This window comes from Ananas comosus, linkage group 23, assembly GCF_001540865.1.
Source record: "Ananas comosus cultivar F153 linkage group 23, ASM154086v1, whole genome shotgun sequence".
Lineage (NCBI taxonomy): Eukaryota > Viridiplantae > Streptophyta > Magnoliopsida > Poales > Bromeliaceae > Ananas > Ananas comosus.
In genome coordinates this window covers 1,128,463-1,247,807 of record NC_033643.1, presented here as the reverse complement: position 1 = coordinate 1,247,807, position 119,345 = coordinate 1,128,463, and the positions used below count along the sequence as shown (strand labels likewise).

Sequence of the window (119,345 nt, the reverse complement as noted above, 5' to 3'; positions counted from 1 at the left end):
ATCATATTTAACGGAGTGGATCGTCGATTCGGAAACTCCATCATCGAAAACAACTTATGAGTACTAAGGGCCCACTACTCATAAGAGTATAGTAGCCCAACTTTTATATATATATATATATATATATATATATATATATATATATATATATATATATTATGTAGAGCGATATTTGAGATGGGAAACAAAATAGTGGGAGGCTTTATAATTAAGCTAAAACAAAAACGAAAAAAAGAAAAGAAATCAAGAATCAACTAATCTCTTTAGCTTAGAAAGATGCTCGTATTATAAACAGGCCATGTATCTAAAAAAAATTCTATTATCTGTGCAATTTAAATTTAAATCTATTAAAATCATCAGCATTTTTTAAAACATTCAGTTTACTTAATTGTAGGCACTGCAAATTAGTAATTATTTATTTTCGAGCTTCTGAAATGAACTCATGCATGGGTCTAAAAAAAACACAAGTATTCCTTAAATAGAACGAAAGAGTTTCTAAAGTATCAAAAAAGAAAAACGTGGCAAAATGTGTTAAAACACATTTCATATATCGTGTTTAGCGTCTCAATTTTGCATGAGTTCATTTCTTTCAATTAGTACATGAGTTCATTTCTTTCTGAGCCCTCGGAGGATGAGTTCATTTCTATTTCTTTCAATTACAGAATCCCCACCACAAAAAGGCTTCACGCAAGAGAGTGGTTAGCGTCTCAATTTTGCATCTTCTGTGCCGTCAATGTAGAGAGTTGTGATCACCTCTTGAGCTCCTGTATCTTCGTTCGCTTCATTCTGATCAGCGTCGACGAGTTGGAGGTTCTGTCTGAACCCTCGGAGGATGTGAGAGATCTCTGGTCAAGACTGATCGTTATACCGGACAACAACAAGAGACTTACTTTCCTGGCTCTTCTTTCCACTATCTGGTGGGTTGTTTGGACGGAGAGGAACGGCATTATCTTTCGCGAGATTGCCCCCAACCCCTCCTGGTGTTTGGAGCATACGTGTTAAGTGTTTGGTGGACACCTGGAATGCAATTCGTTGATCCGGTTTTTTTTTTTTTCTTTCTTTCTTTTTTGTTTTCTTTTCTTCTCCTTGTTTCGTTCTTTCTTTCCTTGTTTTTCCATGTTTTTTTTCTGCCTTTCTCATCCCCCGCATTAGCTTTTTGTTACTTGTTTTGCTCTTTCTTTCTTCGAAAGTCCTGACTGCTTTCATTATATAAGCCTAGTTCATTTTTCTAATGAATTAAACGAATAGCTCGCTATCTATTTCTCTAAAAAAAAAAAAACATTTCATATATTACTTCTAATAATTATTGCAATTAGTACATGTTTTATATTTTGTCAAGGATGAGTTTGACGTGTTACAACCTGAGAATCAGAGAAGTGCTTTGTACCTACCAAATTTTTTTAATGTGATCATTGTTATCATCAATCAAGGTTCGAACGCCAACACGTGTGCCCACACGTGTAGCTCATGCATGAGCCATTTTGAGGATCAATACTTTATATATAATTCAGTTACTATTTTTTATAAAGATATGTATATAATTTAGTTACTATTCTTTTATAAGGATATGTGTATAGTTCAATTACGTTTTTTTTTAAAGGATATGAATATTGTCTATAGTAATTTCTTTAAAAGTTAAAAAGTGTATAGTATACTATTCATAATCTCAAATGATCATAGCTCGACTCTATAAACCATCTAAATTTTAGAATAATCTAAAATTTCAAATTGTTGTAATTGACTATATTAAATTATTACTTATATATTTGAGGCCATGAATTTGAGAAGGATTGGTGAAAAATAGTAAATATGCAGGCAAAAAATATATGCGAGATTATTTTCATGACAAAATTTGATCCGAGGGCCAAATTGAGTACAATTGTTAAATATATTTATATGACATGATAAATGAATTAGATAATTTATTAACTTGTTACCATTTTTCAAAAATGGTATAGTATTGAGAAATGATCAACAAAAGAAAAATTTAGAGTCCTGTAAATTGTAAGAAATTAAAGTCTCGAAAAAAATATGCAAATAGTCGAGTTGCCAAATGTTATAATTTACCAGTAAAAGAGAAACATCCTTAATTTCCATGAACATTTAAAGATGAATATTTTAATAAGTGTGCATTAGTTCATACTTGTTATTAAAAAAACAAAAAAACAAACATGCTGAGTATATTTTTTGTGTTTATTTTGCAACGAAATAATCATTTAAATCTAATGGTCTCAGTGCATTTTTGCTGATGAGCAAAGATAAACTTTATTAGATAAATTATTAAATGCATTAAAATAATCCAGATTTGATCTCCTGAACTTTCAAAATATAAACTATTACTATCCAAATTACACACTAACAATAATTATCATATTTACAGAGTAAAAATTAAACACTAAAAGTTAACATTTTTGACATAACACCGAATTTTGGCATCAAAAATATTTTGTTTATGTTTCCGGTATGTATTTTTTATTATTTTTTGATCATGTAATATTAGTCATATTATATAATTTAAAATTAAAATTTTTAAAATATATTTTTTAAAAAAAAATAGATAACTAAATATAAGGGTTAATTTTATACAGATCCCTACAAATATAGTGAATAGCAAATATACCTCAACAAAGTTCAACGTTCATATATTGTCCCTACAAAAGTCCTGATATTTTCAAATATTTCTTTGCCATTAGAATCCATTAGAAAAATTTAGTTAATCATAGGTTAAATACTTAATCTTAATTAATTTTTAATTTTTTTACCCCTCTTATATTATATTTTACTGTTATTAAAAGAATATATTTATGATGGTAAAGTTAAAAAAATAAATAGTTCTCTAACTCTAACAAATTAGAGAAACACAGAATTTTTATAAAAATAATATATAAAAATTTAATTTATAAAAATATATTTATTATTTATTATATTTACATAAATCTGTATAAATAGGCAAAGCTTCACTAGCTGAGGTGCATTTAACTCCAACAAAACACACACACACACACACACACACACACACCACACTCACACCCACCAGAGAGTAGAGACGTNACACACAAGAAAACTTCAAAAACGCTCCCTTATTTCACACTTTTATATTTTAGTACCCTATAGTTTAAAGTGTATTAAATTAGTACCCTATAATTTCGCATTTTCTCACTTTAGTACCGTATAGTTTAAAGTGTATTAAGTTAGTACTGTGTGTTTTTATTTTTGTATCAACTTAGTATCCTGTAATTTTATTTTTGTATCAAGTTAATACCTTATGATTTTTAAACTACAGAGGTATTAAAGTCAGAAAGTGCGAAATTATATAATATTAGAGTGAGAAAATGCAAAACTATATAGTACTAACATGATATATTTTAAACTATAGTGTACTAAAGTGATACTAAAGTGAGAAAGAATAAAATCATGTGAGGAGTATTTGAAATTTTTCTTAAAAAAAAAAAAGAAAAAAAAGGAGAAAAATCTCGCGATCATGAAGTCACACTCGCATAGAACCAAAGGGAAAGAGGAAGTAGTGACTACTAGTGACCCACCCCACTGTTTGGCGATTCGACATCCGCATTATTTATTCAACACGGAGCACCGACGTGGAAAGGCCGTGGAAACCTACGTCGCAGAAGCGCTTTTCGCTTTCTCTCTCTCTCTCTCTCTCTCTCGCTCGTCTCCCTCGTTCCTCTTCGACACGGCTTCGTCCTCCTCATCCTCATCTTCTCTCCAAACCCTAACCCCACGCATCGCCAAGATCGCCTTCGATCTCTCGCTCGCTCGCTCGCTCGATCGATCGCACTCTTCTCGAGGGTTCTGGAGTCTCCATGGTTATCCAAGAAGGTTCTAGAAAGGGTGCGGCGAAGACACTCGATAGCTTCTCCTCCACCAAGGACGTCACCTACAGGTTCCTCTCGTTCTCTCGCTTCGTTCGTCGAATGATCGACTATTTTTATCATGGCATGGATCCGTGATGATGTTATCTTTATCGGAGCAGTGGATTCATCTTAGAGACCCAAAGCCCTAATTTAATAGCTGTTTTAACTGGTTTTGATGAAGAATTTCGGGATTTCCATTTAATCTGATGCTTGTAGCATTCGGAATTAATGAAGTTAATACTGGAAGAAACCCTAATTGGATTCTAAATTTGGGAGTTATTAAGTTGAATTATGTACACATGTTTGTTTGATTCCATGTGGTCGATTTGATGAATTGGGGTTCATTATCGCAGCTGCGGATATTGCGGTTATGCTTTGAATCTGAGCTCTTCTAATAGGAATACCTCGAACATCGGCTCGAAGTACGGGAAGGCGATCAAGAAGGGGATCGTCTCCTTCTTCGCGGTCGATGAGAGTCGGTTCACTCAAAGCGATGAGTTTAGCTGTTTGCCTTACTTCAATTCTAAGAATTCATGGGGATTTCTCAGGAAGAGGACCAAATTGCTCTGCCGCAAGTGTGGGAACTATATCGGCAGTGCCTACGATGAGGTTTTCCCCTCTAATGGATCTGATGGTCCAGATTCAAGCTCCGAGATTGGTGTATCAGACCGACGGAAGTACAATATAAAGATCAGCGCGTTGCAACCTTTGTCTGATGATTCAGGTAATTTCCTTTCCACGCAATGAAAATATGTTAATGGATTGTTGGTGTTTTTTTTTTCTGCGGAGTTTCTTGTTGTAGAATTGGTATGTGGCTGTGAAAAGTGAGAAGAAAAAGAACAGAAGATGGTAAGTTTCTAAAGCTTCAATGTTACTTGTAATTACTTCGGTTGTATAAAAGTTACTCTGCTTCGTCTGGAGTGTATGTTCTTAAGTTGTGTCCATATCATAAAACGAGAAGTAAATTAAATTCTTTGCGCATGTCATGGTTGCTATTTTTGACCCACTGTTTTGCTCATAGTAAAGGGTTTGAATGATTTTGTTTAGCCCGTCTTAATTTTCGCACTAGCTGTTCGGGTACTCAATTTTCAGCATTTAGTAATTGCTTTTAGATCAATAATCATAGTCCTAAGTACCTTTTCACCTCCTATACTTTTTGAGACAAGGTTTAAGGTTGTCTAATGATGAGTCATTTTATTATCAAGGCTTATTGGGTAAAAGAAAATATTGAAAAGTAGTCAAACAACATTAAACTTGAGAAGATGTATATGGCCTGTGATGCACAGATAAATTGGCATGTTTTGAATTTTCCTAATGTGCACTCTATTTTGCCATTTTCTTGAGCTTATTTGCAGCATGATATTGACTACTTGTATGTAGGAGTCATGAAATTTTGTTGATCTACATAGAAACAGGTTAATGTGGCGGATATCTCTGATAAGTTGCTCTTTGACATGAGAAATAATCTTCTGCTCTTCAAGATTCTGAAATAGTTCTGCAACATAGATTTATTTTGTCGATTTGTCGATTTATAATGTATGGCAACCGTACTTATTCTTCGAGTCGCTGAGCCCATCAGCACTATTCCATGTTCAATCTCTTGACACTTGAAGACACTTCATCTTCACATATGTTCAAAATCAGTATATCTTGTTGATCAGTGGAGAATTTTGTTTCGGTAAATAGATGGCTTGTATTATTTATACAAGCCATGCATCTTCCAATGCATTTTTGTTGCATTTTCTATTTGTATTCAGCAGTCATCTTAAACAACTGAGCTTGTTTGATGCAAAAGTTGACATCACAGTCGAACTGTGGGGATATAATTGAGACAAGTTGTGAAGTTCTCGGGCAATTTTTATAATATATCCCTCGCCTTTATTAGCTTTAAGAACAGGATCTGTACATTTGCATATGATTGATTGATGGATTAATCATGGCTTCCTCGGCTTCCATGGTTCTTGATTGTTCGTTGAGGAGAGATGAGGGCTATTCTTGAAGGTTGTTACTATTTTTGATCCAGAGGAAAAATCATTACTACTTAAAGAAAATTTTAATGATTTCAATTGATCATTTACTGCAAGCTTTTCTTGGCCCTGATTATGGTGTATTCTAAAATTGCGAGCGTTTCGGCTTCTCAGCAGTTTGAAATGGAATATTATGGTGAATTTTTTTTGAATCCTAACATGATTATTCATTTGGCTGTGTCGTTAAGATGCTTTTTTAATTTTGTTGTGTTGGTCTGTCTCAGACTGCTGATTTCATCATCGTGATCTTCATACACTGATAGCTACTATTTATTATTTAGCTGTTGGAGTATATATATATATATTGTTCTTGCTCGGACAAAATGTGTATGTTCTGAGACTGAATAAATGGTGGTAGGACTTTGAAATGGAGGTTTTATCTTTGCAGTTGTTCATTGTGGTGAAGTAACATGATTAATGCCTAAAGCATAGATCATTGTGAAATAAGAGTCAATGAAGCATTAGCGTTATCTGACTAGGGTGGGTACAAGGGTTGTTAAGGGAGTTGCTGTTAATGAAGACAATTTTTTCACGTCATATAAAGATCATGATTTTAAATTGAATCAAATATTAGGGTAATATTATTAACAGAGTAATGCTATGATTTTTTATTCGAATCAAATATTTTTCTACGACAAATAAACGTTCATTTTTTCAGAAAAAAAGAAAGAAAGAAACACGCTTTGGAAAGAGAATAGGCACCGCTAATTGGTAATTACTAGTACATACAATATTCCAAAGGAAAAGTGAAAACTGAAAAGTTTTTATTTTTAAGGTAAAGCCCGAGAGTTTCCAAAACTAGACGTGCAGGAGTGAGACAAAGCCCGCTCCAAGATAGCTTGGGCCGAATGTAGCCACGAGGATGTTTCATTTAAATGGGCCTACATTAAGCCCATTAACACCTTTCATCTACAGTAGGGCCCATAAGTTATATAATGGGGCGCATTTTTTTTTCCGGCCGAGAAAGTTCGTAGTGGGCTCTCTCGGACGCTAGCATTTTTAGTGATAAGACTTTTTTGGGCCCCTTTCGGTTCTAACCTTAAAAAAAAACAGTATACGGTTTTCAACGCGATTGATCACTCGGTATTTGAGAAGGCTCTTCTTTTGGCGATCGGATACTCGGTAAAATGACTTGAAAGCCTCTCTACTAAAAACAATTTTGAAATAGGTCCCTCGATTTTATTTTATTTTATTTTTCAACTTGAGTTATTCTGGTAGGGACCAATCAGAAAAAATTCAGAAGGTATTGCCAATCAGAAAAATTCAAGGGCCATTTCAGAACAACCTAATAGTTGAGGATACGACGTATAATTATGAAGAATGCAGAGCCCATAGCATATATTGACATTTGGCAGGGAGGGGTTTTATTTTTAGTTGAAAGTTCAGGCACTACCTGAACATTTTTAGCCCTTCCTTTATCTAGGGTTCACAATTATAAGACTAATATATGTACGATATTTGCCATTATTTGTCCTCTGAAAGTGAAAGCTCGGATGTTAATTATGAGTGACCGGTTTCACATCAGTGGGTTTCAGATCCAATCAGGCTTATAGATACGTTTAAGCACACACAAAAAAAAAAAAAAAAAAAAAAAGCAAGGGAAAAAACATATAAGCAGTTCTACCGCACCGAGAGAATTCCACAAGTGATGAGAAACCAAACATTCAATCTTGAGAGAAAACAGAACTGTTTGCAATTAAAATGAGATAAAACCAACACATAAGCGCACAATCTTGATTTTTCTATCATACCCTGCAATCATTCTTCTATTGACTAAATATATATTAGATGAACAACCAATTACAAAACGAACTAGTAAGCTGTTTAGTATAGTCGTTAGTTACTACTTTAAATGTAAGGTGGCTGGAGGTCCAAGACAAACCATAAACTAAAATCATAATCGTGAAACCATACAAATTATGAAAGCTACTCTGTAGCACTTCTTTGGTTAAATAAAGTTCATTCAATCTTATATGTTTGGCATCCTAAAAGCCTTGCAAAAGAATACTTCGTGTAATGTGTTCATAATTTTACTAGAATGGGAAACAGGAGCACACAAATCCACAAGACACGACCAAAAGAGGCGCATGTTCTTTCCAAAATGAATTTAACATGAAAATGTTACTTTTTTGTAAATGAAGCAGCAGGATCTTCAATATGGATTTTGAGGCCCAGTTCAAGAGAAGCATATAAAAAAACCTGAAAAGGAAGAATAGTACCTATTGCACTTAAAAATTGACGTTCAGTTTGTCTTAGCGTAGGTATCAAGTGTTATTAATCATGAAACCTTTCAGCTTAGTTGCCTAATACTTGAAACTTCACTTTCTCCGTTATACAGCAAAATAAACATACATGTTCAAATGAATACCAATAAGTGTTCTCAATTTGTTAAGGAATCCACAATGTTGCTGCTACTTAAAAAACGGAACAAATGAGCCTAAAAATCCAGATCAAATTATACAGAAGATTTAAATGAGCTATAATGCTAATGCAAAGGAAAGGTAAGTATCCAATCCTTCCTACATTCTCAGAGCATAAGGTACGTCAAAAATCTCACTTTGGTAATTTGTTATAGGTGAGGATCCTCTACTTAATGACTGGCTCAAAGGCTTACAAATTGCGCAGAACTCTTTGATTCAAGTCCGATAATCCCCCATTTGGGTACAATATGGTGCATGTGAATCTTACTAGTCTCTTGCCTCATACCTCCAACCAGAATCATAGTTATCAAGCTCTCTACTCCACTTAAAATCAAGCCTTTAAACATATATAGTTGCTAGCAACAGAAAGAAAGAGAGGCTTATTATGAAAACCAAATCTTTTCACTGATTCATTACATAGTCTCGCTACCCAAATGCTTTTATACCAAGAGCAACACTTGTTAAGAAACATTTAATAGGGGGTTAAGGTATCTTAACTAGTAGTTGGTTACAGTTTATGAGTAAGGTATCTTAACTAGTAGTTGGTTACAGTTTATGAGGCAAAATTAAACAAATTATTGTTTCACTTACTATGAAGTGATCCATTTTATCCAACGTAAATTATTTTCACCAATCATTGAACGCGGCAACACCAAATTTGTACCATCTTGCAAATTGGTACTGCCTCCTATTAAATATTAATTAAGAAGTATACTAAATGCACTTGTTAGATTTTTAGAATTACCCATAAACTTACAAGATTAGCCACCTATCTATTAACAGCATTTGCACAAACAAAATACTAAAAATAGTAACAAATTTAGAAAGTTATTGGAGGTAGTAAACGATCAATAAGATCATTTATGGTAATACACCCGAGCTAATCCATTTATTTAATCGGGACTTAGATATGCACGCAATTAAAGAGAAGTACATCATTATGACAGTATCAGCAGCACTAATTACCATAAATAATCCGATCCAGATGTTGCAACCAATCAAACTTACTAAAATTATAGCGCAGCAATCTATAAGCAAACTAGTAAAATTACCAGAAAATAATACCAGAAGCAAATTAAACACTACATATTGAAACAAATCCTCGAACACAGGATCTGATATCAGCTCGGAAACGATCAAACCCTAACATAATCAGAAGCAAAACAGAAGCAAATCGATCTTACTTTTAGCACAAAAGATTAAAAAAGAAACAGCAGAAAAAAAGGAAGGGTTCAACCAAAGCAAGAGATCCCTCACAGTGCAGCGGCGGCGGCGGCGATTAAGAGGCGCCGCCTCCGGAGGCGGCGGAGCGGTAGCGGTAGATCTTGCCGAAGACGTGGAGCGCGGTGACGAAGCCGATGAAGCAGAGGCTCATCACCAGCACCACCGTGGGCGACATCTTGAGCCCCGGGGCGTCGTCGGTGTAGAAGCGGAGCATGTTGCTTCCCCCGCCGGCTCCTCCGCCGCCGAACCCGGCGGCCCCGCCATCGTCGGCCGCGCCCCCGACCCCGCCGTCGCCGAGGCTTGCGATTGGGAGCTTCCCCTCGCCATGGTTGTTCGAAAGGGGAATATGAGAGAGAGAGAGAGAGAGAGAGAGAGAGAGAGAGAGAGGGAGAGAGAGAGAGAGAGAGAGAGAGAGACGGGAAAAGCGATCGGGATCACAGAAAGGGAGGAGAGGAGAGGAGAGAAGAGGAGAGAGAAAATTCCCCTCTACCCGTTCCCGTCCATTTTATAGCGAGCTCGAGACCCGAGCATTGCTCTTTGTCCGGTCCGGGTCGGGTTCGTCTCGGTTCGGACAGGTCCGAGGTCCGGTCCGATCCGACCATGTCGCGGAGCTGGTTAGTGGAATTTTGTGCTAATTCCGCGGTTTCTTCCCCTCCCTTTACCGAAATTATTTACATTTATTTCTTAATTTTCAAGTTTTACAAAAATTAAGTTTTTTTATGCTTATCACTTGAACGGAAATTTATTACACCAATACTACGCCATAATTTTATGTTAGCATCAAACCTTATCATATGATAATTTTTACCTGAGTTAAAAAGCTATTACCAATTAAATACTATAAATTTATGAATTGTGAAAGCTAAATAGAACAAAATAATCACCGGATAAACCAATGGCGCAAGTAACCCGGGTGAGAAATGGAAGAGCAAATACGCACGTGCTTGACACGTGCGGAGGTGAATTAATTAGGACACAAAAAAAGAAACACCGTAGTCCAGCTAAGTCAATTTTTAAATGAAATAAACGAAGCGGTATCTCTCTCTCTCAAAAAAAAAAAAAAAAAAAATCTGACAGGCGGTTCAACGACCTCCTTGAATGCTCCTAAGGACAGGACGAGGCTGCCAATTAAGGAAATTATTAGATAATCTGGGATAAAATTAAATGCATATTGATATATAGTCTCAATCAAATATTTTTAATGAAAAATTTTATTTGTACATTCTTAAAAAAAAAAGCGTAAATTTTACGCTCTCCATCTTAAGTTCACAAATATTCAAATAATTTTTAATAAAAATAAAGAAATTAATGTGATATATAAAAAATTAATAATTTTTTAATAGAGTGAGTGTAAAATATATAACCTGATTTGAAATGCACAAGTTGCGTTTCGTTGCTCTTTTTATGATATGCGATCAAGAATGGAAGGATACATGGCGGACAAATGTAACGATACATTGTTCGTCCTTCTCGATGATACTGAAATAGGCTCGGCTCAGCTCAGCTCCGAAAAGCTCAACACTACTAAGACCGTTGAAAGAAGTGCTTAAAAAAGGAAAAAAGAAAAAAGAAAAAAGAGTTTGCAGGTCGGCAGACCGCACAGTAAGTCTAGCGGAAATCAATGAGAGAATTACTGAAATCTCTCACGAAACAAATCAAATGGGAAGAGCAATGGATGAGGATAGTGTTAGGTACTAAATACAAATATGATTCCATAGATACAGCCTAAAAACAATCAAATTTTAGCGACAGTTCTTTATTTATGTCAATACAGCCTTGATTTGATATGCTAGTACATTGGCTGCTACAATAGGAAAGAATGTAGGTGACCAAAGAATATAATTGCCCTAGCTTAATCTGTTGATTCTTGTTTCTCCATACTTCGTTCTTCGAGAACCTCTCTTCTCATCATTTTGTAGTTCTCTTATTTCGAGTAGTTACCGTTGCGGCATGGGTTTATTCTGCAAGAAATGCCTGAACAGTATCAATGCTTGTCGAGGCCGATGGAGCGGCACTTCATGTCCCGCACCAGCAATGGTTACAAAAGTCAGACCTTTGTAGACTTGGCTCCACCCTCCAACCTATCAAACGGCAACGGAGAGAGAAGGAAAAATGATTAGCTCAGTGGGAAAAGAATTGGTTATTACAAATTCAATGCTTGTTTCGCTCGAGTTTTGAGCACCTTCTCTATTCCAAAAGGCAAAAAATTCTACAAACAGATGTTTCACAAAAAACAGGTTTGGAATTTTTGTTGTGAAGAAAGCTGAAAATTAGCCTTTAGGCACTAGAAGTAAAAGCTCTAATTTAAACTTCTATTTCTCCTGCAATTATAAGTTTGTAAGAAGATCTTGATGAAAAAGCTGCTACTGCTTCAAAGCCTCTATTCGAACAGCTACTCTGTAGAAATTCCAACAGGACTTGACAGACTGTTAGTACTTGCTTATTCTGGCTTCTAGAGCAGCTTCTTTGTTCATAAAGCAGAAGCCTACAGAAGCCACACTGAACTCAGGAGCTTCGGTTTTAGGAAGTTCAAATGCACTTTAATACCTTAAAGCAAAAGGTCCGATTTGAAGTTTATTTTTCTAATATAGTAAGAAGCTGTGGGAGAACATTTTGAGAGAGAGAGAGAGAGAGAGAGAGAGGTTCATGATTGGCTATTATCCAGAATGTTTTCTTTTTACTAACCTTTCCATTGTCATACCATGGATGCCAGTTGATGAGGGTCGGAAGCTTGAGAGCATCTATAGAGTACCTCGTTGCAGTCACAGGGACCACCGCATCTGTGTCTCCACTGTAGAAAGAAGAAGGAAAACCTTAGAAGCAACGTGAGGAATTGCGGTATCACAAGCAGTTAAGAGGCAATATCAGTTACTTTCATATAAAACCAGGTTTTATAGTATGAGATCATAAATTCGCATCCCATTAGATGCTTCAATTGTTTGGTTAAGAAAAAAGTTCCACCACTAGATTCAGACCCATTTTTGGCCTACTAAAATTCATCCTATTGGTTGAGACTGGTCACCCAATGGATTGCCTTATCAGTTTGACGAACGATCTACTGAACAGAATGCCTTTCTGTACATAATTTTAATCTCCTTTTATTAGGTATTTATCTCAGCTCCCTGCAGCAGCGAAAACTCTAGGCCATTTATTTGCCAAATGGTTGGCTGCTACTTTTCAGAGTAGAGAAGCTATTCTAAAAGCAAGCCAAACAACACTTAATCTCAAAACTTAATCCATATCTGTAACATAGAATGTGCCATACCTGAATACCCATATTCTTAGACCAGCTGAAATCAACTCTCGGTAAATGGGAAGCATGGATCTAGGGGAATCTGCCCAGTAAGTTCCGACAATATCACTGTCACAGGTGTAGGGGAAGAAAATATTTTCTACTTTTAGCACCACATGAAAAAATATTCTAAGAATAAGAATTAGATGTTGTGGCAGACCTGCATGTATCCCAAGGATAGCGAATCCCAGTTACATTAGCATGGAGCGCTCTTTGCACTTCTGGGTGGTTGTAATAAATCTTGGCATACCTCTCTGTGCAGGGATCATAAGCTCTGGACATCCAAGGCTGAGTAAAATAACCATCAGAAGCAAAAAAAATCCCATCATATTGAAATGAAGCACATAATATTCGTGACAGAATGCTAGATATATCACAATTTTGATTCAAATTGGGAAATTTTACGTAATAAAACAGCATCATATAGTTGACTATTCGAGGACAAATATGAGTCAGGATATATAAACAGAGTAACAAAAGGTCCTTTTTTTGTAATTGCAAGACTTAGAATAGGCTGCTCACATGAATCCTTTCAATTCATTCTAACCATGCATATCTTGCACTGTGGCTTCGATGAAACTCCAAAGTTGTCAACAAAATAAAATCAAGACAGAAAAAAATTATGCTAAATGTGCATACATATAATCATGAAGGTGTATGAACGTTCCTTCAATGCATCATATTGAAGCCACATCTACCTTATCAGAAAGGTATCTAAGAAGAATAAATTGCAAGAGAAAAAGATTCATAAAATAAGCCCCAGATTGTCCTTTTAAAAAGAGTAAAAGAACACATAGGGAACTTACATAACGGCCATTTAGGCTGAGCTTGAGAGAAGAAGTATTATTGCAGGGCTGTGTGTATATACTATACGGGTCGATGTTCCCTTCTTCTGCACTGGCTGTGTTCAGATTCTTCACACATTCTTCTGAAGGATGCTCCGATGATTGAAGTATACACGTTGCCCTCAGATTATGGTAAGTGGTGTCAGATATAAGTCCATGAGTCCACCAATACTCAAAAGTGCCAATGTAATCACGGTAGTCATCAGTAACAGCATTACCCACCTATATGATGATCATTCATCATCATCAATTCTAGCCATAAAAATTGACTGTAATGCTGTGTATACCCTAAAATAAACCCTAAAATATTATTAATGTGTCAGCTTTGTACAAAAAGCAACTACTGAATGGTTTAGCTTCTTCAAATTTCAAGCATGACAACTAATAGCGTGCGTCAAGTTTGACAAATTAAATCACTACTAGCTGCGGCGTGTACTGCTGGCTTATCAATAATATTTAGGAATACATTGTAAGGTGCTCATAGCATTTTTCCAAACTTTAATTGTTACAATAGTAAAAATTCTAGCTTTACCATGAATCCCTTCAAATTGATGACAGGATTCTGAGTTTCGTTATTTTTCCGGTAGATAAGCTGAGCGAGTTGAGGAACATAATGTCCTGAAATTAAGATAACAAATGATGATACCACAATTTAATTGGCAATAATACACTAAGTCAGCGAAAAATGCTAAGAAATAAGATCCGAAATAAATGCTACCTGCATAACTCTCTCCAGCAATGTAAAATTCCCGATATTTATACTGAGGAAACCTCTCAAACCAATTCACTAGAAAAGCATAGGCGTCCATGGCTATCGAGTAAAAAAGGAAAAAGTAAAATTAAGACTTGTTAAAATGATTTGTACCGACAAATTTACTAACAAATTTAGTAGTAGAATTTGCGGCCTCCTAAACCAAACCTGTTCTCTGGTCTCCTGCGGTGTACAGATCCAAGGTCGTGTTTGAGTACGAGAACCCGACGCCCGCCGGCGACTCCAAGAAGAGCAAATTCGCTGCTGCAAAAACACAAACACCACGAGGGCAAAAAATGGGTCACATAAAATCGAACCCAAACCAATTCTAACCCAACAAAAATCGGATTTCGAGCTGCAAACCCCACCATTGTTCCAGGAATAGGCGTTGAGGTAGAGGGTTTTCCCGTCGGGGCGAATCCGGAACGGCCCGATCTCCTCGGACGCGCCGTAGCCGACCGAGGAGCACCCGGGCCCGCCGTTGAGCCAGAGCACGAGCGGCGCCGCCTCCGCCGCCGCCGCCTCGACGAGCCAGTAGAAGAGGGCGCGGCCGTGGGCGGCGTCGACGGCGACGTAGCCCGCGTACTGCGCGAAGCCCACGTTCGCCGGTTGCCCCAGGAGCTCCGCGACGCGGTCGCTCTCTCGATCTGCGGAGAGAGCACACCTCATCACTCCCACCGGGAGAAGAAGCCATAGGAGTAGGAGTGTGATACCACCCATTACCCTATAATGGAGTGAGAGAGAGAGAGAAAAAGAGAGAGAGAGAGAGAGAGCTCTACATTGTGTGAGGTTACTACCTCCTAAAATAAGGAGGGGGAGAGGGGACGTTCACGTTGACGATGAGATCGGAGACGAAGGACTTGGGTAAATAAATGTCACATTTGGAAGGGGGAGTTTGTTATTTGGGAGTAGCCAATAGTGTGAAAAGGGTTGGGAATAGAGTAAATGGGATTATGGGAATAAGGAATTGGGGAAGAGGGTGGAATTGTAGGGAGCGGAAATGGGCACATTGGGGGGTTGTTTGGAAATGGAGGGAAATTGAGGCATTGGCTGTAAAGAGGGCGGGAGACACGGTAGTAATTGTAGAGGAGAAGATGTTGAAAGGGTGATGAAGGTAACGACGTCAATATTTATATTATTATTTAAAAATCAAAAAATTCTCATTGTCTATAAAATTAAAAAGGGAGTAATTGCTTATATACTTTTGAAAATTCTAGACTTTCTGATTTATTTTTTAAAAAATTTTACTATTAAAAATATTTATTTAACATTTCAATTATTTTAAATATACCTATATAGTTAAATTCTGTTAATGAACGATTAGCAACCGCTATTTTTTGTAAAATTGCTATTTTACCTTTTAAAATATATCTTTTTATTATTACCGACTTTTTTTTATTTATTCTTAAGTTAGAGACAAAAAAAGTATTTTTATGTTTTGTCTTTTCAAATATATCTTTTTATTATCACTAATTTTTCTTATTTGTTCTTAAGTTAAGGACAAAAGAGATATTTTGATTTTTTTACTCTAGTATATATTTAACTTATGTTTAATCCGAGATAATTTAGCAAGTGATAATTGCGGAGACATTTTTGAATAACGGAGAAATATACGGGGGTATATTGAAAATAAAAAAAAGTAGGCCTAAATTAGATATTTTCGAAGTTTTGAATGGTATATAAACAATTATCTATACAAAAAAATTATTCAGCTCAAATTAAAATATAGATTAGCCAATAATTGATAATATACAAATATAATATAAATTCAACTAGTGCACCTTTATAAACACCATTCTCGCGGTACTTTTAATTTTTTAATCACTAGATTACAGAAGAAAAAAAAAATAAAAAAGATCACTATCATTTCAATCTTACGCTTCTTAATTTAAAGGTCAAAAAAATTAGAAGTATCAATTTTTTATATTTTTAAAAATATAGTAGCTCCATATATAATATAATATTAAATTGTTAATTTTTAAAACTATAATAACTCTCTCTTTATATATAATAATATTATAAAGTATCTCTAATGGTGCTGTCTACAAATTTAAAATTTATAAATCTAATTCGGTGCCGACAAGGTGATTGATGGCATCTGGAGTCTAGAGAGTCTAGACCCCCCACACAGAGTTGGAGAAAGTGTGGAAGCTTTGTACAACTACAACCCCTTCTGGCCCAATCATTCTTTATTTATTTATTTATTTTTATTTTTACTCTTTTTTCAAATTTTTAAATTGATAGCTTGGCTACGTTTGCATGGAGGGTGACATGATCGTCCAGAAGTAATTTGGTTAGTTTGCAGATAAATTATTGCCTAGAAAAAAGTGAGCCGTTGGTTTAGATATCAACGCCTGTTAAAAGGTCATCATCTATCATATATAGATAGGATAAATAAATGGCCCTTTTGTTGTAGCTATATATCACATTAGCTGTATAACTAAATTATCCCTCTCGTATATTAGTGATGTATTGTATATTAATATATTATATGCAATTTAGTTTATACAGTTTAGATCACTGATAATACATATCATCAAAAAAATTTATTCTTATGAGTTGTTAATGTATAGTTGTATAGCATATAGGGAATTTTTAATTAATTCATACACATAATTAATCTAAAAATGCTATGTATATTCACCAATATATTAATAGTTTATAAAGATGTGTTCTTGGCCAACCAAAGCATTGCCCATGTGAAAACTCTTCATGAGCATGGGTTATTAATGAATAGTAATGACTTGCACAGAGTGAGGCATTTAATAAGGGATGGTGCAATGCACGAGGTTGTGGATATCATCATCATATTAAAAGGAGACCATTAAAAATATACAGTAGCAAATCATTTCGAAAGCGATTTTATTTGTACGATTATTGAGTTTCTTTCTCCTATTTGTTGCAAAATTTTATTTGGTAGGATGTTTTTTTCTTTTTCCGTTGAGAGATAGATAGTGCACTATCCGCTTCGTTTATTTTATTTAGAAATAAATTTAGCTAGATTTAGCTAGAAATATGAATCAACTAGAATTCAAACTTGGGTCTCAGGTACCAACCGCCAAGCCCTTTGCCACTTGTTCTAAGGGCGGTCGGTTATTTGGTAAGATGTTCAGTTCAGTTATAATTAGCTTTGTGTATTAATGATTGTTAGGTAGTTGAATTATAGCTCAGTGTATTAAACGATTGTGAGGTAAAAAGCATTTTGATGTCTCAACTCTTTAATTCTTATATATATTTATTTTTTTTTGAGAAAAAAGTAGCACGCTACCCGCTTCATTCATTTCGAAAATAAACTTAGCTACAAAATATAAGGCTACTATGCCTCAAAAAAAACATAACTTTTGAATATTCTATGTTCATTTTCCAATGTTGCTTTTCTCCATTTTTAGATTATCATAATTAGAATGGTTACTTGTTAAATCANCCCTCGCAGGAGCACGGAAGACGTCGCCTCCCTCGTAGGAGCATGGAAGGCGTCACCTTCTGTTACATCATGTCCTTCCTAGCATACGAAGCCTCACCACCCCCTACAAACCTTCCCAACGAACCCCGCCGTACACTGCCCATCACCTCTCCATTACCGCGTACAGCCCCTCATCTCCCCCTATCTCTTCTTCTTCCTTTCTCCGTTAGCTTGCCATTTTCCAAAACATTACTTCTTCTTCTCTCTCTTTCTCTCTCTCTCTCTCTCTCTCTCTCTCTCCCTCTCTCTCTACACCATTAATGGAGGAGTTGGTGGTTGCGTAGTCCCCAGTGGACTCCATGCGCCACCCTCACCACGCCCTTCTCTCCGTCGAATGCAGCGGTTGCGCCGGCTTCATTCACCTCCTCTCAAAACCTTTTGCATACATGCAGATTATTATTTCGGTGCATTTTACTGTATCCTTCGCATGCATTTTTGGAAGTATGCTTATTTTCTAGGTAACTTTCTACAAATTTATATAAACTCGAGCAATTTGCAAGCAATTTGTAAATCTATTTTCTCCCAATTGTGGTAAAAATACATTGTTAAAGTATAGATGAATTGATATTTCCCTGATTAGAAAATTACATGTCTAGATTACGATCACAGATATGACTATAACATTTGCAATTTCATTGCATTATGTACCTTCTTTCATGAATCAAATGAGATCATTATGATACTTTCATGCTGAAAATCAGTTGAAGTGTTTATTGCTTGTGTTTTTCTTCTTCTTAGCATATTACTCTGTTTGTTTAGATCTTGGATAATTGCCTTGAATTCTGCTTAGCTCGGTGTTCTATCAGAGGCAGATCCTGATTAGGTATCTCTTTGTTGCTAGTTATAGACCGGTGATCATTTAATATAAAGTGAAAAAGCATTTAGGCTTATTTATTGTTCTGTAAATTTCTTTTCCTCTTTTATTTTGCTGACGAGTCTGAAGATGAATTCGGGAAGTCGCAGTCTGAGATTTACGATGATGATGATGGGAAAGATCTCGAAGAGCTTCAATTTCTTAGTTTTCTCTCTTGATCCCTATTTATTATTTCGGGATTTACATCAATTTGCTCTAATTTATTTATTTTGAATGTGTATTTCTTCGCAGGAGGAGGAGGATGATAAATGGAATAGGCTAAATTATATAAAACACCCCTATCAAAAACGGATTTTTCACTTTCCCACCATGTCATTTAAAAAACTACACTTTGCCCCCTTGTAAAATAAAAATATTCACAGGGGGGTATGGTGTGAACTGTGATGATAAAATGACAATTTTGCCCCTAACCATTTTCGTCTCCTTCCTCATCTTGCTCATTCATTGCCTTGATCGGCCGCGGTTCGCGCCTTGATTGGCGGCGGTTCCTTTCCATTTTCTTCTCCACATGCTCCTCTTCTCCTTCTGCACCCTCATCGTCTCTCCATTTTGGCGACAGTAGGGAGGAAATCGAGGTGTGTGTGGATGAAGAGGCGGGCAAGGGCAAGGCAGTGGAAGAGGGCGAGGCGGTGAGGCAGAGGAAGGCGAAGCAACAGTAGAGAGGGCGGGTGTATTTTTGGCATAAAAAATATTTTATAATGGAACCCTAACGGATCATTAATAGTAGGGGGTGAAGTGCACATTTTTTATTTTATAAGGGGGCAAAGTATAGGTTTTTAACTAACATGGGAAAAAAGTGAAAAATCAGATTTTTGACAGGGGGGTTTTCTGTAATTTAGCCAATGGACTATATAATTTTTCTATTGAAGAAGTAGTATATGCTGATAATTAGTGACCTAAGCCACATGCTTATTTCTAATTTCACTGATATGTGATTATTCCTTATTCATTAGTGCTTATCTCTAAACTTAACTAGATGCCTCAACAAATTTTAGATTGTGTGCTCCTTTGCCAGCAGTAGTTAATAGCTTAGGTTATAGCAAGAGATTCCTAACTCCGATGTGCTTTCTCTTCTATGCTGTATTGAAATTAAATTGTGGTAGCAAGTTGGATAGTTCTTGCTGACTTAGTCCTCTTCTTTTTTCTTTTCTTTTTTTTTTTTTGCATATTTGTACCATAATTTTTATCTAAATTCTCTCTTCTGCTTCCTAATTTTTTTTTTTTTTTTACTGTAACAATACAGAGCAATTGTCCTTGAATTTGCATGTAGATAGATTTATGATTTTCGTTTAGCATTTGAGAGATTATTTCTCAGTGACAATTGATTTACTGAATCTAAGTTTCTTCTGTTTGTCACGGAAAATATTTCATGATGCTAGGAAAATACACCAGGTCACAAACACTCAAACAAGTTACAGCACACAGAAGGTGTAAACGATGGAATTTAATTTGATTATCTATTTAATTAGCTTTGAGAAAGTCGGCGTAGTGCTTAATGTTCGTTGCCCTATACAGATTATAATTTATATACCGAATACAGTGCTTTATTGTAGCAGAATTTGTTAGTCCAAAATTTATATACATGCGGAGGGAGCCAAATGGGAGTAGGAGACCAGAGAATAGGCCTTTCTCTTCCTGAAAATGTTAGAACCAGTTTATAATGCACTTGATGATAGTGTTTGTTTGAAAATAATTCTCTTTTTGAGATACAAAGTTATATTCGAAGCTCTTCATCCTTCCTGTAGAGATGTAAATTGCGTGACATTACACGAGGGTTTAAGTTTGATGTCTTTTTGGTTCTTGTTGCGAAGAACGCCATAAACTAACTTGCATGTGTGTCTTTCAAGTTTATAGCTTACCACACCATATCTTGTTCAACCCTTTGGATTTAGTTTACATTACTTGAGAAAAATTTCGTTCTTAGCATTTAGAATGGGACCTTTTCATCCTCCTCCGTTTGATATGTTTGTTCTTTTACTTATTTCCGATATGAAAGGGTAATGTCATCATTGAAGAGGGAAAGAAAGGATTGAACCCAGGCATGGTGGTCCTCCTTGTTGTGGGGGGAGTTTTGCTTCTCTTTCTTGCCGGGAACTACGCTCTCTACACATACGCAAAAAAGACCCTTCCTTCGAGAAAGAAGAAACCCGTCTCGAAGAAGAAGCTGAAGAGGGAGAGGCTTAAGCAGGGCGTTTCCGCACCAGGAGAGTGAAGCGGCCTTTGTCAAGCTTAAACTACCTTAACTTTCAATTTATTTGAGGCAGACTGTAGGTCGAGTAAAGACAGAAACAGGCGAAAGCTCACTTGAAATTGCTGAAGAAAACATTTACATAGTGGTTCAGCGGCATTTCTATACAGAGAACATTACTGAGAGAATCCCTAAACTTATTTCTCAAATGAGATTTATTGAAGAACAGCAATAAGTAAAGATCATTTTTCTGTGACAAAATTTCTGAAGCATTGCTATATGTGGCTGAGAGAATGTCTACTATGGAAAGTGCATAAATTAAAGCTACAACATGATTTGTTTGCCGCAAACTACGTCTTTGTGTGATGTCATTTGGAGACTTTTTCCTTGGATTTTATCACTGCTGGCAGGTCTGATTTTCTTTTTCTTGGCTGTGTGTTGAATGTTTCGTTACAGTTTACTGCTTTTTTTTTTTTTTTTGACGATCTGTGACATATAATACTCTTTTTAAGTACATGCATGTGGAATAGTGATTGAACTGTATTGCCCTAGAAGAGTTAAAGTCATGCTATAATAAAATGTCTTGTGCTTCGACGATAGTGTGATTTAGTCCCTGAACCTTTTACTTAAGCTTAGTCATCCTTGAACTTACTGTGCTTGGCAATCATATCCCAATCATATCCTTCACCCTGGGTGATCCTCTTTCTGTACACGTTAACCTCGTTCCACACAAATGGGAACATTATATAATGAAAAAGGTTTAAAAATGATTGGTATATGCGAAATGGGTAGTACTAGCGTATGCCATGCGATGGAGATCTGACTGTTTGTACATCTGCCATGCTATGGAGATCTGACTGTTTGTACATCAAATAAGGATGATGCGGATGCAATTGCACGGCATATCTAAATTGTGTTAGTGAAAATGTTTAGCATGTCTAAATTGTGTTAGTGAAAATGTTTAGCAATAAGTCGCAAAACTGCATTTGCATGATCACTTAGTAACATAATGGAACTGGCACACTGAAATCAGGCTCATTAAGACAGCATTTATAAACATACAAGTTACTTTTCCTGGTGCCAAAATTGTTTAGTACAACCTCTTGTTTCTCGTTTTCTTTTTCTATTTTCCCTTTGTAAATACTTTAGACTGAGACATCAATTAGGAGCAGTTCGACACATTATCTCCCATCTAAAGAGGGTACTAAAAAAGAGTGATTAATGAGCTGAACCTCAACTTGCCAAGTCCGAATCCGGTTCGATTGCCGATCGCAGCCCTTGACGTACCATCATCTGCGCATAGAATTCGGCGTGCTCCTGTTCAGCCAGAGATTTAATTACCCATAATAATAATTTGTACCAAGTATAAGCAATATCTAGTTACAAAACATTCGAAAAGATCTTCATCAAGTAATTTCGTTCACAAATTTAATAATCAGTGACAGGTGTTTTGCGTGAGGTGTGAACACTTCTTAAGATGATCTCGACGATGTTCTGTATATGTGTATTTCTGAGACTAAATAAAGCAGCGACTGTATATACCTTTACAGTAACAATAACAACTGCAACACCTTTCTCCCGAGATTCATGGAATAGTTTTCGTGCCACATCGGTTGTTATAGAGGGCACCACCCGTGGCAAAGCTCTTTCCACTGCACAAAACAATACAAAGATTGTGGGAATTTTTTGTGATAGTAAATTTGAGTAAGAGCTCGTGTGAATTGTAGTAACAATTATATTGTCGCCGATGAGATGAAAAAGAATCCAACCTGGGCGTAATGGTAATGGTATTTGCACACTAAAATGATGATTGTAAAACTATATATATATAGAGAGGGAGAGAGAGTTAAACTGGAATACTATCAGTAGCAAACGAACTCTGTTATTACCAATTTGTTTCCGATGATCAGGCCTCGAAATTGACGAGGGTATCGTTGAATATGATCTAGACTATTTAAAACATCTAGACATCAAATTTTATATTTTTTCGATATCATTTACCTAATGATCAAAGAGTTGTAAAATTATAATTTTAATAGTTAATACGAGACATTTGCTCATTTAACAGTATAAAAAAACTCAAATCAGTTAAATTTTTATTAGGAAGTTTTTTAAACTATCTAAAACCGAATCTACACTCTATTGTATCATCACATTTTGAACGATATTTATTTTTAGCCATTCAATTTTGTGCTCACTTAATGCACAAGAAAATAATATCGAAACAATATGAAATGCGATTTCTAAATACTTCAAGTGATCTAGATCATAATAAACGGCGTCGACCGTCAATTTGAAAGCTCAACCATCGAAAACAAATCAATAGCAACAGAGCCCGTTTGCTACAGATAGTATTTCAGCTCATCTCTTCTATGTATCTATTATATGTAATGTGGAGATATTTAATTGGATATTACAAATCCTCTGTAGAATAACTGTGTTGGAAGAGTACCTAATTTCTCGGTATGGCGCGGATCATCAATGAGCAAAACTTTGTAGCTATCTCCACTCCCCAGGCCTTTCCTATTACTCAGTGTGCCTATATCCCCTCCTGCATATATTTACAAGAGCAAGCTTTTATTTTTTGTTTGTTCTTCAATTAGATTGCCAAGGAAACACAAAATTCATAATTTCACCAATTCAAGGAAGAAACAATAGTGGAATTAACAAAGTAAAACTGTATGGAGAACTCCAAACTATAGGCCATTTTTGAAACGACCACATCTTTATATTTTTCGATTGGCACACTTCCTCAACTTCAGATTTTTTTTTTTTTTTAAATCCCTATTTAGTCATTAGTTCTATTAAATATTAACATGATTAATCACTATTTAGCAAGTAAAAAATCATAAGACTATCAAATTTAACAAAAAGTTTCAATATGAGTAATCGGAACAGCTTAAATAAATGAGTGTGTCAATAAGAACAACAAAACTTGTGAGAGAACTACTTTTAAATGGACTAGAGTTGAGGAGTCTCAGAACATTGTTACCAAAATTAACATTTACAAAACAAATATCTCAGCTCAAAAAGAAGGGGAAAGAGGAGGAGAGAGAAACTACACCTTCTTGGACTGAGGGGAGAGCATCAAACTGGGACTGGTCGAAGGTGGGTCGCTCCAACACCGCTCCTCCTCCTCCTCGCAGCGATCCCAATCCGCCATTAATGGCGGCGAGAGAGAGCGCCGACGCTTCTCTACTCCGGGCCTTCTCTAACCTAGCCGTGGTGCGCCGCCTCAGAGGCAACGAAGCGTTCGAAATGGGTAGGGCTGTAGGGTTAGGGTTTGGGAATTTGGGAACGGAGAATGCGGCTCCGCGGGTGCTAATCGCCATCAAAGAGCTGCGTTGCACTCACTTTGGGCGGAAGCGCAGGGGAGAGAGTATGGGTTGGTGAAGACGAAGCTCGGACGCTATGAGGTGAGTGATAGGGCAAATTTTGGGGAAGAGAGATGAGGGGGTGGTGGGATTTATTGAGGGTTCTAACGGGAAAAAGACCAAAAAAAAAAAGAAAAAGAAAAAAAAAAAGCATTTAAAACTAGTTTGGGAATTGGGATTTAAAAACATCCATTTTTATATTTTAGGAAGTTCAAAAAAATTTAACAGCATTTATAATTTGTTTCATTTGATGCTATAAATTTACAATGCCAATCGCTACCCAGCGAAATATATTATTAATTTCTTTTTACTTTTTAAAGTATAAAATAAATATTTATTACTACCATAATACCAAACGAGGCTTTACAAAGCCTGTTCAATCTGGATAGAACAACAACTCTGATCTAAAGAAAATAAGAAATGGATCTAAAAAGCAGTTGTGTAATCATTTAATAAATAAAAAGTCTAAAATTTTCATTGTGCTGTAAAGGTGAAAGTTAAAATTAAAGATTTTATTTGTACTACAAGCAAAAGTTTTAGTAAAAAACTAATTATTGTAGTTTTGCTCGGACAAACACTTCTCTACTAAAACTAATTATTGTAGTTTTGCTCGGACAAACACTTCTAGAGTTTGGTTAAGTAGATTCATAAATACCGACCATCCCCAGCATAAATGGCAAAAGATTAGATAGTTGGTATTTGAGGTTTTAAATTTGAATTCTAATTGATTCACATTTCCAGCTAAATTTATTTCTAAAAAAATAAAATAAACGAACTATCTTAAAAAAAAAAAAAAAATCATGAATGGCTGAGGTAAAAGGGTAATTTTAGTTGTTTTCTACACCGTCCTTCATTGGACTGAGGTTTGGTATTGCATAGTAGAGAGAAGTTCGGTGAAGCAACTTCCAATTTCCACGGCTTCAAATCATCTCTTGATTTGGCTACAACTCCGAAACGCTTACAAGTCTTTTCTCTTTTCTTTTTTTTTTTTGGTGGTTCAGGCTCTTTGGCGTGTTACACAGTACATCTTAATAGAACGATAATATTTGAAACTGAAAGGAGATGCCAAAATAAAAGAAAAAAAAGAAAAAAGGAGGAGGTTCCAGAAAATAATATAGGGCTGTTCTCTGCATAAGACAAACAGTTCCAGAAGCATCTATCAGCAAAAAACTGGAAGAAGTGTTTGAACCTGCATTTGTGGCTTGTTTGGCACTATTCATGTTGTTGTTGTTTTTTCTTTTCTGGATCAATTATTTTTACATCCCCTAAACCTTTATACCCAGGATGATACAACTCAAATAAATGCTCACCAGATAACACCCCTGAGAATCACCATAATTCTATTACAGTGTATACAATAAACAGTGAAATCTACTGCTGAAATGTAAGCCAATGCAATGGTTTCAAACGCAATAGCTAGAGTTTTTAGAGGAACATATGTACGTGATCAGAAGTCCATAGGTATCTTTTCCCATAGGATGTCTATGGAGATATATCATTATACAAATAGATAAAAGGTTTTATCTATTCAAACCAAAATAAGTCAAAGGGAGGAGCATCTTCTGTTAGGAGACTAAACCACTTGGTAATTATCGGCGATCAGCTGAATCCTCTGAGAAAATTTCGGAGGGCCACCACCTCTCAGTGGCGTGATGTTAACAACCTAAAATATATGCAATAATACCGTGTTAATCATGGAAAACAGAACAAGTCTGAATAAATCTTTTGAAAGAAGCGCTAACAGTTTTTTTTCCTCATTAAAATTTCAAAAGCAGCTTCTGTCTACAGGAGACGCAAAAGATGATTCATTGAAATACATTGCCGAAATATAACGAAGAAAAAAAATAGTTTAATAGTGGCAGAAATAAATTAAAGTCAAACCTTCACATTACTGAAAGTGTTCGCAGCAGTAAATCTGATAGAAATGGGGAAAAATGCTGACGAATCAGCTCGAGGCACAACAAACTCCATTGATCCACTGTTGCGAACCAAATATAACGCGTCAAATTAATTGCACATGAACAGCATCAGGAAAGAAGTGTGAAGGTCTAAGTACTTGGAATGACTTAATTACCTGCGATTTGATTGATCGATAAGAAGAATAGACCACTCCAATATGGAGTTCCTTGAGTCGTACCTGGTAAATGGTAGCAATTATAAATCGCAACTACTAATGAATAACATTGCATATGATGATAATAAGTAATATTCTTAGACAATTATCACAAGATGGTTCTAAAAGGAATTTTCACTACGTGGTCAGAATTAAATTAAACTTGGGATGATAAAAGAGAATATCTATTCAAACCCAACCTAAATAATCTTTTTAAAAAAATAACATTAGAAACTTCATGTATTTCTGCTGTCCAAGGGTATAAACACTTTTGAGTATCTTGTTTAAACAAAACATATTTTGATTAACAAATATGTAAATTTATCACTGAAGAGATTTAAGCACATAGAGTAGAAGGAGAAAACGTTAAACAGTTACCTCCATTCTCCATCTATCTGTCTTACACTTGGTGACTCTCGAAGTGCAGGAAGAGGTATTGAAATCACAACATTTTGCAAGTCGAACGTCTCCAAAGCTTCATACTCAATGTTTACAAAAGTTTCATTTCCAGAAACTGTGGGCCAGCAGTTGACTGCAAGAAATCTAAGCAAGTTAGATACATAAACTAATAAGCGTCAATTTGGACTAGCCAGTGGAACGGCTTCTCTACATCAAAAATCAACAGCTAGGCGTTTAGCAAACAAAGAGTCCAGAGTTTGTTCTAGAAGGATGTTAAAACTGAGGTTCTGAACTCCCAAAGGCGGAAGCTGGAGTTTGAAGCTTTTCCCCGCTGCTGCAGCAAGAATCGAGGATGCGAATGAAAAAGCTACTTGGCCGTTTGGCCCAGCTTTTGCTTTTGCTTTTGCTCTTAGCTGTAGCCACCTCTATTAGGGCATTCGGCAACTAGAAAAGTTTACATTTTCTGCCATGGGGGGTAGCAAAATTGAGATTTCAAGACCCAAACACAGGAGCTCCACTTCGGAGTACCTGCTTCAGAGAGATCTTGTTTAGCTGGAGAAGGAAGGGGTGGTGGTGATGATAAATTTAGCACTCCTAACAGCACTAAAACAGCAATATGCCCTGGACTAGGGCCAAAAAGGTTAGTGAATTTTCAAACTACTTTACTTGATGGCACTTCTGTAGAAGTTTCAACCAGCCCAAGCAGGCCCTAAGCACAAAAAAAACAAGAAAAAGAAAAAAGAAAAAGAAGATGCAGTAGAAAGAGTGAGGAACCTGTCAATGGCAAGGAGCCTTCATCCATCCCCTGAATTCTCCATTTCATGAGACCAACATCATTTTGACCGCTGGGAAAAGGCCTGTTTGGATCTTTCAGACCTATAATATGCTGGCTATTAAACAGTTCTTTGTTGATATTAGGATGTGTTTTGAAGCTAAGGCCCAGCACATCTTGGTTTTCGATCTGTCAAAGAGATGATCTATTACCACAAATCTACAAATCTTCATTGACATTAGAATAAAAGCTCTTAATTGTTGGACGTTCTAACAAAACAACTTATTAGAAAGCAAAACTATCAAGTTCCACATAAACAATTACCTGAAATTGGATAAACCCATCCTCCTGGTTAATAATTTGAAGAGAGAGAGTCCCTTGAACATCAAAGTTACTAACTCCACCATCTCTCTTAATTGTGACATTGAGCCTCTCTTCAATCGTCAGTGTAACAGGATCACTCGGTGGAAGTGATGACTTCGACTGAACTGCAGTTGGTTGGACATAGTCAAGAATCACTTCACCCTCAGCTTTTAGTGATTCCAGGAACTGATTGTCCCTCCGCGTTTTGCCTAATTTCATGCCTAGTCCTTTAGGTGGAGCTGTAGCAGATGCTGGCAGACGACCTGCAGGTCCACATTGTGATGTCGTATTACAGAAAACAAAGAAAAAAGATGCTGCCAACAGAGAAAAATATTCCAGTGCTCAATAAGTTGGGGCATCAACAACAAGATTTCTAGTACATTTCTCAATTTTCACTACACAAGTTGCTTTCTTTTGGAAAATGTGTTATGCCTACTAGAAAATGTAAAGAACAAGACTACACACATGATGGATCAACAAAATTTAGGCTAGCTAAAAATGGTAAGAAGATTGAGGAAAACTTATAACTTGATAATATCTATGCAGTTGGGTAAAGAAGGGTGGCGTCGTGCAACATTTGTCTTGCAAATTTCATGCCGCAGTCTTTCCAAAATGTACAGAATTTCATACATTCACCTAGCTATAATACGTTAAAATATTTCACCTCGTATTAGTTCAAAGTTCTATACGTTTGCTCATTGATGATAGAACAATGTCAGATAAGTTTTGCTAAATAAGCATATATGAACTGGTGACCAATAAACTTTAGCAACAAGCTTCGGTCACTCAATAAAATTTTGCCAATCTTAAATTACCAAGATTTTCAAAGCAAGACTCAGCGAAGTGGTATAGCTGCATTGCCTAGAGCCTTGTCGTATACTATTGAGCTGTTTTTTTAATACTTAGCAGTAGCATTAGAAGTTTCCAGAGATAAAAAATCTTATGGGATTCAAATTGATGAAAGTACATAGTACGACATTTCCATTTCCAACTAAGATATTCAAACCCTTGAAAGCATTACCATCCGAAAGTCACTTTTGTGGCCTTTTATCAAACAGATTTGAGTGATATAAATGGTTCTAAAGCAGCTAAAAGGTGCCTGTAAAAGGCTATAACACATCAGCTAGTATAAACCTTTGGGCTTGGTGGAGTCAAAGTCTGTGCTCAATCCAAATCCAGAGCTGCTTCCGAAACCAGTTCCACTGCTGGAAATACTCATGTCACTAAAACTACTTTCAAGTCTCCGAGGACCAGAAATTGACATGAGTCCTCCTTTGTCACCTCTGCTCTTTTCAATCTGCATATTTACAGAATCTAGTAGAACGACTAAAAAAACAAGAAGATTGAAAGCAAATAGTTATTCCAGAATAATTTAAAATAGGTTAGTGAGAGGGATACAAAATAGAGTGTTAACCATCCTAACTGATGTTTCAGAACTTTAACACCTATAGATCATCAGAGGAGAGAAGAGGATAGGTGGAATCTCTACCAAAACAAGGGAAGAATGACTAATTTTATCCAAATTCAACATCAACTTTTCTGCCGGTTGGATCAAGAACTGCCCAAGTATGCCCTGGCATGTTGCATAATAGAACTAAGGCAGCTCCAACTGCTAGTTATGCTGAAATTCGCATGCCACAAATTCTGCCCTTCAAAAGACTCGCTCACTGCACTGGTCTTAGTAACCCAATTTTTCACGGCCAATTTTCTGGCTTATTTTTTAAAAAATAATGTCATACAACTCATGGCTATTTTTCAAACACTTAAAGTGTTTTAATTTTTAAGCCATTTCATTCTAGCAACATACACCAGTAAACAAGAAGAACAAAAAAAAAAAGCAGTCTAACAACAATTCCTTTTGACCATATGAGTACCATGAACCACTGAAACACCAAGGCAATAGCTGTTATCTTTTGCAAATTCAACAGAGACTCTTGCCGTTAATATAAAAAAGAAGAACAATACATACCTTGCTTTTGTCAATTTCACTAGCTTTTCGCTTCATGACATCCTTAGTTTCATTGATTTTGCTTTGCATGACAAGCCTATGCAGTCGTTCTTCATGGCTCTCCATTTCACAGTACTGTTTAACCTGTGCTACAGTCAAATTTTCTTTGTTGCCCAGAGAGATGGCTTCATCAAACGCAAAGATCAGCTCGAATGCAGAATTACAGATCCCCTCTTCATCTAACGAACATGAGTACTCTGGTACCTTCATACCATTTAAGGAAATCATTGCTGTAAAACAACAACTATTAGCGCACACAAGATTGCTAGTGTCAATTTGCAATGGTGATAAAATCATTAGTGATAACATAAAATTAGATGACAAGATCTGAAATAAGCTCTCGATAGCTAATTGAATTGGCATATACTTGCAAAATCCAACAGAAATAAGGATACGAGTTTGGATAGGAGTCTTAGTGTCTCTAGATCTTCGAGAATGTTACTTTGTTTGTTTGTAACAAGAAGCAGATACAAAGCCTCAATTGGCTGGTAGACATAGCGGACATTTTCAGTCTCAACATAAGTGTGTTGTTTTCCAGTCCCAACCAACTTTGGAAATGCTGCGAGCAGTCCTTCAATCCTTATTCGGGACATATCAACGAATTGTCTTGAAACAAGCACTGCAATTAAGTAAAAACAAAAAAAAAGCAATTATCCAGCCATTTTTTTCAGCTTATCCAAGACCAAGCATCCGGAATGCAAGCAATAAACCTAAATGAAGCAAGTAAGCAATTAATAAAGAGTCGCAAAGTGCAAAGCTGACACACCTTTTCCAGACTTTGTTACGATAGAAGCTGCAAGAACAACCTATTAACACAAGCACTTGTTAGATCAACTGCTTTTAGAAATTAAAGAAGAAACTATACTTGTAATTACAGCATATAGTTTTGCCTATGAGATATCTGTCTTCACTTACTCCATGATATAATGAGTCCCACAAAATATAGGAAGAAATCGTATAGATTATTAGTTCTGAAAAAAATAATATGTTTTTGCATGAGGATCCAAACAGTAATGTGCTTGTCAGTTTCCTCCATAAAAAATGATAAATCAGTTTCACCCACCAAAATAGACTCCTAGGAACATACATCTAACCTCTGATGCTACAAGCACTGAAATTAATTTTTCATCAAAAAGAAAAATAGAGGGGAAATAATGTAGAAAAGCAACAACTTTGAAAAGGCAGAAGCTACACATATTCCTCTATTTAGCTTACAACGAAAAAGGCAACGCCATTTAGCTAGAATGTAGCAAACTTGCAATAAAAACATATCAATTACCAGAGGAAAGCAATGAAGTGTTACTAAACCTGAAATGTTAGTAAATAAAATCAACAATGTCAGAAATTATCAAATCATGAGAATTCCTTATCCATCTCAACATTCAAAGCACGAGGAAAAAATAAATCACAATTAGCAGAGTAGTAGTTATCGTATAAATTTTTCTTACCATTTTAAATCCAATTTGACACCCCAAGAACTATCAATCCCCAGTCAAAAAGATAAAACCCTGCCGAGAATTTCAGCAATTACTCTCAGTTGATCAACGACCTGGAAAAAAAAAAAAACAGCACTTAAAATGAACAAAAGATAGATCCAACGATTATAAAGATTGCAAAAAGGCAATTCTCCTCAATTTTCCATGTAGATAACAAACATAACATGAATAATTGCCATGATTTCCTGAAATGATAACGATAATACATCGTTTACACTATAAAAGTGGCAAATTACTTTAGATTTTCTCAATTAAATTGATTCCTCGCAAAAATAATTATAGATCTACAGGAATAATTAGATTCTACTACCGATTCTTCTGCTTTTCGCATCGAATTCCAGGTTCTGGAGCTCTATTCGTGGAATTAACCGCAGTTTTAGTGAGGAAACTGATACGAATAGATCGAATGCTCGAATTTAAGGAACTCAAAAAGATAGAGATCGATCGAAAAGGATCGGAGAGAAGAGAAGATAACTTACCTGAGATATAAAGTGGATTCGAGAGGACAAGTGGAATTGAGGGGACGAGAGAGATCTCGGAGAGGAGGAATCGGAGGTGTCGAACGCTCGAGGTGCAAAAATGTGTCGGAACCAAACTACTCCTGAGAGTGTGGCAAGGAAGGTTATTTTGCATGCTAGTGACAGCAATCTTTGGATATTACTAATCAGTTCCTACATTTGCTGTGTAGGGGCTTTTTTTGTATTTGGTCCCGTACAAAAATTATTTTTATAAATAGCCCAATCAAATTTGTAATTATAATTTTGACGCTATCTCTACCACGCAGGTACCACATCAGCGCCACGTGAGCAGGGATGGAAAAGGTGGAATTTGTTGAACACGGTGAATCATTCACCATGTCTAATAAAAATATATGTATTACGAAAAAATATAAGTTTTGAATAAGGAAAATATAAGTATGGAATATGGTGAACTATTCACCGTGTTCAACTTAACGCTCCTCCCTAGCCAGCTTGCGTGGTACTGATGTGGTGCCTACGTGATGGAAATAGAGCCAAAATTGTAATTATAAATTTAATAGGATTCTTTGTAAAAAAAAAATTTTGAGGAGCCAAAATGCAAAAAAAAAAAGCCCGCTGTGTAGTGATGTGATTGAAGTCGGCGACGAAACTGGTTACTTAGCGTCGATCAGTTTCAGAAGTCGGCGACAAAACAGCTGCATTTCCCCAAATTAAGATGTATCAATCGTTGGAGAGAACAGCTTGAGCTGCCGACTTCTGTTGAGTGTGTTTTTTTCTTTCTTTTTTTTTTTTTCCTTTGACGAATTATGCCCCGGCTTTATATTCAGGGTCACATTGCCAGGAGTGAAAGTACCTTCCACCTACACTGAAGTGATAGATAATATCATTGTTAAACCTATATATATATAAAAAAAAGTTGGAATGCTTAATCTTTCGTCTTCCATTGAGCACAACATGTAAGGTAGTATGTGAAGCTATATATATCACTGTAAGAAATTAGAATTATGTATTTCTTTGATCCAAATAAAAAGTGATGTCGACGCTTCAAATCTCATCTGTTAGTACACTCTTTACCTGTGAATGAAATCCTATAAAATCCTTTCAGATCAAGAGAAACCTCATTGGAAGATAGTACCAAAAAATGGATCTTGAAAAACAGGAACTCCAGTCTTATGTAATATGTGATAATAGTTCGTCGAATGTTATAAGCTCCCATATTTAATGAGTGGTATACCTAAAAATTTTCATTTTAATGGTCTGCAATTAGAGAGGGAGCCTTTGATCTACTGCTCACACTGCCATGTAAAACACTAAAACTCAGAAATTCAACAAAAAAATTCAGTAGGATGCAAAATAACACTCACTATCTACATAAGTAAGAGAATTTTTCCAAATAAGAACTGCATTTGTAGAAAGCTGATATTTGCAAGTTTAAGAGAAGTTGATTTCTGTCACATAAAATAATGCCAAGATGAAACGATTAAATTACAATATGTATTCACACACAAAAGTATCACAAAATAATTATCTGATTTGTTTTCTGTATACACCACATTGCCCTTTTAAACTCACATAAATAACATTTTGTATTCTTTATAGTACAACTCCGAGTAACCGAGTGAATGCGCGGCATTCAAATTTTATCTCATCGTGCATAATTATACAACATTTGACATGAATTATGCCATTAACATGCAAAAAGAAGGAAAAAGGTCCTTTCCATCAGATAATTTGAATCCCAAATTTGACATGCTTCTGATCTCAGCCCTGACAATAACAATCAGAAGTCCACATCCAACTTGAATCAAACTTCGGGAAATAACCAAGCTAATGAACCAACCAATCCCAATGTTCTCAATATTAACAGGCCATTTCTTTTTGGGGAGGTGATATAGGCAGAGCAGAAAATACCATTAAAAGATTAGGTCTATTGAACCTAGTGAAGCCTACCTTTGTGAAAGAATGATTAGGTTCAATTCCTCCTCTGTTAGTATCACGACCCCTCGTTTCGTATTAGGATTCTTGTTGGTGTCTCGAGTTCGAAGAGCCCAGCTGAATGTATCCTTCATCCCCATCCTCACTTTCTTCTTCATCACTCTCTTCATGCTCTTCGTGGTCTGACTGGGCTTGATCGACTTCTCTACCATTTTCCGGTGGCACGACGCCTGGAGCGTGAGCTGGGCTTCCTTCAGGTGGAGGAGTTGTGAGGAAGCTTAGGGTCATGACAACGTCGGCCATCAACGGCCGCACCGAAGCCTCTTCTTGAAGGCACATTGCAGCAACTGCAACCGCTTGATTTAGGGCTTTCGGCGGGTAGTCTTCTTCAAGAAGGGGATCGACTAACTCAGGGAATCTTTTCTGGTCTTTGAACATGGGCATTGCCTATAAAAATTAAAACAAAAAGGACTCTACCAATAAGTAGATATTATACGAGGAACTAAATTTGAGCAGCAATAGTTTATGAAATTGAAGCGAGTTCAAGGAACAGAAATAAGACTGTGATGGTCCAAAGTGATCCTAAAATGCCAAGAAGAATGCAGAGATTTATAAGTTGACACAACAATATTCAAGATCAGTAGGGATTCAAACTCATAACTAGGTGGTGAAATTCGCAAGGCTCAAGAGTTCATGATGCATACCCAAGTGACAAGATTTTGCTCATGAGTTTGCTTTGTAGTGTCGATTGCTCTTCTCCCCGTGATAAGCTCGAGAAGAACCACTCCAAAACTGTACACATCTGACTTCACGGTCAGATGGCCTGTTCTCGCATACTCAGGTGCGCAATAGCCATAAGTCCCCATAACCCTCGACGAGACGTGCAGCTTGTCACCCATGGGGCCGAGCTTCGCGAGCCCAAAGTCCGAGAGCTTGGGATTGAATTCCTCATCGAGTAGAATATTGGAAGATTTTAAATCGCGGTATATAACTGGCGGGTTGGCCTTATCGTGCAAATACTCGAGGCCCTGAGCAGCACCATAAGCTATTTTCATTCTGGTGAACCAGTTTAAAGGTTTTTGATCGGGCGAGAGATCTGCAAAAAGAAGAAAGAAAATAAGCATCATTGATTAGGTCAACAGCAAGCACGATGCAGGATTTCGTGATTTTCAAATTGCGCTCGTAAAATCTCACGCCATTAACAATGAGCAAAGTGATACAAGGCGACCTGCGAGCAATCTCTATGCAGGGTATCCTGCAATTTAGCCTTTTTGTCAAGTTGAATGCCTAATAACGAATCGATTGAAAGCTAAAGCGAATCTACGAATCTTTGGGAAGTTGACAACGACATTAACTGATTCGATGACAACGGCCTTTCCGAACCATAGAGAACATTTTCCGCATTCAAGTTCCTTACCGATCAAATGGTCTTCCAATGAGCCCCGCGGCATGTACTCATATACCAGGACTCTTTGATCACCATCTGCGCAGTATCCGATGAGATTGACCAAATTCGGATGGTGCAGAAGGCTAAGCATCAAAACTTCAACTAAGAATTCTCTGTTGCCTTGAAAGCCATTCCTGTCTAGCTGTTTAACAGCTACAACCTGGAAAACATATATAAATATATAGAGTAGCAGAACTATTTTCTTTAGATAAAGATATCGGCAAATGTATGGTTTATTTACCTGGCCTGTTTTTTCGAGGCAACCTTTGTAAACTCTTCCGAACCCTCCCTCACCCAAAAGGCAATCGGGTCGGAAGTTCTTGGTCGCGGCGGCGAGTTCGCGGAATGTGAATGTTTGTGCTGCAATATTTCCATTGCCAGCTTCTTTCTGTGTTGCAGCTGTTTCTCCTGGACTCTTCTCCGCATTGTTGTCTGCGAAGCAAACATTCGAAGAAAATTGTCGCGAATAATCATACGACGTGAGATGAAAATGTTGATGAAGTAGCTGTAATCGCTACGCTCGTGTCAGCACCGAACTTCGACGCGTGACAATTTTCATCTGATTTAACGGACTTTGTATTGAAAAGAAGAGCAGTGTTTGAGATAATATGCTACCGTTTCATTCAATTAGAAAATGAACTAAGCTACAGAACGAAAAAAAAAAAATGGATGCAATGGGACTCCCAAAGGGTCCTACAAAAGCGTATTTCTGCGGACATCTGTTGTAAGGTGAGTCATCTGGCTTTTGTTTTAACTTTTTGAAAGTTCAGACGGCTATCTGCAACCGAGCAAAAGTTTTAAGGAAGTGAAGAAATCTCACCAGTCTTCGCGGTCACCTCGGCGTGGCGGACGGGCGCGGGCGGAGCGGAGTCGTTCTCGGCGGCAGCGGCTGCATTCTTCTTCGCCTTCTTCTCGCCGGAAGAGAAGCAAGGGAAGCAGCTCATGGTCTCTCAACGAACACTACGGAAACAACTCCCCGGAGAAATCTCCCGAGTCTCCGACACAGCATCGAAAGGTCCAAACCCCTTCGCACTCGCTCAAATCCTCGTCAAAACTCCATTGCTAACGCCAGCTCTTCGCACCACGCAAATGGTTGTTCGGGAAAACGCCACGGACCCAGGATTTTGGAGCCCCTCCCCGGGGAGAGGAAAGGAGATGGGGGGAGGGGAAGAGAGAGAGAGAGAGAGAGAGGGACGTGGGTTATGCCGTTGGAATTTTGGTGGTTTAATTAATTAAAATTGGAAAAACGAGCAAAAATATAGATTCCGGACCCTTCAACCAGTTGGGCATTTTTAGAGATGCCAACCAGTCGAATTCTCGATGAATTTTAAAAGTTCAAATTTGAATCTAATTATTAAACTCAAAATTTGAATCTGAACATGGATTCGACGAATTTTAAAATTCATATCCAAATTCGATCTCGACTAAAAATCTAAATCCCGAAACAATTATTTTTTTTGCAATATTTTGAAACATATTGCATTAAATTTAAATTATATATATATAGAGAAAGCTGGGCTTGTATGCTATCGGTAGCACGGAGGCCTCCGTGCTATCAAGTCGTTTTCAATAATGCGGCTTCCAAATCGACGATCGGCTCCGTTAGACTTGATCTACACTATTAAAAGTATTTGGAAACTAAATTCCATAATTTTTCGGTATCATTTACCTATCAAACGAGTAGTCTAAAAATAAACGGCTGAAAATAAAAATCTTATAAAAAATGATGATAAAAAATTTGAATTTAAGATCAGAGACACTGATCTTACTTTAAATAGTGAAAAAAAATTTCTATAAAAATTTCATCAGATTTGAATTGCTTTACACCGTTAAATTCACAAATGCACCACATCTACCATTAAAATTATTAATTTTGAGACCTTTTGATCAGTAGCCAAATGATGTCGAAAAATTATGAAATTTAGTTTTCAAATATTTTTAATAGTGTGGATCAAGTCTAACGGAGTCGATCATCAATTTGGAAGCCGCATCATTGAAAATAACTTGGTAGCACGGAGGCCTCTGTGCTACCGATAGTACAACAGCCTAGCGCTCTCTCTCTCTCTCTATATATATATATATTATGATATAAAATTAATTCGGATTCGGGTTCCGATCAGATACAGTCAAAATTTATATCCAAATCTATATCTATTGGGTTTTTATTTTTGATATTCATCTCCGAAACTATTTCTATTTAGTATCGAAAAAATCCGCTCACTTCAAATTTGGATTCCAATAAAATTTTGGGTATCCGTATCCATCGACATCCCCAGACATTTTGCTGTGGCCTCCTCACTTTCGCTATTATTTTTAATTTGGTAAACCAAACAAAACTTATCTAAATCTAAGCTTATTACTCACTTTAATGAGTAAAAGATTGCGAGAATTACATAAAGTATATTGATTAAACATGTAAAAATCAATAACATATTTAAATTTTGAAGTTGAATTACCGTTGACCTACTCAAATCAAACAAAGAGAAAAGTCAAGTAGTAAAATCAAAATTTTGAAACTTTAAATAGCCAACTCAAAATAATCAATAGTTTCGATAAATTTTGTATAATTTTGCATTTTAAATTTTATACTTTATTAACTTTTGATTAGTTGGAATTCAGTAATTTTAGATAAATAAACTAAAAAGTTTATTAACTTATTAGTAATTTTAATAAATTTAACATAACAAATAGTATCAAATAGAGCCATTAAATCAGATAATTTTTTGAATTAACTAGGGAAAATAATTTAAATTTAGAATATTAGAATTTAAGAGAGTGACAATAAGAAGCCAACCTGTATTAGACTTGTATAAAATACATTTTTGCAACTAATAACAACACAACATGCCACTTCTCACACGCAAAACCAGATAATAATAATAATAACAAAAAAAAGAGAGAAAAAGATTACATCTATCTGTAGTAGCATGCCAACATATTGTTCTTATTTCTGACCAATTCAGAAGTAGCTATTTACTAGAGATTAATTCGAGTTTATTTTCTAACAGGGTATAGAAATAGAGCATATCAAACAATTAAATAAAAAGAAGACAATATTAATTGTATAATCTCCATGTGAAACACAAGCAGAATAGTTCATTTTTGTCCGGTATTCTTTCATTTCTCGCATATTACAGTAATAGATCTGTTTATCCAACTCTTGAATATATTAATAATTTGACACAAAAAACACACTGTGAAAAGAGAGTTTCCATAATCTGAGAAATGTTGATAAAATTCGTCAGAGACTTTACAGATTGTGTTATTGTCAAGGACTAAAAGAACATCATGAACCTTAAAAGGTCATTGTACGAAGAATAAGATATTGATCTGTTTAAAACGTAAAGAATGTTACAAGACATGTTTTTTTTCCTATGAATACAAAACGTCGCAGCGGACCTATCTGTAAGTGCTTCTGTTTGATCTACTGCGCAATATCATAATGAACCATCAGCAAGAAGACCGTAGAATTGATCTGTATCAAAACAGAAAAGGATCAGTAGGTAAAAGAATTGGCACCAAAAGAACATATATCCATCCACTCTTTATCTATAATTCCATTAGTATGTAATCATTTATTTCAACAGCCAAAGTATTACAGACTAGTATGAACTACTGTAACGGCAAAAATCAACAGTATATTCAGTGTTGAGAATCAATTCAACGTTGAGAATCACCTGTTCTTTTTTTTTTTTTTTAAATACGGTCGAACAAAACATAAACAAGATAAATATTGCATTACCTGAGTACAAAACCAGTCATATGCTTCAGATTCTTTTACCATTACCAGACACATTCGATAAGCTAAAATTGAAGGATCCTCGTCAATTACTATATAGCAAACTGACCATGTATTTCCAAGGATATTCATTTTCACAACACTGTCTATAATTACCTTTCGTGGTTATCATCGACTAATTGCAGTGAACAAACAACAACAAGCAGAGAAATTTAATTGCAATGCGCAAGCGAAAGAGATCCACGAGCTAATATCAGTAGCTGAGGATATGTTTACTCCCACTCTGTGAAGTTTGCTTTCCGCCCCGAGAACAAAGCCGTCAAGAAATGCCACTGTTCTTGCAGCCGAAAGAAGAGGCGGAAATTTATGTTATCCAATCTTAAGTAAACCAACATTAATGTATCTATCTATCAAGAACAATTTGCTCCTCGCACCTTCGATAATGATAGGTCGAAAAAACTAATGAGTTACCAATCTTCTAAGTTTCGATATAAGTTTCGATATGCGATTATCAGAATCTAAACACAGATAAATATATAAATTATCGATGCTACGCAATGACACTGAAATTATGGTGAAACTTAACTGAGATTTCAATTTATTCTTAATGATCTGAACTTAAATTTCCATTTCAATTAGCTCATAGTGACAAACACTGTTTATTTTTATCAATCAATGAAATAATTAGTTCGATTTAACTTTAATCCCCGGAAAAAGTTCGAGTCATTCGTCAAATTGATCTAATCTCACTTGAAGTTTATACATCAAATCCCCAACAAATTACTACATACCATAAATTCGAACAAAAGAAACTTATCAGGCCGAAAAAAGAAAAAAAGCTAAGAATTCGAACAAAATAAAGCAATTTTTACCTCTTTTACACGGGATTAAACAAAAGGAAAGAACGATCGGGAAAGATGGAGCCAAGGGTTTTGGGGGGCGGGTTGTGCCTCGAGCCCTCGACTGCGTTATATAGAGAAGCTTCGTTAGGGTCGGCGCTATTCACCGTCGGATTCGCATCCTACGGCTGCAGAAGAAGTCGTCATCTGTTGGTGGTTCGTCAACGACTTATATATGAAATGAATGCAGCAACGACTTGGCGACCGGACACTGACTGTAGAATTAATGTAACTTTTGATATTTCTGAATTCGGCGACTCGACTAGTTTTGTCACCGACTTGTCGCACAGCCTTCTTTTCTTTTTTTTTTGGCCAACTGATGATTTCAGTTGATCCCGGCATGATTATCTGTTACGTTGCCGACTTTCTTGATGAAGAAAGAAAATGCACACTCCACTGCCTTTTTCTATCTTTTATAGTTAGGTAGTGCTTATTAAAAAAAAACGTTTTAGTAAAATCCAAATTTTGGGTTTCAATAAAGATCCCATAGTCCTAATTATACTTAGTTTGCTAAGTTGCTGCCGGTAATAATCGAAAACATATAACAAACATTACCATCTTTTTATTTCTATACAGCACAATAAACATCACAAATGAGATGGTTACTATATCTTTCACACTCAAGATTGACATAAATGACCATTTACAATGAAAAACCAAGCACTCCCTGTTATTTTTAAGTAGCAAACGAAGAAACCCATGAAAAGCCCAAAAGAAAATTCTGAAAAGTGAACACCAGGACAACATCCCCTTTGATGAAAATCTCTCCCACACATGGAACAATCCACACTTGAATAAGAGTACAACAACAAAACAGGAGGAAGATGCGCCGACTTTATTAAACAAGGTAGCTCTCTGCATTGCTTGTGATTTGCTATAAACACCGAGGAGGAAACATCCTTACAATGAGGCAACATCAACCTTAGGAGGACCAGAAAGGCGCCTCGCCCTTCCTTGAGAAGCTGTTCCGGGCTTCTCTACCACCGCAGGAAAGGATAGGCGCTTTATCACCGAGCCCGCCAATCCTTTCTCTGGAGTTTTGGCCTTCTCGCTCGATGGGCTGTGTAACCGGGACCTGGCCCTAGCCGACTCAGTCGATTGCATGTATCCACGGGTCGCAGGCGAGCTCATCAGACTCTCATCGTCCCGTATTGAAGACCCTGCAAGTACTGAGCAAACACGGATAAGATGTAGATTGCACTGTGGCTAAACAATACCTGCATCCAATTAGAAACTTACGAAAACAGGGATATATATACACGCGGTTAACTTCATTTGTATCTGACAGATAAGAAAATCTGATCCATATCTGACCAATTTTTACCCTTACCTGCAGGGCTGTGCCTCCTTGGTCTGTCAGAGTGCAGGCTTGCTATACTCCTCGAGTCATCCTCGGAGGGAGCCCGGGTCCCTCTCGGGCTCGACTGCTTGATATTTGCCACGAACAATGGGGGCTTCGCTGGGGGCGTTGATGGGGACCGGCGGCTAGGGGGCCGGCTTGTTTTTGGGGGTGTAGATGGTGCTGCTTGATACGAAATGGCTTCTCGAGGAACTGCTTTTTTTGTAGCACTTTTTACAGAAGCATTGTCCGTTGCTTCGTTATTTGTTACCATGGTTTGGCCCTCCCATGGCCTGGCAGCCATCCACCGTTCCAACCAACTCCAGCCCCATCGAGGATTGTTTGGGTCTGTGAACATTGGGGTGGTAGCTCGGGAAGAGGCTTTCCACTGTGTCAAGGTAACCATTGTATTACATACAATTGAAAAAGATAACTTGATTATATATGATCTTTTACAAACATATATGACCATAAAAGTTGAATTTACATGTATGGTTATGCTGCATGTTTGCTTACACATACTTATAAAACTTGATACAAAAAATATATAGTTTATGCCTTTCAAATTTTCAGGTTCTTACAAAAATGTCACAAATATGTCCCCATCTTCACAGGCAAATCGACTAACTCATGCAATCAGTAGTTTGTTTTAAATTGATCAAAGACCTTAAAGGGGCATTTATGTGCAAACGTAATAATAATATTTCGGTTTTTCACATGTAAGAGTGCATATCTCAATAGGTTGTTTTTCGGGAGATTTATGTAATTATCTTGATATAATAGAATATTCAGAAGAAATAACAAAGGAAAATTGCAAGATATGATGGAGAATTCAATGATCAAGAAGGACCAACCGGAGCCACATGGTAGATACCTGATGAGAAAATGCATATGCGAGTGCCCTTTCTCTTCTTATCGCAGCTTCTTGCCTACTCAGTAGACTGGCTTCCATTTGCTCTTTCGATTGAAGGCTGTCATCCCATTCTTGGCCCATCTGTTAAATTTTAAATTTTAAGTACCCAAAAGTTTAAACAAAACCTACTGTTACTCCATGAGAATAATGACATATAATACATTTTCACCCGGTATAGGGAATTCACTGATTTGTTGCATTAATATGGAAATAATCACTACTCTCGCACATTTTTGACCTCGCCATAACTTGGAGACAATTCTAAAATGAATATGTCTCCTATTTTACGACGTGATAATTAGTTGTAATTACGGTTTCACTGACCATGGTAAACATATAATACAAGTATATAGTTTAGATGATAAAGGGTAGGTAGATAATATAGAGCATGTATAATGTTATGTATTATAATGTAAGTACCTTCAATTTCTCGAGCTCCCTTTCACGTTTTAATTGCAGCTGCTTTTGGAGAGCGTGGTTTTCTTCAGACATTCTTATCCTTCTAGACTGGATCTGCGATTGAACTCTAGCCAATGTTTGCATAGAACGCAAGGTGTTTGCTGTTTGGCGCTTGGCTGCATTTCCATCAACCAATGACTTGAGCCTAACAAGACCTCTCAGCGCTCGCAATGCTCTCCTTGCCTAGAGACAAATACTTGTAAAACTCAAACACAAGATATATAGCACAAAAGCCTCAGATCTCTCATTTCAAGAGAAGTAAAAGGTCCATTGAATAGCAATTCATAATTACAAAACAGGCTACAAATCTTTTCTTTTTTGTTTCAGGAGAAAAGAACTTCAACATACTCTCATATTTAGCAGCCAAATTTGAAACTCCGTCAATATACTCAAGAGATTTGACCGCCTATTAACAAGTAACAGCGTTAACATATTCGTGTTGTCAATGTCAATGTGAAAAATAAAAGTAAGAAGATCATGGAAAAAAGACTGATTAACGGTGATTTGTGGCTTATAAACCGCAGGTAAGAAAGATTTAGCAGCCTAGTATCGGTGTGGCTCCCAACAGAGGATTCCTATGATGGATTATTCTGTATGATTTCGTTAAAATATTCATATAGCTGGAGCCAGTTGATGTCTAATAAATTAAGATTATAAAAAGCTTAAACAAAAGCTATCAGTAAAAATCCAAACTGAAAACTGAGATTCTCTAGCTCATTATAATGCGTTAAGTACACAAACTAAATGCATGCCAAGCATTAGAATAGGTACCTAGACTCAAAAATTCCAATTCCACCAAAAGAGAACAATAAACAAGAGTAATCAGTTTACATACCATGTAACCTCGGAAAGCAGTTTGAATCTTGATTGCCGCGATCTCATCCCTCGATTTTCCGGGAACCCTAGTGGTAGCAGTAAGACGAACAACCTCCGCCGCTGCCTGAGCTGCGACAGCAGCAGCCTCTGCCGCGACAGCAGACGCGAGAGCCACCGAATATGCGTGCTTGTCCTCTTCATTCTTCAACTCCATTAATTTAACCTCCTTAACCTCCTCAGCTGGTAGAGGAGGAGGGGGTGGTGGCGCTACGACATCCGGAATGTTATTCCCTTCATTTGAATTTGATGGGCCCGGATCGGGTTGGTGGGAGTGCCCAATTTTCAATTTCTTTTTAGATTTACTCCTCTGAGAATTATGGATTGGCAATTTGATGAGGACCCAATTTTGAATAAGATATTGGATTGGTAGAGAAGAGGAAAAGGGGGGAAAATTTTACCTTGAATTGCTTCTTTGCAGAATCATGGGTAAAAACTTTTTTCAAAGCATTAAACCACTTCCCCTTCCTACCCATCTCCTCCAAATAATTCTTAAGCTGTTATAATCAAATAAGTCCTCTGTTTAAAAAATAATATTTCTAATCAGCAACAGATAACAAAAAGGACTAAATGGAAATCAATCACTACAAATTTCTATGAAGCAATAGATATTGGAAATGGAAAAAGATTTAATTTTTCTCATCCAAAAATAGGAAACTGTTACCAAGATATCACCTTTCACCCAAAAACAAAAAACAAAAAACAAAAAAAGGTCAATAAAAGAGCAAAAGGAAAGAGCTAAAAGATCATGTTGGGAACAACCACAACAACAACAACAACAACAACAACAACAACAAAAGGAGATAGAAATAGTATCTATTTATCAAATCAAAAACCAATTTGAGGCAAAAAGCTCTCACCTCGCTGTGTTTATTTGATCCCCAACACGCAAAAATCTCACCTTTTCTCGCTCTTCCTCCTCCTCTTCGCCCTCCTCTTACGCTCTCTCTCTCTCTTTTCTCTCTCCAACCAATAGAAGAGAAGGAGAGGAAGAACACAAGAACAACAAAAACAACAACAAAGGATTGATGTGACGGAGACCTGTTCTTAGAGGTCAAAACACACCAAAGAATAAAAGAGAAAGCAATCGCTTGGTAGACTTTTCTCTCTCTCTAAAAAGCGAAGATAGAGAGAGAATACAGAGAGAGTGGGGGAGGGAGAAGGAAGGAATCAAAAAGACGTGACCTTTGGGACTAAAATTTTTCCACGGGCTCTCTCTCTCTCTCACCTCACCTCACCTCACCTCCTCTCTTCTCCTCCTCTCCCATAGTTGGCTCTTCTCTCTCCTCGGCTTCTCTCCCCTCTCTCTCTCTCTCTCTCTCTCTCTCCTCCTCCTTTTGGGGCCCCACCGTGAGGAAGGTGGAGTCCACCACCACCACAACGAGGAAGAGGAAGAGGAGGAGGAGGAGGAGAGGATTGAGAACGAGATCTCCCCTCGCGTAACAACGGAGAGGAGCTGTCCCCTTCAACGCAAATGCGTTGGCCATGCCTCTTCTCTCCCTCTCACTCTCTCTCTCTCTCTCTCTCTCTCTCTCTTAATTTAGGCAAGAGATTAGTCGGACAATTGGGTGGATTCCCTTTCATGTTGAACATTTCGCAAAATGGATTTTTTTTGTTAAAAAAAAAAGATAATTACTTTCATGCCTCTCAGCAAAATTTAATATTTTATATATTTATTCTTAAAATGTTTAAGTGATAAATTTACTTCTTTAAAGTTTTTTTTTGTTATTTATATATGTCTTTCCGTCAGCTAATTTCAGGTTAACTCCAAATTAATATGTTCAAATGAGGATAGATTTTACAAAAGTTGAAATTACATAAAAGTTTACATATATCAGATTTTAAATCCCCCCAAGAAAATATTATGACTACTTTATAAAATAAATCGATCAATTATTCAAAAAAATTAGTAGGTATTTAAGTGAGAATTTAAAACGAGTATAAATCTTATATCCTTTATCCAAGAGTGTATATTACTTTCTTATCTAGTCATCCTTTCTTGTTCTGTCAATTTTTTAAAAAAAATTATAAAATATGCAAAAGAGTTTATAAATTCTATAATTATGAATATAAGATATACACTATATATATTCAATAGAATTAATACAACAAATTAAAAGTTCAAGTCAAACTTTTTAGGCATAACTATTTTTAAAAGGACTTCATTTACCTTATACACAAGACCTACAACAGGAGATGAAGTTATGTATCATCAGCAAAACACTACTACAAAATGTAATCAAACAACCAACAAAAAGAGAAATAGACAAAAAAAAAAGAAAAAAAAAGACAGTACTAGAGAAGCATACAAGTGCTTTTATAGTAATCACTTCTTCCACATCCCACTGATTCTTTTCAGCATTGTAGTGCTGTTCTTTCTGCTTGCAGATTCATCATCACCCAAATCATCAGAAAAGGGAAAGGTGGTCATCAGCTTCTTCGCGACGGAATGGCTTTTCGAGTCCAATGACTCCGTCCTCTCCAAGAAACCGCCGTTATTGTTGCCCACAGTTAGCACTGCCATGGCTGCCTCCGCAGCCTTACGCCACTGCTCAGCCTGCACTCTAACTCTCCTCAATTCTGCCTCCATTTCTGACTTAGTTTCTAATGCCTTGTTTAGCTTCTCCACTGCAGCGGCCTCTCTCTTGCCGTTCTCTTCAGCTTTCTCAGAAGCTGTTTTGAGTTTCATCAATGCCGCCTCCTCTCTATCTCTCGCCAACTTCGCGTCATTCACTGCTTCCTCGTGAGCTTTGCAATTTTCTATTTCTCGGTTTATGATCTCAAGTTTAAGCTTCTCATTCTCTTCTGAAATGTCCGTCAATTTTTCTTTCAACTTTGTTGCTTCTGCTTTAAGCCCTTCTTTTATGTTTGAATCTAGAGTGGACTCCTTTTGGATCATTTTTTCTCTGTCTAATTCCATCTGCAGCTTCTTGTTGACATCCGATAAGTTGCGAATTTCTGCGTCCTTGTCAAAAAGGTTTGCTTTTAGTAGAATTAGTTCTGATTTAGTACTCTCTAAAGCCGTTTTCAATTTGGTTTCTCTTTGATCAGAATCAATCTTCATCTTTTCCATCGATTCCGTCGCATAATTGATCTGAATTATTCTTAAAATCTGTTCTTCGAAGAACATTATTTCGGTTTCTCCTAACGCCATTCTCAGCTCTTTTGTTCCTAATTTCTGTGAACTTTTCACCATTTCTTCGAGTGATTTAACCCGAGCTCGGGACTCCTCTAATTCTTTAACAACTAAGCTGAAAGAATCCATCAATTTTGATCCGTCAGTTAGTAGAGTATCAATAGTTCCCTTGCTAGCTTCCAGCTGTTGTTTGGCTTCTTCGAACAGCGCTTTTGCATCAGCTTCGGCTTTTTCACTTCCTCTAAGCCGGCTTTTTAGGTCCTCAATAGTTGACAAAGCATCCGCCATATCTTGTTTCAGCTCCTCGAGCTCTAAGTGTTCTTCGTCAAACTGCTTTTCTTGAGCAGCTTGTGCTTTAAGGACCAGCTCAAGTTGCATCCTTAGCCTTTGAATCTCTGCTGAATCGACCGAGTGCTGTTTTTGGATGGCTTCTAGCTCCGATTGCCATGCTCGATCTCTTTCTTGAGAGATTTTTCTGAGTTCGAAGAGCCGGCTTTCCTCAGCTGTAGAAAACTCTTCGAGCTGCTTCTTAGTGGCTTGTACTTCTTGCTGGGCTCGCATTTTGCGCGATTCTGACGAGATCAGCTGATCTTTTGTCTTTTTTAAGTCCCCTTGGAGTTGTAGAAGCTGAGCTTCTAAGTCGGTCATTTTGATTGAGCGCTTCTTCTGAGATTGAGAAAAATAAAATAAGAGAAAGGGCAGAGACCAATTTGAATTTCCAACCTCTTTAATTAAACCGTAGAAAGAAAATAAGATGTTTATCATGCCTGAATTATCACATCCAAGTTCTTTATCTACTATCTAGCAACATATTTCTAGTTTTATATCATAGTAATAGCAGCGAACTCCTTTCTCTTTTACCTGTTAGCTGATGGTTAGTATGCAAATGTAACTATTCATAAATTTCAAAAAAAAAGTTATATATGTAATTGGCTTGGTGACATCCTATTGTGTTACCAGTATCAAAAGAAAGAAACATTTGCAGGTGCATCCCTGAAAATTTATCAATTCTTAATTATCTGAGGATTCGCCTATGCTTTTCAAACACTAGATTTATTCATTTAAATCTTTGTACTTACAAAAGTACCCCCTTCTTAAAAATCTCTTTTTAATACAAAAACAAATTTCCCGTTGAATTAGATGACTCTCAAACTTGAAATATGCATGTTCTTGTAACAAACTGCCCTTCGGAGGAGTACATCTGAAAATTCTGATTACAGAGGAGTGTATGTGTCAATATATGAACTTGAAAAGCAGTATACATAACAGCCCCTTGTAGCATAGTATTTATATAAAATCAGAAATTTTCATGCAAATATAGATCTAACAGAAACATGTTTAGTCTGAATCAGGTATTAAGTATGCGAAATATTTCAAAGTTGTGTACTTGATCCACTTCAGTTAAATATTTTTTGCATAAATTCCTATTGTAGATTCAGTACCTCTCGCTCCAAACTTGTCGGCGACCGACGCTCGATGATCTTAGTACTTCTACCTTCAGGAGATTTAATTGCTGGGTTATCAGAGGCAGAACTAGAGTCAGATCCAACTGCCTTGAACGGACGGTTTGATCGAGGCTGATTAGGAGATGTTCTTTGACGATTTTCGGCAGCACTACCCCTACTTCATGAAAGGAAAAAAAAAAAAAAGATCAGAAAAGGATTATCATTTCTGCATTGAACTATATATCATCGATTGCTTTCGTACAATTTATTCGAAAAGAGTTATGTAGTAAAGCGCATAAAATTTGAAGAACGTAAATTCAGGTAAAAAAAGGGGGGAAAAAACTTGCAAGATGGAAGAAATTAATCAATTCTCATGCTCTACCCCTTCTTCTATACAGATGTAAACATAAGGAATATAAATAAAAAGAAAATATTATCAATGACCCACACTTATCACCAAGCAAAAGCAGCGAGAAATAATGCAAAATTAAGCAAAAATAAGAACCTTGGATTCAAAGAGAATGCTAAAGGCATTGTCTCAAGGCATAATATGATAATACCAGTACAATACACAATATATAAGAAGAGTTTCAAACCTTTTTTTTAACCCATTAAGTGGGCCATTCTCAACCTCAAGAACAAGACAAAAAACCCAGCAATCCCATAAACAGTCAAATCACATGCTTGAGGATTTGAAAAACCAATCTCTTCTTGAAGAGAGGAGAGAGAGAGAGAGCCACTCCTCCCCCACTACTACAATCCAATACATTACAATTACTCACATCCTATCATAGTACACAAACCTTAACAAACCAAGATCTTAAAATAATGCCACATATAATTAGAAAAGACCAAACCTTGTCTTGGGTGTCTGCATGTTTCCTCTGGGTCTATGTATATTGCTCCAGCAACCTTATCCTGCAATAATAATAACAGCCACAGAGGAACAAGACAAAAAATGGGTCAGAGAGAGAGAGGGAGAGAGAAAGAAAGGAAACATGATCAGTGAGATAACTACAAAAGTTTTAATGGGAGAAGAGGAGAGCATGAAGAGATATGAGGACCCATGTTCACAAAAGAGTTGAAACTTAAAAATATGGTAAGGTTACACATGCCATGGACCCTTGGCCACACTTAACAACAAGATAATGTAGCACTACAACTACCAAACTTAAACAGGGAGAAAAGGTAGAGGAGAAGCAATCCCCCTCTCTTTGCTCTCTTTTCATCCACTCAACCCCCTCCTCAAAAAGCAACTACCTAGCCACCATTAGTAGATGCAATGTATTGAAATAAATAAATAAATAAATAAAACCAAAATTAGGATAGAATTTAAAAATAATAATAATAAGAATTTAAGAAATTTGTTACCCAGCCGGGCCCACATGACCTGAGGATGTGTGATATAATTGCTATAAATCATGTAAATCCAAAAGCCACATGCTTTGGGCCAAATGATGTATGGGCCCACCATATCTCTTCTTTACTGAATTAAATTGGATAGGATAATATGAGAGAGTAATGAAAAGAAAGAAAAATTTCTGATGACTCAGAGGTTATTTAAGGTCAATAATTCTTTTGAACCTAATCAGATTGTTCATCACACCTTTTGAACCTAACCAGATTGAATCACACCCTCTCGGATGGGATTTTACAAAGAAATATATTATTTATACATCTCAAGAATTTAAGTGTCCATCGATATGGGCCGTATCCACCATATTGTATCGTGCCAATAAGATATTGGCACAATACAGTTCCCGTGCCGATGGAACAACTTAAAACGCTATATTCTTTAAATTAGTTAATAATTTTCTCAATAAAATATAAAAATTTAATAAAAAAACATAATAAGCAATTAGAATACGTTGTTGCGAAAGAAAATAAATATTTTATATCATTATATGTCAGCACATATGTATTTTTTGTGACCGATGTTCACCATGCTTTACCGTGCCTACAAGTTTACAGACCGATCGCGTACACGACACTTAAATCCTTGATAAATGGGGTCTACATTTTACAGCATTAATCCAAGAATTAGTATAAATCCCCTATAGGCTGCAGTAAAAAAGTAAGAATAATAATAAATAAATGGGATTAATATAGACAATAAAAAATCTGTAATGTAAATTTAATATCTATATATATATATATAATGTATGAGTAGCATTGCTCTTAGTAAGTCCATTCCAGCAAAACTATTTGATCGGATCGTTCTAGAAATGCTAGTTCAGTGAACTAAAGTGACTCGCAGAATCAACATGAACTGTAAATCAAAGAGAAACAACAACTGGGCAAAAAAAAAAAATGAAAGAAAATGAAAAGGCCTCTTCAAAAGGTGACGATTAGAGAACAAATAGAGAATGATTAAAAANACAAATACAATAAAACACTCACTATACATTTCCCTCTTCTCTCAACAACACATTAATAAATCCCATTTAGTATTTAGAGGAGAGGAGACTCACTTCTTTTTCTTTGTAGCTTCTCCTCTTCTTCTATCTTCGTTTACAAAACACAAACCCAAGAAGTTAGAGAGAGAGAGAGAGAGAGAGAGAGAGATACATAAAAGAGAGAGAGAAATGAGGTGATTATTTTATTGTATTTGTATAGGAAAAGTTGGATTTGTCCTGAGCTATAATTGCAGTGACAAGAGAGTGGGCACGAATACGATAAAAGCCAGATTTTGCAGAACCCGACATTTCTATGCGAATGTCCCTACACTATTTCTATGAGGATGGCCTTAGATGCCCTACATTTGTCCGTCCTGTCAATCTAAACCGTCCGATTAAAAAATAATTATTTAATAAGCCACTGAGATTGTAAGAAATTTACGGACTTTTTTCGAAAATAACCCTGTGAATGTTCGTATTTGCCAAACTAACCCCGTGAAATTTTTATTTGTAAAACTAATCCTCCTTTCGCCACGTGGGCGCCACGTCAGGGATTCTTCAAAAAGACGGTGAATCGTTCACCGTATTTGTAATTTTTGTTTAAAAGCGGTGAATGGTTCATCGTCTTTAGAAAACGGTAAACCATTCACCGCCTTTAGTGCAAAATTTCCCTTTCCGCCCCTTTCCCTTTCCACCCTCTAAAGTCCGCCTTTTCTGTGCCCTCGAGAAGACGGGGAACGATTCACCGTCTTATCAAGGACGCCATATTATGGATGGACTTGGAAAGTTTTGCGTAGTGTAGGAATTTGTACTAAAGACGGTGAATGGTTTACCGTTTTATGAAGACGGTGAACCATTCATTGTCTTCACAACAAATATCAAAGACGGTGAACGATTCACCGTCTTTTTGAGGAATCCCTGACGTGGCGCCCACGTGGCGAGAGGAGGTTTAGTTTCACAAATAAAAATTTCACAGGATTAGTTTGGCAAATACGAAATTTTACAGGATTATTTTCGAAAAAAGTCCGAAATTTACACTTGTCGTGGTCCTGAGCCACCTCATCTCCTCGGCAACGTCTATTTTTATTAAAAAAATAAAAATAAAAAATTTACTTTTTTTTTGTAAAATACTTGAAATCAAATACTTTGAAAAACTTATTTTTTGATGAAAAGATATTGTTTGGGGCTCATTTTTATGCAAAATTATATAAAATCACCTTCAACTAAAAACGTAAAACGTAAAAAATAAAGTGAGCATTAACTGCGATGAAACAAAGTTTGATAATTTTACCCAAAAAAAAAAAAAAAATCAAACATCTATATTTGCTTAGATAAATTCAACTTTTTGAATATTAACTTTGTGGTACATTTGGAAGTATACCAAGCATTTTTCATATGCAATAAAATATATGGCAAGAGATTTTGCCATGCATATGTCACACAGAAACCAAAAAAAGGTGTTCATAATACATGTGATCTTATACCTGTTGATAAGATGCATGTGAATAACCGAAAAGTTTTTAAAAAATTATGGGGAACCCCTAAACCAGAGACGGTACTGATATAGACTCCTTAACTATTACTCCGATTTTTCATTTCTTTAAAAAAATAGTTAATTTTTATAACTAGTTAAACTAAAATTTTTATTGAATTTAATAACTCTATTAGTTATTAAGTCTAGTTTCACTTGTTAAAAAGCGATTTGAGTCATTTGATTCCGTAAGATCTTCAACGAATTTGAAAAAAATCTTAAATTTTTTTTACTGTAATCACTTAATTTTTAATAACCAAAAGTTAATGTGATCAAAACAATAAAAGCAGAACGTGTCATTTTAAAATGACATACAACGAAGGAGGCTGTTATTATTCATTTTATCTTACTAAAAAGATACTCAAACTTCAAGAATAATAAGATTTTAGATTTTTTTTTTTTACTTATAAATCTGTTTAATCTTACTTTTATATTTTCTTTTTGAGTATCAGAAGCGATTCTAGAGCATTTGACAGAGAAAATAAAGAGGGGTGTATCGTAATTTAGCATTCTATGTTGTCCTGAAATAATTTGAGTGCACGTACTTAAGCAATATCAAAGAATAGGAAAAAAGTAAAATGGTGTTATTTTCCTGACCCTTGAAGCAAGCAATACTGTTTAGTAAAGTATCATCATCAATGATGGTAAAAGCATCTAAACAAGCTCCATTTATAAATTAAACATATAAAATGGTGAAGTAAAAACAGGTAATGATTATGTTTAATCCATCAAGATTCCAGTATTTGATTAAGTAGAACCGTACGCTCCAGTTCATCAATCATTGAGTAATTTGTAGACTTTTTGATGCGCACTTCTTTTTCTTCTTCTTTTTTTTCTTTTTTTCCCTTTTCCCTTTATAATGTAAAGCCATATGCATTTTCTCTTTCTCACTTTTTTTTATTTGTTTTACATTGCTGTATCCAACAATTTCATGATTCTTTGTATTGGACTGTAGTACATTTAGAATTTTAATTTGCATCCAATATGAAATTCTCACACAAAAAGAATTGTATTGATGAGTAACGGGCTTATTGGAAGGAAGGGGACGTAATCGATAATAGACTTGTTGGACTAATAGCCTGCTGGTAGGTCATTTAGGAGATCATGAATAGTATGATCTTTCAGATAATCCGAATAGACCTGTGTGTTGGAGCGTAAGGTTTTAAGTGTCCGTCGGCACGGGCCGTATCCACCGTGCCGTATCGTGCCAACAAGATACCGGCACGATACAGACCTCGTATCAAAGGCACAGTTCAAAATCCTCTATTTTATAAATTAGTAAGTAATTTTCTCAATAAAACTCAAAAGATGTTATAAAAAGACATAATAAATAGTTAGAATGTTTTGTTGCTGAAGAAAATAAATATTTCATACTATTATGTGTTGGCACACAAAATTTTTTTTGATTGGCACGTATCGGCACGGCTCGGCACACACCGTGCCATACCGTGCCGGTAAGTTTCCGGTACGATTCCGTACCACGGCACTTAAATCCTTGCCTTCAAGATTAAACAACTGACAAACTAATGGGAGTACCTTCGCTTAGTGGAGAGACACAAATGTCATCGCTATTTTTTTTTTTCGCACCGTTTCGTTTCCCCACAACCGAAATCAGTGATGCCTCACCCTTATAACTTAGTTCATTTTTTAAATGAATGAAACAGGCTGCGTGCTATATTTTTTTTTAAAAAAAAGAATTGTTTTGAATATGAAATTGATATTCTTAATGGGAGTATTGGATCCTCTAGCTAATGGAATGAAACTGGTGTGGTCGTAGAAGAATCGAGCCATGCCGATTTAAAAGATTTTGACTAACCCATGTAAGAACCAAATGAAACTGGCTCAAAGAACTGGATGAGATACAACTTCACTATCCAACTGGGAGAAACCTCTTCCGAATCTTTTCAAACAAATATATTACTTAACCAACGCAAACACATTGGTGACTCTTTTTTTCTTTTTTTTTTTCAAGTGGATACACTTTGAAAAGCACCGCTATAGAAGTCAATGGCTAAAATACCGAAACATTTACATAAGTGTTCAATTTTTTTCTTTCTTTTTTTGATATTCAAAAATTATATTTTATCCATTTAAAATTTTAAGTCAATACATTTATCTCCGCTCTGTAAGGATTCTGTAACTATTCCATCTTACTTATAATTTATACCAAAAAAAATCTTAAAAATGATAAAAGTATATTAGAATTTTATTTTTTTATTAGTCATTTCACTCTCTCCATTAATGCAGTAATCTCCTAAAACATTTCTAAATTTTTCAACATACAAAAATATAGATTTTTAAAAGTCAGAAAATGAAAATAGAAAAATAGATATTTATAGAGAGTTCTTTTTTTGTATTTTAACCAAAGTCAATTGCTCTTTTGTATTGGTCTTTATTAGTGAAAAATCTTTGTTAACTAGCTAATCGTGTGTTACTCGTTGACCCGGCCCTGATTCAATATCCATTGTTATCATTTCTTGTTGAATTTGATTTGATTTGATTAAGAAGAGTGTTACATTGTTCTAATGCAAGGTTGCAAACTACATGATTAATTAATTCATAATTATGAGGCCAAGGTCGAAGGAATCTGTGTATACACCACTCCATGGGCCAAAACTATCAATTTATTAGTTGTCACAAGGGGTTTATGATCCTGTGTTTGGTGAAAAAGTCAAATACTAGGATAGCCCAACATGTAATCTTTCCTAAGTTTATATTTTTCTCTTTTAACTTAAAATATAGTCTCGGAATACATAGTTAGAACACATTTTTCTTTTCTAGATAGTTTGGAAAATCAAAAGATCACTTTTGAGGTTATTACAAAAAATATAGATCATCACATTAAAGATAAGAGGAATTGAACATATGAAATTGATTATTAAATGTTGAGGGAATTTAAAATTACCTCTACATTATAATATTCAAAAAATCGATCTAATTAGAAAAATACATAAAAATATATTTAATGGAAATCACGGATGCTCCAAAAGTTAAAGATTTTCACTATGATGCTTTTCCGCTGGTGGTTCTCCCACCATTTTGAAATATTAAAAAAAAAAAGAAGCTCTAAATCACTTTATTTTTTTTAAAGATCTCATTACACTTTCTAGGCCAATTTGCATAAAAAATCCACTAATTTTGGAATTTTGTAAAAGTGGACCACTCTTTTCGATTCTGCAGATTCGGACAGAATTTTCATACCCTTATTATTTTTTCTCTTGTTCTTTTTTTCTCTCTCAAAAGAAGGCAGCGGAGGTGGAGGCGGAAACAGCCAGCCTCGCCTCTACCCCACGCACCGTCGCCCGTGCACTCCCACCCTCCTCGCCTCCGACACCCTTCTTCTCTACTAGGGCACGGCGACGTCGAGACGTAAGCTCTTCTCCTCCACCGTGCATCGGAGCGCCGATACGTCGTCGGAGGCGGCCTCCGACGGCGAGATCGCCTCCGACGACGTCGCGATGGTTACGATAGAAAGTAAGGGAGAGATGGTGACAAAAAAAAATTATAGAAAAAAAAAAGAATAGTAAAAAATAAAAAAAAAAAAATTTCCTATAGAAAAGATCAAAAAATATAGGAGAAGAAAGAAAATGATAAAATTGCACTCTTAAAAAAAATTACACTGTTTAAAAAAAAACTGCACTGTTTTAATAAAAATTGCACTATTTCATATTGAAATTACATTCTTTTCAAATAGACTTTACACTATTTAGTCCAAGATTGCACAATTTAAAAAAAGTTTGCACTATTTCTTCTTCTTTTTTTTTTCTCTTTCTCTCCTCCTCCTCCTTCTTCTTCTTCTCCTTTGTATATATAAACTTTAGGATAAACTTCAAATATCATTCCTGTAGTTTTACACTTTTTTACTTTAGTACTTTATGGTTTAAAGTGTATTAATTTAGTATCACGTGATTATATTTTATTTTTTCGTCAGCTCCTTCGTTAACATTTTGTTAAATTATATACAAAAAACTTTAGATACCCCATTTAAATTTATCGAATATTCACTTTACTATCTTTTAAATTTAACTTTGTCACTGATTTAACAAAAAAAATTAGTAGATGAGATAATAAAAAGAGAAAAATAAAAATCATGAGGTACTAAATTGATACACTGTAAATTACAAGATACTAAATTACAAAAATGTAAAAGCACATAGCTGGTATTTGAAGTTTTTTCTAAACTTTATCAGCAGTGCGAAATTTAACTTTATTAGGCTTCCGATGCTGTGTTTAGTAGACCTGTTCATGATAAACCTGGTCCACGCAATAATTTGTTGTCGTTGACACTGAAACAAAGGCCCCACCAGACGCCGCCACGTCAGCAAGAGAAAGAACAGGACCGTCCTTGTAATTTCGAATAAACCCGAGGGCATATTCATAATTCACTCCCCCAATTCCCAAATGAAGTGCTTCGAAAGAGGGGCCCTCAACGCCCCCCATTACCAGGGCAGTTGCGAAATAGAATAACGCGAGAGCGACAACGACGACCCCCGCATCAGATCTGAAAAAGAGCTTCGTGGAGAAGCGCTTCCCCCCCAACCTCCATCTCCCTCCTCTTTCTCCCTCTCCTCGCTCTTCGATCCGTTCGAAGAGAGATGAAGCTCTTCGATCGGCTTCCTCCCATGGATCACCTCCGATCGGAGGAGATGACCCTCGTGCAGCTCATCATCCCCGTCGAATCCGCCCACAGAACCATCACCTACCTCGGTGAGCTCGGATTGATCCAGTTCCGAGACGTAAGCATCTCTTCCTCCCAGGATCCGATCTCGTTTCGCCTCGATTTGGACTATTAGATCTCTTAGTTTCTTTCTCTTGTTCGTACTTAGCTCGTTTGATTCATACTTGGTCTATTAAGCTGTTTCTGAATCGCGTTAGTATAATTGGATTGTAACTCTGTGGAGAATCGATTGGTTGAGAGTTTTGCATAATTTTGTGGCTTTAAGAGTGAGAAATTAGCTACTATGTATGAAAATTGCTGTGTTGGAAGAAAGGGAGGCGTTGATTCATGTACAAGAGCACATGTTCATTCGAGTTATGATGCCATCTTTAAGATAGCATACATATTGGGCTCCTGTACTACTAGATTCTAATTAGGTACGGACTGGAACATGTGGTGGAATGAAGAGTAGAGCGTGTTGAGATGCTTTAGCATGCACTGTTATTATTTTCTGAATTTAGTTTATGACGCCGATGTGTTTTTCACAACTTTTGGTTTCCTTTGCTGTTGCAACACAAACTCATTACTTATGTGAACACATAACGGTAATCAGATATGAGAAATACTGTATGACCTGGTCTGAGTTTTGTCAATGTATATAGTATCTTTTTTGTATATATTGCAGCTGCTGATCTTCGATTTCCTCCTTTTCACAGTTGAATGAAGATAAGAGTCCTTTCCAGCGAACTTTCGTCAATCAGGTATGTGGTATCTGCTGCTTTGATTCTCTATGTAAAATTAATTTGGGCGTAATTCTGTGAGTGATAGATTGATGACCTTCAAATCTCCTTTAGTGCCACCATCCAACCGACATATTTTCTGATTCTTCTAAAGAAAAGTTTAATTGTTTTAATTCAGATAGACAATTGTCATCGGCAAGCTAATGAAGAAGTCAACAGCGTGCCAATAGTTCCATAATCTACTTCTATTTAGGTAGTTGATGCCTTACCCTGACAATGATAGTAATTTCTCCTTAAAAGTGGGGTTTGCTCTGTGCTTTCTTTTTTCTTGTCCTTCATGTCTTCTAGAGTTGCTACATATTAGGTGTCCATGTGTTGGTGATTGGCTGACTTGGCGTAAGGATCTTTCTGCTGTTGCTGATATAGAATGTTGGTTCCTGTTTTCTGTATTCATCCCAATATTGAATTTTACTTGAAATCAAATTCATATGGTGGATTTGCAAAGCAGGCTAATTGCTTTTTCAGGGCCAGACTTAAAACTAAATCATACGGTGAAAGCCCTCAATCTCGCTTCATGGTTAGGCATTAGGCAACCCCAATTGACATTGTCTGCGCAAGTTGTTATCAGGATTGTCCGCTTGGATATCTCTAAAACTATATGAAAGGAGAGCCTTGAAGCAGCACGGCTCGCTGTCTATGTTTTACGCGTGGGTGGGGCCCGGTGTAGTTCCGAGTATATAGCTTCTGCGTGCCTTCTTTCGGTCCATCTTTTCTCTGCATTGTCGATGCCACCATCCGTCGCCCATACTCCGCCCTTACCTGCTTCTGTTTGTAAATAGAATAAGTTGAACTTGTTTAAAGCACCTATTACTAGAGTGGCATATTTAACCATATAGGCAGACTATATTAGAAACGCATATAAAATAACATAATGGAATAAACAAGAAACAAAATCCCAAGTGATCTAAAATATTTTTAAGAGTACCTCTTCTTCGAATGCAGTGTTGGTGCATATTAAAGTCAGCAGTCATCCAATCTTTATTTTCTCTACTAGGTGAAGAGATGTGCAGAGATGTCACGTAAATTAAGGTTTTTGAGCGATCAGATCAACAAGGCGGGGCTCACATCTTCTCCTCTACCTGCTTTGCAACCAGATTTCACTTTGGAGGAGCTAGAGGTAAATTACTCATCTCTTTCTAAATTTTTCTGCAAATTATCTTATTCTCATTAATTATGAGTATTTAGTATCATATAATGTATCCTCTTTATTTTAGGTACATTTGGGTGAACATGAGTCTGAGCTTCTAGAAATGAATGCAAACAGTGAGAAGCTTCGCCAATCATACAATGAGCTCCTTGAATTTAAGCTGGTTTTGTTAAAGGTAGGTTCTTGTCTATCTCTGCTACTTGAGGTAGTTTCCTGATTTCCTGCTAATTGAATCATTAGCTTGCTCAGAAAAAGTACGGAGCTTTTTTGCTAGTAGGTGCGGGAAAGATATTTCTTTTTGGTCTTATATTTCATTCTTCCCAGAATAAAATTGAACTCTTAGGAAATTGTCAGTCCTAAAAGCTAAAAAAAGAACTGTTTTTCTCCCTTTTCTCTTCTGACTTCCTTTGTTGTAAAGCTTTTGTTTCATTTTGTTCGTTTTGCTTTTTTTTGGCTATGTTTGATCATGATCTAACTATTTCCACATTTATGATTTCACCATTGTTTGCATTCTCGCTTTCCTCGGCAAAGATGCACAATTACTGTTGGCCTCTGCCGATTAGGTTTATTCTGGGAAGTCTGTTTATCTATTTAATAGAGAAAAAAAAGGAACATTTAGCTTAATATAGGTTTTCAAAAATAACACGGTAACTAGCCTTTCAGCTTCAGCTTATTGAATAATATATATGGTGTAGATCCTTCTCATATGTCTTATTCCAGGCAGGTGGCTTCCTTGCTTCATCTCACAATCATGCAGCTCCAGCTGAGAGAGAGTTAGATGAAAATGTATACTCCAAAGAAGAGGATGGGGAGACCGCATCTTTACTGGAGCAGGTATTTTATCCCTCTATTCTATTTTATTCCTAGAGATCATATTGTTCTCATCTTTTATTATAAATGTATTTGTACAGGGTGAGCAGCCTGAGACTTCAAAATCTGGCTTGAGATTCATTAGTGGGATCATATGTAAATCTAAAGCATTAACGTTCGAGAGGATGCTTTTCCGAGCGACGAGGGGCAATATGTTCTTTAATCAAGCACCTGCGGGAGAGCATGTTGCTGATCCAGTATCCGGTGAACTGGTTTGTGAACTCCTGTTTCTCTTTTCACTTAGCAAACCTTGTTGTTTTTTCATGTATGTTGGCAATATTTCCTCTCCTTGATGTGATGGTTGATTAATTTTCTGCTCCATAGATTGAAATTATTTTGACAGAGCTGATCAATTGATTGCTTAAAATAGCCCATAAGGTCCCTTGTGGATGAAATTTGGAATATACTAACCAGAACAACCAACTCTAACTCTCTGTTTTGGTGGCTGCAGATAGAAAAAATCGTGTTTGTAGTCTTCTTTTCTGGGGAGCAAGCTAAAACAAAAATATTAAAAATTTGTGATGCATTTGGGGCAAGTTGCTATCCTGTTCCAGAGGATAGTATTAAGAAGAGGCAAATAATTCGAGAGGTACTTTGTTTTAACCATTTAGACATCATGAACCATTTATTTTACATCTGATGTTTCAATTGCATTCAGCAATAATCTTGTATATTACCTGACCTAGAAGAGAACCCATTTTTTTGGGTAGAGTAGCTGAAGCAGAAGCAAATATAAAATTCTAGCAAGGTATTTTTTGTGGATATCGTATATTCCAGCAATAACTTGCAATGGAATTTGTCCAGGTCACCTTACGTCTATCTGATTTAGAAGCCACTCTGGATGCTGGAATACGTCATAGAAATAAAGCTCTAGCTTCTATCGGATCCCAATTATGGAGGTGGAATATTGTGGTAATAAAAATAGTTGTATTTATCTGAATTTTACTTGCGATTTGTTTCCTTTCTTCTGAGTTTCTACTGGACACTAAAACATATTCTTGATCTGACTAAAAAATGTTCAGATCAAGAATGCCTCGTTGGAGAAGGCTGTATATGATACGAAAGGAGAATGCCTCGTCTTGATAAAAAATGTTCAGATCAAGACGTGCAATTTTATCATTCTCCATATTCTTTTTCAGGTACGAAAGGAGAAGGCTGTATATGATACGCTGAACATGCTCAATTTTGATGTGACAAAAAAATGCCTCGTTGGAGAGGGATGGTGTCCTATATTTGCTAAGACTCAGGTCATACTTTTGTCTTTTAATATATAGTATTATTGGTTTACAAATGAAGACCATGATATAGATACTATTTCTAGTATCTCCTTTCAAGTTTACAAGTTTAGTGACTAGCTGTTTTTTTCTTCTTCTTTTTTTTTTTTTATCACATGGCAGATCAAGGATGCCTTGCAGCGTGCGACACTTCATAGCAATTCACAAGTGGGCGCAATATTACATGAAATGGACGCTGTTGAATCACCACCTACATATTTCAAAACAAATCGGTTTACACATGCTTTTCAGGAGATTGTGGATGCATATGGGTTTGTGTCTGATCCCACTGAAGCATTTGTTTTTACTACATAAGTATGTTGTTTGCTCATGAAGTATGCCTGCTAAATTCCATAGCAATTGTTTTATTGGAAATTATGTGTTTGTTTTTTTTTTGGTTGGGAATTTACATTTACAAAACAAAAGTCTGTCGCTGATTTCTTTTGAAGATTTTCATTTCTGCAATAGACTTTTGATTTCAGCAGTAACCCGCTGAGAAAAGAAGATAGAATTAAGGTGAATATGAAGAAAAAGGAGATAGGAAAAGAAAAGAGTGGGAACCTAACAGTTTCCATCTTAACTTTTAGTCCATTAACTCTTTCTTTTACAGCTGAACATGTCCTCTCCTAATTCAACCATGTAATGAAATTCCGCAAAGTAGGGCTCAAAATTCGAGAAGAGAGCATCAAATCTGTTTTTTTTTTTTCCACGAGTAATTTAACTGACCTTTTAGGAAAGAAGTTGAGGACCAAGTCCATCTCAAAGCAGTAAATATTGTCTAATATTTTAAATCTTATTTAAGTAATCGTTGGACATACAATGATTCAACTCTTAGTTATGATGTACATTTTAATGTATTTTTCCATTTGATGTGTCTTTGTCCATTAGACAGGATTTTCTGAGTATTGATTGTTGGACCCTGTTGTGTTGCAGTGTTGCTAGATATCAAGAAGCCAATCCTGCTGTATATTCTGTCATCACGTTTCCATTTCTTTTTGCTGTTATGTTTGGAGATTGGGGTCATGGAATATGTTTGCTGTTGGGATCTTTGATGCTTATCGCTCGCGAGAAGAAACTTGGATCTCAGGTTTGTGTGGGTAAAAGTTTATACAACTATGGAAGAAACTTTGAATGTAGAATATTACTTAACTTGATTAAGAAAATAATAAAATATGCATAGTTTTTATCTAAATCGCTTAGAAAGAGTGTAACCAATACAGAGCTGATCTGTTGGGTACCTAGAGATGCTGTTGCTGTTTCACTTTTGGTTTTCTGTGCATGTTGTTCGAAGTGATTCCAATCTTTTTAACTTGTTCACTATGCTCTCGTCAAAGTTTGATTACCTTGTGATTCCAATCTTTTTATGGGAGATAATGTTGTTTCTTTTATGTTGTGTCCAATCCTTTGAATATACATTGCACAGTAGTTTTATATTATTGATCCTTCACTAAGGAGGTACGCTGTCTCCATTGACAAAGTTATTTTTGTTTTTATTTTTTATTTTTCAGAAACTTGGCAGCTTTATGGAGATGGCATTTGGTGGGCGCTATGTAATTTTGTTGATGGCATTATTTTCGATATATTGTGGATTGATATATAATGAATTCTTTTCTGTGCCATTTTACATATTCGGCCAATCTGCATATAAATGTCGGGATGCCACTTGTAGGTATGAAACTCTCCTTTTGGTCTCTTTTAATTAAGAAATATATTGTTAGTTTTCTCATTTCTACATAACAATATATGTAGTTTTATTGCTCACGCTTAGCGCTGATGACAAAATTGTAACTGACTAGTGGATGAATACTTGCCTATGGAATCTCACCCAAATATGTTGCTTAAGAACTATAAGTTTACCTATTTTTCTTAGTAATTCTAACATATTTCTTTCATATTACTTCTATCTGCCAAACTATGTCTGTTTTTATTTCACCAACTTAGTTGACTATCTGAAACTTTTTTCATGTGCATCAGTGATGCAAGTACAGCGGGCCTCATAAAATACCGCAACCCATACCCCTTTGGCGTGGACCCCAGATGGCGAGGGAGTCGCTCTGAGCTACCGTTCTTGAACTCCCTAAAAATGAAGATGTCTATCCTTTTGGGTATTTCCCAGATGAACTTAGGGATCATATTAAGCTACTTTGATGCGAAGTTTCATGGAAACTCCCTTGATATTTTGTGAGTGGTCTTATGCTTTGAAATTGATTAAAGTGTTGTAGTCCATTTAATTTCCTGATATTGAACCTTAGTCCAATAGTCCCTGAATTTTCACTTCAACATTTTAGTTCATGAACTTCCCTAGATTTTACAATTGCATCCCTTGATCAGTTCACCTGCTGTGTAACGCTAAGTCATGTGTTCTGCACATGACCTCCTGTCCGTTTACATGACCATTTTATTCCACTTGGATAAAATGGATTCTCCATTCACTTTATTTGCTACAACAGAAAATGGTCCTTTTACAGGACAGGGTCATGTGCAGAGCACATTACTAAATAGGCATTGTATGGTGGAATGCAAATTGCAGAATTTAGGAAAGTTTACAGACTAAAATGGTTTTGAAAAGTTCAGGGACTAAGTCACATCATCAAAGACTGGTGAAAACCTATTCTCCAGTCGAACTGAAAAGATATTTATATTCTATGATCTTTCCGCAGGTATCAGTTCATGCCTCAGATGATCTTTCTTAACAGCCTTTTTGGTTATCTTGCACTCCTCATTATCATCAAGTGGTGCACAGGGTCTCAAGCAGATTTGTATCATGTGATGATTTATATGTTTCTCGATCCAACAGGGGATCTCGGTGAAAATCAGCTGTTTTGGGGTCAGAAACAACTGCAGGTAATAATCAATTTTGAAAGATAAAGAAATGGGCGGTTATTTTTAGTTTCCTTTATGCTAAAGCTTGGTTGGTTCCTTCACAGATTCTTTTGTTGCTTATGGCTGTTGCAGCAGTTCCGTGGATGCTCTTTCCAAAGCCTTTCATCTTGAGAAAACTTCATATGGAGGTAGATCCATTAACTCCTTAGATCTTTGCAAAAGGAATTACCAGCATGTTCGGAATACAGCTGGTGATTTGTGCCAAGGTGCTCGAGTAAATAAATTTAAACAACTTAACTGAAAATTATTCCTTGTCTCTAGCATATTGTTTTCCCTGGCTGGAGCTTGTAGTAGCGGTTTTAGAGTAGAGCTGTTTGATGAACTTTCATGAGGAGAATAATACATTCGCCATGTATATATTAACTATTTGTCGGAATTTCTCTATTCTTTTTCTGTTTTTCTTTGTACAGAGATTTCAAGGTCGGACTTATGGCTTTCTTGGGACATCAGAGACGGATCTTGATGTTGAACCTGATTCTGCAAGACTACGCCACCACCACGAGGATTTCAATTTCAGCGAGATATTTGTGCATCAGATGATACATTCTATTGAGTTTGTACTTGGTGCGGTCTCAAACACTGCATCCTACCTTCGGCTATGGGCTCTGAGGTATGCCTTTTGTTGTTCTTAGTTAATATATTGTCTTGGGACTGGTACTTCTTAATCAATATTTTGTTTTTGCAAATGATACTTCCTTTATTGATTCCCCTGGTATCTTTCTGATTTCAGCTTGGCGCATTCGGAGTTGTCCACAGTTTTTTATGAGAAGTTGCTACTCCTTGCTTGGGGGTGAGCTTTTAACTCAAGACTTAACCTTATACATGGATTCTTTGATGCTTTTCTAGTCCCTGGGCTTGCTCCCTTTTTTCCCCTATTAGTGCAGGATATGTGGATAAAAGGCTAAAATGCTGTTAAGTCCCCTATAAATATGTGATTTTCATTTTTCCCTATTGAATTGTTCAAATCTTTATGTTACATCCTTAAACAGCAATTTTTTTTGCTCCTTTGCCTTGTGCCATCGGTGCTCCTCAGTCTTTTCCTATTTTAGGTGGACAATGTGAAATTCTGGATATTTAAAATGGAGTCTTCTACATTTAGCATTCTATAGTAACTGCATTTCATACCCATCCTGATCTCTTTGGTCATTCAGTTGCCGAGCACCCAAAACTATTTATCTGCTACTAACAAATCTAGCATTAGAGATATGAGAACTATGAACCCAAATTTTCATGATTTCTTTTTTGTATTTGTATTTATACATAACAATGATGTCAACAGGTACGATAACCTTATCATAAGGCTAGTTGGGCTTGCGGTTTTTGCCTTTGCTACTGCATTCATATTGCTTATGATGGAGACCTTAAGTGCTTTCCTCCATGCTTTGCGTCTTCATTGGGTCGAGTTTATGAGCAAGTTCTACCACGGCGATGGTTACAAATTCAGACCCTTCTCATTCTCTCTTTTAGCCGATGAGGACGATTGATCGAATCAAGTGCTTCTGCAAAATCTTTTTTGCTTCTTAGAATTATTCGAGTACAGCAGAAGGAAAATAAGCTTGCGGCAGTTTACTATTATTTTTCAGATGTGAAGCTGTATATTGGACATTGGAGTTCTGAGTCGGCTGTCTCTGCTTCAGTTTCCAGCAAGGGTTTCTGAGGAGAAGTAAATCATCAGATACAGTAGAGAAAAAAAAAGAATTTTTGTATATTTGCGGGCGACATTTAGGAGAATGCGCCCGAATTACTTATAGGTTAGAGCATGGATTGCCTTTTGATGGGAAGCAGGTCTAATTTTTTCAACCGAGATAGAGATCTAGGTTTTCTTAAAAGTAATTTCCCCCCCCCTTTTTTTTTCTAATTTTCTTTTTAAATTGACTGCTCTTTTACTTGACAATATAGAGGGAAAAGAGGCTTTTCTTTTACTATTCTACTCTTATGTTCACGCAATTGTATTGGACTTGTCATGACATAGTGAATTAAAAAACATCCATTCTTCAGTTGCAATCTTTCGTTGACTTGGCAGTGATCTTTTTTTTTTTAAATCCTCTATGTTAAATGCTTTTGATATTGGCAGATCCAAAACTACAATTCCTCCGTTTCAGTTGCTTGTTCAATTCTCTTGTTAAAGCAGAGGCGGAACTCGAGTCAAATGGCTACTAATACGAGTTTAGTATTCTAATGTTTTGACGGATAATTTATTTCGATTTTACCATCATTGGTTCAATACTTCAATGTTGACAAATCAACTACTACTACTACTATTATTATTATTATTATTATTATTATTATTATTTTGATATAATAATTAGGTTTACTTGTTAGTATACTATCTGAAAAGTTACCTCATCCACACTGCCACTAGAGTCTAAATTAAATTTTAGGATCAAAATCAAAACTTTCAAGATGATGTTAAATTATAATAAACTTCAGGCATCAATTTTTTTTTTTAATAATTTGTACTCTTAGAGCAAAATTGAACTTTGGTCCAAACTAAAAACTTATAATAATTAGCCCCTGTCACTTAAATTTCGGATCAAGCGGACAATACCCGACCCATTTACCCATCTCACCACCCCGGGTCAATGGTCGCCGCTGGGGAACCCCTGCTATAAATAGAAGGTGGTTTGCTACATGAACGGTGTAGATAGCCAAACCTTGCTCCCAATCTCGCATCCTCATCGTCTCCTCCTCCCTCTCTTCTCCAGCGTCCGATCTCTCTCCTCCGCTCTCCACCGCCCCCCCTCCCCTCTCTCTCCTCCCCTCCTCGGCGCGCGCTTAAATACGAATCCACCAATCCTCCCCCCTCTCTCACGCACACACAGGTATCTCCTCCCTTTCTCTCCCTCCTCGATCTAGGGTTTCGTGCTTCGGATTTTAGCAGCTAGGGTTTGTGTTTACAATGGCGATGGATCTAGGGCTTCGAATATGGCGGAGGCGCCGGGGAGCCCGGGCGGCGGAGGCGGCGGCGGAGGGAGCCACGAGAGCGGCGGCGACGGGAGCCCGAGGTCGGGCGTGCGGGAGCAGGACCGGTTCCTCCCGATCGCCAACATCAGCCGCATCATGAAGAAGGCGCTCCCCGCCAACGGGAAGATCGCTAAGGACGCCAAGGAGACCCTCCAGGAGTGCGTCTCCGAGTTCATCAGCTTCATCACCAGCGAGTACGTCACCCCTCTCTCTCTTTTTGATCGAATGGATTCTGTTTTTGTTGATGATATAGTATGTGGTGATCTAGGGCGAGTGATAAGTGCCAGAGGGAGAAGAGGAAGACGATCAATGGCGATGATCTGCTCTGGGCGATGGCGACGTTGGGGTTTGAGGACTATATCGAGCCGTTGAAGCTATACTTGCAAAAATATCGAGAGGTACTCTGCAATTGTATAGTTTATCATATGTTATTGGTTCATTTTGATCACGTACAAGTGGCTTGTGCCTGAATCTGTAACGTTTCCCTTCCTATTTACAAAGTTTTTAACAGTGCTTTCCTTTTTTCTTTTTCTTTTTTTAACCCCTTATCCTTTTTCTTCCTCTGGTGCGTTTCTTTTCTGGGCCACGGATATGCTGTTATAGATGGAGGTATGTGATCTGAAACTCGTCTTGTAATTTTCTCGTGTGCTATTAGGGAAGTCGGTAGTGATATATATTTTTTGTCGGGATTGTTCCATTCAACAAATTTCATCTTATTTTCCATGTTCTTATTCTACAGTTAATAGGGGCTTAATTAGTTGATTGAACACTTTTTTTTTATGAATATATTTATTTATTCTTCACTATGGACAAAATGGAGCTGGATACTAATCTCTGTATTTTGCAAAGCATGTGAATTAGCTATTTAAATCCCTATATACTATATACTATACACTATGTAGAATTGTGTTATACAGGGTTATACAGGCTTAAAATAGATAAAATGCTCACATAAGTGCAATTTGTGACATTTGCCACACTTCGCTTCCGAGGAACTTGTAACACTATTTAGTTATCACAGTTGATATCCTGTCAAGCCTGCTATAGTTGTGTTTTTGTTTGTATCAGTGCTACTTAATTGTTAAATTACTGTGGTAACTGATGCTCATTTGCTGTTTAGTGTTCTGATGTTAATCTTGAAAATTAAATTTTACCTATTCAATGCCAAATGTGGCACCTACTGGAGGAACTTAAATCTGGAATAACTAGATCCTTATTTTGGTTTTTTTATAGTATGCAAATAAGTTTATCAAATGAGAAACTGAAAAGCTCTTGGAAAGGTGGTAGGGAAAAGGGCGAGGGGGGAAGGGGGAAGGGATATCAAACATTATGGTAATTGTGGTCCCTTAATAATCTTTGGTTCTTCGCAGGGTGATAACAAGATGTCTGGAAAGGGCGGAGACGGCACTAAGAAAGATGTAGCAGGTCCTCACGGTGGAGCTCAAGGTGGCCCAAGCAGCCAAGGGGTTTGTGCTCTATCTTATTTCATCAATGGGTTTTATCATCATTTTCAGGAACTAAATACCTGTATTTCATACTTTTTCAGATGAGCCAACTGGGGTCTTACACTCAGGGAATGAGCTATATGAAACCTCAGGTACTTCGCTTTATTTGTTGTCTCCTAACTGTTTTCCTTTTGGGGGCTCCATACTGTGTTGTTGTACAGAATAATATGGATTTGATATCTGTTTTGCAAAATATGAGTCTTTGTAATGACCAATTGAGATAATTAAGGTAAATATCCATCTTGGCACTCTTCCTATTTGTATCATCTAAATTAAATACAATTTTATTGTTACAATTAGTTTTGATGAAACAGGTAAGTAATATCATTACTGAAAGTTCATTTTTGTTGTAATGGTAAGTAATATCATTACTGAAAGATGTATTATTTTGTCTTTAAATGAAGACTCTTGTTCGTACATTTTTTTTAGAAACATTAAAGGAATATTGATAGCTTATACTGAACTTTAAGGCCATGTTTGGATGTCAATATAAGTTATCCAAGGATAACTTATTAAGTACGAGACTTTTCTAATATTATTGAAACTAAAGAGTTTGATTTTTGTTTCTTGAAAGGCCTTGCTATCCATGGTTTGCTGGGATAGCATATTTAACCTACCAGGTGATTTATCTTATTCTGAAAAAGTAATTTGAAGGTCAAATATGATATTCCATTTTAAGTTTCTGATCAAACTTTTTATCCACCAAACGTACCAATTTCTTGAGTAAAGCAAGGGAATATATAGAACAAGATATTCATGCATCCAAACTGGGTCTACATGGTATTGTCTTAATCACTTTTTAGTTTATCGGAATATGGTTGTTTCTCAAATGTTCTGTTTGCTTGAAATGTAGTTATTCCCAACAAATATTGGATCTGCCTTCATGATAAGTAGATGATGTCATATTTCATTTTTCTGTCTTTTCTGATTAGTACTTAGTTTTTCCTTATATTAACCATGAACTTCCTATCTTATATCAATTTCAATATTCCATTCTTTTCTTTTTCATTTTTTAGTCTGTTATAGTCGAATATCCCTAAAGCTGCTCTCATCATGGTTTTCTTTCTAATTATGCTGGTCTTCTACCAGCCATCTTTGAATCCGACTGGATTCTGGCTGCCTTCATAAATTTGAACTACACTTGTGCAAGAGATGCTCTTTTCTGTCATTTTTCGTTGTCGTGTGCATCTATACTAAAAATACTCCAACAACTTACCCTAAAATCACATCAATTCACTGTATTATTATCGCGTATGTCGTCTTGTGCTATATGTATCAGAGACCATTGACATATTCATCAATGATAATAAACATTGTTTTTCCATTTCTTGATTCTAGAAATTTTGAATTGCTGTAGCCTTTTTATATATCGAAATTTTATCTTGCTTTCCATGAATAGGTTGTTCTTATTCCTTTTTTTTCTTCAATTTTTCAGTACCATAATGGGGATCTCTCAAGCTAATCACTAACTGCCTATTCCTGCTACTGCTAGATATTTTCTTATTGAGGTAATATATCTTTCAATTTTACCTCGACTTTGATGTTTATTTATTCTTAAAAGGCTTCTTTTTTTTTCTTTTTTCTTTAGCACTTGGAATCTCCGATTACAACATCCCTCACTTTTGTTGTCTAACCTCCTTTTGGTGCTATTCATTCAATTATGTTTCTAGCTGTACCTTTTCCCCTTGAAGTTGCTTTGTCTGTGAGATTTGTTTTTGCTTCTCTTCTTTTTTTTTTTTTCTTTTTTTTTCTTTTTTTCTTTAAAGCACTCCCATTACAACATCCCTCACTTTTGTTGTATAACCTCCTCTAGCTGCTATTCATTCAATTGTGTTTCTAGCTGTACCTTTGCCCCTTGAAGTTGCTTTGTCTGTGAAAATTGTTTTAACCCGCTTTTGAGATGTTAAAATTTCTAATAATCTTTTTTTTTTTCTTTTGGTGTTTGTGGTAGCAGGTAGAGAATCTCGCTATCCTCTCCAAAGGAAGAAAGCTAATGCCCTGGAGTTCTGGGATCTAATTATCGTCGTAATCTCCCAGTTGTAAATTGCTTTGCGGAAGTTAATTTCACTTCTTGTTTAGTTTATATGGTTTCACTTATTTAGTTTATATTCTCCTTGTATATGCTGGACTATGTTTTTGTCATTTCATTGCTTTTCCTTTTCTCTTTATGTGTTGGTTACTCTTGAGGAGCATATAGCCATTCCCTCAAGGAGAAAGGTTATGATTTGTATCCTTATCTATACCAGTGAATTAGCTTGTCATAGTGCAGTGCCATAATTAATAAACAGTGAGTATTTGCTTAGATAGCGTTTACTATGCTGCAGCCAAAGAGAGTTATTACCTGTTTTGGTTCAATTTCCTTTTTCCAGCGTTTACTTTTTCAATCTGTCGCCGGTTGATCACTTTCTTGGTTTTTGGATGTGATTGGAGTGGGATGTAATTGCGTTGGTCGAAGTTGCTTAGTATTTTGGAACAGGCATGGGTGAAGTTAAAAGCATGGAAGTAAGATTCGCTTCAGATTTTGGCTCTCAGCTTTCAGCTCTTTCGGTAGAAATAAATACTCGAACACTTGAAGTCTGTGTCTTAAAATATCAAAATGAATTGTTAACGTATAACCTATATTACTCACTCAAAAAATTTCTACACTGAAATTAATATTTTTTTATTATAAATATTTTCTAAATAATAGATAGTTAAAAACTGTTAAGTTGATACTTAATAATATCTTTTCCTTTTGAAAAAGAGATATTAATTTTCGCATAGATGCTATTTAAAGTTGATGGTCACATCAAATGATTTTTATTTAGATTTAAAAATCTCTATGTTTTGAGTTCTTAAGACCCGGTTTATACACCACAGCGAGCATCCTCTTCTCCACTCCCCGCTCAGCTCAAAAACAAAGCCACCTCTATCTTCTCTTCCCGCCTCTCCCATTTCTCGATTGTTCGCTCGCGCCGCCACGCCCCTCCGTCCCCCGCCGGGATCCAAACCACGATGCACGTCGAATCCCACAAAACCCTAATACGAGACCGTTCGACCGATCCGAGCGAGGTGGCGCGGATCTGGTCCAGCTACTTCCCCCACGCCGAGCTCGCCATGGACGATCCCAAGCTCCACCTCATCGCCGAGCTCAGATCCTTCTTCGTTTCCGCTCCCCGATCCCACCATTTCCTCTCCCAGGTACCCAATTCCGCACCATTTCTCTCTCCCTATTACGGGTTCGTGATGTTTGGGAATGATCACAGGAACAGCAATTGGATAGGGTTTGTTGCTCTTGTTGCTTCGATTCATGTGGAATTAACTGTTGGAAACTTGGATTTGGCGTAGATCGAAGACGATAGTGGCATCTTCTTTCTTCCTGTCGATTTCCAGCAGCTGCAGAAGGTGTGTGGAGTTGCGGAGTTTTATGCGGCTCTTCAGGAAGCGCCGAGAGAAGCTTTGCTTTGCTTGGGCGCTGCGGCTCACTTGGTAGATCCCCTGCTCAATCCCATCTCCATTTTCTTTTCTTTTTTCTTTTAAACCCTTTTTTTGGTGACTTACAACTATTGGTACTCAATTTTTGAGCAGACTCTGTGTGGGAAGGAGAAGAGCTTACGGTTAGAGGATATAGAGAAGATTAATGTTAGGCTTTATAACCACACTGAGTCGATGATCGCTTTGAAGAATTTGAAAGCGGCATATATCAGTAATGCATCTTTATTTAATTTTATAACTTTTAGGGCAATGTTATTTTTTACGACTCTTAGGTCATATTAAATGGAAGATGTTTACTTAAAGTTGTATTACAGAGAAGCTAGTTTCTGTGCGTGGAAGTGTCGTCAAAGTTAGCACCGTGAAGCCTCTTGTGCTACGATTGGATTTTGCGTGTGGGAAGTGTGGAACTGTAATTGGCCGTGTCTTTTGTGATGGGAAATTTTCACCGCCGGCAATTTGCAGTGTTCATGGGTGCAAGAGCCGTACTTTTAGCCCTATCCGATCCAATGCCAAGCTAATGGATTTTCAAAAGATAAGGCAATTGATTTTCAAGCTTGAGTACTTACTTTTTTAGCCACAGTGATATGTTTTAATACTATATATTGTTTTCCTTCTGGTGATCCAGGATTCAGGAACTATTCAATTCTGGAAGCCATGAAGAAGGCCGGGTCCCAAGGACTGTAGAATGTGAACTGACTGAAGATCTTGTTGATTCATGCATCCCTGGAGACATTGTAACAGTCACTGGAATTGTGAAAGTAATCAATAATTACATGGATGTTGGAGGAGGTATAATTTCTACGCTTTTATTGGCAAATCTTTTCGTGAATGGAACGCTTTGTGTACCCTTCTGCCTAGTTGCACTTCACTCTGAACTGTTATAAGTGTCCCTTTAGTTTAGAATACGTTTTCCATGTTGATTAGCAGATTATGCTATGGTATTCATTATGATTGTTCGACGACAGTTGTTGTCTAATGGTAAAGATTGTAGGGACTAAATAGATCAATTAGTTCACTAGGAAATTTATTTTAATATTTCTTGACTAATTATGAATTACTTCAAACATTTTGCGGCTTTTATTCTCTGAAAGGCAGTTTAGAGACGTTTGCTAAATAAATACCTATCATCTTTTTTATTTTATTGCATTAGGAGCAACATATTCATCGTCTTCTCCATTTAGTGGTTTTACAAGATAGGCTCAAATGAGTGTCTGAATATCTCTTTCTCCTTCTCAGGGAAGTCAAAAAATAAGAATCAGGGGCTGTATTATTTATATCTGGAAGCAGTTTCTGTGAGGAACTCCAAGGCTCAGACTACTTCTGAAGAGTTTGAAGTAAATAACTCTGACAGTAAAGCCAAAATGCTGTTTGATTTTCATGCATTTTCACAAAGGGATCTGGAGTTCATTGTTAAGTTCTCTGAGGAGCATGGTTCCGATGTATTCCGTCAAATACTTCATTCTTTCTGCCCGTCTATTTATGGACATGAACTTGTAAAAGGTAAGATCCTTCAATACATGCTTCTGAATACTGTGGAACAACTATCAGATAACTTCTGATTATTCAAAATATTTTTCATGGTTTAGAAGATTATTAGTCTGAGGCCATTGTTGTTTTACGGGCAATTGTTCTTCCAAAAATTGAAGGTTCGAAGCCTCCTTCCCTAGTTGTGATTCATAGGTTGAAGACAAATCCCTCTGTTTCCTTTCCCTTTTTTTTTCCTTTGCATTGTTCTGCATCAGAACTAAAGTTCTAATATGACCTTAATTACAATAAGTTCATCATTCCTTAAATACAACGAGGTTGCAAATTATTCCATTTCCAATCTATGTCTTGGGGGAGACCAAGTTGATATGCATGGCTAGAAGATGTTAAGTACTTGTGTAGCACATTGTGGTACTTTTGTTTTCTCATTGAGTTTATTGATCTATACAGCAGAATCTCATACGCAAATATTGTTGGCCTGATTTTCAGCTGGTATCACGCTTGCACTATTTGGTGGTGTGCAAAAGCATTCAATGGATCAAAATAAGGTTCCAGTTCGAGGAGACATTCATGTCATTATTGTTGGTAATTTGTGATTAAACTTCAACCATATATCTTGTTCATCATATAAGATTGCAAAACAATCAGTTGTATTATCTGCTATTTTAGGTGATCCTGGACTAGGTAAGAGCCAGCTTCTACAAGCTACAGCAGCAGTTTCTCCGCGAGGCATATATGTATGCGGCAATGCAACAACGAATGCTGGTCTAACTGTTGCTGTAGTTAAAGATTCTATGACAAGTGATTATGCTTTCGAGGCAGGTACACATAAAACTTCAGCAGTTTGTCATGTAGAATGTCCTTCTCTTCCATTTAAATTTACTAACAACACAAACGCATCTTTTGAAGCATTCAATTTGAAAAATTTACAAACAACACTCCATGGGCTTTCTTTGTTTCTTTTCCATTTTTGGGCAATGAAGCAGAGACTGTTTTGGCTTTTGCAAACAGGTGCCATGGTTCTTGCTGATCGTGGATTATGCTGTATTGATGAGTTTGATAAAATGTCTGCTGAGCATCAGGTGCATATTTAACATTGATCGCTAACAGGATTTGTGATACTATGTGTGCTTTGGATAGATATTTTTGAATATACATCCTGTGTGTATCCCTGCCAAATTGGAGTTTTTTGTACCTGCCCTTCAAAATTTTGATTTTGTACCTCTATAATTTTGTAATAACAAAATTACCCCTCATAAAAAAACTTTCTTCTACAAAACCAACCTCCCTGTAAATTGGATGAATAAACGAGGGTACTTTTGTAAGAACTGCAATATTGAGGTGTACATGTGAGAATTTTTGTACAAGGTATATACCTAAATATTCAAACAAATTGTTTTTCAAAGATTGTGTGTAAAAGCCCTAAAGATCTAACGGAATTTAACTTTCTTAGGCTCTTTTGGAAGCCATGGAGCAACAATGTGTCTCTGTTGCAAAGGCTGGTCTTGTGGCAAGTTTATCAGCTCGTACTTCTGTATTAGCAGCAGCTAATCCTGTCGGTGGTCACTATAAGTAGGTTTACGCTCTTTTTAACAAGTTCATATTGTTTACAACTAGATATAAGCAAAGCTTTCTAGAAAATGCCTGTTCCTAGCAACATCTTGTAAGGTAGGGCAAGTTCTTTAAGATCCAGGAACAAACTATTCAGCTGTATAGAAGATGGTTTTCAATTACCTGAACAGGTTCTCCTTTTGCGTCAAAAAATATTTACTTCCATGAATCCTTTTTTAAGTTTGATACAGTTATTTATTTATTTATTTATTTATTTACCTTTTTGGTCTCCTAGCCCATTTCCTTCTCTTTAACTGTTTCGCTGAATCATCAAAATTTGGATTAATATGCTTGTAACCATTCGTTAATTTCTTTCTAACTGTATTCTTACTAACTGTATTCTTACTTTCTGTTGCAGTCGGGCAAAAACAGTTAACGAGAATCTTAAAATGAGTGCTGCTCTTCTCTCACGGTTTGATTTGGTTTTCATTTTACTCGACAAACCTGATGAACTGCTGGATAAGAGAGTTTCTGACCATATAATGGCAGTAAGTTATCTTTGCCTCAAGGTCATCCTTATTGCTCAAGCATGATAGTAAGTTTATGCTTATTCAAAGTGCAAAATTTTATGAATCACAGTGACCTTAATGTTTAGAATTTAATACTTCCACTTATTATTTGATCTGTAATTCTGCAATGCAGCTTCATTCTAACGACGGAGAAAAAATGTTGCCCAGTAAAAAGCTACGAAGAGGTATTCTTTCCAAACTTCTGAGCTTACAATAGGCAAATATGAAAAATATATCCTTTTCTCACCAAATGATTTTGCTTCACAAAATTGTGCAGCATCGAACTGTGATGGGATTGTTGATTCTGGAGTGGACGGTGGTTCATTAGCTTCTAGGTTAAGACTGGACACCGAAAAGGACAAGGACTTTGTTCCACTACCTGGCCCTCTTCTTCGCAAATACATTACTTATGCAAGAAACTTCATTTTCCCAAGGTAATTATATTTTATATTGCTACAATGATTTTTCACTTCCATGAGCGATGTCGGATGTCGTCTTAAATAGCTTTTCTTTTCCTTTATATTTACTTTGACATGATCTTTAGGATGTCTAGAGCAGCAGCAGAGATTTTACAAACATTTTATTTGCGGCTAAGAGACCGTAATACTTCAGCTGATGGCACTCCAATCACAGCAAGACAGCTGGAGAGTCTTGTAAGGTTGGCGGAAGCTCGGGCTCGTTTGGATCTCAGAGAAGAAGTATCTGCTGAGGATGCTAAGGTAATTAATTTCTTCGCAATTGGTTCATTTCTTATTATGCTCCATGATGCTCTATGTCGACCATCGAGCTGTTCAATGTGCACACACTGTGCTGAAACAATGACAAAACATACTATTGTGGTGCATTTCTCATCGGTTGGGAAGATCTTGCTCTTCTATATAGTTCAAATGATTTTTGATAATGTCTGCAGGATGTTGTTGAGATAATGAAAGAATCCTTATATGACAAATATGTTGATGAGCACGGATTTGTGGACTTCGGTCGGAGTGGTGGGATGAGTCAACAGAAAGAAGCAAAGAGATTTCTAAGTGCCCTGAACAAGCAATCCGAGTTGCAGCAAAAGGATTGCTTCTCAATTTCTGTGAGGAACCTCTATCTTTCCCCTATATGGTTTCTCCGTGCTTATTTGGTCTACTTTTGAAACAGCTTCTCTATTCAACTTTTGCTATGGGTACAAGCTAAAATGAACTTCATAGCCTCAAAAGCAACACCTAGAATTTGGACTTTTGCTTCTGCTACATCATGAAACTTTTGGGGGTTGGATATGGTCAGAATGCTCCATTTCTTTTTCTTTCTTTTTTTTGTGAAATAACATTCATTCAACAACACTTTTGTAGAAGCTTGCGGGACCTCTTCCTTTATTGTATCAATTGAGAGAAGCAAGTTGTTTGGCTTAGGACATATAAATGATTCACCTTTCATTATTTTCTCAATATGCCAGGAGATATACAGTTTGGCGGATAGAATTGGCTTGAGAGTTCCAGACATAGACACATTTGTGGATAATTTGAACAGTGTTGGCTATCTTCTTAAGAAAGGACCAAAGATGTATCAGGTACTACCTTGTGAATCCTCTTTGTTTTCCAAGCTCTTAGCGAAGAAACACTACTTCTAGTCTTGATAATACAGATGGAGCTTTAAACTTGTCAAATGTAAATAAATTTTGTCGTCTTTGAGTTACCCCTATGATTTGTTTCTACGTAATAGGTGATCACGTAATGCTATTATTGCTCATCAGAGTTGAAAAATATTGCCTAAATGTTCATCATAACTTATATTTACCTGAAATTTTATTTCGTGTAGGTGCTGTCATCGTCATACTCCCAGTCAGCACGGTCTAGATCGTAGATTGCTAACAGTTCGTCTCCCCATCCGGTATCTATGCATGATAGTAACATATTTTCATTCCTCAATTGTCATAAATTACATGTGGTATCGACAAAGAAGCCACTTTTTATCTTATACCGAAATTTGCTGCATTTTGGTTTCTTATTGATATGTGCATTTAAATATTTTTGCTGTTTGCTTATGGAGATGAAGTATATTTTCATGAACTTTTTCTTTCTCGACAGATCTGCACCATGAAGCTCTATTGTGAACTAGATTTTGAAAACAGATACAGTTCAGAAGGTATCGCAAGGGCATCATCAGAGATTAATATTCAAGCAAATGTCATTCGATGGCCTTTGCTGTTATTTTCCCTCAAGTTGATGAAATCATCATTGCGTGAGCCCAAAAACTCATGTACCAAACAAGTCTTCTTTCTAATCTGATTGTCGCATGCGTGCCCGTGGTTGTTGTGCCCGTGCGTGCAGCAGGGCTGTGTATGTGTGCGCGGGGGACCCACAGAGGGAGGGGGAGAGATTCTCAAGGGCAACGATACACTAATAACCCTGCTATGTAGGAAAGAAGATTCCCACGAAGAGCCGTTTAATACATTTCGGGTGCGTTTGGTTCGCATTATGAAAGATTACTAGGAATAAAAGATATCCGAGAATCTTATTCCTATTCATCCTATTACTAAGAATGTGGAATTTCTATATTTGATTCGCACGATAATATTAATTAGCTATATTATTTAATATTACAAAAAATATACAATTAATTAATTTATTTATTTAATTAATTTTAGATAATGTTACCAAAAGTTTCAACATCTTTTTAGAAAAAAGGGAGAGAGAGTATAAGATAGAGAGAGAGCATAATTAAAAAAATAGAAAGAAAAATATAGTCAAAATTAGAGAGAGTGGGAGAGTTGAAATTTTAGAAAGAAAGAGAGAGAGAAAGCTTAGTTTAGAGAGAGAAAAAAAAGTTGAATTTTAGAGAGAAAAATAAATTTAGAGAGAGATATAAGGTTAGAGTGTAAAGACAAATAATATCAATTAGCCGGCGGGTAGGAAGAAAGAAAGAAAAGATTATCCCAATCCATTAATATGAGGATACTCACCCTCCCTCAAAGAAATGAGATTAGCACTTCGGGGTGAATCTTATTCCCAAGTGAATCCAATATTACCAACTAGATTACTTAGTGCGTTTAGTCAAACACCGTCATAATTTTTTATTCTCATTGGATTACTAGGAATCTTTAAAAGATAGCGCGAACCAAACGCACCCTTCAAGGAAAAAAGAATATCTTTGATGTTGCCATCCCATATTTCAGCCAAAGGTAAGCCCAAATCACCGCCCAAAAAAAAAACATCTGAAAACGTGTTACTCAATTCAAAATCCCAAAACAAAGAATGTAGTTTACGTGTGCATGCATCCAAATCAGATCGGAGACCCTAACTGCAAGAGGGCTAGAGGGCCTTACAATTTTGAAATTGCAGGCATATTTCACTTGTCCAAGAAATAATTTCCACAAGAATGAATACTGTTCTCAAAGAGCGATCTCTACGACACTACATTAAAGAAAATCATCCAAAGATCAAAACACTCTTATGAAGTTTCCGAGCTTAAGAAAACAAAATCCCCAGAAGCCTACAACTTTGAAAAATATAGCAATTAACTTAACAATACCCAGAAGCCTACAACTTCGAAAAATATAGCAATTAACTTAACAAGATCATCTGGCATTCCAATACACCGCAGCTGATAATTCTCTTAAGATCGGGGCTTCTCCTTCTTCTCCTTGAAGAGAGCCAACAGAGACACACCTGAGACCTTCACGACCTTAAACCTCACACCAGGAATATCTCCTACCGCATGACCCTTCCGGCCAAATCCAGCAATCAACACCTCATCCTGCACATAAAATCTCCATTAGACACAAGGATTACTTGTATAAATTAATAAATATTAAGAGGTGTGGCCAATTTATTACGTTTTCCTCGATATAGTTCAAGCAACCGTCATTGGGCACGAAAGCAGCAATCTTCTTCCCGTTCTTCACTAGTTGCACACGAGCACACTTACGGATAGCAGAGTTCGGCTGCTTTGCCTCAATACCGCTGCAGTTGAATATATGTTCATTAATAATAATTACCGAGTAAAAAGGTGCAGAAAACCCCCTACAAATAAGAATTCTGATTTGACCATGAAATATTGAAGCCTATAACTTTGTCCAATTACCCATAGGCTAGCAAAATTTTGGCTAAAGAACACTGAACAAAGTAGGCGAAGTGATTAAATTTTACCGTCTGCGAGGGTAACAAATAATTTTCCAGATTTCAGGGTGGTTAAATGAAAATCAAGATAGCTATAGCCAAAGAAAAAAAAACGCTTAGCGTGTCTGCGTATACATCTTTTCGAGAACAATCCCCTTAGCATGAGAGGATCCGGCAAAGGGCTTCTTCCACTCATTTCCCAGATGACTCTTCTTGTATGCTTTATCCGCCCACCTCTGGTTCCTTCTGTGGGTCTTGAGCTTGCGCCCAGCTCCCATACCACGTGTCTTCCTGCCATAGAAATTCATACATTAAAAACCTCCAATCTATACAACAGGTGAAAGCATGAAGATTTTAACTCAACTCTTTGTGGTTACATTATGTCACCATGCTTTAATAGGTCATAAAATCAAAATGTTCCTCAAAAGTAATTATAATCTCTAATAAAACCAAACTGCATGATTAGTTATGTTCTGCCATGATAAATCACAAAATCACCGGCATCAAAACATAAGCTACAGATATAATCATCAAAGAATCAAAGAATAGTCCTAAAGAAACTGCCCTCCGAGGAACAATTGAATCACGTTACAACAGTTTGACCAGAAAACAAGTGCATTAGCACAAATCAATGATTTTAAAGAAAATTTTGGCATCTGGACTAGTGTAAGGCAATAATAATTACGGTTTCAACGCAAATGTCTAAATGAGAATCAGAACCAAAACTACAATTTCGGTTCATCCATACCAAACAATTGAACATATTTAACTAAAACTTTCCTCCATGAATGTCTCAATCCCTATAATATATTGAGGTTGCCACTGTCCACTAGCCTAAAGTTTCCATATATACTTTTAGAAGAACTTTACTTAATAAGCACAAGATTTCGTCATATTAGGGATTACATTCATCTCCTCACAAGGAGGCGAAGAGAACAAAAAATGAATAGCATGAACGACAAAGAACCATCGCATTCGATGTATAAAACCAGCAAAATCCACTGATGTATATCATCAAGTATATGACCCCCATATGAAAATCAAGGGACTACTATAACTCAATGGCATATGGTTGATTTAGCTTATGTTAATGTTAGGTGATGATGTTTAATAGCCAAATCAGCACCGGACCGTCCATAAGCTTTATATAATCGATATATCAAGCAAAATACACAAGCATAAATCAGTTCTCGCATCTCTAGGGTTACAAACAAACTGCTAGGTACACATTTTAAACACGATCTTAATGCAGTTTAGTTGGATCTACGCATTTATCCAATGCTACCTTAAAATTTTCAATACAGAATAAGGGAAACAACACTTAGGAAACATGAAATTTTGCATTAATCCCACAATGATTCTAGAGGTGTTGAGATCAAGCATGGAGATGAGCAAACAAGTGATTCGAACGTTAATTAGCATCAAAATTTCCAAAATATCATCATAATTAACCCAAAAAATAGTAGAAATAATCGGTATTAAGCTCGATTACCCCATTTTGGAGGTGCGAAAACGATCTCCGCAACGTTCTCAGGAGGAAACTTCGATCGCCGCCGCCGCCGCCACGTGAGGAAAGGGTTTGGGAATAAGGGAGAAGGGGAGAAGAGAGGAAGGATATGGAGTATAAATAGGAGACGGCGATGACCGGATTCTAGGGTTTTTCTACTGCGAAACACCCGAGTTCTGGATACGTGTAGCGATCTGATTCACTTTAGGGGATTCGACGGTTGTGATCGACTTTGGGCCAATACTTGGAGTGGGCCTATTCTAGGCCCAAAATAATTAATAGGTTCTATTGGGCTTTGGGCTAGATTTAAAGCCTTGTGGCCCATTAACAAAATATAGAAAAATTAAAGCTTAATCTCAATAATTCATCATTTTTTTTATGAAAAATATTAATAAATAGTGTCATGAATTGTGCATTGTGAAACAAATTCCGATTTGCGAAGTAAATGGAATAAATGATGAAGGGATAAAATTGAGCACTCAAATTTTGTTTTGTTAGTGGATCCTGCCGAGCCAAACTACTGTGTTTAGCGATTAAGATCAGAACCCAAAAGTGTTGCATGAGAATTGAAAGCAAACCGTACTTGAATCCATTTTTTTAAATCCAATTGAAGCCCAATCCTACTAGATACATAATGCAGATTATTATTTACTAATTATAAATCTACATTCTACTCTTTATCATTGAAGTGAGGAAGAAAATCATTAAAAAAGTGATTAAGAGATGAATGTTCCAATTCTTCCTGTTGAATGAGTTGGTTTATGGATAGAGAATTATTTATATCTGGATTGGATTTGAATTCCCAATCAAACACAATCCACCCAAGTTTTGTATGCACAGTCAAAGTCGAGTTCAACCACGTTCAACCAATTACAATTTTAACCGAGCTTTGATCGAACCAGCTGCAGGATTGGTTCTAATCCTCATACATGATAAATACTATATTTTTTCATCTACACTTTTCCATTAATGAAACTGTATGCACAAAAGCCTAATTCATTGTTTCCATTTCCACTACAAATTAAGGAATCAAAAGGTAAGTCATAGACTGAAAGATTTTATAACTCAGTCCACTTTCTTTCTCCATCTCTGATAAATTTTCCATTATGCTCTTTACATAAGAACCTTTGCTTTAGTAGGAAACCTAATTTTTTTTTGTTAATTTAAGATGAGATGTAAGAAAGTATTATCTCCAGGCTTAGGCTTCGTTTGGGATGGCAGGAAAACTGCGTTACGTGCGGTGAGAAATGACGATGAAAAAATACTCTATTTGTTTCCGTACATAATATTACGTTCTGCATATTGCTGTTAATCCGTTATGATATATTTTCTACGGTCCCATCGGAGAACACAGAAGCATATCCCTATATGCTTTTTCTCAACCCCATTCTATATAGTAACGTTAGACAGACCTCAATACTAAAGTAAGCCTTAGAACATAGGAAACAGTGGTGACACAATGCGTTAGACAGACCTCAATACTAAAATAAGCCTTAGAACATAGGAAACAGTGGTGACACAATGCTTACGGTGCAAGCGTCGCGGCACAACTATGGACATTGTGGTAGTTACTGGAACTGATATATGTAAATTGATAACTAGGTAATAAAATGCTTGTGGTACACACCAAGGGGTCCTCAACCTTTTTGTGAATGTCACTTAATTGGTCTCCAACTTTTAATTAGAATCTCTATTATTTGATGCAATAAAGTTCTTTCACTTGAAGTAAAACCACAAAAATAGAATCATCAGTATGATGCTGGAAACAGGCAAACAGCTTCTGGTAGGACGCCATTAATTGCATTGTTTTTCTCACTCGAATTAATGAAAATTCTAACAAACGCACAAAGATCGCGACGTAAAACGAAAGTTAATTAGGTGTCTATTGCAACAATTATAACAAAAATAGAGAATCAAACCTAGGGGAAAAATTACTTCTTTTCCACTGGTGGCAGTACACATTAATTTGCCATCAAATTATCTTCTTTGCCATTCTATTTCCCTGAGATTAACTTAATTTTCAGTACACATGCATGCATCTCATGTAGTCAAACTACTACAGTAAAAGAGGCGTAGAACAATATATGAACGTATTTAACACAAGGTAATTGTTTTCTTTTTTTTTTTTGTTCTTATATAAAATAAAATAGGCACCAAAAAAACATTCACATCCACAGCCTATGGACACGGTGCCATACATACAAAATAGATGTTCTACCCACCGAAGATCCACCGGGATTTTGTTGTTCCGCGTGCATCAATCTCCTTAGATTCCAAGACACACAATCTCCGCAGAGATTGTCTCCCATTAAAATATTTCAAATGATTTGAACACGTACCCATGATTCATCCTCCCTCTTCATTTCACCATTGACAAACCATGCAAGAAGATTCTTGGGGGGTAAATTGCACCATGAATGAAGAGAATTTCTCGGAGGAAGAAAAAAGAAGTAGAAATAAAATAAATCAAAGTATGAGAATTTCTTGGAAATACCACCATGGATCAGATTAAATTCTCCAAAGTTCAAACCCCTCCCCTACGTTGATATCCACCCCCTAAAAATATCCACAAATAGAATGTCAGAAACAATAATATTTAAGAACTGCACCACCTGAGTGAGATTCTCTCATCAATGTTCCTTACATTGGAAAACAAATCTGAATGCTTGATTTAATTACTTTTTATATAATTGTCATTTCAACACTCATTAAAAAAAAAAAAGGGAAATAAGTGAAAAAAAAAAAGAAGAAAAAAGCCTGGAACAAGTAACATGAAGAGAACCCATTAAATTAAGTTGAGATGATCATGAGATTTTCTGGAAGATTCCTCCAACTTGGGAAACTTGGCAGCAACTCATGGAAGCAGAAACTAAAATACCAGCTTCTTCTAAAAGCACTTTTAGATCAGGGAGCTGTTGATGAGCCCATGCCAGGAAGTAGTAGCAGGTCCAAGTACCCCATTGTTCCAGTAATCCCTTCCTGCAGATTCCACCATCATGTTGTTGTTGTTGTTGTTGTTGTTGTTGTTGTTGTTGTTGCTGCTGCTGTTGTTGCCATCCCCACTCATCTCCCATTGCAGGCCCATCACCACTTTACTTTCCCCTCCTTCCAACATTGCTTTATTACAATTAGACCCATGGCAACTTTCCCCTACTGTTTGAGTCACACCATCCATATTATGATTATCCCCTCCCTCAAAAGGCAACACCATTCCCTCCTCCCCCTCACCACTAACACCACCCTCCATTTTCACACTCCCATTATTACAACCACCACCACCAAATCCATAGTAGAGGTTGGGGAAGCCACTTGGGTAGTTGTTGCCGAGGAACCCGCCTCTTAGAATGTCCAAAAAGCCATCATTAGCAGCACTAGCAGGGACAGTAGTGATGCCAAGGTTAGTGGTGCTAGGGTTAGGGTTTCCCAAGAGGAAGCTTGTATCATGGTCGTCAAACCCTAGGCCCCTCATGGGCCTGGCAAAGGTGAGTGAGAGGCCAATTGGGTCGTAGGAGAGCGGTGGGGCGATGAGACTGGTAGGGAGCAATGCATTAGGGCTTGTGGTGACCAAATCCTTCTTGAAGGAGGAGGACGAGGAGGAGGGAGATGAAAAGGAGGAGGAAGAAGAGGGGGCGGCGGCGGAGGAAGAAGAAGAAGAAGATATCTTTTTCTTCCGGCAGCCGCCTCCGACGGGCACGTTGCGCAGGGAGCCCCCCTGGGTCCAGTACCTTCTGCAACCTTTGCAGAAGTATCTGGGCTGGGTGAGGCTGTAGTTGTTGTAGTAGCAGAACTTGGTGTTGGTGGAATCACATCTGGGGCATTTCAGGGCTTGATCTGGGTGAGGCCTCACTTTCCTCTCTTGATTGTTGTTGTTATTATTATTCTGCTGCTGCTGCTGCTGCTGCTGCTGCTGCGGTCTTGGGCAGCTTATAAGCACTTCTTCCAGTGGAATATGGCTTGCCATGAGCTGCGGAAAATACGTTATTTTTGTGTAACAAATTAGGTCATGAATTATGAATGTAGTGCTGGAACATGACTCATGATTATGGGTTTTGTTTATGACTCATGAAAAGGCAATTTTATAATGAGTAGAGCAAAGAGAGATTTAATTAATAGCTTGTACATAAAATTAAGAAGAAAGAGAGAGTACTGTAATGAAAGTGTAGAAGGTTTACAAGGCTCAAACCATAATTGAAAATCATGTAAAACTGACCAATTTTACTTGCTGGAGCCTATGTGAAATTAGAAATCATAATCATAAAATCCTCAGTCTTGATGAAAACTTCAGAACTCAAGAAATTTTCTGCAAGCATGAATTTGGCCCCTTTCACATTGAAGCTAAAAGAAAAACAAATTCAAGGAAAATAAGCGAAGTTTCTTTTTTGAACTCGATAAGAGAATTTGGGTTTTAAGGCCAAGTGAAAAACAACAACTGATCATAACCAAAGCAAGCAAATGACCTACCTTAGAGAAGAAGGTAACCCAACATGAAGGAAAATGAAAAAAAAAAGAAAAAAATCAGATCAAATTGCACCCACACTCAAAATTAATTGAGTTGCCAGCAACCTAATAAACTTTGGGAACTGTAAAGAGGAGTGATGGTTAATTTCTTCCAAAGAATTGGACACTGCTCTAAAATCAAGGGCTAAGACCAATCAATTTTCCACAAAACGCATCTGCACAAGAACAGATCTCAGATGGGTCTGATCTGACACAAGAGACCCATCAAAAACCTTCTTCTTAAGATCACAAAGAGAGCTATGAAAATTAATAGTTTGGGGAAAGGAGATACCCAAAAAAAAAACAAAGAGAGAGAGAGAGAGAGAATTTAAGGGGGGAGTGAGACATGCCATGGCTATCTCATGGTTTAGTTACCTGGTGGTGAGCACTATGGACCTCCATCCATGCACAAGAGAGAGAGAGATCTAGAGAGAGAGAGAGAGAGAGAAATCTAGAGAGAGAAAGGGTAAGGGTAAAGAGAAGTGGCCAACAAAGCAAGAAGAGAGAGAAGTGGAAGTGAGCTCCACCTTCCTCCTATTAAATAAGAGAGAGAAGAGAGAGAGAAAAATGGAGAGAGTAAAGAGAGGAAAATGATTAGGTTCCGTACACAGAGTGGGGAGACGTGGCGTTTTATATTTTGGTTAGAGCGATAGTATATATACAGAGGTATAGCTTGGGAGGGGAGGGAAAGCATAGCATAGCATATATATATATATATATATATATATATATATATATATATATATATAACCTAATATAACCTAATATAACCTAACATAACAAAACATGACATGATAACATTTGCACAAGCACAAAAGAAAATTCCAGAGTCCGACCGCCCCACCACCAGGCCCAATTTTCTGCAACGGACTGCTACTGCGGCTGCTGCTGCTGCTGATGCTGCTGATGCTGATGGGAGGGTCGGAGGAGCGGCGAGGGACGCTCGGGCCCCACTTCTTGGCGTGGAGCGCTGTAACGTTATGCGTTTGGACCGATCGACCTACATCTACATCTCCTCCTCCTCTCTCTCTCTCTCTCTCTCTCTCTCTCTCTCTCTCTCTCTCTCCTTTTAAAGAGTTTGCATGCCAGGGATTACCCCAAATGCTACTTTTATCAACTGCTGATATGTTAATATAAATTTTATTCAAAATAAGTATTGATGATAAATAAATAAATAATAGAGTTAGACTATGGTGTTTTCAAAAATATCAAGTAGTCCGTGTGTTCGTAAGTTTTTTATCATGATTAATTTCATACTAGTTCCTGCAAAAATAATGAATTGTAAATATATTCCTACAAAATTTAATTTTCATATGTTGTTTCTTTAAAAGTTCTAATATTTTCAAATATGTCTCTCTAGTTTCTCACTGCTAAAATACTGTTTATCTTATAAATGAAATGACATTTTTGTTATTACAAATATATTCCTCCAAAAGTCCCAACTACTAATTAAAGATGGGTAAAAAGAACAATTCACCTTATTAACTAACTATGGTTAACAAATTAACCCTTTTTACAATTAGATTTATCTCTTTGACCAATTCCACGGCTTAGATCTTGCTATACCACTAACCACTCATTCAACCATAGGGCGAATCACTATCATTCACGCTACAAATCTTCATCCGAAAGCGAAAAACCTTTAAAGATTAATAACTTAGCACTTTTACAAGCGTAGGAGCTCAATTCTGAATAATATTTATTGTTTACTTTCTAACTTTAAACCCTAGATATACAAGGATTAAAAAATAGGTAATAAATATTGTTAATTTACTATCAAAAGTATGAACTAGGTTGGAATACTATTAATAGCACCAATGACTTGGTGCTATTAAGTTTTCCGCCTTTGGATTAAAAGATGTGGGGTTAGAATGATGTGGGCCCCCTAGGGTTGGGTGGGTGGTTGGTTGAATAGTATAATCAAACGGATAAAAATGATAAAAGATGTAAATTTAACGGCAAAAAACTTAATAGCACCAAATACTTCGTGCTATCGATAGTATCCCAGCCAGACTCCAAAAGTATTCTAACTTCATTCTATTACTATATAAGTTTAATTACATTCTATTATATAGTCCTTTGCTATTTTTTTATTGGATATTGTATTACTTTTTGTCAAAGCTGCCCTGCATTATCATTTTCTATAAATCTTTACATTGTATTTCAAATTTATTTTTATTTTCTATATTTTTATTTTCTTTATTATATATATATATATATATATATATATATATATATNTCTCTCTCTCTCCTTTTAAAGAGTTTGCATGCCAGGGATTACCCCAAATGCTACTTTTATCAACTGCTGCTGATATGTTAATATAAATTTTATTCAAAATAAGTATTGATGATAAATAATAGAGTTAGACTATGGTGTTTTCAAAAATATCAAGTAGTCCGTGTGTTTGTAAGTTTTTTATCAGGATTAATTTCATACTAGTTCCTGCAAAAATAATGAATTACAAATATATTTCTATAAAATTTAATTTTCATATATTGTTTCTTTAAAAGTCCTAATATTTTCAAATGTGTCTCTCTAGTTTGTTACTGTTAAAACACTGTTTATCTTATAAATGAAATGACATTTTTGCTATTACAAATATATTTCTCTAAAAGTCCCAACTACTAATTAAAGATGAGTAAAAAGAACAATTCACCTTATTAACTAACTATAGTTAACAAATTAACCATTTTTACAATTAGATTTATCTCTTTGACCAATTCCACGGCTTAGATCTTGCTATACCACTAACCACTCATTCAACCATAGGGAGAATCACTATCATTCATGCTACAAATCTTCATCCGAAAGCGAAAAACCTTTAAAGATTAATAACTTAGCACTTTTACAAGCGTAGGAGCTCAATTCTGAATAATATTTATTGTTTACTTTCTAACTTTAAACCCTAGATATACAAGGATTAAAAAATAGGTACTAAATATTGTTAATTTACTATCAAAAGTATGAACTAGGTTGGAATACTATTAATAGCACCAATTACTTGGTGCTATTAAGTTTTGTGCCCTTTGATTAAAAGATGTGCGGTTAGAATGATGTGGGCCCTCTAGGGTTGAGTGGGTGGTTGGTTGAATAGTATAATCGAACGGATGAAATGATAAAAGAGATAAATTTAACGGCAAAAAATTTAATAGCACCAAATGCTTCGTGCTATCAATAGTATCCCAACCTGACTCCAAAAGTATTCTAACTTCATTCTATTACTATATAAGTTTAATTACATTCTATTATATAGTCCTTAGCTATTTTTTTATTGGATATTGTACTACTTTTTTCAAAGCTGCCCTGCATTATCATTTTCTATAAATCTTTACATTGTATTTCAAATTTATTTTTATTTTCTATTTTTTTATTTTCTTTATTATATATATATATTACTAAGTCATCTATTTTACGCCAATCTGACAAAATTAAATAATATTTTTTATAAGGCACTAGTTACATGGTAGAAAAAAAATATTATAAAATAATTAAGTCCTCAAGATAAATTCATTAAAAGGTTCGGTCAAGCTATTTTCAACGTTTTTTCTATTATTTCTATATTTTTTGTTTCAAAATAAGTTGAATTATTATACAATCTACTGCTTTCAATTAGTGCTTTTGTAACACTGCTGCTTTTATGTAAAATTATATGTTTTTTGCTTATAGTATAGAAATTGAATAAATAGGATAGTCGAGAGGTGTTTTATTTTTTTTTAAAAAAAAAATTAGTACAGTTAGGAAATGAAAAAATCTCTAAAGTACAGTTTAGTATGGTGTGATTAAGCCTAATAAAGATTTATGCTATAATTGGACAACATGCATAAACTACTTAAAAGGCATGTTTGTATGTTCGAACTAATTATCTAGTGTAAACTTGTGTTACAAGAAGATTCTTTTGTGATTGTAAGTTAATGGTTTTCTTTAAATAGATTTAATTTATTAGAACAATGCATTTTGTTTGAAATGTAATTTTGTCTAAATAAATGACTCGGAGATTGAATGTGGTCCATCATTATAAACATTTAATCATGCGTTTTATTACTAGCTTACTCTATATATTTTTTTAATAAATAGGGTAAATTTACTGAAAAAAAAATGCTCACGCATCCAAATAACCCCTAAGATTTTCACATTATGTATACTACATGTCAACAGTCCACGACGGCATGATCTTCGAATTTTGATCTTTGAATTCAATGGTGTGAGATGTACACTCTTTTTTATATACGAAGTGTACAAATAGCATTTCCTTTTATGAAAAATGCTTGGGTTTATGAAAAGTGCTTTGGGCTTCTCTAGTTATCTATACATATACTTCAATATTATGTATTCAACAATCAGTGAAAATAGTATTATCAAAAACATATATAGGAGAAAATGTCACTTCGACATCTCTTATAGAAATGTACATTTTAAAACCATAAATCTAAAAATTGATATAATCCTTTTGAAATTTTAGTTTTAAAAAAGGTCTAAATTATAGAAAAATTCTTTATAAATACTTTTTCACTTTCTCTTTCCAACTTTCAAAAAACTTATATTTTACCCACTTAACATTTCAAGCTATTGCATTTAATTAGCCTCTCTCCGCCAGGGTTCCATCACTACTCCGTCAATTTCTTATAATTTATACCGAAAATATCATTCGAAATGATAGAAATATATTAAAAACATATATTTTTTTTAATAGAATAAGTAAGGGCAATTTGATTATTTTGTCATCTCTATTAACGCCTTGCCCTTCTGAAAGTATTTCTTCTTCTTTTTTTGAGAGAGAGATAGATAGCACGCTGCCCGCTTCGTTTATTTTATTTAGAAATAAACTTAGCTGGAAATGTGAATTAACTAGAATTCGAACTTGGAATCTCGGGTACCAACCACCAAATTCTTTGCCACTTGCTCTAGGGACGGTCGGTAGTATTTCTAAAATTTTAAAAGGGCATAATATAGGTTTTGAAAGTAGAAAGGAAAAAGTAAAAAAAAAAAATGAATACTTACAGTGAGAGTTTTCTTTAATTAGTCAAAAAAAAAAAGAAAAAAGAATATAGGTCATGACGAAACTACGGATGTAAGGTTTATACCTACCTGGTTGGAAATATTCGTAAACATTTCTCACAATAAATCTTAGGGGGACATGTAGGGATAACCAAGCATTTTCCCTAGCTAGAAATTAACTTGTTACGCCTGGGACTGCGCGATCTACGAGTCATAGATTGAGGGGATTCCTCGGCCTTTAATTACCTCATGGTGACAATTTTTGGGAGTGAATAGGATCTAAGTTACCGCAAGATTATCCTTGGCCATATCCTTGCTCCTTTGTTACTCAAATGTCTTTTAGTTTCTGAATGCATAAATTTACTTAAAAAATTTATGTATTTAGTACATAAGAACTATAATCAAATATTTAGAATGTAATATTATATATATTTGATATTTAAACTATTTTTTCAGAATCAAATAAATCATCTTATGAGTAAATATATTGTCCTAGCTACCAAGTTATGAATAGCAAGGATCAAAAATCAAACTCCTTAATTAATTACAATTATAATGGAAAATTCTCACATCGAATAACTCACTCTTGGATCACTTATTTCGACATCTAATGTGGTTTTAATTAGGCTCTATTTGGACATAAATATCTTATTCGATATGTGGTATTAGCTTATTCAAAAATGTGATTAAATATTTAGAATTGAAGAATAATAATATAACAATTAAAAGAGTAATACTACAAGCTAACAAGAATGTACATTCAAGTGTCTTTTAGGTTGTGCTCGGATGAATGAATATTTTTTTCGGTATATATATTTTAAATTTACTCAAAAAATATATATATTTGGTAGATGAGAAATGTGCCCAATTGCCTAGAATTGAATTTCATAGTGGTTTTCAAGTCATTTTTTTGAACTAAGATAAATTATTCTATAGGTAAAATAGTGTCCTACCAATCCAAAAGTACCAATACTTTTTAATGAGGAAAAATCAAACTTGTTTGCTACAATCACACTAAAAAATTTTCGTACCAAATAAATTATCCTTATAAATCCTTATAAAAAGGTTTGTTTGTGCGCCGTCAAGTCTATTTGGGAAATACTAACTATACACTCTGTACGTAGATGTAAAACTTATTCATAGACCTCTTATAGTACTCCACAATATGAATTTACTTATCCTTTTCTTTTTACTAAAACTACAAAGAGGTTGTATGAATTCTTGGATCCAGCGCGTCAAATGTACACGTCCTATCCGAAGTGTGCATGTAGCATTTTTCAGTATTTACCGCGTCAACAAAGTGGTTGTTTTTTTTCGAATCTCGAAGTTTGAAATCGTGATCCCAAAAAAGGTCATCGATGGCGGCATTTATTTCAAAACTGAAATCACAAGATCACTCAAACTCCTCCTTGCAATTGTACGAAGATCAGTATTTTGATTTCGGTGGAGTGAAAGACAAAATCAAGTTCGCGAAACTCACAAGTTTTTACCTCTCAACCTTTTCGCTTCCAAATAGCTTGATCCTAAGCCTGGAAAGTTAAGTGATGGCGATGTTCTAATGCCATGTACACTCTATCTCTCTCTATATATATATATTAGTTTGTTCTAATGCTGAGATGGTTGTTTAGTGCATTGTTACAAGGTCTAAGTGGGCTTGGTGAAAATTAATTGGTGACATTTACATTAGTCTTGTGGGTTTCAACACTTCATGCTATAATTGACAAATGAAAGTGCGTTAGGTCGCGTAGTGGGTGGCAATTGTACATGTTCTTCGTTCCTAGCCTCGTATATTACGTACTATGTGATTTATTGTATGGGGTGGGTACTTTTTCTTTTAAAAAACAAATAGCCCCCTTAATTTTACATAAATATACTGTTTTTTTTTTGTAACTAAGCTGATACTAATCATCTTATTTTGCACATTAGATATGCGCTTATGATTATATCTTCATCAAGTGAAAAAGTAAAGTTTTTTATTTATTATAAGTAAACTTGAGTTCTCTCTCTCAGTACAAAGTTTTAACATTAATACGAAATTTAAATATGAAATTATTGAATATAATCCTCTAATGTACCAATGATCGACGTTAATTCCTTAATCGTGTCAATAATCATCACGCCTGCTTAAAAAAAATCAGCACGACCGCGTTTTAATTTCCTACTTTAATTATCTCACTATAATTGCACAATATTTATTAACTATGCTTGAGTTGATCATTTAAGCCACTACAACAATAATTAATTAGCTTAATTAAGTACAGATTAATTAATAACCATCGCGGCTGAATTAGCTGGTCAAAAATGAGTATGGAAGCATCAGCATCAGTTCGGCTGCACGCCGCCGTACTATCCCACTTGTCGATCTCGATTTTTGGGCCACCTGATCACGGCCGTTGATCCTGTCGGTCTACTGAACCAACGGTTGTGATTGGTTGCCCTCAAACGAAGAGAAGGTTCGTGTGAACGTGGCGTGGGCCAAAAGAGAAGGAATTATTGTGTGCACCCGGTGCATTCGTATATCGTATACACTGTGCTTTATATTTATTAATAATGATTAATATTTTTATTTAATAATAATTGTTTGCTAGTCGATCCATGGGATGTGGCGGAATGCATTTGAGTCCTTTGATGTGGATTGCTCGAATACATTGTAAGATTGAGGGAAGAAAAAGACATTGAGGAAAGAAAACGACATTTCAATTCTCTACTAATAGAACTGTACAGAAAATATTTTTAATAAATATAAGTTTACATATATATTTTATTCATTATATTCTTTCGATTTATTCAAAAAATATGTAAAAAGTACTTGGTGAACGATCGGTGTGATCAGATATCTAAAGTAAAATTTCATGTTCAATTGTCGAATTATATTTAATTTTGAAATTAGATAAATTAATTATTTCGTAGATCAAATATGTTATCATACTAAATCGAGGATATCAAAAAAAAAAATTAAATCAGGTTTGGATGCATAAATATCTTGCTCTGTATATCTTCTCATCTTACTTAAGAAATTTATATATCTAATAAATAAAAAGCACGATCAAATATCAAGATTAGGATACTACCCTTTGGCTTTCAATCAGTTTTTAAAGTAAAATAACTTGCTATATAGGTAAAATATATTATTCTATTAAATTATAAATATCAAAATTTTTAAGGGCTTATAATTAACCAAGCTCCTATATTATAAACACATTCAAGAATTTACTTGTCTAATTTTTAAATGACTTATTTCGACGACGTTAAAATATGATCGTAAAGAGTAAATTTAAGTTCTTAGAATCTTATTACATACCGTAAAAAGAAATTATGTTGAACAAAAACTGTATGTTAATATTCAAATTCCATCACGAGGCCCTCAATGAGGAGATTAATAATAAGGGATTTAGGGGTGCGGTTCATGGTGGACCTGGGACATGGAATGATTTGCGGAGGACGAAGGGAGCGGTTAATTGGCGAGGAAGGAAGGAATAAGAACTAAGAAGGCGCGGGGAGGGGAGGGGAGGGGAGCGGGTGGTGGGGCCCGCGGGGAATGCCGCCACCCAATCCGAGGGCTTTGTCGGTGATGGGGAGAGGTGGTGGGTGGTGGGCCCCACGACAAGGGTGGCGCAGAGGCGACCATACGGGCAACGTGACGGTGGGCCCCGCACGCAGCCTGGGGTGGCGGGCCCCGCATAATCGATCGATAGTGACGGAATATTTTGGTGTTCGAGCCCTATCAAATATATTAAGAGAGAGAGAGAGAGAGAGAGAGAGAGAGAGAGAGAGAGAGAGAGAAAATTGGGGACAATCTCTGTTGAGGAAGGCGCGGAGTGGGACCCACTTGTTTCCCCCCGCCCGCATGGAAAGGACGTACGAATCGTTCGGTTTGGGTCCGCATAACGAAGTTTCATGCGGGATCGTGGACCGAGGTGTAAAAACCGGGCTCACCCGATAAAAGATTGATATGTTAAAAAAAATAAATTGTTAATTTTGTGCACAAAATTACTGTTATTAATTAAAGTATTTAGCACGGTTGTTTTTTTTTTTCTTTCTTTTTCTTTTTTTAAGCAGTAGGATATGTATGTAATAATTAAGTTACATCTCGTTTTCAATAATTAGGGACATCATGGTCTATAGACCATGGTCCACGCATCGTATCCTGGTACAGGGAGGGGATTTGGATATGATTACGAAGGGCTAATGAGAATGTTTTAATTGGAGTTTTATTTGTTTTGTCATTTTGATCACATGGCACGCATGTATATTGATATCAGTATAATTTGAACTCGTGGCTATTATTTTATATGACATATTGACATGATTGGTATGGAGAATACATAAGTAATGTTTTATTGACCTAAACTTTAAGATCTTATCTAATCTACCTTATAATGGTTCAAGTTAACTTTTTATCTTCTGTCATGATTCTTGGAAGTAATGTTGTACTGATTAATTTCACAAATCTACATGTATGATCATAATTAATTGAAAGAAAGGTACATATTACAAAAATATATGCATAATTAATAAGATCGAGAAAGAAATCCAACTATTAAATAACACAGTTTGTAAAGTAATATAGTTATTGTTTGTAAGTATAATATTTTTGGTAAATAAAGTTATATTATAAACCACACCGACCAATATAACCTATATATGAATTACTCTGTTCAAACTAGAAGACATGATTTTTTTATTATAAGATTCTAAGTTTGAACTCGAAAATTAGTACTTTCTAAACCAAGATTCGAGACGAATGTTTGCTTTAGTGAATGTAGAAGAAATAAAATAAAAAAAAAAAGGAAATAGCCCAATTCCAATAGCAATGGGGACTACACTCCCGTGATTTATGTACATTTACATATTACATAAATTTTAATTGTCGAAAAAATTTTGAAAAATTTTGCTCTTATTGCTTGTTTAGTAAATAAGATAAAGAGACAACAATTTACACAACCTGCAGCCAAAAAATGATTTTTTCAATAACATTTTTGAGGTTATTCTAAAAAAAACATTTTTTGGGTACATTTTGCGGTGCGCCTAGCATTATCCTTTCCTGGGCCGCCACGTGGCAAACTTCGGGTCCAGAGTGCGCGGCGCGTGTGACTCGCTGCGCGCGTCACGCACGCATCGCGTTTCGAAACGGAATCGGACAAAGAAGAAGCATCGGAAAATATAATAAATAATTTTTTAAAAGAAAAACGGATCGAATCCGACAAAGACGAACGGATCCGTTACACACACCACCAAATGTTTTTGTCCCTTTCTCTCTCTCTCTCTCTCTCTCTCTATTACAATTAGGCGGCGCGGGTCACGTGACTTTTTTGAGTTTTGAGGAAGGTCACGTGACGTAGTTGGCGTGCTGAGTACAAAGCCTCGTTAACCGCATTGCCACGCCTCTATCTATAGTATCTACGTATGAAAAACGATATATTTTTTTTATTTTTTAAAAAGATGGATACATATGAATTGAATCTTAAGACAAGAGAATCCCTACCTTATTGGCAATTCACGAATATAAATATTATTTATTTTTTAATTTTGTTGCGAGCCGAATTTCTTGTCCGTTGACACAGTAAAATATACTCACTCGAAAAACGTGCGAGAAGTAAAGTGACTACTGATGATGACCTTCGAAATTCGCATTCAAAAATAAATTAAACGATTCGGCTGATGAGGAATCAAATCAGCCGATTTAAAAAATTACACAAAAAATTATGTTCGGTTGAAGAACCGAATAATATATATATATATATATATATATTAAGAGTGAGCTACTAAGCTCTATCTGAAAGACGGAGCGCTTCCGTGCTTCCAGCTCCGTTTCGATGTTGCAAGACTTTCAAATCGTCCGATCGTCTCCGTTAAACTGATCTAAGAGTATTTGGAGTATCCTAGCAAATAAATTTTATTATTTTTTCGATAATCATCTCTTGCCTAGTGATCGAATGGGCCTCAAAATCAACATAAATTAAAGCCGTAGTGAGCCGTTGTGCAAGTTTAAGGTTTAGAATTATCCCAAATTCACTAAATTTGATAAAAAATTGTTTATAACTTATATAGAAACAAGATCAATTATCCTTTGATTTAAAATTTAATGTCAATTATTATCATTTTAAAAGAATTTTTATTTTCAGCCGTTGAGTTTTGAGCCCCCTCTCATCGGTAGAAATGATTATCGTAAAATCATAAAATTTTATTTTCTAGTATTTCAATCACCTAATAATCAAGTTTAAAAAGCCGATCGACGAATTCGAAAATCGCAATCAATCAAAAACGCTGTAAGCACGGAAGGCTTCGTGCTTCCGATAGCATAGTACCTTACTCATATATATATAAGTATATATATTATATATATATATAATATATACATATTATAATATATTATATATATATATATGATATATATATATAGATAATATGGTATATACTGATAAGGCTACATGCTATCGGAAGTCGAAGCTTCCGTGCTTCAGCTGTTTTTCGATGTGCAACTTTCGAATTGTCGATCGGCTCCGTTAAACTTAATCTAGAGTATTTGGATACCTAGAAAAAATAAATTTTATATGTTTCATATCATTCCTAGTGATCGAATAGGCTCAAAATCAATAACTTCAATGGCCGTAGTGGCCGTTTGAATTTAACTGTGTAGAAAATATCCAAGATCACGTGAATTTGATAGAAAATTTTTTATACAATATAAAACAAGAGATCAATATCTTTTTTATTTAGAATTTTAAATGCATAATATTACATTTTGTAGATTTTTATTTCAAGCCGTGATTTTGTGGCGCCCTTCGTTCACTAGCAGAATGATATCGTAAATCATAAAATTTATTTTTAAAATATCTAATCAATTTTAACCGGAGCGATCGTACGATTCGAAGTCGCGCACATCGTTAGAAATGAGCATGGAACACGAAGGCTCCGTGCTTCCGATAAGCAATAGCCTCACTCTAATAATATATATATATATGTTTGCTAAAATGACGAAAAATATACAAAACGGGTGTCAATTTAAGGTATCCGAATCTGAAGAGAAACTATCTTAAATCTGGCTCCTCAAAAAAATAAAAAAATGAGAGAAAATAATATATTACAAGTAATTACTTCCTAATAAGGAGGAAAATAACAGAAAAATAAATTAGTTTTCAATTAGATTTAAATTATTTATACTATTAAATTCACAAAACATATCACACTCGAACTCGTTAAATTGTTAATTTTTAACCTTTTGATACACTATACCAAATAATGTTGAAAAATATGAAATTTATAGTTTTCAAATAGCTTTCAATAGTGTAGATCAAGTTAACTAAAAAAGTCGTAAATTTGAAAGCCGCATCATTCGAAAATACTATGAAGAGCTCCAAAGGTTCTCATACTACGATGGTATATGCAGCCTCTTGCTCTCCTCTCTCTTTTACAATATATAATAGTATTATATAATAAATATATATAACAGATGAGAAGAGGAGAGAGAAGAGAGAGAGAGAGAGAGAGAGAAGAGCAGGGCTGCTGTCTCTTAGGAGACGAGCCGTCCTGCTCCTGCCAGCCGGTTTCGCGATGATGGGAATTTCGAATCGACACGGGTCTCCATATTAGACTGATCTTAGGGTAGATTTGAAGTTTCTAAAAATAATTTTGCATTTTTGATATCATTTACCTAAGTGATCGAAATGGATTCAAAATCAATAATTTTAATGTTGATATTTGTCCGTTTTAAGTTTATACAGTGTAAAGTATTCAAATCAAGATGAAAATTGATAACACAAATTCTTTATAGCTATCTACAACAAGATCAAATATTCGATGAGAAATTTTATGTGCATATACTCAGCTTTTATATGGATTTTATTCGGACCTGTTAAAAGTTATTAATTTAATTTGAATCCCTTTCGATGCTAAGTAAATATATCGAAAAATCGTCAAAATATTTGTATAGAAACTGTCGAAAAAAAATTTGAACGTCCCTTCTTTCTGAATCAAATCCAACGGTGCCGATCGCGATATCAAAAGATTTCCAATCAATCCGAAAACGGGCTCAGGAGGCGCGACCTCATCTCCTGAGAGCATATGCAGCTTGCTCTCTCTCTCTCTCTCTCTCCTCTCTTCTCCTTCTGTCTTCTCCTCTCTAGTATATATATGAGGAAAGGTTGTTGTCTGGATGCCCTTATGAAAGCTACGGAGGGCCTTCGTGGTTCCAATCGTTTTGATGTTGCGGACTTTCGAATCGACGATTCGCTCCGTTGAGAAGTGTCTAGAGTATTTTAGTACCTATAAAATAAATTTGGGCTGATTTTTCGATATCATTTGCCTAGTATCGAAGTTGTTTGTGGTCGAGTCATTGTATTGCTAAATCAATAATTTTACAGCTGTGGTGAGCCGGTTGCAAGTTAACGTGAGAAATCTCCAAATCACCATAAACATTTTGATAAACTTTCTTTATACCATATAAAACAAGATCATAACTTGACTATAAATTTAATTACATACTCATCATATTTTGTAAGATTTTATTTTCAGCCGTTGATATTTGAAGCCACTTCAATCACTAGGTCAAATGAACTATCGAAAAATCACAAAATTATTTTCTAGATACCTTCAAAATATTCCAGTCAAGTCTAACGGAGCGCGATCGTGCGATTGAATGTCCAAACATCGGAAAACAAAAGTGAACACCGGAGCCTCCGTGCTCTAACATCCTATACGCAAGTATATATATAATATTATATATATAGTATATTATATAAATCGAAGCTGAATACTTTTAAAAAGGCCATCAATCGCTTGGTGCTTCTAAGTTTCTAACCCTTGGATCTACTCTTTAATTACTAATACCCTTTGGATCAAATACTATTCCACCTACCACCACCTACCACCATTATCTCAACCCCTGTATCTCTTCATCCAATAGTTAAAAGCTCAAAAATACTACCCCTGAGTGCTTTTGAGAGTATTCTAGCTCAACTCTCTCTCTCTATATATATAGTGTTTGAAAACCATAAGAATAAAAAAAAAAAGAGCATTAATTTTGTGGGTACCCCACATCCGAGCCGTCCACTCGCGTGCAGATATGAATAAAAATATTGGCTATCCAAAAATTATTGTTAAATCCTAATTTGAATTGGCATTATGTGTGAGTATAATCATCTGCCCTCAAATTGCCTAGCCTGTACGTTTGTCCGGTCTAATTGGTACATTACAGACATATTACATCATGATAGATAGATAGTGGCATTCATAGTTGAATTAAATAGACATAATTGTACGAGCAATGTTGGCACTGCGCAGTGCCCACCATTTCTACTGTAGAAAGAATATGTAACTGTGTACGCACCGACGAGTTCGGATTTGGATTTGGGACAATGATTGAGACGACATTTGGGTGCAATTGTACCGTTTCCACTTCAATGTTGCCACTATACTTTTTACCCCCTTTACTACAATTTCGAGCTAAGTTATTCACTTAATCTGTAATTAGTGGATTAGAAGATAATAGTCCGCATCAGTAGTTGCTCGCTACGAGATCTCGACCCCAAATGTAACATTATTTTTCTGAGCGGCAAAATGAAAAACATAGCACAGGTTAAATGAATGGGCAACCACAATCAGAGAGATTGTACTGCATGCAATGCTACATAAAAATTAAAATTATTCTTAACTAAAGAACAAGTGATAAACTTACAGAGTCGAATGGCACCATTCGTGCAAGATAACACAATGTGATTACATATTTCGGCCCCAAGATGCTACTATTTTAAGTTCCAACAAAACATAAAAGAGGGCCGAACATCATAATCAACCATTTGATAACAACCTTTCGAGCCGATCAATATTTCCTTGAAAATCAATGAATATATATATATATATATATATATATATATAGATATTAAAAAATATATATATAATCATGCAAAGAAATGCAACTATTCACGGCTAGAAAAATACAATGTGTAAACGGCATGTACAAAATATTACTGCTCAGAACATGACAAGATATAGTTTAAGATGATAATCATCGAGTTCTTTTTATTACATCTTTTATTTCCTTTAGTTTGAGGTGCAACTTAACATAATTCCTATGAGACGACTCTTTCGCCAAGTTATCTTTATCTCTCAAGCATCAGCAAACCTGTAAATGAGAACCAAAATAAGAGGTGAAGTGAAACACAGTTATGAGATCGATCCCTAGCAACTTAATTGATATTTTTCAGGTACAGTATCTCACCCTAGCTCAGAAAGCTTCATGTGAGCTTCAGCGTAGTCGGCGAAAAAAGCATCCTCATCCTGACCATAAAGCAGTTAACTCGATCATAAATAAGCAACTAAGAATATTATGCGCGAAATTGAATTGATTTGGTTATGAATGCGTACAGCAGCGTATTTTTCAACAAAAGGACGGAAAACAGGATCTGCGAGAAGGGCCTTGTCAGACGGAAGTTGGAGCAGATCTTTGTTTTCTCCACTAAGAAGCTCCCTGCGTCATCAAAGTAATGCGACGAACATATTTAAGCTAAGCTAAAATGTTATCCTTTACTCGAACACCATGTTTCACGAATATCTGAAACGAAGGACACAGCTTCAAATGTTAAACAGATAACAAAAGCTCACTTGAAGTACGAGTTATCAAAAATAAGGGGGTTTGTTGTCCAGGCTCCCTCAAAACCAGAACGTTCCTTGTGACATCTTCCCTGTTAATAATACGATATTGAGCATAAATACGGTAACCAGGCGTATATTAGAGATCGAATGAAACCCAGAGAGTAATTTGGCAAATACCGACAACTTGTGAAAGAAATATGGCTTGATCATGTCAAAGTATAGATTATAGAAGTTAGATTCTAAGTCCATCAAGTGATTAGGTTAGTAGGCTAATATTATTCAAAGAAAATCCTGAGTAGGTATACAATTTGACAGGTGAGTCTCAACAAAGAAAAGGTCATCATCGATCTTCTACTCAATCTGACCATCGTGACGAGTAATATACAAGACAATTTGGTGAACTACTAACTTGCGTAAGTAAAATTTTGTAAGTAAAATGCCAACTACAGCAGTCGATGAAAACGAATTAGAATCTAACCAGTGTATGCCCGCCAGATAGAGCAACAATATCCCTGTCACTCAATCCCATTTGTTTACCAAAAACATCGCGGAGGTGATCAGAACCTGCAATATCAAGAGGGAGAAAAAGAGAGAAAACTAATTAAAAGAAAAGGATTACCAAAATTGTCTTCGTCTAGACAAGTATTTTGTGAACTAAACAGTGCTAGTGGTGGTATAAACAAGGTACAAATGATCGACGCAATTCAAAGAATATTTTCTCTATACTTTTTCTTTCCTTTAGGATATAGATAGGATAAGTTACAATAATTAATGTTGCATAATAATCATGTCACTTAAGACGTATTCGAACATCTCTAATAGAAGATGGGATATTTGTTTCATTTGGATTATGCTTATCGACGTATAAACAACATATTGAGAATAACAAAGAAATTGGGCTGACCTTTGGTGGCATCGGGAAGCCGACCTTCTTCGGGAGGCTCAGGCTTGTCCTAAAATTAGATTTAAAAAAAGAAAGACAAAAACAAAGATCGGTGTAGAAAGTGATAAACTTTAATGCATCATTTGTAGTATTTCCTGCGTTGTATTATAATGATCTGTGGTTCATAGATCAAACTGTAGATTAAGCAACAGGTAAAACTTTTTCCGCTAGAAGTGTAATTCCACTGGTTAAAACAAATTGATAATGTTAAAAAACAAAAGTGTTGTCGATTTTTTTATCAGTACAAGAAAGAAATCTCTCCATTCACAATAATCAAATTCACTTGTGATCTTCAAAAACGCGCAGTTTTACTTGGTAACCAATATATGTCACTCGATTCGTAAGCCGTTAATAAAACGAAATTTGATAGTGAATTGATAATTGGAAAGAGATAAATCTAATTCAAGAGATTAAGAAGATTATAAACCTGTCGGCCGGGATGGAAAGGAACCTCCGGCCCGCCGGTGATCTCTACAGCGACGACTCCGGCAAGCTGAAACAATTGTTAATCTCCATTTTATTATAACATAATCATCATAAATCAAGCTTTATAACTAAAATTAATCACTATTGGTCCCCAATGGACCTTAACAAATCGGGCCCAATTGTCCGATCCGGAACAAAATCATTATTCGGTGTAGCTATTAGCTATCTTTTTACTTATTTGATTGACTCAGCTCGGTCCGAGAATTTAGTTTTTGACCCGGCCCAACCTAACCGGATTCAATTGGATCAGGCTCAGGCCCATATAAATGCATACAATTTCGCGGCCTCGCTGGGTCCGAACGAGCGAACTTAACTCAGCCTGAAACCAACCCGAATCCGTTTTGGCTGAGTTTTATCTCTGGTATTCATCAACCATTTAATTTGTGCAATTTGATTGTAATTTCTATAGCTCTTTTAATAGAAGATATTTTTTTTATAACAAAAGTTGTTAATTTGGACTAAATTTATACAGTTCTGATCCGGTTGACAGATCTGGTCCGACCCGAAAAATAAGTGGATTCATACAAAAAGAAAAAAATTCTGTTCATAAAACCAGGGCTTTTTTGGTCTACGAGTCGGATCCAGAGATTAAAATTCGGATAAAATCAGGACAACAACCACGTTCCACACTAGTAGTTAAATAGTGAAGTTTTCTAAATTTTTGATAGTTTATTATAAAAGATATATGAAGTGCTGCTAAAATTACAATATTTTTATTCTGAGTACACAAACTTTTTTAATTTAATTTTAAATTTAATTAGTACGTATATATATTTTTTTTAAATAAAAAAGGGGGCTTAAAATCAAGTCCAATTCAGTTCGGATCAGGACTAACAATTTTAAATTGGATCCAGATCTAGACACAAGATGTTGTCCGAAATTCTAGTCCGGGTCGGGTCCGACACGATGATTCGGCGAATATTCATAACCTGTCGGGTCCAATTTTGATTCGAACCTGGATTTCACCACACGTAGATACCACCGAATCATGTTTGCTACATCAATGTTAAATTTTTGTTCTAATTTACAAGATTTTTGAGGGAAGGGACTCGGTTGAACTCTGTAGAAATGACAACTGCTACTTAACAGTAACCGATTAAGCAATTAACGTTAAACTAAACACGGATTAAGATAAGATTATGAATAAATAATTACATAGTTAATGATCACCTGATAGAAGTCCCCATACGAGATGTTCGGAAACTGGGCCTTGATGGGCTCGAGTATGCGGACGGCTATTTCGAGCCCATTATTGGCGCCGTGTCCCTGCTCCACCTCATGCCTCATCGTCCCGAACGGGCCCCCCGTCCCCGTCTGAGCATCGTACGTCCCCGCCGAGTGCCACCTGTCACCCCACCCGCCGATCACGGCCGTCCATTAACATGCTTGTATATCGTATATCGTACATATATATATATATATATATATATATGCTACGGTGCAATAACGGTATGATGGTAAAAAAAGGAGTGGCGAAATGGACGGTGATGCGTACGCCAGGCGGAGCATCAACGGCGCGCAGTTCTTCTCCGCGATGAGGCCCCGGAGCTTGCGGCGGCACTTCGCCACCGCCGCGCGGTACTCCTCGCTCACCGTCGGATACGACTTCCCCATCGATCTCCGCCGTTGGAGCTCGGCCGTGAAACCCTAACCTCGTGGAGAACGAAGGCGCTTTCGCTTTTATTTTTGGAGAGGGGGTGGCGTTATTTATACATGTCGAAGCTTCTAGAAGGGTTGAGATTTGCGGTCCGATCATCGTGAGAGGGTGGTTGAGGCGTGGACGGACGGGATTTGTTCGGGTGTGAATGGAGCGGATCGTTGGCCTTCATTCGCGAAGGGCTATAGTGAAATTACCACAATGCCCACGGTTGGGAGAGGCTATTCGAGTTGGTATAGCGTGGGAATTAGGAGAAAGACAAGGGTAGATATCGTCATATTATAAGTTTGCTGTTAGGAGGCCATCGTGTGAAAATGGTGGAAGAAGCGAGCGACATACACCGCTGTAAAATTGGAAGGACCTCCAATGAGAGTAAGACACGTGGGCATCAGTTCGGTGAAGATTGACTGAAGCCTCAAGTTGAGTGCTCTCCACGTGCGCACTAATGGCCTTTGCTGGGCTTTACCCTGTGCCCGGTCTACCACGTCATCCATAGACCACATACCAGAACCGCTAGACTGAAAAATTTAAAAATATTAAAAAAATAGTACAAAATTATTTCAAAAACTTTTTAAAAGTAAATCCGTTGGTCTCGGTCCAATTTTATTTTTAAACAAATTAAAATTAAATCTTTTTTTTTTTAGAAAAAAATAGCATACTATCCGCTTCATTCATTCAGTAGGTGAATTAAGCAATATGAGTGAGACATCAAGACCTCAAGGATGACGGAAACAAAAAAGAAAACACACGGAAATGATGTAGTTTGCAAAGTACAGCTGATACCCCTATAATAACTACAAGATCTATCTACATATCTACAGATCAGGAATACCCCACTGAGCTATCGGGTGTTTAATCTCTCCACTGAGCTATCAGATATTTGATCTTATGAGTCCCACGGATCGGGTCCGCCTGACCTTCGCAAAAATGACTCAATTCCTAGTCTCCCGAACCACCCACCAGCATTAAATTTAATTTTTTAATTGGTAATCTGCAGTACTAATTAGTTGTACCAGGCATTAGAAATATAAGAACATTCATATGATCCAATTGAAGGATGAAATTAATATTGTTTGATGAAACCCCATTAATTAAATTAGTATAATTAAGACAAATATATATATAATATAACATGGTAATGTGATATATATGTAAACAAGGTGGTATGTGAGCCGCTAGATGTAAATTAAACTGGAGAATCCTGATGGAATCAAGAAATAATAATACAAATAATTTTTCACCTACAAAGTCAATTTACTCTTTCTATTGTAACCTTGTTACTTAAAATTTATTCGAATATATATCGCTTGAAATTTTACGTGAACTGTTTAAAATATCAAGATTTTGCCGATCAAAGTAATGAACATACTGAATTTAACATGTCTTTTTATAATTCTATCTTGAAACTTATCCATTATTATCCGAGAATACAATGTTACGGCTACTATACTTTTATGAGTACGATTGCTTTCGTACCCGTAAATTATATTTTATGATAGAGCTTCCGAATTGACGATCCATACCATTAAACATTATCTAGAACATTTAAAACTTTTAAAAATCAAATTTTATAATTTTCGATATTATTTACCTTACGATCAAAAGCTTACAAAATTGATAATTTTTAACGGCCGGTATATAGTATTTGCTAGTTTAACGGTGTAAAAGAATCGGAATAGATTGAATTTTTAATAGAAAATTCTATTCACTACCTAATAAATATCAACAACTCCGATTTTAAATTGAAGGACCCGATCATCCATTTTTAGGATGTCGTTCGATTTTGACCGTTCATTTTATACCCGCTTGATGGACTTTATAATGATTTCGAAAAATTACAAAATTTATTTTCTAGAAGTTTCAAATACTCTATATCATGTTTAACGGTATGGATCGTCGATTCGAAAATCCCAATATCGAAAATAACTTATAAATATAAAGGGCTCTATACTCATAAGAGTACAGTAGTTCTACTATANTATATATATATATATATATATATATATATATATATATATATATATATATATATATATATATATATATATATATAAAGTAAATTTTATTTTAAAAGTGTCTAACATTTTTACGATTTAGCCTCTGAAGGCATAGTTCAATGGACACTTAAACCGAGAAAGCTTAAGAATGGAATGGAACTAAAAGCGTGTCTCACCTGTAAAATCTAATGTGACGTATTAAGTCATGCATGTTAGCTACATCTGCATGTCAAAATCTTCTTGGTTTATGTTATCGATTTGTTTGATAATTCGGACAGAATTGATTATTATGGAATTTGCTTATTATTATTGTCACAAGTACTGATTAACAAGTTCAGGAGATGATTGGTATGTTACATCAAATTTTCGTTTGTTTTGTTTGCGTAATAATTGGTGTGATTGAGATTGAAATTTTTAGGAGCTCTGCAGTGGATTTTTTTTTTTTTTGAAAAAAGCAATGTTTTCCAATAGTAAAATTGGAGGAAGGAGCCAAGGCTTAGAAGCGTTTGGTTCGGTGTAAAACAAATCGAAAAATCTTTTTTAGTATAGAAAATATTTTTTTGTTTGTTTGGTTTGACAAATTTGAAAAAAAAATTAAAGTTCCGTTTTTTCGAAGAACGAAAACTCATGATACATATTTTTATTTTCATTCATTTTTTTTTCCACAAAATTAAATAAATGTAGATTTTTTCTTTCAACCAAACAAATTAATAAGAATTTATTTTCTTCTACAAACTAAATACTACAAGACGTAAAATTTTTTTTATGTAAAATTATTTTTTATAATTTTACATTGAACGAGAAGAACCCTTTAGGGACGGACGAAGGGTGCAATTGAAGGAGAATGCACGTGTAATCGACAAATCGACTTTTTAATTGTTACTTTTTTTTATTTTTAAACTGTATGGGAGTATTTGGTAAATCAACGATCGTATTCATTATTTGTTAAATATAAAAATATTTAAATATCATTCTCTAACAGTTTAAATTTTTAAAGTACAACGGTTGTTTCACTTTGGTTCTGAGTTTGAGTCATGTCAGGCTTCTAGTATATTAATTTTCTCTTATTTAATTCATGCCCACGTCATGAACCGACTAAAAAATCTTGAGCCCAGATATAAGGGGTGTATTAAATATAAAAATGTTAAACACCGTTTTCTAACAGTTCAATCTTATAGAGTAGGACGGATGTTTCATACTATTAGATATTAATTTTACTGAAATTCATAATTCTACTATTCTAGTAGATAAAAAGTAGACAGTTCAATTAAATTTATAAGAGCCATTGTTGGATCAAAGAAAATCTTTAATTTAATTGATTAAAAAAACCTAAAATCTTTTACAACAAAAATAATTGAGACTTTTATTTCAAAATAATATAATAATTATTAGTAATCGTACCCAGAGAATTAGGACTCAAGTTCAAAATTTAATTATTTTATATTTTTAATCGTGTTTATTTTTTGAAAAATGATCAAAGCCCACAAACTAGTATCTTTCTTTCCAAAAATAAATATTATAATGATTACTGCTACAATTAGATCACAAGCCCAAAACTTTAAAATTTACATGTATTTCAATGCACCATAAAATTTGGAAAAACTAAAACTTTTAAAAGGGCACTAATACTTTTTTTTTTTTTTTTTTTTTCAAATATACAATTGTACAGGTGAGGTGTGTATAGTTTCACAAAAATTAAGGGACTAAAATGAAAAACAGCAAGAAATCCACAAGGGAAAGAAACCCTCGTATATCAATCGTCCTCCTCATCATAGAAGAATCCAGAAAATCGAACAACACTACCCGACTCAATCCCCTTCTCCTCTCACTTTCTCTCTGCTCTCCCTCTCCCTCTTCGCCTCCGATCGCCGGAGAGCGCCACCGCCGCCGCCGGAGATCGCCGTCGCCGGAGATGCCGCCGAAGAACCAGGCATCGAAGGCGGACCTCGCGAAGAAGCAGAAGGTCGTGGAGGACAAGACCTTCGGGCTCAAGAACAAGAATAAGAGCAAGAACGTCCAAAAGTACGTCCAGAGCCTCCAACAATCCGTCCAACCCAAGCCCGATCCCAGCAAGGCTGCCGCTAAGGTGTTATTCCCCCTCCCATGGCTCCCCTCTTTTGGCCCCTCCCCCCTCTGGATCGCCCCTAACGATGGTCCCCCTCACCCAAAACCCTCTTGTTGCAGAAGAAGAAGGAGGAGGAGAAGGCCCGGGACAAGGAGCTGAACGATCTCTTCAAGATCGCCGTGAGCCAGCCCAAAGTCCCAGTTGGTACCCTAATTTTTCCCTGCGATTTTCTGCCCCTTTTTAGGTTGTTTGTCGATTCGTTGGGTTTTGATGGTAAAACTCTTTGTTTAGGCGTCGATCCGAAGTCGATACTATGCGAATTCTTCAAGGCGGGGCAGTGCCAGAAGGGGTTCAAGTGCAAGTTCTCGCACGATTTGAATGTCCAGAGGAAAGGGGAAAAGATCGACATTTACACCGACAAGCGTGATCAAGGTGAGAATTGGGGCTTATGAATCATATCTGTGACATAATTTGGCTTTTGCTTTTTCAGCAACTTAATGTTTGTATCTTTATGTGGCTTAGAAACAATGGAGGACTGGGATCAGGAGACACTAGAGAAGGTTGTGGAGTCGAAGAAAAACGAGTACAACCAAAACAAGCCGACCGATATTGTATGTTCTATACAGTTGCCCTATTTTATGATTCCAATTAGCATAACTGTTACTTTGCATGCAATGAATGGTAATCAGGAATTTTATTGTCGGAAATTAGGTTGGACTAGTGGCATATTTAATTCATTAGCCTAAGAAAAACAATAGTATACGCATTTTGTTTTTGCCAATCTTCATGTGATTTCTGATTATAGCTAGCTAAGTAGTCTTACATCTACTGCCTCTAAGCTTATCTCGCACCATCTTCAAGTTTTTGAGACAATATGGAAGTGCTTACAATGAATTTATTTTGGCAGTACAAGCATTAATTTCAATGTGCATTTTCTCCCCCAAGTTTACACTAATCAGATGGTATAGTTATGATTCACGAGACTATTTGCTAGACGTGGACGGTGCTAGGTTGTTAATATGCTCTATAAATCCTAAAAATCAAAACAAACTAATCTTGCTGTTGGTCTATAGTAGTTGTACACTTATCACAGGAAGCATTAAGAGATCAAACCTCACTTTGATTTTGCTCTTTCTTGTTATCCAGTAAGCTGCTTTTGCACAAAGTAAGTTAATTTAATTGTTACATAGGTACAGTAAATATAAATATGGGATTCTTTTGTGCATATGCATGTGAAAGTATATGCTAATCCTCACCCAGACCTAATTATAATCTCACCTCTTCAATTACCAGGACGTTACACATGATAAGGGTTTTACATTTGCCATTTTAGAAATTGTAACTTGTCTTTGATTTATTCCTTTTGAAGCCTATATCTTTTCTTTTCAATATCTAATTCCTACAGGATTCTTGAATGCGAGCCTCAGCTGGCTACATGATGATTCTGCTGCTGATTTCCTTCATCCCTCTTTTTTCTTTTATTGCTATTAGTATTATTCTTCCTTTTTATATTCTTGTAGTTTCGTGTGGATGCTTGACTGTTCACGTGTAGGTTTCCATGCTTGCAAACTAGTGTAATCTTATGATCTTACCTTATAACTGATAGTGTTGTTCTAAGTTTAACATCTATACGGATAACCTCATCGAGATACTTGCCACAGTATTAACATAGAAATAAAGAATGATGATCCGAGCTCATACTTGCACTCTCTCTTTGTCCCAGTGAATATGTAAGTCTTGTTGCTTTATTAGCTGTTGAACCATGTGACTAAAATTGTCCTAACTTAATTTATAAGCATACAACTACTTAAGGGTTTTATCTATTCTTAATAATACAATATTTTCCTTGTAATAATGCCATTTGATTTGTGTCCTCAGAGACATCAGACATCCGGATATTAAATGTTTCTTGTGAAGAAAGGGTTTACTGAATTTTAACTTTGCAGGTTTGCAAGTACTTTCTCGAAGCAGTGGAGAAGAAACAATATGGCTGGTTTTGGGTTTGCCCTAATGGGGGAAAGGATTGCCACTACAGGCATGCTCTTCCACCTGGATATGTGCTGAAGTCTCAAATGAAGGCTTTGTTGGAGGAAGAGGCTGAAAAAATGCCTATTGAAGAGGAGATTGAAGAACAGGTAGAGAGTTAATATAATTTCTTTAATTTTTAATTGTATTGGCGGGTTAGTTTTCAGTTTTCTTTCCTTATTATGTGACTTCCCTAGAGTGCTTATGTTGTTGATGGTCTCTACCTTTCTGCAGCGTTCGAAACTTACAGCTTCCACTCCTATAACTCCCGAATTGTTTATGCAATGGAAGAATAAAAAGATGAAAGAGAGAGAAGCCGGCCTTGCTGCCCTGCGTGCAGAGAGGGCGAAGAATGATAGGATGAGGTGCTTACCTTATGCTATTGTTAATTTTTCTTTGTCTTCATGAAGGTTGCTTTATGTTATTGGAATGACACCTTTCTTTTCGTTTTCAGTGGTCGTGAGTTGTTTTTGTCGGATGCAAGCTTGTTTGTTGATGATGCCGAAGCATATGATATATATGAAAGAGAGGAAGAACCTGATGCTGCTGAAGAAAGGGTAATTTCTCCAATTTTGCTTACTTTTTGTCTTTTTAAGCTGGAGAAACAACTTATCTTGTTAACAAAAGAAAGAATGAAGTATCGTATATGAGCAGATTGTGAGTTACTATCAGTTTTGTCAAAAAAAATATTATAAACACTCAAATTGAATGTTCTGTAAATTCTGGTTGCATCAGGATTCAGGAGTATTGAGTATGGTTTTTTCTTATTTGTTCTTTTATTTACAGACACACATTTTGTGCTTGAGTACCCAACTTGCACGTGCATAAGTTCTCTTTGAACATCCATTTTCATGCATCTTGACTGTAAAAGAAGAAAAATATCCTATATTAATACATTTAATCATAAAGAGCTGGCAACCATCACCAGATTTATTGCTGCATTTTGTCTGATAATACTCTTCAATCTGTTTGGCCCAGATGGAGCTTCCACAAAAGTGTTGTCTAAGAGCCATTTGGAAAAGCACAGATTTTTGTCTGATTATACTCTTCAATCTGTTTGGCCTTGATGGTGCTTCCACAAAAGTGTTGTCTAGAGCCATTTGGAAAGGCACAAACTACTTTATAAATATTCGTCATCACCTTTGGCTGTAGCGGAAGCAGAAATCTCTTACTGAGCTTTTGCTTCTTAAGACCTAGAAGCTCATTTGAGCTGCTAAGCAAAGCAAAAGTTCTATATTTATTGGTTGCCAAAATGCCTAGTTCTTTTTGCCAAAAAGGAAGAAAAATGCCTAGCTGCTGCTTCTCATAATAGAGAAGCTGTTCGAAAAGAGGCAGTACACCTTTGTTTTTGTTACATGTGTTATTACTTTGGTATTTTGCAAGATCTATTTGTCAGAGTTTTGTTGTTAGAAATTTGAGATCCGAAACCTGATTGCAGCAACTCTGTTTTAAGCAAATCTGTTTGAGCAATCTACTAAGGTACTATTTATTTGGATTTTTGCTGCAGGTCAAGGATAATAAAACTCAGCCTGAGGGGCCGAGTTCTTCAACTTCATTTAGCAAGGAAGCTGAAGAAGTGCTTGCAGAAGAGGATGATGATGACGATGAATTGGACATAGACGAGCTGAATGAGCTCGAAGCAAGCCTTTCCAAAGCATCTATTCAGATCCGTGAGCCGAGCATAGAGGCATCATCCTAAGCAGCATGCGAAGTTTTGCTTATTTTGCATTAATCTTTTTGTGCTCTATTTGGCTATTGCTACAATCGCCTGCTGGAGTTCACATGCCATGAGACTAGGGTCTCAATGGATGATGATCTGTAGTTTTGCCTTACAAGCGTCGAAAAGTGACGGCTTGTGTTATGATCATAGACGTCTGTACTGTATCGCACCCCCATCCCCACTTTTTTATCACTTTGCTATTTATAGGACTGAGGTTTAGTTGCTAATTGTTGGTGCAGTTTTGATGATGCTATTCCTTGTTTATCTGGTTATTAAAGACCAAATTTTCCTGTATTCTCTACTTTGTGCATTGAATGGAATTGCTGTCTCAGTTATAAAGTGGCGCCGTATTGGCAAAAGCCCACATAGGCTTTAGACCCAGCCGAAAGTGAAGATACTCAATTTGATTGTCTCTGCTTCTGCTGCGGCCATAAGCTGTTGGATAGTTCTAAGGGCGCGTTTGGTTCACACTATAAAAGAAGATTACTAAAAGTAAAAAGATATTCGAGAATCTTATTTCTATTCATTATATTACTAAGAATGTAATATTTCGATCTTTGGTTTGTACGGTCATATTATTTAATCATCTTATTTAAAATTATAAAAAATATACAATTAATTAATTAATTAAATAATTTAATTTTAAATAATATTATAAAAAATTTTAATTTTTTTTTTTTAAAGAGAGAGAATATAAGTTAGAAAGAGAGAGTATAATTAAAGAAATAAGGGAAAACTTCAAAAACCCCCCCTGTGGTTTCGTGCATTCTCACTTTGCTATCCTGTGGTTTAAAACGTATCAATTTACCCCCCTGTGGTTTCATTTTTATCTTTTCGGAAGCTTTTTCGTTAATATTTCGTTAAATTATATACAAAAAACTTCAGATAACCATCTATATTTATCGAATAGTCACTTTAGTATCCTTTAATTTTAACTTTGTCACTGATTTTAAAAAAAAATAATAATAAAATTGATAACAAAAAGATAAAAACGAAATCACAGGGGGGCAAATTAATACGTTTTAAACCACAGGGTAGCAAAGTGAGAATGCACGAAACCACGGGGGGGTTTTTGAAGTTTTCCCAAGAAATAAAAAGAGAAATAAAGTCGAGATTAGAGAGAATGAGAGGGTTGAAAAATAGTTTAGAAAGAAAAAGATAAGTTTAGAGAGAGATATGAGGTTAGAGTGTAAAGAAAAATAATACCAACTAGTCGGCGGGTAGGAAGAAAAAAAAATAGACATATTATAATTACTTCAATCAATTAATATAAGAATACCCACCCTCCCTTAAAGAAATGATATTAGTATTTTGGAATGCATCTCATTCCCAAATAAATTCAGTATCACCAACTAGACTACTTAGTGCGTTTAGCCAAACACTGTCATATTTTTATATTTTTATTGGATTACTAGGAATCTTAAAAAGATAGCGCAAACCAAATTTACCCTAATGATAAAGTGCTTGGTGATTTTCTGTGTACTAATATCTGAAAAGCGTTTCTGCTTGTTCCTCTGCTGTTCTTCATCATGAAAGGTGGATCAGATAGAGGAACTGTGGAAAGAAGATGCGATATGCAGGTACAATTGATTAATATTATCCACTATGGTCCCTATCTTTAGCAGGAAAAATTAAAAGCGTAACGAGAGAAAAATTATATACAATTATAACCAGAATCTTAAACCAAAAAGCTTGCTGTAAACTATATCTGTAACTGATGATGTTAACTTTTAAAAAAACCGGGAGCAAAATAAAGACAGGTTACTAAAGCAGCGACATAATACACATAATAATCCTCATCTACTTTTCCATCCATGTACCAGCAGTGGAGAGTTTACTTTTTTTTATTTGTAACACACCATATTTGTCTGCCGCCTTCAGTTCGCCAAATTTCTCCCCTTTTGTTGATGGACTGCGAGTGACCGTATTCGCCAAAGTTCTCACAATCCGAAGTTTGAGCTGCCCCCTCTTTAATGGAGGCTTCTTCTCCTTCCAATTGTTGCTGGAATTTTGGTGCTCCATTTGTATAGAGAGAGAGAGAGAGAGAGAGAGAGAGAGAGAGAGAGAGAGAGTGAATTATGTGTTGAGTTAGAAGAAGAGCAGCTGAGGAGAAGATCCTAGTGGTGGTGATGTATATATAGTGATTAGGCTACTGGAATAAATCCAAGTCTCTAGTCTCAGTATAAATTATGTATATTTTCAGCCATAGCCTTTCGGTTGAGAGGCACTGCTTTGGAAGGGAATTTTGAAGGGGTGGGGCCATTCAAACCTATTAGCTATTGTCATTTCACTCTTCGAGTCCAGATGCTTTTCAAAACTACATTACCAGTAGCTACGGTGCACACGCAAACACGCACGAAAGGAAATTAAAGGAAAGTTAAAAAAAAAAAAGAAAAAGAAAAAGAAAAAGGGTAAAACTAGAAGCCTGCATGAATCACATGGCCACAGCGTATTCAGATTTCAGAGTAACCAACCGACCATTCAAGAGCAAAATATTCCTCCCTTGATTTTCAAATCTAGCACTTTTCAAACACTGTGTTCCCTCCGCATTGCGATGGTTATATGGCATGGTTTGGCCTTTTTGGAACCGTGTGTGCTTCTTCGATGCTTCTGGAAAACAAGAAGCGTATACACGTGTTTTGATACGTCGCAAAGCGAAGCGAGAATTTGAATATCATGACTAAAAGCTTCTAACTAAAATTCTTATCTTTTTTGCAGTGAGAAAGTTGAAAGAATCGTTACAAGGAAAAATGTGGCCTCAAGCTGTATAAGTTTTGGTGAGACCGAAGTAACCAAACATGCGTTAAGATTAATCCTGGACCATTAATTTTCATTGGACAAATTTTTTCTTTTTTTAGAGAAAAAAAGATAGCATGTTACTCGCTTCGTATATTTTATTTTTAGAAATAAACTTAGTTGGAAATGTGAATCAATTAGGATTCGAACTTAAAACCTCGGATGCTAACGACCAACCCCTTTGCCATTTGTATTAGGGACGGTCGGTGCCCAAGTTTTAAAGTAAGACGATACCAAAGTCGGTCCTAAGCACGCACCGTATCGACAAGTCTTGATTTGACTTTCACATTAAATTATATGATGGAATTCTACATTGATTTCTATCAAATCAGGAGTGAGTGGTTTTGGATCAATCGAAAACGACGTAACTCTGTATTTATGGGAGGCAGAATAATTTTGCTGTACAACCAAACAATTTTTTTTTTTTTTTGTTTTGTCAAATAGATCCTCTTCATTCACATCAAAGTAAACACTCTTAAAATGGGAGGAGCATACAGGTGATGTGATATGCTTCCTGCCAATGGGACTAGGGTTCTACTTTCTTTTTTTTTTTTTTTTTTTTTTTTTTTTTTTTTGTNTTTTTTTTTCTTTTTTTTTTTTTTTTTTAAGAGATAGATAACACGCTATCCGCTTCGTTTATTTTATTTAGAAATAAATTTAGCTGAAAATGTGAATAAGTTAGAATTGGAACTAGGGTTCTACTTTCACTAGTAGAATTTGTAGATGGTGAAGCTAATGGGAAATGTGAAGACTCTTTTTGAGTCAACACGACTCAAAAAATTAAAGTAGCTGAACCCTTTACATTCCCAACAATTCTAACTTTTGGTGAAATAGGACCATGCAATAGCACGGGTTTGTGGAGCCCATGTGTTGCAATACGATGTCATGGGTACCTATCATATGCCAGCATTGTGTTAAGGAAAAACAAAACAGAGGTGGGAGTTGTAAAATCAACATGAGAAGATTTAGAGACATTTGGTTGCATATAGTTATAATTACACTACAATTGTAATTGTATATGAATATAAATTTGGTGTTTGGTTTAGTATATTTAACTCTAACCGTTGGAGGAAGAGGCCCAAGTAGTTGGAACTACGCTATAATTGACCGTAGTTCCAACTGTAGCAGTTGAAAAGAATAACTTTAAACAAAAAATGTAAGCTTACATCCCTAATTATTTTTTAAACAATATATATATATATATATATATATATATATATATATATATATATGCATTAAANAGGCCTTAAAATTATAAGAAATATACAATTAATTAATTAATTTATTTATTTAATTTTAAATAATACTATAAAAAATTTTAACATTTTTTTTTAAAGAGAGAGAATATAAGTTAGAAAGAGAGAGTATAATTAAAGAAATAAAAAGAGAAATAAAGTCGAGATTAGAGAGAATGAGAGGGTTGAAATTTTAGAAAAAGAGAGAGAGAAATAGTTTAGAAAAAAAAAGATAAGTTTAGAGAGAGATATGAGGTTAGAGTGTAAAGAAAAATAATACCAACTAGTCGGCGGGTAGGAAGAAAAAAAAAAAAGACATATTATAATTACTTCAATCCATTAATATAAGGATACCCACCCTCCCTTAAAGAAATGATATTAGTATTTTGGGATGCATCTCATTCCCAAATAAATTCAGTATCACCAACTAGACTATTTAGTGCGTTTAGCCAAACACCGTCATATTTTTATATTCCTATTGGATTACCAGGGATCTTAAAAAGATAGCGCAAACCAAACTTACCCTAATGATAAAGTGCTTGGTGATTTTCTGTGTACTAATATCTGAAAAGCATTTCTGCTTGTTCCTCTGCTGTTCTTCATCATGAAAGGTGGGTCAGATAGAGGAACTATGGAAAGAAGATGCAATATGCAGGTACAATTGATTAATATTATCCACTATGGTCCCTATCTTTAGCAGGAAAAATTAAAAGCGTAACGAGAGAAAAATTATATACAATTATAACCAGAATCTTAAACCAAAAAACTTGCTGTAAACTATATATGTAAGTATGTAACTGATGATGTTAACTTTTTTAAAAAAAGGGAGTAAAAGGAAGACAAGTTACTAAAGCAGCGACATAATACACATAATAATCCTCATCTACTTTTCCATCCATGTACCAGCAATGGAGAGTTTACTTTTTTTTATTTGTAACACACCATATTTGTCTGCCGCCTTCAGTTCGCCAAATTTCTCCCCTTTTGTTGATGGACTGCGAGTCACCGTATTCGCCAAAGTTCTCACAATCCGAAGTTTAAGCTGCCCCCTCTTTAATGGAGGCTTCTTCTCCTTCCAATTGTTGCTGGAATTTTGGTGCTCCATTTGTATAGAGAGAGAGAGAGAGAGAGAGTAAATTATGTGTTGAGTTAGAAGAAGAGCAGCTGAGGAGAAGATCCTAGTGGTGGTGATGTATATATAGTGATTAGGCTACTGGAATAAATCCAAGTCTCTAGTCTCAGTATAAATTATGTATATTTTCAGCCATAGCCTATCGGTTGAGAGGCACTGCTTTGGAAGGGAATTTTGAAGGGGTGGGGCCATTCAAACCTATTAGCTATCGTCATTTCACTCTTCGAGTCCAGATGCTTTTCAAAACTACATTACCAGTAGCTACGGTGCACACGCAAACACGCACGAAAGGAAATTAAAGGAAAGTTAAAAAAAAAAAAGAAAAAAGAAAAAAGAAAAAGAAAAAGGGTAAAACAAGAAGCCTGCATGAATCACATGGCCACAGCGCGTTCAGAGTAATCAACCGACCATTCAAGAGCAAAATATTCCTCCCTTGATTTTCAAATCTAGCACTTTTCAAACACTGTGTTCCCTCCGCATTGCGATGGTTATATGGCATGGTTTGGCTTTTTGGAACCGTGTGTGCTTCTTCGATGCTTCTGGAAAACAAGAAGCGTATACACGTGTTTTGATACGTCGCAAAGCGAAGCGAGAATTTGAATATCATGACTAAAAGCTTCTAACTAAAATTCTTATCTTTTTTGCAGTGAGAAAGTTGAAAGAATCGTTACAAGGAAAAATGTGGCCTCAAGCTGTATAAGTTTTGGTGAGACCAAAGTAACCAAACATGCGTTAAGATTAATCCTGGACCATTAATTTTCATTGGACAATTTTTTTTTTTTTAGAGAAAAAAAGATAGCATGCTACTCGCTTCGTATATTTTATTTTTAGAAATAAACTTAACTGTGAATCAATTAGGATTCGAACTTAAAATCTCGAATACGAACGACCAAATCCTTTCTCACTTGTGTTAGCGACGGTCGGTGGCCAAGTTTTAAAGTAAGACGATACCAAAGTCGGTCCTAAGCACCCATCGTATCGACAGGTCTTGATTTGACTTTCACATTAAATTATATGATGAAATTCTACATTGATTTCTATCAAATCAGGAGTGAGTGGTTTTGGATCAATCGAAAACGACGTAACTCTGTATTTATGGGAGGTAGAATAATTTTGCTGTACAACCAAACAAATTTTTTTTGTTTTTTGTCAAATAGATCCTCTTCATTCACATCAAAGTAAACACTCTTAAAATGGGAGGAGCATACAGGTGATGTGATATGCTTCCTGCCAATGGGACTAGGGTTCTACTTTTTTTTTTTTTTTTTTTTTTTTTTTTTTTTTTTATTAAAAAGAGATAGTAACACGCTATCCACTTCGTTTATTTATTTGAAATAAATTTAGCTGAAAAGGTGAAAATTGAATAAGTTAGAAATTTGAACTAGTTCTACTTTACTAGTAGAATTTGCAGATGGTGAAGCTAATTGGGAAATGTGAAGAACACTTTTTGATCACAGGACTCAAAAATTAAAGTAGGTGAACCTTTACATTCGCAACAAACTCTAACTTTGGTGAAAATAGGACCACTGCAATACCACGGGTTTGTGGAGCCCATTGTTTGCGTAATAATTTCATGGGTACCATATCATAATGCCAGCATTGTGTTAAGGACAAAACAAAACAGAGGTGGTGAGTTTGTAATAAGATGAGAATTTAGGACATTATGGTTGCATATAGTTAATGAACTTGCACTACTATTTGTAATTTATATAAATATAAATTTGGTGTTGTTTAGTATATTTAATTCTAACCGTTGAGTAATAGGCCCAAGTGTGGAACTCAGCTATACATTGACCGTAGTTCCTAACTATTAATGCATGGAAAGAATATACCTTTAAACAAAAAGTAAGCTTAAATAATCCCTAATTATTTTAAAACAATACAATAATATATATATATATATATATATATATATATATATGCATTAAAGATAATCTCACCATCATATATAAATATAAAATAATAAAATTTTAAAAATTATTTCTCAACTGTATACAATCAAATAAATTGTTGATAGTTGCAGCACTTTTTATTACATTCAATCAAACAAAATACATATAATTATAATTACTGTATTTTTAACTGCATACATTTCTAATTATACTATATTTATAATTACAATTAACCAAACGGCCTTTTAGTATTGTTAGGGGCCACCAAATGTTACCTAAAAAAGTTTCCCTAAAATGGCAGTAGTGGACTTTAACTAGTTTTTTTTTTTTTTTTTTTTTTAATAATTTTGTCGAGAGAAGTGCACTTATTAACCTATTCAAGGCGGAAACATATATACATCATACATGGTTGGTGCGAGTACAACTCATCTAGAATTTGAGTAGGAACAT

At 35.9% G+C, this 119,345-nt stretch overlaps 15 protein-coding genes and 1 long non-coding RNA gene across 34 annotated transcripts in view; 5 read left to right on the top strand and 11 right to left on the bottom strand.

Annotated features, from left to right (window-relative positions):
• Positions 1-15,514, bottom strand: part of LOC109727928 (serine carboxypeptidase-like 27) — a 22,363-nt gene extending 6,849 nt beyond the window's left edge. Inside the window, exons 1-9 of one of the 2 annotated variants that reach the window (XM_020258155.1) lie at positions 14,800-15,504; positions 14,600-14,695; positions 14,399-14,491; positions 14,213-14,298; positions 13,642-13,902; positions 12,996-13,123; positions 12,809-12,904; positions 12,229-12,334; positions 11,216-11,624 (exon numbers count right to left, since the gene is read on the bottom strand). In XM_020258155.1, the coding sequence (XP_020113744.1) occupies positions 11,481-11,624; positions 12,229-12,334; positions 12,809-12,904; positions 12,996-13,123; positions 13,642-13,902; positions 14,213-14,298; positions 14,399-14,491; positions 14,600-14,695; positions 14,800-15,151 (1,362 nt within the window). In that variant the 5' untranslated portion in view covers positions 15,152-15,504 and the 3' untranslated portion in view covers positions 11,216-11,480. Of the gene's footprint in view, positions 1-11,215; positions 11,625-12,228; positions 12,335-12,808; positions 12,905-12,995; positions 13,124-13,641; positions 13,903-14,212; positions 14,299-14,398; positions 14,492-14,599; positions 14,696-14,799 lie in introns of those variants that run through there. The other variant, XM_020258154.1, reaches the window with a different exon arrangement.
• On the top strand, positions 3,584-5,738 carry LOC109727929 (uncharacterized protein At4g08330, chloroplastic-like). The gene is made up of 2 exons (XM_020258156.1): positions 3,584-3,901; positions 4,226-5,738. Exons 1-2 carry the CDS (start codon positions 3,822-3,824, stop codon positions 4,617-4,619), a joined length of 474 nt encoding a protein of 157 aa, XP_020113745.1. The 5' UTR covers positions 3,584-3,821; the 3' UTR covers positions 4,620-5,738.
• Positions 9,306-10,018, bottom strand: LOC109727930 (protein transport protein Sec61 subunit beta). Its single transcript, XM_020258157.1, is given in 3 exon segments — positions 9,306-9,789; positions 9,792-9,929; positions 9,960-10,018. Coding segments are annotated over 2 exon segments (270 nt in total). The 5' UTR covers positions 9,871-9,929; positions 9,960-10,018; the 3' UTR covers positions 9,306-9,598.
• Positions 21,964-24,434, bottom strand: LOC109727953 (ATP-dependent Clp protease adapter protein CLPS1, chloroplastic-like). Its single transcript, XM_020258189.1, has 4 exons — positions 24,021-24,434; positions 23,409-23,507; positions 22,499-22,608; positions 21,964-22,273 (listed from the first exon to the last, which is right to left on the bottom strand). The coding sequence occupies exons 1-4, from the start codon at positions 24,286-24,288 to the stop codon at positions 22,190-22,192; spliced, it is 561 nt and encodes a 186-aa protein (XP_020113778.1). The 5' UTR covers positions 24,289-24,434; the 3' UTR covers positions 21,964-22,189.
• On the bottom strand, positions 25,627-32,121 carry LOC109727952 (coatomer subunit delta-2-like). Of its 2 annotated transcripts, none has more exons than XM_020258187.1 (12): positions 31,961-32,121; positions 31,434-31,534; positions 30,752-30,791; positions 30,381-30,604; positions 29,947-30,189; positions 29,112-29,274; positions 27,939-28,240; positions 27,617-27,803; positions 26,822-26,975; positions 26,405-26,467; positions 26,212-26,308; positions 25,627-25,993 (listed from the first exon to the last, which is right to left on the bottom strand). In XM_020258187.1, the coding sequence occupies exons 2-12, from the start codon at positions 31,434-31,436 to the stop codon at positions 25,904-25,906; spliced, it is 1,566 nt and encodes a 521-aa protein (XP_020113776.1). In that variant the 5' UTR covers positions 31,437-31,534; positions 31,961-32,121; the 3' UTR covers positions 25,627-25,903. The 2 variants fall into 2 exon arrangements, with proteins under 2 accessions (XP_020113776.1, XP_020113777.1); XM_020258188.1 differs by lacking the exon at positions 31,961-32,121 and adding an exon at positions 31,792-31,851.
• On the bottom strand, positions 33,472-36,530 carry LOC109727906 (probable serine/threonine-protein kinase PBL25). The gene is made up of 5 exons (XM_020258117.1): positions 36,163-36,530; positions 35,584-35,774; positions 35,313-35,502; positions 34,600-34,991; positions 33,472-34,342 (listed from the first exon to the last, which is right to left on the bottom strand). Exons 1-5 carry the CDS (start codon positions 36,284-36,286, stop codon positions 33,974-33,976), a joined length of 1,266 nt encoding a protein of 421 aa, XP_020113706.1. The 5' UTR covers positions 36,287-36,530; the 3' UTR covers positions 33,472-33,973.
• LOC109727860 lies at positions 38,489-40,055 on the bottom strand. The gene is made up of 2 exons (XR_002220862.1): positions 39,954-40,055; positions 38,489-38,817 (listed from the first exon to the last, which is right to left on the bottom strand). It is a non-coding gene; the product is annotated as an uncharacterized LOC109727860 (long non-coding RNA).
• On the bottom strand, positions 40,521-45,099 carry LOC109728073 (protein IQ-DOMAIN 1-like). Of its 3 annotated transcripts, none has more exons than XM_020258367.1 (7): positions 44,425-45,099; positions 43,966-44,083; positions 43,527-43,874; positions 42,653-42,874; positions 42,194-42,313; positions 41,311-41,707; positions 40,521-41,140 (listed from the first exon to the last, which is right to left on the bottom strand). In XM_020258367.1, exons 2-7 carry the CDS (start codon positions 44,038-44,040, stop codon positions 40,881-40,883), a joined length of 1,422 nt encoding a protein of 473 aa, XP_020113956.1. In that variant the 5' UTR covers positions 44,041-44,083; positions 44,425-45,099; the 3' UTR covers positions 40,521-40,880. The 3 variants fall into 3 exon arrangements, with proteins under 3 accessions (XP_020113956.1, XP_020113954.1, XP_020113955.1); XM_020258365.1 differs by having other exon boundaries at positions 40,521-41,149; positions 44,425-45,097; XM_020258366.1 differs by having other exon boundaries at positions 40,521-41,149; positions 43,966-44,061; positions 44,425-45,097.
• On the bottom strand, positions 45,678-50,640 carry LOC109728072 (interactor of constitutive active ROPs 2, chloroplastic-like). 7 transcript variants are annotated; one of them, XM_020258362.1, is made up of 4 exons: positions 50,617-50,640; positions 49,003-49,063; positions 48,143-48,323; positions 45,678-47,366 (listed from the first exon to the last, which is right to left on the bottom strand). In XM_020258362.1, the coding sequence occupies exons 2-4, from the start codon at positions 49,020-49,022 to the stop codon at positions 45,891-45,893; spliced, it is 1,677 nt and encodes a 558-aa protein (XP_020113951.1). In that variant the 5' UTR covers positions 49,023-49,063; positions 50,617-50,640; the 3' UTR covers positions 45,678-45,890. The 7 variants fall into 7 exon arrangements, with proteins under 7 accessions (XP_020113951.1, XP_020113948.1, XP_020113952.1 ...); XM_020258359.1 differs by lacking the exon at positions 50,617-50,640 and adding an exon at positions 49,164-49,381; XM_020258363.1 differs by lacking the exon at positions 50,617-50,640 and adding an exon at positions 49,164-49,381 and having other exon boundaries at positions 48,143-48,320.
• LOC109728084 (V-type proton ATPase subunit a1) lies at positions 56,498-65,709 on the top strand. Of its 2 annotated transcripts, XM_020258380.1 has the most exons (18): positions 56,498-56,808; positions 57,446-57,490; positions 58,524-58,646; positions 58,744-58,851; positions 59,397-59,510; positions 59,588-59,758; positions 59,998-60,135; positions 60,351-60,458; positions 60,686-60,793; positions 60,944-61,092; positions 61,754-61,907; positions 62,329-62,489; positions 62,795-63,001; positions 63,481-63,664; positions 63,748-63,831; positions 64,114-64,313; positions 64,434-64,493; positions 64,983-65,709. In XM_020258380.1, exons 1-18 carry the CDS (start codon positions 56,668-56,670, stop codon positions 65,185-65,187), a joined length of 2,460 nt encoding a protein of 819 aa, XP_020113969.1. In that variant the 5' UTR covers positions 56,498-56,667; the 3' UTR covers positions 65,188-65,709. The 2 variants fall into 2 exon arrangements, 1 of the variants encoding a protein (XP_020113969.1); XR_002220910.1 differs by lacking the exons at positions 64,434-64,493; positions 64,983-65,709 and having other exon boundaries at positions 63,748-63,909; positions 64,114-64,235.
• Positions 66,320-70,485, top strand: LOC109728400 (nuclear transcription factor Y subunit B-like). 4 transcript variants are annotated; one of them, XM_020258793.1, is made up of 8 exons: positions 66,320-66,525; positions 66,619-66,861; positions 66,936-67,065; positions 67,271-67,276; positions 68,038-68,133; positions 68,214-68,264; positions 69,608-69,680; positions 70,127-70,485. In XM_020258793.1, exons 1-7 carry the CDS (start codon positions 66,335-66,337, stop codon positions 69,632-69,634), a joined length of 744 nt encoding a protein of 247 aa, XP_020114382.1. In that variant the 5' UTR covers positions 66,320-66,334; the 3' UTR covers positions 69,635-69,680; positions 70,127-70,485. The 4 variants fall into 4 exon arrangements, with proteins under 4 accessions (XP_020114382.1, XP_020114383.1, XP_020114381.1 ...); XM_020258794.1 differs by having other exon boundaries at positions 70,124-70,485; XM_020258792.1 differs by lacking the exon at positions 69,608-69,680.
• LOC109728041 (probable DNA helicase MCM8) lies at positions 71,027-77,693 on the top strand. Of its 3 annotated transcripts, none has more exons than XM_020258317.1 (18): positions 71,029-71,352; positions 71,500-71,640; positions 71,740-71,857; positions 71,961-72,183; positions 72,272-72,435; positions 72,883-73,146; positions 73,621-73,716; positions 73,801-73,953; positions 74,143-74,213; positions 74,585-74,703; positions 75,101-75,230; positions 75,385-75,436; positions 75,529-75,685; positions 75,796-75,970; positions 76,162-76,332; positions 76,693-76,806; positions 77,055-77,126; positions 77,324-77,693. In XM_020258317.1, exons 1-17 carry the CDS (start codon positions 71,167-71,169, stop codon positions 77,097-77,099), a joined length of 2,379 nt encoding a protein of 792 aa, XP_020113906.1. In that variant the 5' UTR covers positions 71,029-71,166; the 3' UTR covers positions 77,100-77,126; positions 77,324-77,693. The 3 variants fall into 3 exon arrangements, 2 of the variants coding, with proteins under 2 accessions (XP_020113906.1, XP_020113907.1); XM_020258318.1 differs by having other exon boundaries at positions 71,221-71,352; positions 71,418-71,640; XR_002220901.1 differs by lacking the exons at positions 77,055-77,126; positions 77,324-77,693 and adding an exon at positions 76,398-76,518 and having other exon boundaries at positions 71,027-71,352.
• LOC109728042 (40S ribosomal protein S23) lies at positions 78,583-80,995 on the bottom strand. The gene is made up of 4 exons (XM_020258319.1): positions 80,847-80,995; positions 79,490-79,645; positions 79,072-79,198; positions 78,583-78,992 (listed from the first exon to the last, which is right to left on the bottom strand). The coding sequence occupies exons 1-4, from the start codon at positions 80,849-80,851 to the stop codon at positions 78,852-78,854; spliced, it is 429 nt and encodes a 142-aa protein (XP_020113908.1). The 5' UTR covers positions 80,852-80,995; the 3' UTR covers positions 78,583-78,851.
• LOC109728436 (dof zinc finger protein PBF-like) lies at positions 83,457-86,369 on the bottom strand. 3 transcript variants are annotated; one of them, XM_020258845.1, is made up of 2 exons: positions 86,203-86,369; positions 83,457-84,825 (listed from the first exon to the last, which is right to left on the bottom strand). In XM_020258845.1, exon 2 carries the CDS (start codon positions 84,820-84,822, stop codon positions 83,761-83,763), a length of 1,062 nt encoding a protein of 353 aa, XP_020114434.1. In that variant the 5' UTR covers positions 84,823-84,825; positions 86,203-86,369; the 3' UTR covers positions 83,457-83,760. The 3 variants fall into 3 exon arrangements, with proteins under 3 accessions (XP_020114434.1, XP_020114432.1, XP_020114433.1); XM_020258843.1 differs by lacking the exon at positions 86,203-86,369 and adding an exon at positions 85,734-86,045; XM_020258844.1 differs by lacking the exon at positions 86,203-86,369 and adding an exon at positions 85,072-85,726.
• On the bottom strand, positions 100,247-104,056 carry LOC109727824 (L-ascorbate peroxidase 1, cytosolic-like). The gene is made up of 9 exons (XM_020258018.1): positions 103,872-104,056; positions 103,547-103,721; positions 102,318-102,383; positions 101,852-101,900; positions 101,426-101,511; positions 100,957-101,036; positions 100,720-100,822; positions 100,574-100,632; positions 100,247-100,477 (listed from the first exon to the last, which is right to left on the bottom strand). The coding sequence occupies exons 1-9, from the start codon at positions 103,988-103,990 to the stop codon at positions 100,462-100,464; spliced, it is 753 nt and encodes a 250-aa protein (XP_020113607.1). The 5' UTR covers positions 103,991-104,056; the 3' UTR covers positions 100,247-100,461.
• Positions 107,798-112,179, top strand: LOC109728300 (zinc finger CCCH domain-containing protein 11). Its single transcript, XM_020258678.1, has 8 exons — positions 107,798-108,116; positions 108,215-108,299; positions 108,387-108,527; positions 108,618-108,706; positions 110,042-110,230; positions 110,355-110,485; positions 110,575-110,677; positions 111,628-112,179. The coding sequence occupies exons 1-8, from the start codon at positions 107,943-107,945 to the stop codon at positions 111,817-111,819; spliced, it is 1,104 nt and encodes a 367-aa protein (XP_020114267.1). The 5' UTR covers positions 107,798-107,942; the 3' UTR covers positions 111,820-112,179.

Coding starts and splice junctions, on each gene's coding strand:
- LOC109727929 (XM_020258156.1), top strand. CDS start 3,822: ATGGTTATCCAAGAAGGTTCTAGAAAGGGTGCGGCGAAGACACTCGAT. Junction 3,902..4,225: donor ACCAAGGACGTCACCTACAG/GTTCCTCTCGTT, acceptor TCATTATCGCAG/CTGCGGATATTGCGGTTATG.
- LOC109727953 (XM_020258189.1), bottom strand. CDS start 24,288: ATGGCGATTAGCACCCGCGGAGCCGCATTCTCCGTTCCCAAATTCCCA. Junction 22,609..23,408: donor GCGCCATACCGAGAAATTAG/GTACTCTTCCAA, acceptor TGTTTTGTGCAG/TGGAAAGAGCTTTGCCACGG. Junction 22,274..22,498: donor TTGTTATTGTTACTGTAAAG/GTATATACAGTC, acceptor CTGGCTGAACAG/GAGCACGCCGAATTCTATGC.
- LOC109727952 (XM_020258187.1), bottom strand. Junction 27,804..27,938: donor ATGGGTTTATCCAATTTCAG/GTAATTGTTTAT, acceptor TCTCTTTGACAG/ATCGAAAACCAAGATGTGCT. Junction 25,994..26,211: donor ACACTTTCAGTAATGTGAAG/GTTTGACTTTAA, acceptor CATATATTTTAG/GTTGTTAACATCACGCCACT.
- LOC109727906 (XM_020258117.1), bottom strand. CDS start 36,286: ATGAGCTGCTTCCCTTGCTTCTCTTCCGGCGAGAAGAAGGCGAAGAAG. Junction 35,503..35,583: donor GCCTCGAAAAAACAGGCCAG/GTAAATAAACCA, acceptor TATGTTTTCCAG/GTTGTAGCTGTTAAACAGCT. Junction 34,992..35,312: donor ATTGGAAGACCATTTGATCG/GTAAGGAACTTG, acceptor TTCTTTTTGCAG/ATCTCTCGCCCGATCAAAAA.
- LOC109728073 (XM_020258365.1), bottom strand. CDS start 44,040: ATGGGTAGGAAGGGGAAGTGGTTTAATGCTTTGAAAAAAGTTTTTACC. Junction 41,708..42,193: donor CATATGCATTTTCTCATCAG/GTATCTACCATG, acceptor ACCTTGACACAG/TGGAAAGCCTCTTCCCGAGC. Junction 41,150..41,310: donor AAGGAGGCACAGCCCTGCAG/GTAAGGGTAAAA, acceptor GTGTTTGCTCAG/TACTTGCAGGGTCTTCAATA.
- LOC109728072 (XM_020258357.1), bottom strand. CDS start 48,679: ATGCCTTTAGCATTCTCTTTGAATCCAAG. Junction 48,324..48,650: donor GCATTCTCTTTGAATCCAAG/GTTCTTATTTTT, acceptor CCTTTCATGAAG/TAGGGGTAGTGCTGCCGAAA. Junction 47,367..48,142: donor CGACAAGTTTGGAGCGAGAG/GTACTGAATCTA, acceptor TCTCAATCTCAG/AAGAAGCGCTCAATCAAAAT.
- LOC109728084 (XM_020258380.1), top strand. CDS start 56,668: ATGAAGCTCTTCGATCGGCTTCCTCCCATGGATCACCTCCGATCGGAG. Junction 58,647..58,743: donor TCACTTTGGAGGAGCTAGAG/GTAAATTACTCA, acceptor TCTTTATTTTAG/GTACATTTGGGTGAACATGA. Junction 63,665..63,747: donor GGGGTCAGAAACAACTGCAG/GTAATAATCAAT, acceptor GTTCCTTCACAG/ATTCTTTTGTTGCTTATGGC.
- LOC109728400 (XM_020258791.1), top strand. CDS start 66,335: ATGAACGGTGTAGATAGCCAAACCTTGCTCCCAATCTCGCATCCTCAT. Junction 66,862..66,935: donor ATCAGCTTCATCACCAGCGA/GTACGTCACCCC, acceptor GTGGTGATCTAG/GGCGAGTGATAAGTGCCAGA. Junction 68,265..70,123: donor TGAGCTATATGAAACCTCAG/GTACTTCGCTTT, acceptor TGTTTGTGGTAG/CAGGTAGAGAATCTCGCTAT.
- LOC109728041 (XM_020258317.1), top strand. CDS start 71,167: ATGCACGTCGAATCCCACAAAACCCTAATACGAGACCGTTCGACCGAT. Junction 73,717..73,800: donor CATTCATGTCATTATTGTTG/GTAATTTGTGAT, acceptor CTGCTATTTTAG/GTGATCCTGGACTAGGTAAG. Junction 73,954..74,142: donor TGATTATGCTTTCGAGGCAG/GTACACATAAAA, acceptor TTTTGCAAACAG/GTGCCATGGTTCTTGCTGAT.
- LOC109728042 (XM_020258319.1), bottom strand. Junction 79,199..79,489: donor GGGATTGTTCTCGAAAAGAT/GTATACGCAGAC, acceptor ATTCAACTGCAG/CGGTATTGAGGCAAAGCAGC. Junction 78,993..79,071: donor TGAACTATATCGAGGAAAAC/GTAATAAATTGG, acceptor TTTTATGTGCAG/GATGAGGTGTTGATTGCTGG.
- LOC109728436 (XM_020258843.1), bottom strand. CDS start 85,760: ATGGAGGTCCATAGTGCTCACCACCAG. Junction 84,826..85,733: donor TCCATAGTGCTCACCACCAG/GTAACTAAACCA, acceptor TATTTTCCGCAG/CTCATGGCAAGCCATATTCC.
- LOC109727824 (XM_020258018.1), bottom strand. CDS start 103,990: ATGGGGAAGTCGTATCCGACGGTGAGCGAGGAGTACCGCGCGGCGGTG. Junction 102,384..103,546: donor CGTATGGGGACTTCTATCAG/GTGATCATTAAC, acceptor CAATTGTTTCAG/CTTGCCGGAGTCGTCGCTGT. Junction 101,037..101,425: donor TATCTGGCGGGCATACACTG/GTTAGATTCTAA, acceptor TATTATTAACAG/GGAAGATGTCACAAGGAACG.
- LOC109728300 (XM_020258678.1), top strand. CDS start 107,943: ATGCCGCCGAAGAACCAGGCATCGAAGGCGGACCTCGCGAAGAAGCAG. Junction 110,231..110,354: donor AAGAGGAGATTGAAGAACAG/GTAGAGAGTTAA, acceptor ACCTTTCTGCAG/CGTTCGAAACTTACAGCTTC. Junction 110,678..111,627: donor CTGATGCTGCTGAAGAAAGG/GTAATTTCTCCA, acceptor TTTTTGCTGCAG/GTCAAGGATAATAAAACTCA.